At 44.6% G+C, this 144,179-nt stretch overlaps 2 protein-coding genes and 1 long non-coding RNA gene across 3 annotated transcripts; 1 reads left to right on the forward strand and 2 right to left on the reverse strand.

Annotated features, from left to right (window-relative positions):
- Window positions 1–3,598: 3,598 nt before the first annotated feature.
- Window positions 3,599–77,891, reverse strand: SMC3 (structural maintenance of chromosomes 3). Its single transcript, XM_075935490.2, has 29 exons — window positions 77,656–77,891; window positions 64,911–64,986; window positions 60,182–60,220; window positions 59,321–59,388; window positions 57,041–57,112; window positions 56,792–56,871; window positions 55,174–55,252; window positions 53,703–53,820; window positions 50,190–50,365; window positions 49,898–49,978; window positions 41,310–41,474; window positions 40,376–40,497; window positions 39,478–39,691; window positions 38,361–38,464; window positions 38,037–38,136; window positions 37,192–37,352; window positions 27,632–27,773; window positions 23,695–23,845; window positions 21,702–21,854; window positions 14,371–14,522; window positions 9,773–9,931; window positions 8,448–8,555; window positions 7,847–7,955; window positions 6,708–6,955; window positions 6,366–6,578; window positions 5,624–5,815; window positions 5,275–5,452; window positions 4,595–4,701; window positions 3,599–4,068 (listed from the first exon to the last, which is right to left on the reverse strand). Exons 1-29 carry the CDS (start codon window positions 77,668–77,670, stop codon window positions 3,997–3,999), a joined length of 3,654 nt encoding a protein of 1,217 aa, XP_075791605.1. The 5' UTR covers window positions 77,671–77,891; the 3' UTR covers window positions 3,599–3,996.
- Window positions 31,214–35,716, forward strand: LOC149524021 (uncharacterized). The gene is made up of 2 exons (XR_016350195.1): window positions 31,214–32,367; window positions 32,738–35,716. It is a non-coding gene; the product is annotated as an uncharacterized LOC149524021 (long non-coding RNA).
- A 42,050-nt stretch (window positions 77,892–119,941) lies between the features above and the next one.
- DUSP5 (dual specificity phosphatase 5) lies at window positions 119,942–134,124 on the reverse strand. Its single transcript, XM_006135031.4, has 4 exons — window positions 133,390–134,124; window positions 128,317–128,459; window positions 124,631–124,850; window positions 119,942–121,570 (listed from the first exon to the last, which is right to left on the reverse strand). Exons 1-4 carry the CDS (start codon window positions 133,778–133,780, stop codon window positions 121,170–121,172), a joined length of 1,155 nt encoding a protein of 384 aa, XP_006135093.3. The 5' UTR covers window positions 133,781–134,124; the 3' UTR covers window positions 119,942–121,169.
- Window positions 134,125–144,179: the final 10,055 nt, after the last annotated feature.

Raw genomic sequence — 144,179 nt, forward strand, 5'->3', positions numbered from 1 at the left:
ACAGCAGGAAATGGATTTTTAAAGTTCTTGGGGTTTACAGGTGGGAGGGATATCCATTTATATGGCTGAGGAGCAGCATAGTTCAAAGCACTGGCCAGAGTGGCTAATCAGATATTGTGGGAAACATGCTGGAGGTCAATAAACTCGACTAAAACACACACACACACACACACACACACACACCCATGACTGTAGTATACATTACATGATTGTCAACAATGAAGCCAGGGGTAAAGGCGAGTCTCATGCAGAGATGGAGGTTCTGTCGCCAACACAGAGCATTTGTGTGGCAATTTTTGTCATGTCGAAATGTGGATGCTCTCCAGGTTTTGTCACTAAAAAGGGTGTTTTGGCAACAAAACCTGCAAGTGTAGACAAGGCATAAGATGTTGCATGTATGCTCTTCATGCCAAGAGGCTTACTTCAGCTGTCTGTACTCAAGTTTCTTTTAGCAGAGTACTCTCTCCTTCCTGGCTCACCATTCCAGATACAGGAACGTGTGTTAAGGAGTACTAGTGTTAAGTCTGCATTATGTCTGGTAAGTCGTTTCAGATTCTCAGTAGGTACTACCTTCAGTTTCATGTGAAGCCTAATCTGTGATGCACTACCTATGTGAGACTAGCAATCCCAGAAGTTGAAGGTAGAAATGTATAGTTAATTGTCTTTATTTCTCGGGAACTAGAAATTTTAGAGTCTTTCCTGTGATGGGATCTCTGTTCACTCACATGTGGGAGAGTTTCTGAACTGACTGGAGTGAGCACTCCATCACACTGAATGGGAGGGTCTTGTAGTGCAAATGAGTTTCTGTGGACAAATATTAGACAATGACACAGCATGGATATGTAGAGGTTAGCAGCCAATAGATTGACTTAAAATTCTTAGATATCACATTCTGAACCTGACTTCCACCATCCATTTGTTCAGTTACTGCAGGGCTGGTATTGTTGCTCTTACTACTCTCCTGTTATTTTCTGGTCAGTGGATAATATGGACCAAAGTCCTAGGCAGTTTTCCGTGAAAAACTGATTCTATTGCTTGTGTGCAATTTCCTTCTTGATAATTTGGTTTGTCTAGGTCCCTTGCTGTTAAGAGAGGAAACAACAGGGAGGTTCTAGAGTATAACAGAAAATACTTCAGATACCAATACCAGACCTCAGACAGGGATGGTAAGGAAGGGTATGTCTACACTACAGCACTAATTCGAACTAACTTAATTCGAATTAGTTAATTCGAACTAAGCTAATTCAAACTAGTGCATCTAGACCTAAAAACTAGTTCGAATTAGCATTTTGCTAATTTGAACTAGCATGTCCATATTGAGTGGACCCTGAACCGAGGTTAAGGATGGCCGGAAGCAGTGCCAGCAGGGCATCAGATTAGGATTTAGAGCGTGGGCTGCTGTCTCAGGCTAGCCGAGGGCTGTGCTTAAAGGGACCCGACCCCCACCCCGGACAGACAGTTCTCAGGGGTTCCCCGCTCGCTTGTCCAACTCGATGAGGGGCAGCAAAGCAGTCCTAGCTTGCAGTGCCCTGAATGCCCACACTCGGCACATCACAGCACTCGGCCATCAGCCTGGCTGCTCTTGTCGCAGGCTGCCATCCGGGGGGGTGTCAATTGGGGGGCTGCAGGAGAGCTTCCACCCTGAGGAGCCTGCAGAGTCACCCCATTCCTCCCTCACCTCCTTCCACTTACCCCTCCCTGACCCCCCCCTCCTGATGTACAAAATAAAGGACACGTGTGTTCAAAAATAGAAACTCTTTATTGAACAAAACTCTGGGAGACTGGGAAAAGAAGGTGGGAGAGGGGAAGAGAGAGGGTGGGAGAGGGGAAGGCAATTAAAATGATCATGGGTTTGGAACAGGTCCCATATGAAGAGAGGCTAAAGAGACTGGGACTTTTCAGCTTGGAAAAGAGGAGACTGAGGGGGGATATGATAGAGGTCTGTAAAAGCATGAGTGGTGTGGAGAGGGTGCATAAAGAAAAGTTCTTCATTAGTTCCCATAATAGAAGGACTAGAGGACACCAAATGAAATGAATGGGTAGCAGGCTTCAAACTAGTAAAAGAAAGTTCTTCTTCACAAAGCAAATAGTCAACCTGTGGAACTCCTTGCTGCAGGAGGCTGTGAAGGCTAGAACTATAAACAGAGTTTAAAGAGAAGTTGGACCCAACCTCCATGAATTGATCTATGGAGTGGTATTAGCCAGGGGATAGAAATGGTGTCCCTGGCCTCTGGAGATGGATGGCACGAGACAAATGGCTTGGTCATTGTCTTCAATCCATCCCCTCCAGGGTACCTAGTGTGGGCCCTGTCGGCAGACAGGCTACTGGGCTAGATGGACCTTTGGTCTGACCCAGTACGGCCGGCCATTCTTATGTTTTTTATGTTCTAAGCTCAGGGCTCATAATCGGGGGGGTCTCACTGGACCACCTTGATTTTCATGCAAACCTGCTCCTGGGTGGCCATGCTGGCAGCTCTCCTGCCCTAGACGCCACTTTCCTGTGCCTAGTGTAGAGGTCATGGACGTTGGAGGCTTCCCCCGAAACCTGGATGAGGTCCCCGATCTCCGCACTAGACCAGGCGAGCGCCCACCTCCTGCAGCCCCAGGCAGGCTCCTGGGAGCTGCCAGCCTGGTCCCAGAAAGAGGCGGAGAGCTGGGGGGCAGCGTGTGTCTGGCTCATCCCGTGCCAGGTGCAGGGTCTGCTGGCTGAGTGCTGGCAGGCTTGCACCTGGCACGGGCACCGTAGCCAGCCCGTGCCCCTTTAAGGGCTCCGGGGCTGGGAGGGGGGCAGAAGAGTTTCCCTGGTGGTGCCCAGAGTGGCCAGCAGGGCAAGCTGGGGAGGGCTAGCCTCCCACTAGTTCGAATTAAGTGGCTACACAGCCCTTAATTTGAACTACTTAATTCGAATTAAGCGCTCCGCTAGTTCGAATTAAGTTCAAACTAGTGGTTTGTATGTGTAGCCCCTATCAAAGTTAATTCGAACGAACGTCTGTTAGTTCGAATTAACTTTGTAGTGTAGACATACCCTAAGAGACTTGCCCCCTAAATACCAATTTTGACTGCTTATACAACCTGCCAGCGCAACATAGACATTTAGAGCTGAAAAGATGCAGGAGAGATTATTATTTTGGCTTGTGTTTTTCCAAGGTTTCAATGCCATTCACTGGTGTATGAAGCATCCTTTTTTCAACATTTCTTCATTTAATCATGTCAAAAAAGGAAAGTCTCTGTCTTGACACGACTCAAAAAATTTTAGGCTTAGCAGTGTTTTCTTCTATTATTTCATCCATTTTTTTTGTTCAATGTTTGACAGTCTGTGAAAATGGATGCTCACAAATTTAGAGTGTTTTTGCTGAGTCATAGCTGGCATATGACTAAATAATGTGACATTTATGTCTAAGCTTCCGTTTGCAATGCATCCACTCATGTACAATATAAAAGAGAATAAATGGGAAGATAGATGTATACAGAAGAGAACGAGATATTATTTTGCCTCCTATTTCCTATTCATAGTCAGATCCTACACAATAAATACAGTTATCACCTGGACTGATGGAAAGGGAATCTTGTAAAGAGAGACAACTCTGAACACCATATCTGAATTACAGCCATAAAACCAACTGTTTAATTGAAGCTATTTAAAAAAAACCATGAGGCAGTATAAATGATAAAATTATAATTCAAAAGGAATAGCTAGCACTTTTCAAAAGCTTTAAAACAGCAACAGGACACTTTACAAAAAGATTTGTAGGGATAAAGTTTTCAAACTACAGGTATTGTATAAAGATAACACATATCTTATAAAAGAATACAGCAACAGAGACAAAATGGGTACTCAAGCTCCTCTGAAACTAATAATCTCGCAGTCTTGGTTAAAAGGTAGGTTCAAAAACTATTTTAACAAGGACTCAATATTTCAGTTTTTAAATTTACAGCTCCCTGGCGTAGACATAACACTATACACATCTTTCAAGCAAAGTGGCAATACATTTCCATTTAACCATGAGTGGTATCGTCTTCCACAAAGTCTTTGGCCATCTCTGCTGTGATCACATCAATATGACTAACCTAATGGGAAAAAAGAAAGATATTAAAAGTGATGTCTTCTAGATAGTGATGGCTTCACTTTGAAAAAGTGCCAAACAAGACCCAGTGATGGGACTATAATAGCGTCAACTGAGATTAATGGCTCTACAATACTGACATTATGTAAACTGCAGGTTACACCTCCTTTTCAAAGGAGAAACTGATGACTAAGCCCAGATACTGACAGCTCAAATGCATCTCCTTTCTGAATGTATTACCGACACACGACAAATGAATCCTTGCTATTTTAAATCATGATCCCGTCATGAGGAAACTGGAGAGTTCCAACCATGCTGCATGGTCCCAAATCAGTGAGTGGCTATGTGATGTGGACACATATCCACTAGACAGTAAGTTGGTTACTGTCACTATCACTTGTGACACTAAACAAAAACTGAAAATTTATTTTCAATCCCTTTGGGTTAACTTCCTTCTAGTCATCAAATTTTCCATATCAGCAACCTAAATTTGTTATATTTTCTTCGACCCATATTTAAAGAGTATTTACCTTATTTCTGAATTTTACACCATAGAATTTATCAGCAGACTCAAGCAGTTCAGGCCTAAAAGTTGTTGTAATAAATTGGGCATGTTCAGCTAGTTCCATAATCATATCTGAAAAATAAGAACATCCTTAAAACAGCTATCTTTTCAATAAGCAGGCCAGCATTCTTATTAAGCATGCAAAAACAGCTGCTCTTTTCTTGATAAACAACAAACAAACAAAAAAACCCACCAATCATGAGATGTTCATGCTGCAAAAGATAGATTTAGAAAAATGTGTTTTTACAAATAGCAATGGGGCTGTGCCTCCTGCTCACTACGCTCGCCAACCTCCCTCTGTCTGGAGGTAGGTGTCTGGTCGGGGGGGGGGGGAAGGTACAGGAGCAGGTTAGGGGGCAGAGTGTCTGGCCGGGGGAGGAAGGCAGGAACAGGCTGGGGATGCAGGGTTTTGGTGGAAGGGATGAGTGAGGGAACTGGATGTGTGGGTGTGTGACAGGCACGTTGCTTCCCCCCCCCCCCCGGGAGCACCGGGGAGGGAAGAGGCTGCGCAGTTCCTGCTCCCCCGAAAGGGGGGAGGCAGCACAGCTCACGACTTCCACCCCGCCAGATCATTTTATTTGAATATGAAACAATATTTTCAGGTAGACTGTTCTTTATTAAGTAAGAAACAATCAAACCCTTTACCTGAAACAGCCTTTCTGTGCTGAGCATCCAAAGCCTGGTCAATTTCATCAAACAGGTAAAAAGGAGCTGGATCACATTTCTGGATAGCAAAAATCAGGGCTAGGGCCACCAAGGACTTCTGCCCCCCTGAAAGCTGTTGCATCTCTCTCATTTCACCCTGTTTTCCTGTAAATGACACCTAAGAAAACGCCAAAAAAATCAGTTAACTCTGCTGTATAAGGACATTTGTTCAAATACTGCTATATGATGTTGGAATATAATTATTCATTATAACTTCAGTTCCCAGAGCTCATTTTTAGCAACACAGTTAAGAGTACTGCAAATATTGAAATGCAAAGATTTTCTTTACCCTAATCCCAACTCCAGTGAACTGGTCTACAGATGGCACGCTGCTCTGAGATCCAGATCCCCTCTCGCTCTCGGCACTGCCTTCACCTTCATCCTGGGACTGACTGCCTTCCACATCTCCTTTCTTCATCACTAGCGTGGCTTTGCCACCAGGTACTAACTTCTGAAACACCTCACTGAAGTTTTTTGACACCTTGGAAAACAAAAAGGCAAGGTCAATTCTGGTTCATCTATATGCAAGTAGATATTGTCTGTACTATAGCAGCTATTTTTACATATAATGTGAATAGATTATCTTTAAAGAACAGAGAGATGCTTGAATATTAGGGAAATTTTAAAAATTACATTATATACAAAAATAAATTATTAGCATTTACTGTAGAAATCCAGCAAATGAATTTTTTCTACATCTTTTTGGAAGGTCTGGGAATGCTGTAGAGAGAGAGAGAGTCTTGCACTGCCTACCACATGTTCCTCCCATCCTTGGCCAATATTAGGAGCAGGCTCCTAATTCTAAAGGGTGAATTCTGAAGGTATGATTTAAAACAGGGGATTCTCTATAGATGGGTCTTGTAGGCAATTCATAAGGATCATGAGACAAAGACACAAGTGTAAAAAAGTCTGCAGGTGTTTTGCTGGTTCTTAACACATTCAACCACTGATCTGTTCCATACTCCAGTTACCAAATAGCAAAACTAAATTTTCTTCTGATTTCAGTCTTACCTAATGATTTCCTGCATTACCTGTTTGAAAGTCAGCTGGATAGCTTCATATTTTCTGAGTTCAAGGACATTCATCAACTCCATAATAGATTTGTAGCCCCTGTCCAGTTCCTCTTGTCTTTTTATCAGCTTCTCCTTCTGCTCTGAGAAGTTAACAAACTGGTCCAAAGCTTTTTTATTGACATGACTATATTTTTTCAGCTCTGTGTTGCACTGTTCCAGTTTACGGAATAGCTGAGGAAAAACAACACATTAAGATGTCTTTTGGTTCTATTCCAGTTTGATGCTCAAGATATGTGGTCCTACAACTCTATGCAACGTCATCTGTTATGCTTTTGTGATAAAACCAGGCACACTTATTACCTGTTTTAAACTCAGTGTCTGATATTTTTCAAAGGCCTCTTGTGGCAGTGAGCCCAATTCCCTGATTTTCTTCATGCATTCCTCCTTCTTTTTGAGAAGCATGCCTTGCCGGTTTGTCATCTTTTCGAGTTCTTTTGTATCATGGTTAATGGCATCCATGTGTTCTTTCTCCATGTTCTTCCAGCGTTCCATACTTTTTTGGAGATCTTTAATCCCTGCTTCTGTTTTGTCAATTGAGTTATCCAGATCTGAGATGAGAAAAAGCAAAGTTGTAAATGTATACACCTGTGTAAAATCAGCAATTAATCAGCCAGAGATATTTTTTTTTTTTTTTTAAATAGAAAGCTTACAGAGTAAAGATTTTTTTTTTAATTTATCAATTTAATTTAAAAAGCTGAAAAAAGCTTCAGGAGATTTTTAATTATATAAAATACTCATTGAGAAAACAGAATTCTGGAGTAAAAATGAATACACTATGGGATTATTTCTAATATGGATTAAATTTTAGCGTAAACCTCCACTGAACTTGGCTATTTGGCTTCACAAGGATTTATGGAAAATAATTCCATAAATTAATACAAATCAAAATCTTGATGTGAAAGGCAGATTAAACCAATGAATTCTGCATGAAAACCAATGACACAACTGTCATATGAGTTCATGCAAAATCTTAATTCAGAACAGCTTTGCCTGAAACTTAAGTCACGATCATAAACCACAGAGAGGCAAACAGTCTAAATCAGAACCTAGATTAGACCCACAGATCAACAAAGTTCAGTCTAACATGGGCTAATATTGCATAGTTCAGAAAAAGGTGTCAAGACTCCATAAAGAACTATGTAAGAAGTATCCAGTAGGAAGGCATCATCTAAACCTCCAGGTATTAGTGGATTACTTATCTTTAAAGCTTGAGGGCCAATATCTGTTGCACATTTTTATACTACTCAGTATCTAGATGATATTTTAATCCTTTCTCGATTACTACAAAGTTAATTATATATTGTGTAAAACATTCTTTTATCAGTTTGATATTTGTTTTAATTATATTAGTTGCCTTAAATCTCATGTCAAGATGAATACCATATCTATGAGAATACTGAAGTTTAGGCATCTTTATTCCAAGAATCAGTACTACTAACCATCTGATCGTGCCAGGGTATCTTTCACTCGTTTGTTGATGGCCTCAAGTTCTGATGTTGTGGCAGTAAGAACAGTGCCACCTTCTGTCTCTCGTAGCTCATTCAACTCCTATGGGACAAAAAATTAACTGTAAGACTATCCATAGAAGGGAATCAAAGTATAAGCCCACACTGAAGATGACATGAGGTTTTTCTATCCAGATCCTATGTTTATAGCCATTAAAATAATTGTCATTGAGGTAGGTATTTTGTTTTAAATTATACCTAAACCTCAACAATAGTCCACAGGCACTGTTATAGTTCTATCATAATTTGATTTGTGTTTAATTATGAACATTGTACTTTTGCAAGCTTGGATACTCTGTCAGCCACACCTCAAATACATTCTTAAAAAGTTCTGCTTCAATCCTAAATACCCCATGAATCAAGTTACATATTGGATACACAGAAACAGAAAACCAATGCACAGGAGATACAAAAACTATTATAATAATTATCAGCAGTATATCTAGGCAATATTTAAGAAAAGAATAGTTTGCCAAATCCCTAAAGGCACAAGCCAAGAATATGTGGCAAAATGGATCTAGAAAAATAATCTTACTTGTTCTACTTGGTCTAAACGTTTTCTGAGATTCTCATTGAGGTATGTTTCAACTCTTGTGATGATGCCTTCCAGTTTAATCCGCTCATTCAAAAGCTGTCTGTTTTCCTGAAAGAAGGAAATAATATTATTTGCATCAAACAGAAGAGAAATTTGTAGAATACAATAAAAGAAACTATTACAAAATTCCTTACATGCATGGCCTTATTTTAAAATTAATGTAAGCATGTATTTAATATTTTGCATCCATCTAGACAAGAGCAAACACAATCCAACTTTTATACCACTAAAAAATTGAAGACTATTTGAAACTTTAGCCTTCTCCAATTCTTTTCCAAGACCAAACAAATAGATACAGTAAAACTCCATTGGTCCGGCATCCAATGCTCCGGCACTCCTGATGGTGCGGCACCATCGGGAACCTGGAAGTGCTCTGGGCAGCCAGACAATTGGAGCTGCTTTGCACCCAGCTTCCCCAATTCAGCCGCTATTGAAACTGACCAGCTGCTGAATCGGGAAAGCTGGGGGCAGAGCAGCTGGGGTGCTGCTGAGTTGGTCCTGTAGCGCCGAGGAGCAGCTCTACAGGACCAACCCGGCAGCACCCAGCTGCTCTTCCCCAGGCGTCCCTGATTCAGCCGCTGCTGAAACTGACCAGCGGCTGATTCCAGGAAGCCCGGGGCAGAGCAGCTGGGGTGCTGCCAGGTTGGTCCCGTAGAGCTGCTCCTTGGCGCTGCAGGACCAACTCAGCGGCACCCCAGCTGCTCTGTCCCAGGCGTCCCCAAGAGCAGCTGGGGTGCTGCCGGGTTGGTCCCGTAGAGCTGCTTCTTGGCGCTGCAGGACCAACCCAGCAGCACCCCAGCTGCTCTGCCGCAGGCGTCCCCAATTCAGCTGCTGCTGAAACTGACCAGCAGCGGCTGAATTGGGGACACCTGGGGCAGAGCTGGACTATCAGAAGGGGGGGCTATGAGGGGTCTGGGGTGGCATCCCCCCCCACTCCAGACCCCTCACAGCCCCCCCTTCCGATAGTCTGGCATATCTGATAATCCGGCACCCCCTGGGTCCTAAAGGTGCCAGATTATCGGAAGTTGACTGTAGTATAGATGGTCTAAATTAAAAAAAAAAAAAAAACACACACACACACACACAAAAACAGCATCTTCCTCATACTGTGCAAAGATCACAGAACTACACAGCTGTGTATTATCAATTATTACATCTCAGTTTTCCTATGCAAGAGGAAGGATTCCAATTAACCGAATGTATGTCCTCTCACTAAGACATTCTCCATGTTTAGTGTTGTGACATCTTTCCTTAGTTTTCCTTACTTGTTGCAACTGTCGAATCTCATCATTCAGTGCATCCACTCGTTTCTGATCATCTAGGCTCAGCTGAGACAGCAAATCCGTTCCCAGTTCTGCTTTTAAGGATTCTCTAGTTGATTCCATGGCATGTAAACTTGCCTCCAAGCTTTGCAAGCTGCGTTGCTACAGAACAGATTATTGTATTAAATTGCATCATCATTCAAATGAAATTACAGGCTTCGCTGAACTTGTCTTTTTCTACTTGTATGAAATAAATCCAGTTGGTAACACAAACAGTCCAAACAGACCAGTCCAACTTGCAACTTGTCAGAAATGCCAGACTACCAACTCTTTTCCTAGAACAGGTCTACCAGCATCCTTGCTACAGTCTCCAATGGGAAACAATTTTGATTTTTTATGACAGCTTATCGAAAGGAGAAAACTTCATTTTTAATTGAAAATCAGCTCCTTTGATTGAGCCCTACATACTTTCCAACATATGGTCGTTCAGTGCATCCTAGGTATCTCAATTCTCTATTCGTCAACTCAGGTGGTAATATTCTTTGGTACTGGAACTATGTCTGCTCAATGATACAGTACTAATCAACTAAGAAGTCACCAGGGGCGGACTGGCAATCAAAATAGGCCCAGGAAATTGGTTGAGAATGGCCAACTTCTTCATGCATACTGTCTTTGTTCGTTTACACTGTACTCGCATTGTTATTTATCGTCAGTTACGGAAAACTACACTCCCACAACGACAGACGATAACAGAACTCATCCAACCACTGTGTACTCTCTACTCGCCAGTCAAGACTCGAGTGATTCCATCACCGATTCTACCATTGCACAAAGTAGGCCTACGCATTGCTTCATTCACCATTGTGCATTGCACGTCCGTTCCGTTGATTTCAACTGTAAAGTGACGTCATTCACTTTGGCGCCAAAGAAACCAAAGCTGAGCCAGTGCAGCGGCCCACACCCAACCGCACACACATACACACACGGCCTTGGACACCTCGGATTTATTCGGAAACATTTTGAATTTTGGTATTATAGACTTTTTGGTGTTAGAACAGTGGTCTCCAACCTTTTTACACCCAAGATCACTTTTTAAGTGTCAGAACAAGCTAAGATCTACTGCCCCATCCTTCTGCCGAGACCCTACCCCTTCCTTGAAGCCCCACCCTCTCTATTCTCTTCTCCATCACTTGCTATCCCCAGCCCTTATACACTCTACACTGCCGCTTTCCCCTCCTCCCCCAATTCTTCTGTAGGAAGATGTTTTCCCAAAATTTGGCCTGTCTGGATGGGACCAAATGTCAGAAAACCCCCTTCTTTTCAAAGCCCCCCAATTCTTCGTAGAACAAGGAATATAGGGCTTACCAAAAGAGCATGTTTGCTCTTCCACTAAAATAAGTGGCACAACAAACGAATCCATGGACATGGAAGAATTTTTCCGGGATCTCTGGAATCCTGGAAAAACTCCTGCAGTCTAGCTGTACCCTCACTGGGTTGAGACAGAATATGTGGGCTCTGGGGTGGGAATGAGGGGTTTGGGAAGGGGTGAGAGGTGAAAGCTCTGGGAGGAAATTTGGATGCAGGAGGAGGTGGAGAAGGGGACATTGGCTCAGGGAGGAGGGCTTCAGGCTGGGGAGTGTTGGGGTCAGATGAAGGGTTGTGGTACTAAGTAAACCACAGGCTTGTGGATGTGAGGGTGCAGGAATTTGGGTTGGAGTATGTCAGGGGCTCATGACAGGGGGTTCCAGCATATGACAAGCTTAGATCTGGGGCTGTGCGGGTGCAGGAGTGTTATGATGCTGTGGCCAGATGGGGGCTTGGCCCCAACTGGGGGTTTGCTGGCCAGGCTTCATTTTTAAATAAAATACTATGTCAAACACAAAAAGTTTCTGCATTGTCTTTATTTCTGAGAAGGGCAGGGAACCTGTATTGAATCAGGGGGTCACTGACTCACAGAAAAGTCAGCTGGGGCCACACAAGTGAGATGCAAAAAACACCCACACTCGTCCAACCCCCCCCCCCCCCCCCAGCCTCACTCACATGACCCCAACTGTACTGGTGGGAGCAGGGGACAGTACTAGGGAAGGGTGCTAGTGGGTGCTGGGGCAGCGTGCTGGGGTGGGGGCAGGATGCCAGTGGTGGACAGGGGTACCGGGGGGCAGGGAGTCCCCTGCACCCATCTCCTCCCAGGACTCCTCTCCCCTCCCCCTACAGAGGAGGGAAGCCCTGGCACGTGCATCCTCCAGGAATGACTCCCCCTCTCCCCCAGAAGATGGAAAGCCCTGGTGCGTGCCTCCTCCAAGGACAACTCCCCCCTACCCCTGCAGAAGAGGGAAAGCCCCGGCACTTGCCTCCTCCACGGCAGACTCTCCCCTCCCCCGCAGAGGAGGGAAAGCCCCGCCAGTTCCCAGCACACTACAGACCGGGGGAGGGGGGAGCCACTGCAGTTGCTGGACTTCTGTCCACCCCGCAGGAAGCTGCCACTACCTCCATTGTTGCTGGAGGTAGGTAGTGGGGCTTCTTGGGGTGGGGGGAAATCGGAGGGGTCCCCCGAACGCCTCCTGATCGACTGGTTGAGCCCTCGCAATCGACGGGTTGGTGACCACAGTATTAGAAGCTTTATAGTCCATTTGGACGACGGCCCATCAGGAAATTCCCAGTATCCCACTGGTCCAGTCCGTCCCTGGAAGTCACTAATAGGTTCTTACATCTTGTGACGCTCTGCACCCCATATGCATCATAATGGTATGGTTATTCTATATTTATGACAGTTATAATGCACATTGTACAAAATTTGGCATTGGAAAAGTTATTTGTTGAATACAATTATCCTATTTGGGTGCATGTATTATTTTTGTACCTGGAGTTATGAATACGGATCACATATCTGTATTTCAAATGTGGTTGCACCTGGGTGAGACCCACAAGGCAAGATGTTTCCAGTCTAGATAGCGGATCGAGAAGGGTCCATTCAAGGTAATGGGCCATTAAGGAAAACAATAGGCCTTAGAAGAAACTCATACCCCACCTGCAAAAACAAGGAGTCCTGTGGTACCTTAGAGACTAACAGGACTCCTCATTATTTTTGCAGATACAGACTAACACTGCTTCCCCTTTGAGACCTATCCCCCACCTACCTGGGTACACATTAGGGATGTGAACATGTTCCCATATACATGATTAACCAAGGAGCCAGGGTTCATTGGTTAACGTGCACGGTTACACACTGTCCTCCCGCTCCATCCTGCTGCCTCTGTATCAGAAGCAGCAACGCAGGGGAAAGGGAAAGTGGGAACCAGTACACACGGGGAGGCAGCTTTCGAACTGGCTCCCCACATGTCCCAGCTCCTTCAGAGCTGCATACCCCTCCCCCCCCCACACGTAAATATGCAACTGCTGAAAATTCTAGCAGTTATACATTTGCATAAACGTATTTTAACATCTCTAGTACACATCAATCAGCCTTTGAATAATGGCTGCTATGACTTAGCTAAACATACAAAGGCATGTGACTAGACTGCATAACACTGAACTCCATTTTGGTACTTTCTACAAACTGGCTTGGGAACTTTGCTTGGGACAAAGAAGTTCCTCCCATATACAAAGAAGTGATGCTACCTAGTGGCCTGTCTTTTCCCACAACTCAGCACCTGGAAATACCCCTACCAGAGCAAAGACTTTAAACTGGGGAAGTGCTGGTTCCAGGCACGAAACTTGGGCTGTATACGAGAAACAAACTGTAGCACAAGATGAGATACTGCTTGATTCAAATCCTATCTAATATATAAGGCTTAGACTGCAATTTTGTTCATCTTAGGTATGCATCTGATCTGCTTGCGGTACTTACAATCACTTATATTACCTACAGAAAGATAGATTGTATCTATTGACTATTAAAAATCATTATTTTTCATAATACAGTGTGGTTTGCTTGAAGTGGGTTGAAAAGTCTCAGCTCAGTTAATAAAAACTTGTGCATGGTCCTTTTCACATAGAGAGAAGGGTAAACTAGGTAACTGTAATAAATTCATACTGCTCAGGATTTTGACCAGTCAGGATGAAGTTCTAGGCTGGTGAGCTGGGGTATTTTGGCTGGAGTTTCTCTATTGTTGGATCATACAGAGGGTGGTCAGAGCATTCATGAACACGGTTGTTGTCCCTCTTTGTGGGATGTTGGTGTGAGTGCAAGCCTGTAGGGCTTTGCAGTTTGACATGTCACAGTACATTAAGGAACCCAGATTGGTGAGACAGAGGGCTCAGGTGGCCCCCTGCAGGGGTCTATCATATACATGCTACAGGCTGGACCTCCCTGGTCTGACACCCTCCAGACCTGAATGATCCCAGACAAGGGAGTTTGCCAGGGGGAGATCAGGCCATGGGCTCTCCCAGGGCTCCTAGCCCCAACCACTGTGCCAGCTAGTGACCCCACCCCACCAGGGCTCCTGGCCCCCCACTCCCTACCCCCAGGCCCTGAGGGCTGCCGACCACCAGACATCTTGGCTCCCAGCTGCTGGAGCTCTCTGGTCCAGCAACATCTGACAGGACCACAGATGTTGCCAGACCAGAGAATCCCACACCAGAGAGGTTCAAACTGTACATACCTTTGGCATAAAGGTTTTTTCAGACTGCTGTCTCTTCTCTTTTAGCATTTTCATCTCTGACAAGATACTGTCTCGGGAAGCTTTGAATTTTCTCTGCTGGGTCTCAATCTGCTGCATTTGATTCATCAGTTGGTCAATTTCATTATTAATCCATACAGTGGGCTAAGGAAAATTCCAAGCTTTAAATAAAATATATTTCATTCTCCCACTGTTATTGCAGTTTCTCATTTTTGCTCAATATCCGTATCACAGCTCCCACAAATATAGTACCAGCCACATTCATTGCTCTCAGAGATCAACATAAATTGACCAGAAGAGATTAAGACAGGTTAGTTGACAGTCTGTTGTGGTGTTTCATCCCATTTGCTCTGTGATATGCTGACCCAGCAGCACCCCCAAGACAGACATGTATCAGTAGCAGTTTTATAGCATTGTTTATTCAACCTATTGATTACAAAGAAAAATTAGTGTGCCATATTTATGAAGTGCTACTAGGATTAGGATGAAACACTGATGGGGGACAGATCATTCCACATATGCCTACTGTTAGGTTTCTTGCAACTTCCTGAGAAGTATCTGGTGCTTGCCACTGGTCAGACAGAGGATACTAGACTATATGGATGACAGACTGAACCAGGATGGCAATTCTGATTTTCTCACGCCTTTGATCACAATGATGTAAACCTGATGCTATTCAAGTCCAACGGAGCTGTCAGTTTTAATGGGACCAAAATTTCACCCCACATGTCCACACTATAAATGCTACTATCTGTCAGAGAGAAACAGAGAGACCCAAGACAAAAAGAGGTTCACACAGTGGTCAGGAATTAGAAATATAGTACAAACAGGGGAATATCTAGAAAAATATAGCATTCCTGAACAGGGCCCGTATAAATTCCCTTCTAAAATAAATCCTCTTTATAAACGGTTAGATGCTATTCTGGGACTTGATGCCAAAGACAGGTGTAGGCAGAATGGGAGTCTACACATCATTAGAACTGGGAAACATTCAGCATTAGAAGGTTAATCTTGCCAAAGCTTTCGATTCTACTCCAAGTCTTTATTTATGACTTTTTCCATTAAAGAAAAAGTTAAAAAAAAAAAAAAAAAACACACGTCTATAATGTTGCCAGAGGTGTTATTGACATATAATTTTTTTTCGTGTGTAAATAACATTTAAGTCCCAATTATTCACTCGAGCCTTAAGTTTCATTAATTCCTCCTTCAGAAGCTACAACATACACCTTGTTAGTCATGTAATCTGCATCACAGTTTGATATATATTGAGACAGCTTGATACTTTATTCTACATATCAGTCAACAATTTGAGAAAGCTATAATTTATCTGCACAAAGAAATAGCTAATTTGTCGTGACTTAAAAAGGCTTACAAAAAACTAGTGAAATACAGAAAGTAATTTAGAAAACAAACTCTAATGTCTCCCTTTTTCCATATCACATTCTTCCATACTTTAAAATATGTAGCTGCTATATATTAATATATATTCTACTATTTTAGAGACACTACATATACCATGTTAACAACTGACCTAATTCTATATTTATCTTAGGGGTGAACAGAATATATCACTTAGCACTTTTCTGTAACTGTTTAGCCATCTCAAATGTTTCCAGAAGTTATTTAGAAGGATGCAATAGCCATCAAAGCAGAGAAATAAGGGTAGCACAAAAGGATAGAAATAGAAGAAACTGGATGAGATTAAGAAAAGACCAATTCAGATGGTCAGAAAAAGCTTTTGGGCCATGACATCTAGAAGACAATAACTGGGATGTGGTAGAATCTAGGGATATAACCCCACTCCCTCCACTGGATGATGCTTACTGGTAACCAATAAACCTGAGGCCCAGGGCGAGCAGGGCTGCTTCAGACTGGGCAGGACTACTGTGCCACCATGCGGGTGGGAGGCGCTCCAGCCTTGCCGAGTTCCCCACACATGGGACCCCTAGTAGAATCCCCATCATTTAGGGCATTTAGAATTAGACTTCATAAACACTAAAAGTAACACAGTATGGAACAACTTTGTAGTGACTGAGATACATCATAGGAGTTTAACATCCCACCTGTAATATCTATTAGTCTATTCTATGTTTTTAAAACATGTTTATTCCAGATAAGACTGCATTTGCTTAACAGTATTTTGCAATTACGGTATCTCTATGTTGCTCTAAGAAGCAGAGTTATGAAAACTACACTCCAAGTATTACAAATACTGAGAAGTCTCAAAACAAGACTAAAATATTTTATTAAGACTACAATATAAGGTAAGCAGATTATATATTCAAGAACTTTTCTGAACATCTCCATTAAATGAGAACAATTTAAAAAATTTTTTTACTAGTTCTCCCCCACTCGCGCTTTTAAATCTCAAAGATATTATTGCCATAGTATAATTTTCTGAAAGTCAGAGCCTGACTTGGATACAAAATTTGTATCCACATTAACATCTGCCAAACATGTTTGCAGATATCCGATTCCACATGCTCAAATAAAGACACCCACCGATATCCAAGATTTGTGGGGCTTTACTGAAAGGACATCATGTAGCTGACTTTAGGTTCTAGTCACTAGAGCTAAAGAAAAAAAAAACCCACATCATTGTTTACTTAATAAAATCATGCTCTAAAGACCTATTTATACTAAAATGCAGTTAGAATTTATAGAAATTTAACACACTGATTGATAATAGAGAAGAAAAGCATGTCAAATACATGAGTAGTATATGTTAAAGGTGGTTAACAACTATATTGGTAAAAATGTTAGAAGCAGCCTATTTACTTGTTTTAATAAATGACTATATGACACAGAAGCCTAATCACTAATGTTAAACACTATTTACAGATATACAATCAAGTATAATAGACGTGTGTGTTACACAAGAAATTAAATTCTCATCGAATATTAGAACTGGAAAGGACCTTTAGAGGTAATCAAGTCCAGTCCCCTGCCCTCATGGCAGGACCAAGCACCATCAAGATCGTCCCTGAGAGATGCCTATCTAACCTGCTCTTGAACATCTCCAGAGATGGAGATTCCACAACCTCCCTAGGCAATTTATTCCAGTGTTTAACCACCCTGACAATTAGGAAGTTCTTCCTAATGTCCAACCTGAACCTCTCACTGCTTCTTATATTAGCATCAAAGGTCAAGGAGAACAATTTCTCTCTCCTCCCTGTAACACCTTTTTAGGTACTTAAACTGCTATCATGTCATCCCCTCTCAGTCTTCTTTTTTCCAAACTAAACAAATCCAATTCATTCAGTCTTCCCTCATAGTATTTTAGACCTTTAATCATTTTTGTTGCTCTTCTCTGTCTGGACCCTCTCCAATTTCCCCATATCTTTTGAAATGTGATGCCCAGACCTGGACACAGTTCTCCAACTGAGGCCTAATCAGCGCAGAGTAGAGCAGGAAAATTACTTCTCATGTCTTATCACAACAGTTCTGTTAATGCATCCCAGAATCATATGTGGTTTTTTGCAACAGTGTCACACTGTTGACTCACATTTAGCTTGTGGTCCACTATAACCCCTAGGTACCTTTCTGCAATAGTCTTTCCTAGACAGTCACTTCCCATTCTCTGTGTGTGAAACTAATTGTTCCTTCGTAAGTGGAGCATTTTGCATTTGTCCTTATTGAACTTCATCCTAGTTACTCAGACCATTTCTCCAGTTTATCCAGAACATTTTGAATTATTACTGAAACAATAGTAATACAAATCTGGTACACAATTTCTTAACACATTTCTGGGCTCTCTTGCATTTTTAATATTGTAGTTTTCCTTTATAAAAAATGTTAACTCTTCCCATTGGAGTTTCTATCTATAAGAAAGACTGATTAGGCAGCAATTACAACTAATACCATAGTATTAGTCTGTCATATCTCGGAGACTCTCTTTTTGTCCCACCACCCACACAAACATGACACAGTTCTGCGGTGATCTGGAAGCCTACTTTTGTCTCCGACTCCAGGAATACTTTCAACACAACAGTGAACAGTGCACGGACACACAGATACCCTCCAACCAACAGCACAAGAAAAAGAACTCTACATGGACTCCTCCTGAGGGTCGAAATGACAGATTGGACCTATACATAGAATGCTTCTGCCAATGTGCACAGGCAGAAATTGTGGAAAAACAGCATTGCTTGCCCCATAACCTCAGCCGTGTGGAACGCAATGGCATCCACAGCCTCAGAAACAACTCTGACATTATAATCAAAGAGGCTGATAAAGGAGTGCTGTTGTCATCATGAATAGGTCTAACTACCAAAAGGAGGCTGCCAGACAACTCTCCAATACCACATTCTTCAGGCTACTTTCCTCAGATTCCACTGAGGAACACACTAAGAAACTGCACTATCTGCTCAGGACACTCCCTTCACAAGCACAGGAACAAATCTACACAAACACACCCTTAGAGCCCCGACCAGGGTTATTCTATCTACTACCCAAGATCCACAAACCTGGAAATCCCGGACACCCCATCATCTCGGGCATTGGCACTCTCACTGCAGGACAGTCTGGATTCGTGGACTCTCTACTCAGACCCTTCTCGATCCGGCTATCTCCGACACACTTCTCCCGGCTATCTCCGACACACTACTGATTTCCTGAGAAAACTACAACGTGTTGGTCATCTTCCAGAAAACACCATCCTAGCCACCATGGATGTGGAGGCTCTCTAAACCAAAATCCTACACAGACGGAATACGAGCCGTCAGGAACAGTATCCCTGATGATGCCACAGCACAACTAGTGGCTGAGCTCTGTGACTTTATCCTCACACACAACTATTTCATATTTGATGACAATATATACCTCCAAACCAGTGGCACCGCTATGGGCACCCGTATGGCCCCACAATATGCCTACATTTTTATGGCTGACCTGGAACACCACTTCCTTACCTCTCATCCACTAGCACCCCTTCTCTACTTACTCTACACTGATGACATCTTCATCATCTGGACCCATGGGAAGGACGCTCTGGAAGAATTCTACCACGATTTCAACAATTTCCACCCCACCATCAAGCTCAGCCTGGACCAGTCTACACAAGAGAACCACTTCCTGGACACTACGGTGCAAGTTAGTGATGGTCACAAACACCACCCTATACTGAAAACCTACTGACCACTATGCCTACCTTCATGCCTCCAGCTTCCATCCTGGACACACCACATGACCCATTGTCTACAGCCAAGCACTAAGGTACAACTGCATTTGCTCCAACCCCTCAGACAGAGACAAATACCTAAAAGATCTTCACCAAGCATTCTTGAAGTCACGATACCCACCTGAGGAAGTGGGGACACAGATCAACAGAGCTAGATGTGTAGCCAGAAGCCTCCTACTACAAGACAAGCCCAACAAAGAAACCAACAAAACAGCACTGGCCATCACCTATAGTCCTCAGCTAAAACCTCTCCAATGCATCATCAGTGATCTACAACCCATCCTGGACAATGATACCTCACTTTCACAGGCCTTGGGAGGCAGACCAGTCCTCGCCCACAGACAACCTGCCAACCTGAAGCAATTTCGCACCAGCAACTATACACCACACCACAGTAATTCTAACTCTGGAACCAATCAATACAACAAACCTCAGTGCCAACTCTGCCCACATATCTACACCAGCAACACCATCACAGGACCTAAACACATCAGCCACACCATCACAAGTTCATTCACCTGCACATCTACCAATGTAATATACGTCATCATGTGCCAGCAATGCCCTTCTGCTATATATATCGGCCAAACTGGACAGTCCCTACGTAAAAGAATAAATGGACACAAATCAGCTATCAGGAATGATAATATACAAAAACCTGTGGGAGAACACTTCAATCTCCCTGGACACACAGTAGCAGATTTAAAGGTAGCCATCCTGCAACAAAAAAACGTCAAGAACAGACTTCAAAGAGAAACTGCTGAGCTACAGTTCATCTGCAAATTTGACACCATCAGTTTAGGATTAAACAAAAACTGTGAATGGCTAGCCAAATACAAAAACAGTTTCTCCTCTCTTGGTGTTCACACCTCCACATCAGATGCTAGAAGCGGGCCTCATCCTCCCTGACTGAGTTGACCTCGTTATCTCTAGCCTTACTCTTAATTGGTACTCTTTTCTTATACATGTATATTTATACCTGCCCCTGGAATTTCCACTACATGCATCTGACGAAGTGGGTCTTTGCCCATGAAAGCTTATACTCCAATAAACCTGTTAGTCTATAAGGTGCCACAGGACTTGTCGCTTTGACTAATATCATTGTAAATAGTCAATATGTCAAATAAAGTATTAAAACAAGTGTTTATTCAGTAATGAAGATGGGAGAAAAGAGCAAGCTCGCTAGGCCTTATTCCATGGGGAGGCAAGATTCTTCCTGCAGGTTGAATCGGTCCTGCCAAGCCTTTTGATTTGGCCTGAGGCCCACCTCACTGAGAACCCAAGGCAGGCCCAGCCTGCTGAAGTCTCAGCGTGCTCAACATGTCTGGCGGCTCCCTCTAGATGCCGTGCCTCCCTGGTGTGTGTGGGGGGGGAGGGGGAAGGTGAGACTTTATGCATTGCTTCCATCGTGGGCGTGTGGTGCAGAGCAGCACATGGATAAAACCTCCAGCCGCTTTGAGCAGCCTGGAGTGACGGCAGACAGGGAGCCTGCCTCAGTTTTCCTGTTAGGCTTCTGGCCAAAGGCTGCCCAAGATAAGCACCTCTCATCCAGAGCCTGCTTTTGCCACCCAACTCCCTTCCTGTTCCCCATCTCCCTGCATCAGGCCATCACCCCCTCCTGCTCCAAGTCACTATGTTCTGCACCACCCCACTCCAGGTCACAACTACCTCTGAAACCATTCTGCCTTTGCTCAGTGCAGAATCCTCTCCTGCATCCATATCCCTTCCCTGCCCCCTAATCCCCTGCCTCAGGTCAATGCCCAAACCCTCTGCGCCCCTCCTCTACTAAGGTCACAAAGTCCCTCCCAGAAACTGCAGCCCTCCTGCACTCCATTCCCCAGGTCAGAATCCACTCTTGCACCCCTACAGCCTTCCTGTACCCCAATCCCTGCCTCACAATCCCCTCCTTCATCCAAATTCCTCCACATCCTCTCCTGAACGTTAATCCCCTAGCGCAAGCTGCATTCTACACCCAGCCTCTGTCCCAGACCCTTCATCTCCTCCATAGAAAAGCGCAGCCCTTGATCACTTACCAAAATCTTAGAGTGGCACCCATCAAAACTATTGCCCACTCCTGCCTTATTACCATACAACTTTTGCCACACAACACACACAAATACATCAAAAAGGATATTTTCAATGTTTCTGCGCAAGTTTTCATTGAGTTTTGCTTCAAGTTCACCAAGTTCTTCTTCCGCCTTTCTAACATCTTTTTGCAGCTCAAGCCGAGACTTTCTCGTGTCATAATAACCTCCAGTCAGAGCACCACGATGGCTGACTTGATCACCTGTGAATAGAATGTAAATGGTACTTTAGTACTGCATACCACAGAACACATGTTCTTTAGAGCAGTTCCTCAAAAGGTAATGATTATTCTGCTAAAATGTATTTTAAGTATGTCAGTTTCCTAAAGAGATTCTATACAATTCTGAGGAGTTATGCTTATATGAAATATTTGCAATAATCTTACAAAATGTAACTTCAAATGTTAACAAGATAAAAAAAATCAATTTTTGTGAAGCTTTTAAAAAGTGTATTTAATGCCTCTCAGCATTGTGCAGTTCAGTTTCTTTTATTAGTTTCTGAAATCATATAATCTATGTGGAAGTCAGTTTATATGAACAGCAGCACATCCAAACACCATACCAGTTTTTCAAAATGCATTATATTAGAGTAGTTGCTTCAGTACGGGCCAAAATGGACAGACATAATCAAGGCAAACTGGCTTAACCATAAACAACTGGGCTGCATCTAGACTAGCAAGATTTTGCGCAAATACTTTTAACGGAAAAGTTTTTCCGTTAAAAGTATTTGCGCAAGAGAGCATGTATACTGGCATGTGCCTTAGTGCAAAAGACTTGCCATTTTAGCCATCGGGCTTTCTTGTGCAAGAAATTAACTTGGCTGTCTACAGTGGCCCTCTTGCGCAAGAATACTTATCCCTGCGCAGGAGCGTCAGACTATTTGCGCAAGAACCACTGATTTTGTACAGTACAAAGTCAGCGTTCTTGCGCAAATACTCGCGGCCAGTGTAGACAAGCGGCAAGATTTTGCGCAAAATCTTGCCAGTCTAGACGCAGCCCTGGTGTGTGCTATCTTATAACACTCCACCAGAAAAGGAGCAAGATCCAATGTTGTCTTAACATTTGCGTTTGCACTGCATCCTTTTTAACAAGTCTTCCACCTTACCTCTTCATCTGTAATTGCTGTCTGGACCAAACAAAGCCTTAGTTTATTTTAAGCCTGACAGATATTACAGTTAATTGTTTTGCCCAACAAACATTACTTGTCACTTATCGGGATCCATAAAGAACTGCCTCTGCAGATACACACAGCATGCATACACCAATAATGCTGACAGACCCAGTACTGTTGGTGTACAATAACGGAATGCTCTATAATGCAACGATTGGTTGGGTCCTGTAACTAACATGTGGATCCTAACATTTGGACTTAAGGATATAAAATGGACTATGGCCTCAACTGCCCTTAGTTTCTTCTTACACATTTAAAAAGCTTCATTAAAAATATAGGAAAGTGGCAGACTGAATCTGAAAAAACACTCTTAAGAACCAGTTACTGTTAAATAATCATCCTCTCTCAGAACTGGGATCTGAGAAACTTCTCAAAAGAGAAACTAGCAGCATAGCCCAAGGGGAGCCATTAAACAGAAGACTTCAACAAACAGGGAGCTACCAAGTCAAAACAAACACGTGACTAGTACACCAAAGCAGCAAACCCACACTTCTTAGTAATTATGACAGCACATAAGCACAACATGGAAGTTGTTTTAAACCTGGTAGAATAAGCTTCTCAATTCCTCAGGGAAGTCAATACCAGATAAAATCAGTTACAAGTCTAATCTATTTTGTAAGCCTCTGGAATGAGGAGAGAGATGTCTGCTGATTTGTCACTTCAAGTTACAAAAAAAAAAAATCTAGAGCACTTAAATGTTTTGGATTATGACAACAGCACTTTTAACATTTAGTCTGTTTCATCTAGTTTATCCGGTAAATTACCGTACTATCAGGTTTTACAAAGAACTCTAAGAAAGTAATACACTAGTTTCAGTGAATCCTGGTCTCCCTGTTTATCCACTAAATTAACTATATAATTGTGATACATACCTTCCAATGTAATACAATCCATAGTGAAAGCTCTGGCCAACTGGGTGGATACCTCCATGCTACGACAAATAAGTGTCTTTCCAAAAACATGTTTGAAGGCTTTGTCAAATCTGGGGTTGTATCTCAGTTTGCTGATCATAGGAATAGCATCCTGAAAATGTAACATTCACATCAACCAAAGCAGCGCATAGCAACAATAAGCTGCACCAAAATGGCTCCATAGCCTGAAGCATCCACTGGGTGGAAGCATCCACTGAGAGTGGAAAAATAATATAAAGAGACTCCTCAGCAACTCAACAAAAAGAATATAAAATAAGCCTTCACATTTACAACAATTTCTGTAATCTTGAATTTAAAAAGCAAAATAATAGGAACAAGTGTCACGGAGTCTGGGGGAGAGTCACTGGGCCCTGCACTCCCCTCTGCAGCCAGATGTGACTCTCAGCCAGCAAGAACAGAAAGTTTATTCATTGACAGGGACACACCGTAGCACAAACTTGTTGTTACAGGACCAGGAACATTCAGTACAATTCATCTTTGGTATAGGAGGGCCCACAGCCTGTCTGCCTCCACCCGCCCCGCCTCCCTCCCACCCAAAGCCAGATAGTTTTTCCTCTGGTTAAGGAGAAGGGATTCTAACTCACACACCCAGCCACTGGTTCTAGCCATCAAAGTAGCCCTGTCCCCTCCTTTGTCCTGCTTCCTGTGCCCCATGTGTTATCTGACTATCACTAGTTGCATCTCTCCCTAGCTTCAGGTGATAGAACAGCCTGGGCCATTCCCTTCGTGCCTTCCCTCGGGAGTTCTCCCCCAAAGATCCTATCCCCTGCTGGGCACCACACATACGCACACAGAGTCACTACAGAGTAGCACAACAGTAGGAATCACATACAGCATAAAGCAAAATGAACACAATCCCCACTATGTCACAAGTCATTCAAATGTACTGAAGAAATGAATGTCATCATAATTAGCATAAATGCCTGTGATTGTCACCACAAATTACTGTTTCCGCATATGGCCATCAGAGTTCCCTCTAATATTTTATATCCTTGGGTAGGTTGAATTTTCTTATGTGCAACACCAATATTGAGGTAGTGTGAAGATGTGTACCACTAACTATATACATACATATAATATATTCTACACCCATGGACGTGTGCACACGTGTGCGTGTGTCCGTCCCCATTGGTGTAGAATATATTAAAACAAGGAGCAATGCTTATATTTAATATGAAATCAAATAAAAAAGAAAATTAACACTGCCCTTGGAGTACATGTATCATCATCCTAAAAACTCAAGATAGTAAATACACCAAAAAGCATATTATCCACACATACATAGTTCAGCTTTAAAATGCTAAACAAATCGATGCGTCAACTACAAATATTCATGCTCTCCTTACAAATACTAATACAATATTTACTGACACTGGAAAGGAGAGTAAAAGGCATTCATTAAGGCTTATACAGTTTTTCTGGGGAAAGTTTACGATCCATGCTATACAAGAACAAGTGAAACAGAGATCTGTAAAAACAGATAAAAGTTCTCCTGGTTTGAAACTTTCACCTTGTGTATATCACCAACTCAAAGAGTAAAAGCTCCGGAACAAATTAACACGTGGCTTTAGGGTTTGTAGAGAGATGAATGTTTCGAAGAGCTTGCAAATAAGGTTTCATACTACAAAACAACTAGCATCACACCTAGTACTTGCTACTTCTGACTCAGAGCCAGAACTCTACCACATAACAAAGATCTGATCTTATTGCAATACAATATACCATGTACTAATTAGTAACACAGAATTTTAAAAAATAATAATTAAAATCAGAGTTTTAGATATCTGCAACACTCCAATCTTTTTCCTTCTTATCATAAGTCATTAATACCTATGTAAATTTTGTTTGAAATGTAATCATGAAAATGTACACACACACACACACACACACACACACACACACACACCCCCTATGCAGCCAGCTTTCCACTCCACCCTTCCCTCCAACCCTCTCCCTGCAGCTAGAGATGACTAATCTGGACTGCAGCAAGTGACTCAGGATACCCCAAATAAACTCCCCCTTTCCTCCACCTCACTGCACAGGTGCCAGCACCCACCCACTCCCTTTTTTCCCCACCTACTCTGATACAAGGTGCTCCCCCCAACCCAGCTGGGGGCTAAGATAAAATCCTGCTTCTCAAACTTGCTGGCCCCAGCAGTCTAGCTGGGTCAGGACACAACACAAACTCACCCCTTCCCCCACCTCACCCCAGGACAAACAGGACAAACTCACTCTCTACTTCTACCTCACCCCAATGCCAGCATCCACTCACCACCTCTTTCCCCTACCTACCGCATGCAATCAGCCCCTCACCATTCCCCTCTCAGACCAAGTGGCTTGAGGACAGTGCTGGGTTTCTGCCTTTGCCACACTCTCATTTTGCAGACAGGATTTTCCAAACTCCCCTCCCCTGTGACACTCTCCTCCCGCACCCCCCCCCAGCCAATTACTCCCTCCCTTCTCTCCCCCAACTCCCCTACAACTCTCCCTCCAGCTACTTATTCTCTCATTCCCTCTTCCTTATCTCCCCTCTCTGAGCTCCTCCATATCAAGCAGGCATCTCCCTTTGAAGCTGTTGCTCAGCGAGATGGTCCTCCCCCTGCCGGTCAGCTGAGCTCACTGCCTGCACAGGGCTCATTAAAGGGCTACACAGTTGTGCAGCCTACAGGCAATTTAAATGGCCATGTGTTTATTAAACTGCTCCACAATCAATTAGGGTACATCTAAACAGCAGTGCTAACATAGTCCTCTTCTACATTACAAGTAGTTATTTCGACAATGTCAAAATAATGTTGAACCGGAGGACTTCTTACTCCGACTCTTGTAACCCTCATTTTACGAGGAGTAAGGGAAGTCAGAGGAAGAGTGCTTTTTCTTGGACTTCCTGCTGTGTAGACAAGAGTCAAAAGCCGAAATAAGCTATTTTGATTTAAACTATGCAACTGATGTAACTCAAGTTGCGCAGCTTATTTTGGCTTTAGCCCTGCTGCATAGACATGCCCCTAGAGAGCAGGCTTATTACAATTCCTCTCACACATTTAAAAAAAAAAAAAGTCACTCGCTAGTTACACACCAAATTCTGAAAATGCGAAGGGACGGATTTTAAGGTTTGATTTTACTCTCAACTGAAGTTAATGACAGGCCTGCCAGTAATTTCAACTGAGTGAGTTTAAATGATTGTTATTGTGTCTGTCAATTTAACTTTTTCTGTAGAAGGAATATTGTTGGTGCCAACAGAAACATACATACATACATAATGTACTTCCAGAGTGAATGTGTACGAAGAATCAGGTTGTTCCTATCTGTATTATTTGTTTGCTGTTTATGCAAAATTAATCAGAATATGTAAAAAGTCTAGCTGACCTACTGTACCATAGTAAAAAAGTATATTTTTAAGCTAACCTACAAATTTCAATTTTGAATTCAAATAGATATGTACTATAAGTATATTATCTATTTACTAGTGAAAATATAAGGGTGTTGTTAAAATTTCCGTTGTGGTAATGGAGCATAACTAGTTCAAATAATAAATGTGATTGTTGTATGCTATGTTATATTTATGCTCTTATCCAGACCTTGTAAAAAAAGATAGCCTTCGAACTTGAGGAAAGTACATTTGACAGCACTTATACATTTCTATTCAAATTACAGTGAATCTTTTTAAAATTATTAAGTATAACATTACGTTTTTGAATCTACCAAGTGTTAAAGAGATTCCTAAAGAATTGCTATATTGAAATAAATATGTCCAGCCTGAAGACAATAACGTTATGAAAGTAGCACCAGCACAAGTATGTAGCATTTGTGTGACAATCACATGACTTGTAAGTTATTATCTACTAGAAGAAAACAGAAGTCCTTGTCAACACTGACTCACATTGGTTTCTGGGTAAGCAGTATCTCTGACATCCAGCTTGTTGAGAGGCAGAAAAGTTACTTCTCCGGGAAGATTCATTTTATTAAACTCCATTAAGATCTTTGTACTGACTTCATCGGAATCCACAATATGATAAAATAACCTAATTTAACAGACCAAAGAAAAAAAAAACCACCAAGATTTAATTATGCCACAAGTTCAAGTTTCCGGGAGCCACTATCCAAAACAAAACCATGGTTTATTTTCTCTAGTTTTGGCATTACCACACCTTAGAAAACAGGTGGAAAAAATATCAGTCACTGAATTTTTTAGAAAAAGATAACTGACATAGTACTAAAATCTTATGAAACACCATAGAAGTAGTTAGGTTTGGGTTGTTTTTCTTTTTGACTGGAGCTTCCCCTATGACCAACAAGCATTTGAATTCAATTTTTTTTTCTCATCATTCCTGCCACAACCCATGCAATAGCAAGCTTATTTAGTCTATCATTCTCCTCTGTATGCCAGGGGTGGGCAAAATGGCCTCTGCATGCCGGATCCGGCCTGCCAAGCGGGGGATCCGGCCCCCAGAGGCCTTGCTACTCCCCCACCCCAGGCCAATTAGGGCCTGGGGACAGGGGAACGTGTAAAGCTTCCTCCACTCTGCTCCCGCCCTGCGAGCAGTGCTTCAAAGTGCTGAGTGCTCCTGGCAGGGCGGGAGGAGGCTTTGTGTGCTCTCTCTGCCCCAGGCCCTAACTGGCCTAAAGGGCAGGGGACCAAGGGAAGTCTCCTCCCACGCCAGGGGCATGGGCACCTTGGGGGAATGTGGGGTGTGGGCAAAGGCATTCTCTCATCCCCAGACCAATCATTGTCTGGAAATATCTTGGCCATGCCCCTTCTGCTCAATGTCCCTGCCCCTTCCTGTGCAGTCCAGGGTCACTTCAAAAATTTCCAAAGTGGCCCCTGGCAAAAAAAATTATTGCCCACCCCTGCTGTATGCATTCAAACAGAAACAACTTATCTAAGGACAGGGTCAGGGTGGGCAAAATTAAAATGCTCTGTTCCACGTAAATCAGCTTTCAGCCACATGTTGAAAGGGTGATAAAAAACAGGCGCCACTGGGTGCTATCATTACCAAAGGGAGTCAACAAGGATAATCTTGACTGCTTCTCAAACTAAGGCTTTATCTATACTACCAAGTTTTGTCACCAAAAACTGGCTTTTGGGTAGCAAGGCCTTTGGGTGGGTGGCAGGGGGAGGGGGGAAGAGAAAGAAAGAGAAGTATGCGTACACACTACATGCCACTTGTTGGAAAAAATACCTGGTTTTGGAAAAAATTCTTTCACCCCACAAGACTCCCCTCCCGTTCAGTATTAACAAAAGAGCCAGTGTAGACACCATGCCTGTTTGAATACTGCTGCCCTGCAGTCCAAGCAGCGTGCATGTTCTGATGTGCCTGGACTCTAAGCAGCCCCAGAGATAAGGAAGGGGAGGCCTGGCATGTGTGCCTGCATGATCACAGTTGAAGGGAGGGGGGAGGGGGAGAGGCTTAGCATACATACATGTCAAGAAGAGAGAGACTCCTTCCCATTGCTATCGCAGCTCATGTGGCTTTTTTAGGCATGAGGCAGGCTAGAAGCACAAATAAATCAGCTCCGCCCAAGTTAACTGATTCATTCTCTAAAACACTTGCAGCATCACTGTGTAGTTAGTAACACTGGCTACATCTACATAGGCACTGCAATGCAACTTTCTGGCCAGGATCCCAGCCAAGGTGACACAATGGAGTTGTAAATCCTTAGGTGTAATCTTTTACTTACCCATTTTTAAAAAGACTGAGGACAAATAAAACATTTATCAATAAGTCAAGACAATCAGAAACAAGAACTTCTGAAAGTACCCAAAAAGGCAAAGGGATAGATGTTCCTTTTACACAGTGCGAATAGCCTTCAAAAATGCATAAAAAAGCCAATGTCTAGATCTCTTTAAAGAGGCATTTCATGAAGATTGGATCATTGGATCACTCTACTTGAGGATATTAGCCATTCTGAAATTTCAGACTGCAGTTAAATGCTTACTTAGTGTTCTTTGTAAGGAGTAGATCACAAACTTCTACTCTTGAGACTACAGTAGCTTCCATCTGTAGAAGCTGTAGAAACCATTTTCATATTTAGCTAGAAGCCATCTTGTATATCAGAAACCATTTCAGCTTTTCTCTCAAGCACGTAGACCAGAGTGAACTTTCTGTCACCCCGTGAGAAGAGGCCTACAGGATGGGCTATTGGTATGTGTTAATTGGGCTGGTTGGGACAGGAGATGTACTCCCTCGCACCTGTCCGCCATCTTGTTGATAAGGCTTTGTTTTTCCAAATTTAATTGAGGATTTCTGTAATTGGATGCCCTGACGTCAGACTGTTTGGTTAAGGGTATAAAGATACTAGGATTGATTGTATTAGTAGCCTTACTGGGTCTAGCTCTGCTGTGACCACGTTTGGCTCATGCTGTGCTTTATTAATTAATAAAGCTGCTTGTTAGCTGCCTAAACACAGAGGAGCGTGTTTTTGCTTCGACAATTTGGAGGTTCCACCGAGATTCCTAACGCACCACTTGCCCGTATGGATGGACCGGCACTCCACTTCCAAACCTCTCAGAGCGCTCAAGAGAAGGTAAAGGGGATACCTGTTACGAAATCTCCTGGTTGAGGGCTTGGGATTTGGAGTGACGGCCGGCCATCGGGGTAAGGGGAGCTACGGAATTCAATTTTGTGGAGCGGCTAACATTTTTGTCTGTCTGTGTCTGTCTTTGTCTATTAGGCCTGTCTTATGTGTCACAGTTCCAAAAGGGCACACCGGTGTCTCTAGTGAGGCAGCCATGCGCTGGACCCTCTGTGTTCGGACGCTAAAAGCTGGTGTGGTGCCATTACTCTCTCTCGGCACACGGAACTGTGGGGAAGCTTTGTTGTCTCTCTCTGTTATTTGTGGGCGTAGTACTGACCTCTGAGGCTAACCCCAGGCCATAGTGCCCCATTCCGCCAGGCTGTCTCCAGGCGCCAGGACGTGGTGTTCTGCCGGGCTGAGGCAGGTGCCGGAAACCCCTGCGAGGCAGGTGGACCTTGAGTCCAGTGCTTCGCAACAAAAAGGGGGGGGACCAGTGCGAGCAGGTGAATTCTTGATTCGGTGACTCGCAGAGCGAGCAGGCGGATCCTGATTCAGTGACTCGCAGAGCAAGCAGGCGAATCCTGTTTCGGTGACTTGCAGAGCAAGCAGGCGAATTCTGATTCGGTGACTCGCAGAGCGAGCAGGCGGATCCTGATTCGGTGACTCGCAGAGCGAGCAGGCGGATTCTGATTCGGTGACTTGCAGAATATGGTGTAAGCAGGCGGACTTTAGTTCGGTGTCTTACAGAATTAAGCGCGCGCAGGAAATGGGGGTAGGTCAGTCTACAGGAATTCCAGTGCCTTTATGTTAAGTGTTTTCTGGTATAGGATCCTAATGAAGTCTGATATTAAGTGCCGGGTGTCTTAGGGCAGCGTCACTTAATAGAAACCCATGGGAACTAGACAATAAATAAAGATGCAGCGAAATGTGAAAAAGGAGGAAAAAATGTGTGTGGAAAATGAGTATGAATGTAATGAGTGAAGAATGAATGCCGTTGCATAGGTCTGAGACTTGAGCTGATCCCAGCTGCACCAGGGCTCTCCCACGAGGGAGCTCTGAACGCAAGGGGGGGGGTCAGCTGAACCTCGAGACTCAGCGGATATGTGAGGGAGTGACGACTCCCCTTATTTCATGAGCTGCTAAGGTCTGACACTCTAGACCCGGCAGACTCTTTCTTTGGAGTGTGTAAAGTTAGTTTAAGTGGGGGTTAGTCTAAACACCCCCCACTCTGCCGAAAGGCACCCCTGTGTACTACATGTACGTGCATAATGGTCCAAGGACCTGTAAGCATTTAACAAATTGGAAAAGAGGAAAAATTAAAGCTATGAGGGATGAAAGTAAAGCTCAGAAAAGCAAAAATCCACCCTGCAGTAAGATAGGTAACTTAAAAGTTGCTGCAGCACCTCTGTGCCAAAATAATACATAAGAAGTGGAAAAAAAAAAAAAAGAAAATAAAATTCTCAGTTGGCACACCCATATCAACCAAGCTTAGGGGGAAAATCTGGCACAACATCACCCCTCTATCCCTCTTTATAACGCATACACAGATAGAGAGGAAACATGAAAAATAACTGAAAGGAATTAGCTCTTCCCTTTGAAAACACGGGCTCCTGTAACAAACTTGCCCGATCCAAAGCAAAACACAAAGTTTAAAATAAGTTTAATAGTTTAAAGAAAGTGTTCCTCCAAATCCTAAAGGGGAGGAAAAAAACAAACAAACCTGCTTTAAGAAATGACTCGTTTCTTGCAGCCTCTTCTAATCATCTTAGCAATGAAACAGTCAAGTTAAACATTTGGCTACAGATACTTTGTTAAAATCTATTAAAGAGAAAATAAGGAATTCTACTGAAACTTAATTGGTTAACCGCATAAAAGAATAGAATCTATACATTGTAAATTTGTAAAACCTGCACCCTAAGGGTTAAATGTGTCTTCCAAGGAACCTAATTATTGTTTAAAAAAATCCAAGCCCAGAAACTTCACAGTGTTTCTGGTCAAGGCTGAGCTGATAGCACTTTTGGCTTGCTTTCAGATCCAAGGTTGTGTGTGTCTGCAAACTGCCTGTCTGTTCTGGAAGGGGGGGAGCACTGTCCCCCATAAGTAAGTCTGTAACATTGCATGTGATTCTTTTCAGGAAAGGAAAACCTTTTTGCTTGCTGGAATAGTAACTAGCAAGCACCTTGTTCTAAGAGTTTCTGTAGCAGTAAATAAAATAAGCCTGGTCTGCAGTACAAGAGAAAAACTGAGGCATGCCACTGATAAGGAAAGCTAGCAGCTCAGAGGTAATTCAAGAGAGTGGAAGGTCACGAGTACCGATGAAGCTCTCTTGTTCTCAGAAAGTTATAGCTCACTCACCCATAGAAGTGGTAAGGAACTTGATGTAACTAGTTCCCCTAGCAGATCTTAGGCAGTATTTTAAGTTATAATGGGCCACCCCGACGGGGGTAGAAATGTTTTCTTTGTCTTTCAGATCATCAAGAAGCGCTAATATCATCTGAAAATTAACTGAAAAAAAAAAAAACATGGTTCTGTGTCATGACATAATAAGTTTGTGTTCTGTGTTCTGTCCAGATTTGTCTTGTGTGTGTCTTAATTGTGATATATGTATTTCAAATGTTGTGTGTACAATATTGTTGTTTTAATGAATGAATAATTTAAGTCCCTTAAATAATCTTAACATTGTGCTTTATATAAATGGTTCTTGCCTTTATAATTTTAGTAGAGTTTTAGTAGCAGGCTATGCAGTTTGTACTGTCTAGAATGTAGTGAAATCTGCTCCTCTACCTGCTGTTTTTCCCTTCTCTCCTACCATCGCCAGCTCCTATGCCGTCTCTTTCAGAACTGGCCCTCCTGCAAGACCAAGCCCCAGAATCGGAAAAGCAGGAGTGGAGACTGGCAGGGTGCACCTTGCACCCAGACCACTTGTGGTGCAGCTCTGATGGCCACATTGTTGCCCCAGTGGTCTTGCTACCTCACCTTGCCCCCGTGCTCCCTAGATTGTCGCACGTTGGCAAAAGGGGGGGATGGTAGCAATCCTAAAACAAAATTGGTTTGCTCCCAAATTCTCCCAAGCAGCCAAAGATTACTGTCTGGCTTGCCCTGTCTGCCAAGCCCACAACGTGGGTAAACCTGTAAAGACAGTTCCGGCAACCAGACCTCCACCTTTGGAACCATTTCTGAATTTACAAATGGACTTTATTCAATTGCTTAAATGTCAATCTTTTAAATAATGTGCTGGTTATTGTTTGCTTGTTTTTGGGATGGGTAGAAGCTTATCCCTGAAGGAAACATGATGACATCACAGTAGCTAAGAAACTTCTAAATTATTACATCCCATCATGGGAAATACACCTTGTGATCTCCAGTGATAAAGGTACCCACTTTACTGGGCAAATTGTTCAAAAAAAACTAGAGAAGTACTACTCTCCCAGACAAGCACTGCACTGTGCACGACACCTAGAGAGCGCACAAACAGTAGAAAGATGAAACAGGATTTTAAAGAACAAACTTGCTAAAATATGTGAGAACTCTGGCTTAACATAGATAGTAGCACTCCAGATTGTCCTAATGAGCATGAGAGCCACTCCTAATCAGAAAACTGGACTCAGTCCACATGAAATTGCATGTGGCCAACCTATGAGACTGTTAAGCAGCCCAGAAATTAACCTGGCTGATGCCACACTTGTTAAAGGAAGCATAGTCAAGTATTGACAGGAACTTATGAGGTGTGTACAGTCTTATCATTTACAGGTTAAGGACGCCTTCCAGGAGGCCCCAACTGAGCTGTGCCTTAAACTACAACCAAGAAACTGGGTTTGCGTGAAAGTTCACCAGCGGAAGACTGCCCTGGAACCCAGGTGAAAGGATCCCTACCAAGTCCTTCTGACCACCCATACTGCTGTAAAGTGCGAAGGATTGCCCACCTGGATTCACGCATCCCACTGCAAACCCGTTCCAGTCCCTACAGAGGTTGTCCCCAATAAGGAGCACCGCAGACCTGGTACCGGAGACCCAGGTCCAGAAGCAGATGGGAATCACCACAGACCTGGTACCAGAAACCCAGGTCCAGAAGTAGACGAGGATCAGCACAGGCTTGGTACCGGCAATCCAGGCCCAGAAGCAGACGAGCCTGAGAGACCAAGGCTAAGGTACCAGCTGCGGCCCAGAAGAACCTGCCAGCGATAGGTGAAGCAAACTACGAAGTCCTGAAGAACAGCCAGCATGAGGCTGGACAAACAATTCATGTTAAGCTTATGCTTAATCTTGTTTTTAATATTTAGTAGTTATAACCTATATGGTTCAAATGTGTTTATGCTTTTAATGAACCAAGTTTCCCAAGAATTTAATTCTACAGGTTGCTGGATATGTGCTTACAGTCCTGTACATTCAGAAGGAGGCATCCCAATAATTCCAGTCCCACTAAACAACACTCAAATGAATGGCACACTGTTTAGTAAACTAAGCCAAATGATACTTGGCAGGATAAAGGGTTTACTAACCCAGGGTATATCCGCCTAGCCTTGACCCCAATTGGAAAGTACTGCTGGACATGTAACGGTTCAGGAGCCAGGGTGAGAAAAAGCCAAACCAAATGGCCCTAGACTATGTCCTAGCTAGTAAGAGCGGGGTTTGTGCCTTAGTAAGAAGAAAATGCTGTGGGTATATTTCTGACACCAGCAAAGAAGTAAAGGAAGATGCCTCAGAAATTAAAAGAACTGTGAAACGCCTAAGGCAGGGGGAAGACTGGACCCTCTGGGATTGGTTGGGAGGCTGGTTTGGACATGTGGGAACTTGGATTTTGCAAAGAGTAGTTTTAGTATTGGCTATATTCTTTTGTGCTTATTGCTGTTTCTTGTTAATCAAATGCTGTATTTCTTGTATTCTAGAAAACACAAGATAGACCCTTACCAAAGGGAATGTGGAACTCATGATGTTAAAATAGGATGAGCAGAGAAAGGAACAAGAAATGTACATAAATACTTTAATGGAAAATGGAGGTATAAAATGGTTTCAAGGTTAGCCTTTAAAAGGCTAAAAGGGGGGAGTTGTAGAAGCTGTAGAAACCATTTTCATATTTAGCTAGAAGCCATCTTGTATATCAGAAACCATTTCAGCTTTTCTCTCAAGCACGTAGACCAGAGTGAACTTTCTGTCACCCCGTGAGAAGAGGCCTACAGGATGGGCTATTGGTATGTGTTAATTGGGCTGGTTGGGACAGGAGATGTACTCCCTCGCACCTGTCCGCCATCTTGTTGATAAGGCTTTGTTTTTCCAAATTTAATTGAGGATTTCTGTAATTGGATGCCCTGACGTCAGACTGTTTGGTTAAGGGTATAAAGATACTAGGATTGATTGTATTAGTAGCCTTACTGGGTCTAGCTCTGCTGTGACCACGTTTGGCTCATGCTGTGCTTTATTAATTAATAAAGCTGCTTGTTAGCTGCCTAAACACAGAGGAGCGTGTTTTTGCTTCGACACATCCAATTCATTTTCAGGTACTATTCCAATGATAGCCTGATGGTTTGGAGCGCTGCATCCTAAAGACTGTCATTTCTATAGTACCCTGACAGATTATATTTACCAAAATGTTTGGGCAAATAACCTCTAGATATTTAGATAGTGGACTATAGGACAGTCTCAGTAAAGATCTTTTGTCTGGAATTTGCTCTTCTCCTTCACAGTTTTACTCAGCAGAGCCCAAGTCTACTAATCTTTTGGGCACACAGCAGGGATTTTCCTAAAGGGACAGGCTGAGAGAAGAAGGGGTGTAATTTGGGTAATGAGCTTTAGTCAGCAGAACTCTTTTCAGTGTCTTTTTATTATACTGTGTGAATTTGATTAATTCTACATATATGTAACTAGTTTGCAACAGGCCCAAGGTATAAATCAAAAGTATAAACCCTCCCATGACAAGCTTGTGCCAACACCTGGTCTTCAATACGCATAAAGTCAAAGAAGTGTTGTGAGCAAGACACAAGAAGTCATTCTGCTGCTCTACTCTGCACCAATTAGGTCTCAATTGGAGTATTTTGTCCAGTTCTGGCCACCACACTTCAAGAAAGATGGAGAAATTGGAGAAGGTCCAGAAAAGAGTAACAAAAATTAAAGGTCTAGAAAACATGAGCTATGAGGGAAAGCTGAAGGAACTGGGCTTCTTTAGTTTGGAAAAGAGAAGACAGAGGGGACATGATAGCAGTTTTCAGGTATCTAAAAGGGTGTCACGGGGGCGGGGGAGGCTATTGTTCTCCTTGGCCTCTGATGATAGGACAAGAAGCAATGAGCTTAAATTGAAGCAATGGAAGTTTAGGTTGGACATTAAGAAAGACTTCCTAATGGTCAGGGTGGTTAAACATTGGAATCAACTGCCTAGGAAGGTTGTGGAATCTCCATCATTGGAGATATTTAAGAGCAGGTTGGATAGACATCTACCAGGGATGATCTAGACCAGGGGTAGAGAACCTCTCAGCTTGCCTGGATCCAGCCCGAGGCTAAGGGCTCCCTCCCAGCATTGAGGAGCCTTTACTAATGCTCCAGCACCCCTGCTACCCCACTGTGGCACTACAGCGCACATAATCTGCTAGCTTGGTCCCGGCCCTCCTCCCCCCCTGCCCCACCCTCCCCAGCCTCTGGTGTGCAAGGAGAATGTGGGGACTGCTTTTCTCCTTCTCAGTCAGGGGCCACGTCAGTGAGGGATTGTTTGGTATCTTTTGCTTCTCACTTCTGAAATGACTTATTTTTCTGTGGGTCAGCGGCCCCCAACCTAAAAAAAGTCGTCCACCCCAATCTTGACAGTGCTTGGTCCTGCTGGGAGGGCAGGGGACTGAACTCGATGACCTCTCAAGGTCCCTTCCAGTTCTAGTAGCCTATGATTCTCTCCCTCTTGCCCTTACAAACTCAAGGAGAATTCAGTACAATATAATTTACCTGTTCCCTGCAGTAACTTCAACACAAGTGTAGAAAGCAGGCTCACATTCAAAATTATTCATCACAATTCCATGGTAACCATTTAGAACATGCTGGTTTATGCCTTTTCTGCGAAAGTGCTCCAAGACTTTGTTTATGCTGTCTATACCATTTAGAATGGCCTGTCATAAAAAATATAATAAACAACATATTACTAGACTTCAAGGATCAGGTGACCTAGAAATAATGCTAATCTAGAGTTATTGGTCCTTTGTCTTGCCAATTTATATATTAAACTGACAAAATGTTTGTAAGCTTCTTGTTTGGATTAAAAGCTTGTCAACAAATTCTAATGGAGATTATGAATGACGCATGATCTCACTATCAGCTGCTCAGTGGCATCCAGGGGGCCTTATGAAGGCCACAGTCATAGATCAATTCTTGTTAGGACTGTAGACAACACGTGGCTAATCATCTGGGTAGTATTCATGGGCTTTCACTAACTACGCTAAGGCTACCACAAGTTCCCTCCCAACCCCTGGCAGCAAGCTGCTGTTTTGGATTCAGGAACCAATAGGCATGGTAACTTGAGAGTCTAAGAGCTACCAGTTTTCAATGCTTTGAAAAATTGAATTTCAGCAACAACTGTCTTACTTTGAGCTCTCAAATTCTCTTCAGCTGAAATATCTCCTACTTTTTCTCTGCCTAAAGCTAATTTTTAGAGTATTTGAAAAATAAGGCTTATGAAAAAGTTCTTTGCTACTATGATCTGTACCCAGACCATTTTTTTCTCTTAAAGATTATCTTTAAAAGATATGAAACCTTTCCTCACATCAGATAACTTCCACAAATGCACAATCTCTCACCTTTCCTGTAGCTGCTCTCAGAAGTTGCTGTTTCTTCTCCAAGTCTTCTCGTTTTGCAGCAAGAGCTTGCTGTTCTGCATTCTCCTCTCTCCACAGATAACTACACAATGAGACAAATCAGGTTTAAGCACTGGAATTACCAGAACATTTGCAAAGAGTAAAATGAGGTTAATTAACTTCCTTCTAGAGTAGTAGATTTTTAAAAACAGAAATGCAGAGGTTTAAACTTCCAAACACATGACTGTATTTTAAAATAGTTATGCCAAGTTAATGACTACACATGATTTATATTGTATACATACAATTTTAAATAAATGTACTAACTTTCTTTCACTCTGTAGTTCATCTTTTTTGTTTTTCACTTCATAATATTTTCTGTCCAGTTCTTCAACACGAGCTTTCACCTCATTAAGATCTTGGTCCAATTTCTAATGCACATAAAAAATAAATCTTTAAACAGTAAGACTCTAGCTTCACAATGAATTCATATAGCTTATTCCATGATTTGCAAGTGCTAAAGTAATAAGAAAAAAAAAGATATTTAGAAGTCAGCAGCAGCGGCGGCATGGACACTATGAAGAGAATGGATGCTAATAGCCAGACAAGAAGGATGAAGAAGAAGAAGAAACAATGAACAATTTATTTTGCTGATGTTGATGTTCCAACCACCATCAGAACTAAAAGGATTAAAGAACTGGCAGAAATAGTAAAAGCCATCATAAGTTACACTATAAAGTGAAATCATAGGAAGACCTTATTGCCATCTGCTTGGTCCTTTGCAACACAAAAATAATAAGCCTGTATAAGACTAAATAGTTGTACAAGAATAGTGACACGATTCACAGTTCCATATATTTACTGGTATCTCCTGGCCTGAGAGGGCACCACAGGCCAGGAGCCACAGGAATTCACCCCAGCTCCCTGCCTCTGTGATGAATTCCATGCAGCTTCTAGCCCTCCTGGTAACTTTGGGAGCCGTGGGGAGTTCACCACAAGGGCCAGGACCTGCAGCTCCCAGTATTTGTGAATTTTGCCATTTGTGATGGTGCATGGCTCTCTTCCAAAATATGGTTTACACTTGCATATCATTTTCTCTCTGTGTGTGACTGTTAGGAATGTAAAATCCAGTGTTAATTGTTAACTGGTTAAAATATAACGTTAACCTCCTGCTGTGCCACAGGCATGGGAGTAGCCCCCCACCCGTGGCACGGCTGGGCTGGAGCAGCCCCCAGTGTGCCGCCGACAGGAGGTTGCTCCAGCCAGGTTGGGTGCTGCTTAACCAGTTACCCCGGTAAGCATGGTGGTAAGTAAAAGCAATTATCCCATGCTCTGGATTTTAAACAGAAATAAAACTTGTTCATTGAAACAAATCCAATTATGGACACAGACTTTAGCCCTCGCTCTCAAAACACCTCTGCAGTACTAAATCAGAACTCCTTACACTGTATTGCTCCAGATTCTTCTCTTTATTAGCCTCTGTATCTTCTAAATCCTTGTGTATTGCTGCAATCTGTCGTTTTTTGTCATTGATTGCCTGATCTAGAGACTTGAGTTCCTTTTTAATCCATTTATCCCTTTCTTCTTTGGAGGTAAACTGGCTTCCTCGGCCTTGTTTTGCATAAAGATCTGTTCTTTCCTGGGTAGCTTGTGCTAGTCTAGACAGAGAAAAAAAAAAGTTTCTTAAGAATGTGTCCAACATCTCATTTTAAAATGTTATTCGGAAGATCCAAGAACAAAGTGTTATCAAATTAATTTTAAACTTAACAGCAATAGAAAAACAACTTGCATTATTTTTGCAAGCTCTACAAACATTTCAGAGAAAGCTTTAAAATGAGTAAAGCAAGTAAGAGGCACTAAATTTACTTTTATTTTGAATTTTCCTTTACTCTCCAGGGGGTTGCTTTTTTTTTAAAGCTTGAAAAAAGTGCCCCTCTCACTTATCAGCAAAAGATCCTCAACTCCTTTGTTTCTTCAAGAACAGGGCAACATGGCCCTGATGCCTCCTTGTTCAATAGTATATCACTGATTCTTTCAATTAAATTTTTTTAATAAGGTTCTTGAGAAACAACAATCCTCTTCAAACTAAGTGCCTGCAAGCAATGAGCAAAACCAACACAGACCATATAAGCACCAAATGTCTGTGCTTTTCATTTAATTTTAGTTTTTTAATTTGTTGGCAAAAGGGGCATTTCTTTGTAAATAAATAAAATTAAGACTCAAATGAATTTTCTCACTTTTATAATAGCTATCAAGTAATTTGTTTTTTATTATATACAGCTTTGGCATTATTTCTTGTTCCTTCTAAATTGGTGTAATTCCTCATATGGAGAGTCACAGACCTAGCAATTCCTCGCTCTTCTTTTTCTTTTACACTGTTGAATTTGGGCTCCGTTTCTGCTAGCTCTTTCTGCTTCTCCTCAATTTTCTCAAGAAGCTTCTGTCTTTCCTTTAACAGTCTTTTCTAAAAGTAAACAAAGTAATATTTAATACCAATAACTTATAGATTAACTTTGTACATTTAAATTAGTGAACACAGTAGCCTAGTAGGGCATTTATGGAACATATTTTAAGTGTTCTAACTATGCCAAATAGACTCTACTGCTTGAGTGACACTACACTACTTTGATGGATGGAAAGGCAGGCTTCGATTAGCAAAGAAGCGGGATTTCATATATGCTATTTTTTGAGAAGGTGCATCTATATTAGGGGCACATCTACACTACATGGAGATTGACATTGCCGTGGCTGATCTTCTGGGGTTCGATTTAGTGGGTGGAGTATAGACCTGCTAGATCAAACTCAAAGGGGGCCCTCCTTGGCGCTGGTACTCTTACTCCTCACGAGGAGTAAAGGAAGCCGACAGGAGGAAACCTCCTGCAGTATAGATGGGGATTTAAGATACGTAGCTGGAGTTGTGTATCTTACTTGGACCTTCCCTTGTAATGTAGGCCAGGCAAAGGAAAGTAATAAAGATCAGTACAGGCCAAACAGTTGAGTGCAACTCAGCACTGCTACACTGAATGTTCTTCTTTAGATGATTCACAGAATGACAAACAAGGTAAGGATGATGTTTACAAAATAGAGGAATAAAGACACAATTTTACAGCACTCGTAAGTGTACAGAGAACTCTTACTTTGTTGTGAAGTTCTTACATCTAATAGTAAGAGTCATAATACCTTAGTACTCAGAACATGTGCTTAACTTATAGCCTAAAATGTGATCCATACAAAAACACTGAATTTGTACATTTCATTCTTGCTGCTTTTTCTCACCCTTTGTTCACTGTTGCCAGCTAGTTCATCTTGCAAGTCCTTAGCTTTAAGTTCTAATTTGGTCCTCTGTTTAATTTGCTCCTGTCTCTCAGCACTGAGTTGCTCCTTCTCCTCTTTCATTGCTGAAATCTTTGTTTTTAGTTCTCGAACTTGTCGTTCTATATCCTACACAAACAGAAATTTGTTATGTTACTAAACAGAAGGTTTGTGCATATCATAGCTTTTTCTAATCCACATTTCTGTTAAGGGAATTAGTACACAACAGCTTCATTATTTAACCATTAAGATTAAAGAGAATGTGAAGATACAACATGAGAAGAAAAATAATCAACACAATATGAAGTCCAAACATCTTTAAAGTTAACCTGAAAAAAAATGCTTGTTTAATTATCTTTAAAACTGAACAACATGCATGAGATAACACATTCCTTTTAACTAGCTAGACTTGATTTATACATTGTTAGTGACAGCGTATCCACTAGGACCCGTGGTAAATTGTTCCAGGGGCTAATAACTATGTCTTAAAAACATAAACCTTATTTCCAGTCTGTTGTTCTTCAAGATGTGTTGCTCATGTCCATTCGAAGTAGGTATGCGCGCCGCGTGCACCACGTCTTCCGAAGCATTTTCCCTAGTGGTACCCGTAGCGCCGGCGGGACATCCCCTGGAGCGGCACCGCCATGGCGGGGCATAAGTACCCCTGCCGGCGCTGCCCCACCTCAGTTCCTTCTTGCCGGATACGCCGACGAAGGGGAGGTAGGGTGGGAGTCGAATGGACATGAGCAACACATCTCGAAGAACAACAGTTACAGGTAAGTAACCGTTCTTTTCTTCTTCGAGTGGTTGCTCATGTCCATTCGAAGTAGGTGACTACCAAGTTAACCCCACTGAGGAGGGGTCGGAACAGTCATAGCACCAAAGTCATAAAGGAAGGTGAACAATAAACAGATTTATGTGAACAATTCAACACTGACAAGGCACCAACCAAGAACAAAAAGACAACCATATATATATTTACATCACAGATTCGAGGACTGCAGAGCCCACCCTTGCATCCTCCCTGGCCTGTTGAGGTGGCGCATAGTGTGTTGCAAACGTGTGAAGGGAAGACCAGGTGGCTGGCCTGCAAATTTCAGTGATTGGTACCTGGGCACCAAAGGCTACCGAGGACGCCTGTGCCCTGGTAGAGTGTGCCTTCACCCTGGGTGGGGTTTTACCAGCCAGTTGATAACACTCTGCTATACATTGCACCACCCATCTTGATAACCTTTGCGTAGAAATAGGTAAACCTTTCCCCTTATCCCCAAACGCAACGAACAATTGTTGGGATTTACAGAAGGGCTTGGTTTGGTCAATATAGAATGCCAGCGCTTGCTTGGCATCCAGGGAGTGTAGCACGCGTCCAGGGAGGCGTGAGGTTTAGGGAAGAACACCGGTAGATAAATCTCCTGGGACAGGTGAAAAGGTAAAACCACCTTCGGGAGGAAGGCCAGATGAGGCCGTAGCCTTACGTTATCATGCGAAAAAACAAGGTAGGGCAGTTCTATAGTTAGCGCCCTTAGCTCTGATACCCTTCTAGCAGACGTAATGGCTACTATGAAAGCAACCTTCAATGAAAGGTGCTTCAATGAACAAGTAGCCAATGGCTCAAAAGGAGGGGACATAAGCCTGCGTAGGACCAGGTTGAGGTTCCAGGCAGGGTGCAGAGCCCTCACCGAGGGGTACAATTCCACCTGGTTAGAAAAAAGAGAGGCTCCTGCCATACCAACATGGAAGGCGGAGAGAGATGCCACATGGACTTTGATAGAAGAAAAAGACAGGCCACTAGATCAGAGTTGAAAGAGATAGTCGAGAATAGTTGGAATAGGGGCCGAGGACGGGTGTACTCCTCTCCGGGACGCCCAAGACGAGAAGCGCCGCCACTGGCAGCGTACGACCGTCTAGTAGAGGGCTTCCTGCTACTAAGGAGCACCATCTGTACTTGTTGGGAACATTCCCTTTCTGGTTGGTTCAACCACGGATAAACCAGGCCGTTAGGTGAAGAGACCGGAGATCCGGGTGAACCATTATCCCCCCCGTCCCAAGGCTGAGTTAGCAGGTCCCGAACTGGAGGAAGTGCTATAGGGTCTTGGGTCAGCATGTCCACCAGGATGGGGAACCAGAACTGTCTGGGCCACCTGGGGGCTATGAGGATGATCGAGGACCGAAAAGTTCTCGCTCTGGTCAGTACCCTGGAAATTAGAGGAAACGGGGGAAAAGCATAGAGAACACCCTTTGGCCACGTGGTCTTTAGGGCGTCTCCCCCGGAGAATTTCCCCAGCCCCAGCAGGGAACAGTAGTTCCTGCACTTGGCATTGCGTGCCGAGGCGAACAGGTCTAGGAGGGGATAGCCCCACCTGTGGAAAACCTGCCTGAGGACAGAGTCCTTGAGCGACCACTCGTGGGCTCCAAAGGACCTGCTCAGTGTGTCTGCTAACAGGTTTTTGCACCCGGGGAGGTACTCCACCTGAGGCGTGATATTGTGCGTGACACACAGGTGCCAGAGACGCAGGGCCTCCTTGCAGAGGGGTGGCAAACGTGCCCCACCCTGCTTGTTGAGGTAGAAAACCGCTGCAGTGTTGTCCATACGCACCAGGATTGAGTGGTGGGAGAGCCTCAGAAGGAATGCTTCGCAGGCCCTCCTCACCGCCCGCAATTCCTGGACGTTGATGTGTAGGGTCCGTTCAGAAAGGAACCAGAGGCCCTGAGTTCTGTGGCACCCAAGGTGCGCTCCCCATCCCAGGTAGGATGCATCGGTGATCAGCGTCAGTGATGGGGGAGGGGCATTGAAGGGAACTCCGCTGCGCACCACGGATTCCTGGGTCCACCAGAGTAGGGAGTCCAGAATGTCCAGGGGCACTGTAACTATGGAGTCCCATAGACCCTTGGATTGGCAGAAGACCTTCGCCAACCACGCTTGCAGAGGTCTCATTCTCATTCTGGCATGGCGCACCGAGTATGTGCAGGCTGCCATATGGCCCAGGAGCCTGGAGCAGACCCGAGGTGTCGTGATGGGGGACTGATTTAGCCCTGAGATCAACTCCACTATGCAGAGGAAACTGCTGTGGGGCAGGAACGCTCTTGCCACCTTTGCATCGAGGAGGGCTCCCACAAATTCTATCCTCTGGGAGGGGGTCAGGGATGACTTCTCGACATTTATCATTAGCCCTAACCTTAAGAAGAGAGCTCTTATGAGTGTGACATGAGCTTCTACCTGCTCGTACGAGCGACCTCGGATTAGCCAATCGTCGAGGTACGGGAACACAAGTATCCCTCGATTGCGCAGAAAAGCGGCAATCACAGCCATACATTTTGTAAATACCCTTGGTGCCGTACATAACCCAAAGGGGAGTACCGTAAACTGAAAATGGCAACAGCCCACCATAAACCGGAGGAACCTCCTGTGACTGGGCCTGATTGCCACATAGTAGTAGGTATCCTTTAGGTCGAGAGTCACGTACCAGTCACAGCACTGGGATGACCGAGGCCAAAGTCACCATTCTGAACTTGTGTTTTACAACCGCCTTGTTTAAGTATCGCAGGTCCAGGATAGGACGAACTCCCTCTTTTGGTTTCGGAACAACAAAGTAACGAGAGTAAAACCCCCTGCCCCGCAAATGCGGAGGGACCCCCTCTATTGCTCCTTTTTCGAGGAGCACCGCCACTTCCTGAGACAGGATATGTTCGTGAGGGGTGTCCTTTACTAGGGACAGAGTAGGGGGTTTTGAAGGCGGTGGGCCCAGGAATGGGATAGAATAGCCTGTATTTACAATGTTCAGGACCCAGGCATCTGATGTTATCAGGGCCCATGCCTGGGCAAAACGGGATAGCCGGGCCCCAAACGGGGGGCCAGGTTGGCAGACTGGTACGGGACTCTCGAATACTGTGTCAAAACTGGGGCTTGCCCTGATTGGGAGGGCCGTGGGGACCTGCCCACTGGGGATCTGACCCAGGGCGACGACATTGATCCCTAGGCCCCTGAGGGTGCGCAGCCACCCCGGAACCTCCACCGGAGGCCCGGGAGCGGCGTCTCCAGAAATCCCCTGGGGGACCTGGGGCTGCACTCTACCCTGCTGCCTATAAGGCAGTTGTCGCCGCTGTGCGGCCGGCGTATGTATGCCCAAGGACTTCAGAATTGACCTTGTGTCCTTTAGGGTATGGAGCCTAGAATCGGTGTGCTCCGAGAACAGAGTCTTCCCTTCAAAGGGCAAGTCCTGGATAATGTGCTGCACATCCGAGGGAATCCCCGAGACGTGGAGCCACGCCCCGCGACGCATAACGACACCAGTCGCCATGGTGCGGGCTGCCGAGTCCACAGTGTCCAATGCCACTTGGAGGGCAGTTCGTGTAATGACTTTACCCTCGAAAGCCATAGCCGCAAACTCTTGGTGGTCCTCCATCGGGAGTCGGTCTCTAAATTTTTCGACCGCCTGCCAGGTCTTAAAAGCATACCTGCTCAGCATCGCCTGCTGGTTAGCGATGCGGAGCTGTAGAGCACCTGTAGCGTAGACCTTACGGCCCAGCAAGTCCAGCTTCTTAGGCTCCCTTGCCTTTGGAGAAGGCCCGGGCTGGGGAAGCCTTTCTTTTTGGGCCGCGGCCTGTATGACCAAGGATCCCGGGATGGGCTGGGAGTAAAGGAATTCATGCCCCGACTGCGGGATGAAATAACGCCTCTCTACCCCTTTTAGGGTAGGGGTTAAGGTCGCTGGCGTTTGCCACAGGGCATTAGTAATTTTGGAAACAGTTTTATTGAGCGGTAAGGTGAACCGTGTAGGGGCGTCCTCCGTGAGGATGTCCACTATCGGATCGGCGTCCTCAATTATGGGCTCCACCGAAACAGCCATGTTGGAAGCCATGCGCCACAGGAGATCCTGGTGTGCTCTGGTCCGCTAGTGCCTCGTCGGGGGAGGACGACGACTCCTCCTGCAGCAACACAGGAGCGGTCGTGGCCAACTGTGGGGCCAGTTGGACGGTCTGAGCCTCCGGGGGGCCTGTCTCCGGTGCCAGTGGTTGCGGTGCCGCAGGATCATGTTGCGGCACCTGAAGGGGGGAGGAAGGCGCCCCGGACAGGGACGCCAATGGGTGGGAACGGTGCCCTGAAGCCTCCGACCCCATAGGTGGTGGCGGCTGACCCTGCCACTGATGGTAGGCCCAGGGGGTCCAAAGAGGCCACTGCGGATGCGGGGGCCACATCTGCTGGTTGTGGTCCCTCCGGTGTCTGAATCTGGACCTGTGAGTCGAGGATGCTCCCGATGACCCCAACTGTACCGACACCGCGTCCGAGTCCGAAGAGTAATCGGACTCTGGCCAAGGCGGAGCCGACGAGGAGTGTGGAGCAAACTTGGCCATCGACTCAGGTTTGCCCGCATGCGCGCAGCGAGGACGTGCCGTCTGCGGCACTGGGGGACCCATGCCCGGTGCCATAAGGGTCGTTGGTAATTGTGGTACCAGGGGACCCAGACCCGGTGTGGCGAGTTCTTCCGGGTGCAGAGCAGCCAGCTGTAGCACCTGGGTGCCAAGGCCCGGTGTCAGTTGTGTCGTCAATGACTGCGGCACCGGGGTACCCAGGCCCGGTGCCGTTTGCGACGCCACTAGCTGCGGCACCGAGGTGCTCAGGCTCGGTGCCGGTTGCAATGCCAGTATTTGTGGCACCGGGGTGCCTAAGCCCGGTGCCGAGTGTGTCGTGTGGAGATGCAGCACCGGGGTGCCCAGGCCCGGTGCCGGCTGCGTCGCCAGTAGCTGTGGCACCGAGGCGCTCAGGCTCGGTGTCGGTTGCGATGCCAGGAGTTGCAGCACCAACATCCGCGGCACCGGGCTGTCCAGGCCCAGTGCCGTTTGAGACACCGGCAGATGCGGTGCCAGGATGCCCAGGCCCAGTGCCGATTGTGTCATCTGGAGTTGCAGCACCGGGGTGCTCAGGCCCGGTGCCGGTTGAGTGGCCAGCAGCTGAGTCGTGCCCGACTGCAACGGCACCGGGGTGCCCAGGCCCTGTGCTGGGGTAGACCACAGGGTCGATGCTGGTGCCAATGACGGCACGGAGACGGACGCCGACTCCTGGGAGTGTCTGGATGCCACCTGGCCATGGGGGTATGACACCAGTACCGCCAAACGGGGCCCTGGCACAGCGGTAAGCAGTGATCTGCCATGACTTGAAGCTCCCTGAGACTGACTACTCGGCGCCGTGAAGGGTGCCGCAGTAGCAGTGGGAACCGACCCCACCGGGGGTGGTCCCGACGCATAAGCCACCTTAGCATGCTGAGCTGGGCCATGCAGGGGCGACGACGGTGCCCTCCGAGTCTCCAACGAAGGCGACCTCGACCCGTCCGAGTCGACCGATGATGGCGGGGAGGTCATGAGACTAATTAGGTCCTGCGCCGCTTCAAATGTGTCCAGCGTGGACGGACGATTAGAGGGCAGGCGACTGGGACTAACCAGGCCCCCTCGGTGCCGACGGTGGACCGGAGGGGAAACACGCACCGGTGAACTGCCGCTGCGGTGTCTGGCAGAAACTGGTTTCTTTGACAGAGACCTGCCCCGGGACTTCTTCTCCCTCTTAGATGGCAGTGAGTGAGACCGGTGCCGGGACCTTGACGTCGATGTCCGGTGCCGACGTGCAGCCTCGCGCGTGGAGGCCGGTGCGCTGCGCACCGCGGGCTGGTCCAGCGGCACCGGTTGAAGCGCCGTCTCCATAAGGAGAAGTTTCAAGCGGGAAACCCTTTCTTTTCTCGTACGGGGCTTGAAACAGACTTGCAGATTTTGCAGGCAATCGCTAGATGAGCCTCACCCAGACACTTAAGGCAGCTGTCATGTGGGTCGCCCCTGGGCATAAACTTCCCGCAGTCAGCGCACGCCTTGAAGCCTTGCGGCCCTGGCATTCCTTACCCCCAAGGGGGAAGGAGCAAAACAAAGAACCTAACTATACAAACTATTTACAATGTGAGAAACGGGAACCATTAACTATCTAAGCCTAAGCAGAGAGAGAGAGAGAGAGAGAGAGACACGCTCCAACGACCGTCACGGTGGTAAGAAGGAACTGAGGTGGGGCAGCGCCGGCAGGGGTACTTATGCCCCGCCATGGCGGCGCCACTCCAGGGGGCACCCCGCCGGCGCTATGGGCACTGCTAGGGAAAACGCTCCGGAAGACGTGGTGCACGCGGCACGCACACCTACTTCGAATGGACATGAGCAACCACTCGAAGAAGAAACAATTATTAAAATATCTGTTCCCAACATCAATACCTATAAGGCTAAGTAAGTTACCCCTTAACCTTCTCAATGTTAAGTAGACTGAACTTTTTGAGACTATCACTATAAGACATGCTTTCAAATCCTTTAATTATTTTAATGGCACTTCTCTGAACCTGCTATCATTTATCAATATCCTTCTTGAATTGCAGACACTGGAACCAGACATAATATTCCTGCAGTGGTTACACCAGTGTCAAATAGAGACTTAAAATAAGCCATAGGCTCCAACTCAAGAGATCCCCTTTATGGATCACATTAGTTCTTGACTCCAGCATTGAATCAGTGGCTCACATTCTGCTGCTACGCAACCATGAACTGCACATCTTTTTCAGGATCCTGATTACCAAGATACAGGATGAGGAATTGTAAGTATGACCTCCGTTCTTTGCTCCCAGATATATATATTTGCATTTAAACATATTATAAAGCATACTGGTTTGCCGGTGTCCTACTTGCCTAGCACTGCAGATCAGTCCACACCACAGAACTCTCTTTCACTAGCTACCACTTCCCAATCTTTGTGCTGTCTGTAAAGACTAAGATTTTGTCAGATATTTTCAGTGAAAGTCACAGACAGATCATGGGCAATAAGAAAAATTCACAGACACCCATGATCCACCTGTGACTTTTACTAAAAAAGTAAGAAAGAAAATGGGGAGCTACACCACTACTGCCCACGGGACCCCAGAACTCCCAGAGGCTCCAGCTGCATGGGAACTGCCAGGTGCTCCTGTCACAGAAGAACCTGGTACCTCCCAGGCAGCAGGGGCATAAGTCATGGAATCCAGGACTTTCACAATCTCCATAGCTACAAGTTATGATTCTGTTTTCTTCAAAGACATTGATAAAAATGTTATATAAGGCAAATAACCTCTCTTTGATTATTCCCCACTAAAAACGCATTTGCTCAATGATTCCCCATTTACAATTACATTTTGAGACCTCTGAACCAGTTTTCAAGTGCGTTTACTGTGAGCCATGTTAATTTTCTGTCATTCTAGGTTTTTCTTTAATTACGTTATTTTGTACCAAGTCAAATGCCTCTAAGATGTTTAAAAATACTACATCATACATACTACCTTTGATCTCATATATCAAATTAGTTTGACAGGAACCACTTTTCATTGATTGCAACTATTTAATTATTTAATGCCAACGTCTGTGTTTAAATTCACTCAGATGAGAGACATCAGACTTAAAATGTTCCCACACAAAAAACTGATCCACAAGACTTTAAGGCAATTAGACTCCATTTGGTCAAAGCAAAAAACTTGAGTTAGTACACTGTTTCTAGATTTTACCTCCATTTTATCTCTAGCATCTTGTTGTGCATCTCTCAGCTGCCTTGATTTCTCTCCACTTGTCTCTCGTTTGGCAGAAAGCTGTACAGAAAAAATTCTGATTAAAACAGTCCTTTTTAAAATCACACATTGATTCAAAAGAAAATGTTAATGGGGTGCATCAAGCATTGTAATTTCACAATTTAACTATTCTATTTAGGTTAAGCAAGTGTCAACACAAAATTAAATTTAAATTTTAAGAGTCCATCACAGAGGAAATATATATATAATGCATGGTAACGAGATGCTTTACCTCATCAAGCTTAGCCCGTGTTTCATTGAGTTCCTGGTTATAGATGGTGTATTCTAATGCTCTCCTCATTTTATCCCACTTCTGATACTGAGCTAGCTCTTCTTTCTCCTCTTCCAGGGTATGCAATCGCTCTTCAATGTATTTCAACAATTCATTGATTTTTTCTCGTTTACCCTCTTTAGAAAAAAAGAAGCAAGACAAAGATAGCAAATTATTATATTCAGAAAGGTATTTGTTTTCTTTTTACATCAATCTCTTAGGTTACGTCTAGACTACATGCCTGTCGCCAGAGGCATGTAGATTAGGCTACCAGACATAGTAAAATGAAGCGGCGATTTAAATAATCGCCGCTTCATTTAAATTTACGTGGCTGCCATGCTGAGCCGACAAACAGCTAATCAGCTGTTTGTCGGCTCGGCATGGCAGCCACGTAAATTTAAATGAAGCGGCGATTATTTAAATCGCCGCTTCATTTTACTATGTCTGGTAGCCTAATCTACATGCCTCTGGCGACAGAGGCATGTAGTCTAGACGTACCCTTATTGTTGACTTATAAGAAAAGCTTTTGATTTAAAACAAAAAACAAACCCTCTGTCTGTTTAAGGTACAGCCCCCTTTCCAAAAGCTCACGCTAGTCCAACTCTACATCTGTTTCTCAACAGAGGTCAGTTAATAGACAACTATTCTGAGCATCTATGTAATAGAATGAAATCATCTCTGGACTTTGCAAAAATATCATATTTAGGTATCTTCTGGAATCAAAATATCAAAAATTGAAAAAACTTACTTTTATAAAAGTATTTCACTCTAAATCTCAGTACTAACAGAATCTAATATAAATTCCATGTCTCTCAAGAACAGGATAATTTAAGTCAATTCAAACTGTGTTGTACAAGCTCACAATCCAGAAATCTAATGAGGATAATTGAATTGTCAATGAAAATTTATTCAGAAGACTACACAAACCACAGCAACAGCCTTTTATGGATACCATGTTCCATAAAGTAAAAGGGATAGAGTGGTGTGTAAGCAATGTAGAAACTGCAGAATATAGTCAAAGGAACCACCTCACAAATTCTGGCAGAACCACCATACTGGTGTAGAGAAGTGTGTCAATGCAAGACAAAGGGGGAGGAGGGTTACACATTAAGCTTCTTAAACTTTCCATTGTGAAGAGCAAACAAATACAACCATTCATTTAAATAGATGTCTAAAGGAAGAACAAAAATGGATGCCAAAATATTAATGCATGACATGCTGATGATCAGATACAATGTCTAAGATACAAGATTCATTCCAATGAAGTTAGAGAAGTTCAAAGAATGCACAACATCTGTGTCTAGAAAAAAGGGCATCTGATATGCAAATCAGGTCTCAATCTATTAAACACCCAAACCAAAGGGGGGGGGGGGGGGGGGAAATCTATCCACTTCTTCAGAAACTAGAATATGCATAAAATTTACAACAAACAGAAATACAGAAGGCAGATAGACAATACGGAAGATAAAAAAGGTTTCTGCGAACTATTCGACGCTACCAGAAAGAGAGGCAAAAGAGAGGCAGGAGACAATGCTAACTATGCAAACACCATTTTCATGGGAAATTGATTAGGACTCCCTCTACATAACTATAATTTCCCAAGCGCTTCTCTTGAGCATCTGATGAGGATTTTAATAGTAACATACTGACATGATTATTCAAACAATGTTTTACAGGCTTTCTTGAATAAACATTGAGCTGAAGAGTCTGTTATTTTTAATACATAGTTTTAAGCATGGTAAAAACATAACTAAATTACATAAATAAGCCAACAAACTTTTAAAAGCTTTTAAAAACTGAGGAACTTTCTGTGAATTAAATCAGTGTTTTTGCCTGTAACTATAAGATTGCACAGACTGCTGCTTTCTAAAGGCATTCTTATCTTCTATAAAACAGCAATGTACATTAAAAATCAAGTATTTTTTGGGTGACATAAGCATTAAAGTATTTAAATTGATTTCGGAGTTAAATTATTCTACAAATTGACACGATAGGTTCAATGCACTACAATTTTGGATATGTTTGAAAAATAGTCTCAGAGGGATAGCCATTTTAGTCTGTAACTTTAAAATGAACAACTAGTCCAGTGGCACTTTAAAGACTAACAAATATATATGGTATTATGAGCTTTTGTGGGCAAAGCCACTTCAGAAGAATGGCTTTTGTCTTTCACAATCATTATATGTTGACCAAATGTTTTTGTTTTGTTTTCTACAAAAGCCTTTGCTATGAACAGAATTAGCTATTTTTCAAAAGCAAGTAGTATGCCACAGGACCATTCATTTTTGAAAAATAGATAATTCTACTCATAGCAAAGGCTTCGGTTAAGAAAAAAAAACCACACACATTTGGTTCATGACAAATTCCATGACAATCACAGCTAAATCCTGATGCAACACTGATCTTTTGTCAGGCAGCCTACCTCTATTTCCCAGGCCTTGAATACTTGATATGGTCCAGGCAGCCAAACTCAGAACCTCCTTCTTCCCCCATGTATGCCAGACAAGGGGGTCAGCCAGGAGCCATTTTCAAAGATTTGGTGCCTGGTCTTCAGCTGTTGTGTTTTTCAGGGAGTCCAGCATGCCAGCCTGCACTTCTAGCTCCCCCTCAAATGGAAGCAAATTAGGCTCCAACTCTAGCTCCAAGGAACAGTGCAGGGAGAACGCACTGTAATCCAATTAACTTCCATTCATGGGGAAAGTTGGAGAACAAGAGACAGCTGCATCCAGCATCAGCTAGGGCAAGAACATAAAACCAAACACTGGAAGCCTGTCTATAGCAAGAGTGAATTTCATTGTATTAAAAAAAAAAAAAAAAAAATCTGTGGCATCTTGGAAAAGTGTCAAAAGTTTCAAATTCTCTATGTGTGGAGTTCACTGCTCCCTGACTGAAATGAATGGGAAGTTCACAGATATCAGGTTAGATAAAGCTTTTGTTTCAGGGTACTTCAGACTCAGGAAGACATTAATGCCAGCATACATGTATGTCTACAAATAAGGACTAGAAATGTAATTTTTAAAAAGAAAAAAGCAACTCTGGAGCATAAAGTAGCAAGTCACAGTAGCATACATGATGCTATGGTCCTAATTTTGAATCTGCTGGCTTTAAGTTTCTAAGTATAACCACCAACCTTTATTGAAAAATGTTACATATTTTAACAGTTCTAGTGGATTAAAATTTCCCTTCTCACCACTTTAATGCACCATGCTATGTACTGGTTAACTGCCACCTGCAATCTAGCAGTAGGATACATGTGTAGGTGTTTCATAGAGACTTTGTGAAGTCCTTTGGGATCTTCAGAGTGTAAGAAAAAAAAATAATTTAACTCAAGTTTATTGAACATTTACAAATAAAAAAATCAAATAATTTTAACAAGCAAATTGTAAACCCTTGAAATTGATGGAACTATTGCAGCACGAACCAAGACACTTGTTATATAAAAGAAACATGGGGGATAAAGAGAACTATTTTTACCTGTTTCTTTCATTAAAGAAATACTTTCTTCTTTACGCTCATCATACACTCTGGTACCAGCTACTTCTCTTAACAGCTTCAGTCTCTGAGAGTCAGGAGCTGTGGCCATCTGGTTGATCTAAGAAGTCAAGAAAATAAAAACAACAAGATTACATTCTGAACATCATGTTCTTTATATAGCAATGATTACAGCAGAACTTCATTAATTCTCACCTATTTTACCAACAGACCTGATAACTCTTTCCAGTAAGATATCATGCTTAAAATCAAGCTAGTATGATGCACTGAGCTAAAAATCCACCACGCCAATTTCTGATATAGACTTGCTTAAGGATACAATTCTCCAGGACTTTTTCCCCCTTCAGAAAATTAGAAATTCTAATTTATCCTATTTTCCTCCTTTTGAGAGATTGTCTTTAAAAATAATTAGACAGGAGGCTGTATATTTTTATGATTCTGCTTATAATTCATTTTTATTGAATTTCAAATGCAAGCAGACTTCAGTGAAACACATTAGGACAGTATTTCTTAGACTTCAAAGGGAGAAAATGTATTACTTTAAACAGATTTTCAAAGATTCTCAACGCTGAACATTAATATTGTGTTGCTGCAAAGCCACTTTTTATTTTACCTATTTCCATAAAACCACATACACTTCAACATGTTTATGCCAAACAAAACAAAAAAAATCCCTCAGCACCTGGTGCTCTAAAATTCCTAAAACTGCATATGGACTCTAAATTCTGATGAAGAATGGTGAAAGATTCTATTGAATAATAGTGAATCTGACAGTATAAATTTGTTAAATTGCTGCATCCTTACAGTATGTGTGTAAATAAATGTTTTCAATTTTTACAAAGCATGAAGAATAGCATACCTACTTCAGCTTTTAACCTACAATAGGATTCATGCAGGCTGACGCCTGCAATAGCACAGAATTATTTTAACTCAAGTTTTGTATTTGCTGTACAACAGAATGTGGCAGATTGGGGAACGAAAACATATATTATGTTCCTAAACTGGAATTATTGATAATGCTCTAATTTTTTCAGTTTTGCTTACTAGTCAAATGCTTTCCGATAAAATGAGTAATGAGCTTTCCAATAATTGGTCAAAAGAACTATTTTTAGGATTATGAAGTCAAAATAATGAATACAGATAACTGGAAGTCATGTCTTATCCAACAATGAAAGTCAAACAAGTTAAATACTAACAATTCTGTAAAACAAGTTTCCAAAATTTTTTGAACTGCAAAATACAATATTTAGAAATACAAAACAAAAATTGATAAAGTGGAGTAGAATCATTTGCAAAGTAAGAGTGCACAGGAAGAACTAGCCATTTCTATTTAATAAGGTGTTCTTTTTACTTTTAAACTATTCATTTGCAATAATTAAGTTAAACTGTAGTCCTCCAAAAAAATCTGAACTTTGTGAGTAATTTGATTTTTATCTGTGATAATCAATCTTACCTTTCCTTGTTTGACAATATAGTACGGATTACTGCGAGAAAACCCAGCACTCTCAAGAAGGTTCATCACATCATTTTTCCTGTAAATCATATTTCTCAAATAGTAAGTATATATTTGTTAAAAAAAAAAAAAAAAAAAAAACACTACATATGACAAACAAGACAACTCAGATTCAGCAAAACAATGCTAACCCTACAAAGAAGATAATACAAATACTGCCTGTGATACATGCTCTTCATTACAGACGCTCTTCAAAGAAGTTTCTATACATAATATCTAATAATGTATTACAACCCAAATTGATGAACAATAAATGAAAGAATAAATCAGAAAGAAATTAAGCAAGATAAACGGGGCTGGAAGCACTTACAACTAAGAAAGGCACATCTCACACCACAGCAGGCTAGGATAGGTAACAAAAACTGATATTGTAAAGAATTGTTTGGAATTTAGCATAAAATTTTTCTTCTTTTCCTATTTTCAATTATTGAAAGCAAGTTGCTGACGATTATACAATTAATGCAACAGCATTAATGCTATCCAATAATTAACTAGGTCAGCCTGTGACTACTATTTCTGTTTGTATGTAAGTTGGAGTCTGTTTTGAAACAGTCTTATGATATATAAAGGCCTGGTTTTTTCAAAAATAATTTTCTTCATGCACATTTGAGAGCACTATGTGAAACCCTAGAGAAGGTGCTCCACATCTCTACTAAGCATTACTGGCGGTCATACATTCAGGGTGACAAAAGACAAGTAAGAGAAAGCTTTAAGTTCATAAGTGGCTAGGACCAGAGGACTTCGGATGAAATTCTGTGCCATTTACAACCTGTACAATTTCACTAACTACAACACAGTTGTGTGGAGCAGAAGTCAATGCCAAATTTGATGCTAAAGCAGAGAACCTTGCTTTTGAGAAGATGGGAGTAGAAAGAAGAATACTTTGTGAAAGTTTAGGGTATGTTAGTTCTGGGTGGCCTTAAAACTACTGAATGCCATTTGACTAGGAAGAAAAAAACTGAAGAAAAACCAAATATGCATATTTAAAAAGTTATTTCAAAACAGGTTCCAGTGTAAAAACTGAAATGTATTGTTCTTCCATTGATTCTAATGGAGTTATTCTCTTCCTGTACTAACATCTCAACATACAAGCACTACCAGGAGTAGTGAACTTCCTACCAGTCCTGATCACATTGAGTAGGCCTAATGTGAGAATCTGACACAAAGCGTCTATAGAAACAGACCCCTAACTGGTCATACAGCAAATGGCTTCTTCATGTTCAAACTGTATAAATGGTAAATATTTAATTTAAAAATGTGTCAATTTAGTCTGAAAAAATAGTGACTTTTGGAAATACACAGGAGTTTTCTTCTATTAAATTAACTGGGTAGATCAATAGATATCAAATTCAATGCAGTCACAGCTCAGATATTATCCAAGGACTAAAAATAAAGATTTATTAGCAGACTCTACTGATACTAAGTTCTTTTGCCAGCAATACTCTTATTATAAATTCATTTAATCAAAAAGAATATATAAATACATTCTAAATAAATCCACCACACTTTACAATATTGTGTATTCAGTTCAATTTGGGAGAAGAAAAGAAGTACCTACGTCACCATTTTCTTGTCTAAGAAATATTGGTCCTTTTTGGCTCCAATGACTCTGCGAAGCGAAACTTCCTCTTTATCGATCTTAAGAAAACAAGAAGTACAAAATTTAACCACCTGGAACAGTCATCTATGATTAATCATATTTATGGTAAAACTGGTCCAAAAGAGAATCACTTTTATGGAGAATCAAATAACTAAGAAGGTAGTCTAATAAAATTATGTATTTTTCTATAATTGTTTTTAAACTTACTGGCAATCTGTTGTCTGAGTTATCAAAAATAATTTCCACAAATGCTGAAATAACACGAGGACCAGTGCCTTCCTAAAGGGAAAAAAAAGAAGATCTTTATATTGGTTAGAGAGATTTAAAATGCAAATGTTTGTCTTAATTTATCAAAGATTTAAAAGTTCATAAATACACATTACTAATTAAATAATTTTTAAACTTACATTTCTGAAAATAGACGAGAAGTGTGTGGCTCAAAAGGTCATATATGTACACTGTGTCCTCTGTCTACACTGCAGGAATTATAGACTATACCATAATTGTGCATCAAGTGTATTGTATACTGTTGTTTGCTGCACAGTTGTAGACATTTGATGAAATTGAAGATACAGAACTCAAAATACTTTTAAAATAAATTATTTCATTAATATTTTGTAGTATGATAGAACCTCAGTTACAAATATCCCAGGAATGGATGTTGTTTATAACTCTGAAAGGTTTGTAGCTCTGAACAAAACATGTTTGTTCTTTCAAAACTTTTACAAGTTGAACAATGACTTAGTTTTGAAACTTTACTATCCAGAAGAAAAATGTAAAGTAAAAATGGAAAGCAGCAGTTAACAGTACTGGACTGGTCTGTGTCTCTGACTATGTCGTATGATTGGTCAATTCGTGACTCTAGTGCAGGGGTGGGCAATAATTTCTGGGGAGAGCACTTCACCAATTTTGGTAGTGGTGGCAGGCCAGCCCCAGAAGGGGCAGGGCCTCAAGCAGAAGGGGCGGTGCCTCGGGCGGAAGGAGGCAGTTCCCTCTATGCGCCACGTCACTGGTGGGGGGGAGGGGAGGTGGAGAAAGAGACTTGGCACACTCCCCTATGGAGCAGAGGAGCACGTGAGGTTTCTTGCACCTGATCCGCTCTGCGAGGGCCATGTGGCACCTGCAGGGAACAGCCAACCGTTTTCAACAATTGGAGGTTCCCTCTGGAGTCACGTGCCCCTGGTGGGGGGAGGAGACTTTGCGCACTTCCCTGCCCCCAAGACCCAACCGACTTGAGGGTGCGCGAGCGCACAAAATCTCCCGCCTCCACCCTGATGGGGTGTATGAAGCCTAAAGGGAACTGCCAGCTGTTTTGAACAGATGGTGGTTCCCCCTGGTGTTGCGTGTCCCTGCGAGGTGTGGGGGATATTGTGCACTCCCCTGCTCTGGGTCTCAATTGGCCTGGAAGCAAGGTGGGGTGCGGGCCGGATCAAATGGCTTTGTGCGCCACATCCAGACCACAGGCTAGATCTTGCCCACCCCTGCTTTAGTGTTTGTAACTCTGAGGTTCTATTGAACTGCAACTTTCCTGACTGACCATATTATCGTATAGTTAGGTTTATACGCTGAAGAGAATATTCCCTATTAAACTCAGATTCTAATTTAGAAAAATCACTGGTTATAAAACTGCAGCAAAATTATATTTTGCTCAACAAGCTAAATATGAGTCAACAGTGTGACACTGTTAAAAAAAAAGCCAACATGATTCTAGGATGCATTAACAGGTGTGTTGTGAGCAAGACATGAAAAGTCAGTCTTCTGCTCTACTCTGCGCTGATTAGGCCTCAGTTGGAGTATTGTGTACAGTTCTGGGTGCCACATTTCAAGAAGGATGGGGGGAAATTGGAGAAGGTCCAGAGAAGAGCAACAAGAATGACTAAAGGTCTAGAGAACATGACCTATGAAGAAAGACTGAAAGAATTGGGCTTGTTTAGTTTGGAAAAGAGAAGATTGAGAGGGGACATGATAGTGGTTTTCAGGTATCTAAAAGGGTGTCACAAAAGGAGGAGGGAGAAAACTTGTTCTTCCTGGCCTCTGAAAATAGAACAAAAAGCAATGGGCTTAAACGGCAGCAAGGGAGGTTTAGGTTGGACGTTAGGAAAAAGTTCCTAACTGTCAGGGTGGTTAAACACTGGAATAAATTGCCTAGGGTAGTTGTGGAATCTCCATCTCTGGAGATATTCAAGAGTAGGTTAGATAAATGTCTATCAGGGATGGCCTAGACAGTAGTGGGTCCTGCCATGAGGGCAGGGGACTCGACTTGATGACTTCTCAAGGTCTCTTCCAATCCTAGTATTCTATGATTAATTTATACCAAAGTAACTTTTGCCAGCAGGCACAGAGAAAAAGCAGCTATACACACTTTCAACAAGAACTGTTTTTAAGTATATTCATTCATTTATTTCAGACAGCTGCTTACCTTAAAACAACAAAATACTTTAACACATATTACATTCTTTTGGGGTTTTTTGTTTTAAATTCACTTACATGCAACAAAGCCAGTCTCTGCTCTGGGCGAAGATGACTAAACTCATCACTGAGGACAAACTGAATTGCTGTAATTAAAAAAAAAAAATGCAACAATACAAAAGGTCTGTTCTTTCTTTTAAGAGCATTACTCAGTGTGCTTTTTAAATAACCGAACTGCTGAGTGCAGGTTTAGAACATACGATGTTTAAAACTCCAGCCAGCACTTGGAGCTTTGTGTATACTAACGCTATTACTATACTCACTATTAATTGACACTGGTGTTAGAAAAAGTGATAAATATTTCCAAAAAATCATAGTGCAGATGTGGTCTCAAGGCAGCATAAGTGATAATAAGCATATTGCTAGTCCCACAAGTTGTAGTCAAAAATGACAAAAGCACAATGAGGAAGCAGGCAGTGGCCACAGAGAGAAAGCAGGAACAACAGGACGGCAAACCCCAGCAATGGGGTGAGCAGGTTAAGTCGGAATCCCAAGAATCAGGGCCCCATTATGTTCCCTGATGGGGAGTCTTGCATCAATGCAATCTCTCAAAGCAAACCTGTACCCTACACTCCGTCTTCTAGGGAAGAATAGATATCCAAAAAGCTGCCTTATTCAATCTAACACACTCTGGGGTGGTCTGTTTTTTTTTTTAAATGACACCAACAATTTAGAATTTACTCAGTTAAAAGCGTTAACTGATACTACACACACTTGATTTTCCCCATCTTATTTTTAAAGACTTCCCCTCCCCTGCCCCTATTTTGCAATGTAAAAGATACGCATGAGAAGCTAAATAAGTGCATAAAGTAAAAGTGAAAAGAAGTTTATTGATTTTTCAGTCATTTAATTGTTACACGTGGCATCCACAATACGTACCATAGAAAAAGTTACTTTTCCCAGATCCATTTCTTCCCACTAAATATGAAAAATAAAATTATAAATTCAGAAATGTTCATGAATTTAAATAAAGTAATATGACAATACATGACTCTTTGGAAAGGAATTTAAGAAATCAGCTTTAGTAGATCTGGACTAAATACCATCTTCCAGGAATCAAGTAACCTTACAGCATGGATCAGAGAGTCATTATCTGAACAAGATTGACAGGGAATTGGGAGCAGGGGCTGTTCTTTCTCCCAATAGACAAATAACGGTGATCTACAAAGCCTATAAGAACATTTTATACCCAAAACAGTTATATTAAACCAAACCGATTTATAATAGTCATTCTTTGTATTTCTGCTACTAACATATGTCCAGGTTACATCAGTTTTAACCGTGGATCTATTTCTTAGATGCTTCATTTTCAATCCTGTATATTTTACAAGAATAGATTTATGTCTATATGCCCATGGTCACCAACCCGTCCATCATGAGGGCCCGAACAGTCGATTGTGAGGTGTTCGGGAGTTCCCTCATTTCCTCCCACCCCCAAGAAGCCCCACTGTCTACCACACCAGCTTCCCATGGGGTGGATGGAAGTGGGGAGTTGCGTGCCACTTCCGGGGTTTCAGGCTGTTTCCCCTCCCCCAAATAGTCAGTGCGGTACCAGAACCAAGTCTGTGGCATGCCAGGTACTTCCTTGGAGGAGGTGCGCCCAAACTTCCCTCCTCTGCGGGGGGAATAGGAGTCCCCAGAGCAGGCAAGTGCTGGGACATGCTTTCCTGGGAGAAGGAGAGGAGGGGGGGAGAGAAAGAGGGAGAGGGGGAAGGAGGAGGATGCCTCCGAGCAGGCAAGTTCTGGAATGTGCTTTCCCTGCGAGGGGGAGAAGGTAGGAGTCCCCGGAGCTGGAGTGCGCCAGGAACTCCCTGTTCCCTGCCCCCACCAACAACCTGTCCCCTGCTGCAGCACCTTGTCCCATGTCCCCTGCTCCCATCAGCACAGTTGGGGCCACATTAGAGAGGCTGGGGGGGGGGGGGGGGGCAGTTGGAGAAGGTGGGTTTTTTGGCATCTCACTTGCGTAGCCCCAAATAACGTTTCTGTGGGTCAGTGACCCCTGACTCAAAACAGGTTCCCCACCCTTCTCATAAATAAAGACAATGCTGAAACTTTTTGTGTTTGACAATATTTTATTTAAAAATGAAGCCTGGCCAACAAACCCCTAACTGAGACCAAGCCCTCATCTGGCCGCAGCATCATAACACTTCTGCAGCACCCCCGGAACCTCAAATCTGAGCCCATCATACACTGGAACCACCTGTCCTGAGCCTCTCACATCCCCAAACTCCTGCACCCCCACATCCCCAGTCTTCTGCTACAGCACTTCTGCACCATCCACACACTGCAGATGTGTCCTGAGCCCATCATACTCCCTACCTCCCTGCCCTGATCGGCTCACATAGCCCAACCCAACTCCTGCACCCCCACATCCCCAAGCATGTGGCTTGCTCAGTACCCCAACCTTTCACCTGACCCCAACACTCCTCAGCCTGGAGCCTCCTCCCTGAGCCAGAATCCCCTTCTCCACCTCCTCCTGCATCCAAATTCCCTCCCAGAGCTTGCACCTCTCACCCCTTTCCACACCCAAATTCCTCGTTCCCACCCGTACCTCTTGTCTCAACCCAGTGAGGGTACGGCTGGACTGCAGGAGTTTTTTCTGGGATACCAGAAAAACACTTCTGCATCCAAGGACGCATTTGTTCTTCCGCTTTTTTTTTAGTGGAAGAGCAAACGTGCTCTTTTGGCAACCTCTGTATTCCCCGTACCACAAGGAATAAGGAGGCTTCTGAAAGAAGGGTTTTTTCCTGATATCTGGCCCAGTCTAGAAAGGCCAAATGATGGAAAAACCTCTTTCTACAGAAGAATCAGAAAAAAAAGCGGCAGTGTGGCCATACCCTGAGAGTGTATAAGGGCTGGGGATAGCAAGCGATGGAGAGGAGGATAGCAAGCGATGGAGAGAGGGCTGGGCTTCAAGGAAGGGGTGGAGTCTTGGGGGAAGGATGGGGTAGATCTTGGCTTGTTCTGACATTTAAAAAGTGATTTTGGGCATAAAAAGGTTGGAGACCACTGCTATATGCTGAGATTGATCCCTTGCATACAACAAATATCTAAGTCCTCAGCTTGCTGACGCATTAATTTCTTTGCAACTGAAAAATACCGTGGAACTAGAATTAAAGCAGCATCAAAACTATTTGCATAAGCAACTTGGTCTACACCAACATACAGTTTCAGATAATCAAATCAAGAAATGTAAATATTCTTATCACATTAATCTGACATTTTAAGAGATAATAATTTGACTTTTTCTTTTAAAAACAAAACTAGATTTTTTTTAAACTCTTCTTGAATGAGACTCAAGATGCACAAGACAGGAGCAAGCACTGTTACATTGCACATGCAATTATGCTAATATACTTCCATTCTCACCCATAGTTAGTTTGGCTACAAGACCTCTGTTGACCACACTTATAGAATCATAGAATCATAGGACTGGAAGGGACCTCGAGAGGTCATCGAGTCCAGCCCCCTGCCCTCAAGGCAGGATCAAGCTCCGTCTACACCATCCCTGACAGATGTCTATCTAACCTGTTCTTAAATATCTCCAGAGAGGGAGATTCCAACACCTCCCTTGGCAATTTATTCCAATATTTGACCACCCTGACAGTTAGGAATTTTTTCCTAATGTCCAATCTAAACCTCCCCTGCTGCACTTTAAGCCCATTACTCCTTGTCCTGTCCTCAGAAACCAAGAGGAACAAATTTTCTCCTTCCTCCTTGTGACACCCTTTTAGATATTTGAAAGCCGCTATCATGTCCCCCCTTAATCTTCTTTTTTCCAAACTAAACAAGCCCAGTTCATGAAGCCTGGCTTCATAGGTCATGTTCTCTAAACCTTTAATCATTCTTCAATTATTAACCTTCAATTAACATGTTGGTTTTACTACATAATGAAAATTCAATAACAACTAGAACACAAAAAAACAAATTCAGAGTATTTAAGAAAAAAAATCTTTTCCATTAAACAACTAGACACTGAATAATTAAATAAAATGGGTTAGTGAAATCTAGACCAAACTGATGGGGAAAACACCACACAACTCTTAGAGAACCACATATTCCTATTTAAAATGTAACAAAGGGAAATGCAAACCAACTCAGATTTACAACTTAGCCAAGTTAAGACATTCCGAACACAAAAGGACAAACATGCTATGGAAGGTTTATTTTGAAACACCTGAGGAGTTTGATAATGTGTATTAGTTTATCATTCAGTACAAGTGACTGGTTGTATAGAAAAAACACTGCTAAAGTAGAACACTTGATTATCAGGTCACAATTTATACAGCTAAATGAAAACAATTAACAGTTATGAATGCAGTTTAATTATTTGCAACAGAACACTGAGAAATGATCTATTGCAAATAATTACATTTTAGTTACAAGTTGGAAACAATCAGAACAAGTTTTTATTTTCCTAATTTTTGACAACAGATGGTATCCTTCAATGTTTTCTAAGAACAAATTGTGTAAATAATGATCCCTCTTTTATAACTGGGTACAGTATATGCAGTTCTTAAGGATCATTTGTATTTTTCAACATGTGTACATATTAGAGAAGTTTGAGTGTAAACAACTAATCATTTAACAGGTGCTTATCGGTTAATGGTGCCAGTTACACTAAGTTAAGCCTCCTCCCTGGGAGCTGGGCAGGCAAGGGCTTCCCACTCCACTCCTAGGGAGAAGGCGTCTCTGCTCGCTTCCCTCCCAAGAGTCAGGCTGGCAAGGGCTGGTGGTCCCACTCCTGTGAAGGCTTCACTGAGGGCTCTGCTTTATACATCTAAGCTTTCTACTGCAGAGCCTGCAACACGGGTAACCATATAACCACTGTGAAGGCCAAAACTCAGAAATTAGATTTTAAAAGCATGAGAAAAATAACCGGAGGAAAGAGAAACGAGGCCCAGCAGCTGCTTTCCTTAGCGGTGTGGGGAGGGGACAAGCAGGAAGCCTTCCTGGGGCTTCCTGCAGCATACACGGGCCAGATCGGGTGGCTAGTGGGCCGCATTTTGCCCAGTCCTGAGTTAAAGGGTTACCCTAACACACGATATTTAATATCCCTAGTATATATGAATTCACTCAGCTCTTTACACATACAATTAAATTACCAAATGCTCATTTCTGCTAGATTTTTCATGTTGGTATATATTCACACTTAAACCATTAAACATTATTTGACAACAATATTACTACCCATTTTTCTTTCAAATTTGTCAGTTTTAAAGGATAGCCATGATTCTTTGACAAACTCCATGCACATAAACCCCTGTGTCCGTGTGGAGCTTCACTGATTAAAATGGAGCACTTTATAGGTAATGGGTCCACCTACACCTCATTGCAAGATTGGAGGAAATGAAAAAGTGGTCATTATGGCAAAATTAAAACTGAATTAACTATACATCATGATTCTATTTTCTTCAAGTAAAAAGGGTCCTATAATCCATCAGTGACATTACTGGAGAGAACAGATCCAAAATTTAATCAATATATACACAACTGCCTCTGAAATCTGAATGGCTATCAAAAATCATGAAGACCACTAACAACTTTTGATCAAAAATAATGAGGTAACGCTAGTTGATATAGTAAAATGTATACAAGAAGAACTTACCAATGACATTGTGTTTTGAACTGAAGGGATCTACAATAGTCTGATCTCTGTAGCTTCGAAAGCCCTGGATGATAACCTGATGGGTAAACAGATTAAATAAACTTTAAAAATCAAGGAAATTAAGTTAGTTATTTTTTTAAAGATGTACAAGATTTTAAATTTTTAACTCAAATTAATAGGTTTCTGGGCAGGAAGCAGGAGCTGGCTGAGGGTGGGGAGCTTGGTGAAAAGCGAGGTGCAAGGAACAGGCTGGGGGTGGGTGGTCTGGGGAGCAGAGGTCTGGGGCACCAGTGCCAGTGCCAACTCGACCCGCTGTGAGGAATGAGAACCCAAACTTCACAGGACGGATCCTGCTCATGGGCTGTTGGCTCCCCAACCCTGATTTACATTAACCTTTTTGTGAAAAATCCATACACTACCGCTTACTATTTACATAGAATAGTGACAGAGATGTAGCCGTGTTAGTCTGGTCTAGCTGAAACAAAAGACAGGACTATGCAGCACTTTAAAGACTAACAAGATGGTTTATTAGTTGATGAGCTTTCTTGGGCCAGACCCACTTCCTCAGATCTTCTACTATTTACATAGTTCAACTATATTCCAGACAGGAAGGGAAAAATCCATGAGGTGTAATAGTTAACTCAAACTAAGGACTTAGTTCGAGTTAACGTTTGACTGCCGCGTGTAGCATCCCGGGCTTCATTTGCAACTTCGAATACCTACATTAGCCTCCCTAGTTAGAGCTAGGGGGCTAGTGTAGACATGCCCAAGGGGAATCCAGGGACTACTTTACCCCCCAACAGGGCCGGCAGCCTCAGCCTCAGCCTGGCCACTGGCCTTAAACACACTACACCTGCCAGTCTGGCTGCCTCCCCACAAAGCCTCCCCACAAAGCATCCCACCTGCCAGTCTGGCTGCCTCCCCACAAAGACCTCCCCAGCAGACCACAGGCACCGCAACTGAAGCGGCAGCAGCGGACGGGTTCCCCCGCTTCTGAGGCTTTGCCAAAGCAAAGTCTCAGAAGCGCGGGGAACCGCCGCTGCTGCCGCTTCAGTCCCCTGCCTGTGGTCTGCTGGGGACCGTCCCCAGCAGACCACAGGCACCAAGACTGAAGCCGCAGCCGCGGGGGGGTCCCGCGCCTCTGAGGCTTTGCCAGAGCAAAGCCTCAGAGGCGCGGCACCCCGCTGCCGCTGCGGCTCTGCTCCCGTATCCCTGGTCTGCTGGGGGGGGGGGGGCGCGGCTAGTGTGCCCCTCCCCCCCCCCCCCCCCAGCAGACCAGGCTTTTGTTTTGGACCCTGGAGCAGAGCAGCTGGGGCTACCAATTGGTCCTGCAGCGCCTTCTGGGCACTACTGGACCAACCCGGCAGCACCCTAGCTGCTCTGCCCCAGGTCCTGATTCAGCCGCTGCTGGTCAGTTTCAGCAGTGGCTGAATCAGGACGCCTGGGGCAGAGCAGCTGGGGTGCTGCTAGGTTGGTCCAGTAGCGCCGAGGAGCGGTGCTACTGGAGCAACCCAGCAGCACCCCAGCTGCTCTGCTCCAGGCGTCCCCAAGTCAGCCGCTGCTGAAACTGACCAGCGCTGACTACAGGAAGCCCGAGGCAGAGTTGCTCTGCCCCAGGCTTCCTGGAATCAGCTGCTGATCAGTTTCAGCAGCAGTTGACTTGGGGAAGCTTGGGGTTCTTAAATTGAATCTGTATGTAAGTCAGAACTGGCGGTCAGTTTCAGCAGCGGCTGAATCTGGACGCCAGTTCCGACTTACATACAGATTCAACTTAAGAACAAACCTACAGTCCCTATCTTGTACGTAACCCGGGGACTGCCTGTACTAGGTGTTTCTTGGCCTACCATGTGGTATCTTTCCATAGAGATCATCACCCATGGGTCTGTGTAAGTATCATCCCTCAGGGCAATATGACTGGACAGTAGAGATGTCATCAAAAGTGTTTTTTTGGTAAATGTGTAACCACTGAATTTTTCAGCAGATACACATTTTCATGTGGAGGGGGGCGACTTAAAAACCAGCTCTCAATGAGCACCAGCTTATACCTGCCCCTGCCACCTCTATATCAGAGGCGGGCAGAGGGAAGCAGGGAACTTCACAGGAGCCAGCATATGTGGGGAGCCAGTTTAAAAGTCAGTCCCCGACAGGCACCAGCTCACACCTCCCCCGCTTGCTGCACGGGGGAGTTGTAGTCATTAGGATTAACCGATAGCCCAGGCTTATTGGTTAATCATGTACATGACTACATGCTAACATCCCTACTGGACAGACAATCCTCCTTGCTGCTAGTGCAAAAACCCCTCTAGGCAAGAGTGTTAATAATGACTTTACCCATTTAAGATGGAGCTGGCTCCCAGTGACCTCTCACGAGAATTGCCCCTTTCTGGTTACCATAGTCATCTCTTGCCAGCCCAAGCGGCATCTCTGCTGCAGGAGAATCTGTTCAAGACTCACACGCAGGCCCAGAGTAGGGCTTCTAACAGCTGACTGTCACCCAGAAGGAGGTAGGTGAATGAGGGAGGGTTAACAGTAAGTTTAATACTTAGAGGTTAGCCATTTAACCATTTAATATTTTACACCCCTAGTAGAAGCAGTATTCTGTTTTACTGGTCTAACTCCTGTGGATGAAAGAAACAAGTTTTTGAGCTGCATAGAACAGTACTTCATATCTGGAAAAGGTACTCAGATTATTTAGTATAAGTAGTTAACATATACTGCAAAGGACCATTCAAGGTGAAGTGGAGTATTAACACCCTGGCAATCATAGGACAAAAAAGGAGGTTAATAGACTACTGATTATTGTAATAAGCCATAAATCCAGTGTCTTTATTAAGGCCATCAGTGTCTACTAGAGAGTTATGAATTGAAGCTCCCAGGCTCATCTTTTCAAGATTCTGTGCAGATTTCCTTTGAGAATGAGAACTGAGAGGTTAGGTATGGAGCAATCATTTTGTCAAAAACATTTGCCGATAGGAGACAAGGTGCTTTTTGTCTTATTTTTATGAGAGAGTTCATTCAAGAGCGTACAGACACTCTGCTTTCTCCCACATAGTTGTTATGGGGGCATTTAGTGCCCTGGATGAATATTGCCACGCAGCAATAAGCATGTGTAGGACTCATGGATCTTGAAAGGTGTATAATGTGGGATAGTGATCATTGCAGCAGTGTAGATATGGCTGCAGGTTTTATATCTGTTGTTCTGAAGGGTCTAATGCTGCTCTGATTTGGTGGATCCTAGTTTGTGGGCCACTTGCTTCTGAAGATGAGCTTGGCAAGATGGGGGGGGGTTCTCTGAAGGCACTAATCCGTATGGATTCAAGTGTAGAGTGACAACTAGGAGTGCGCAGTCAGAGGAATTTTTCCCCTGTATTGAAGCAGGTTCTTGTTGGGTATCTGAGTAGCCCATTACATGATATGATCTACTTTTCTGGTGGAATATCCTTGTTTCGTGACAAGTTTTAATGTGTATTATATAATTTCTTCTTGGAGCTTATTCTGTGGCATCTCAGAGCCAAGGTGTAAATGACAAATATGCATCATAAATAATCCCATAGAATCTGTGTTAACTGCTTATCCTAAATATGTTGCATCTTGTGTTAAGCCGTGACACTCTGGGCTTGTCTGTGCTGGCCCACTACTTTAGCAAAGGCTGCACCTGAGGCAGTTGCATTGATTTAGCGTGTCTGGTGAAAACATGGTAAGTTGATGGGAGAGCACTCTCTCACTGACGTCAGTATTCCATCTCCCCAAGAAGCAGAAGCTAAGCTGGCAGGAGACCATCTCCCATCAACACAATGTACAGTAAACTTCCGATAATCCGGCACCTTTAGGACCCAGGGTGTGCCGGATTATCAGATATGCCGGACTATCAGAAGGGGGGGCTATGAGGGGTCTGGAGAGGGATGGGAGGGGATGCCACCCCAGACCCCTCATAGCCCCCTCTTACGATAGTCCGGCTCTGCCCCAGGCGTCCCTGATTCAGCCGCTGCTGGTCAGTTTCAGCAGCAGCTGAATCGGGGATGCCTGCAATAGAGCAGCTGGGGTGCTCCCAGGTTGGTCCCGCAGTGCCGAGGGGCAGCGCTACGGCACCAACCCAGCAGCACTCCAGCTGCTCTTGGGGACGCCTGGGGCAGAGCAGCTGGAGTGCTGCCGGGTTGGTCCCGCAGCGCCAAAGGACGGCGCTGCGGGACCAACCCGGCAGGACTCCAGCTGCTCTGCCCCGGACTTCCTGGAATCAGCCGCTGATCTGTTTCAGCAGCCGCTGACTTGGGGACCCCTGGGGCAGAGCAGCTGGGATCCTGCCGGGTTGGTCCCGCAGCACCGAGGGGTGGCGCTACGAGACCAACCCCGCAGCACCCCAGCTGCTCTGCCCCAGGCATCCAGAGCTGCCCCAGGAGTGGGGATTCAAAGCAGCTGGGGTCCTGCCGGGTTGGTCCCGCAGCGCCGTCCTTTGGCGCTGCGGGACCAACCCGGCAGCACTCCAGCTGCTCTGCCCCAGGCGTCCCCAAGAGCAGCTGGGGTGCTGCTGGGTTGGTCCCGCAGCCCCGAGGGGCAGCACTACGAGACCAACCCGGCAGCACCCCAGCTGCTCTGCTCCCGGCTTCCCCGATTCAGCTGCTGGTCAGTTTCAGCAGCAGCTGAATGGGGGAAGCCTGTCCAGCTGCCCCAGCACTTCCGGGTTCCTGATGGTGCCGGACCATCAGGAGTCCCGGAGCACTGGATGCCGGACTAATGGAGTTTTACTGTAGTGTGGACCAGAGATGTGAAAGAGTAACTGTGTGCACAGTTAACTGATGAACACACCGGCTCCCAGGGAATTGACTGCCACCCCGCATATAACCAGTGCCCACTCCCACCTCTGAAGCAGCTCCTGGCTGATACAGAGGCAGCAGCATGGGAGAGAGGGAAGCAGGTGGGAGCCAGTACGCACGGGAAGCTGGCTTTTAAGATGGCTCTCCACGCACACCAGCTCCCACTGAGCCATCTAACCCCCCTCCCTGCTGTCTCTAAATCAGAAGTTCTATGCGAGGGAGGGGGGCAGGTGGCTCCCTTCTGCTGCCCCTCAATACAGAGGCAGTGTGGGCCGGGGGGGAAGAAGGTGGCTACCGCATGTAAACATGTAACCAAAACAAATGCATTTGAACATCCCTAATTCTTACTGCTGAAGGAAGAAAAACAGATTATACAGCAGACTTCCAATAATCCGGAACCTATGGGACCGAAGTGGTGCCGGATTATCAGATATGCCTCACTATCAGGAGGTACTAGAAGATGGTTATTTATATACTGTATACATTATATACTGTATATAAAGTGTTCCTAACCTTTATTATACATACTGTATACAGTATACTGTAGTTTTTTCGTTTTTTTAAGCCTTTTTTTTACCCTTTTTGTTCAGTTCAACTGCTGCTACCTTGTGACTCATTTTTTGCAAAAGCTCACTCACTAGGCTCTTGCCATTTTGATGCTGGACTATCAGGAGCACCGGGCTATTGGATGCCGGACTACTGGAGTTTTACTGTACAAGCAAAACTGCTTGTAAAAAAATAGTTTTGTTAGAATCCTCCTTTCCAGTATTCTGACCCCAGTAGCCACCTGTATTTATTCAAAATTGACAAAAAACACCTATTCTGGGACAGACACCATACATACAATCACTAAAACCATACATAAACTCACTAGGTTAAAAAGATTAGGAAAATCCTCTCAAACTACCAACACAATCTTTTCCTCTACTACAAAAGCTCCATTCAGATTCTACCCCTAAAAAATCCTGACAAAACAGGAATAATAAATGCTAGGAAACAGTAGGCAATGACTACGTCACATTCTCAACTGACGCAACCAACTAAGTTTAAATATCAAGCTAAGATTCACCCAGCTACTAAGACATCATAGCCAGTATTTCCTTATTAGCGGCACCATACAAAATGAGAATAAGAAAGTTAACAGACTGGAACCGTCACACAAGAGATGCCCCAGGGAAGATAGGAAATAGCTTAGTACAGTGGTCTCCAACCTTTTTACACCCAAGATCAGTTCTTAAATGTCAGGGCAAGCCAAAAGCTACCCCATCCCTTCCCCAAGACCTCACACCTTCCTTGAGGCCTTGCCCTCTCTGTTCCCCTTGTCTCCATCATTTGCTGTCCCCCAGCCCTTACTCACTCTCACTGGGTTGAGATAGGAGGTATGGACTTTGGGTTGGGAATGAGAGATTTCGATGTGGGAAGTGGTGAGAGGCGCAAGCTCTGGGAGGGAATTTGGGTGCAGGAGGTGGAGGAGAAGGGGATCCTGGCTCAGGAAGGGGGCTCCAGGCTGAAGAGCATTGGGGTCAGGTGGAGGGTTGGGATGCTGAGCAAGCCACAGGCTTGTGGATATGAGGGTGCAGGCGTTTGGATTGGGGTGTGTGCTGGGCTCAGGGTAGGGTGATTGGGAGTATGCTGGGCTCAGGACACTGAATTGCAGTCTGGGAGTGTTGTGACAGGAGTGTTGTGACAGAACACTGGGAATGTGGGGGTGCAGGAGTTTGGGGGTGTGAGAGGCTCAGGACAGGGGGTTCTGGTGCATGATAGGCTCAGGGTTGGGGTCAGGGAGAGGGGTGCAGGAGTGTTATGCTGCAGCCAAATTGGGGCTTGGCCCAAATTGGGGGCTTGTTGGCCAGGATTCATTTTTAAATAAAATTTCTCAAATACTCAATGTTTAAGCATTGTCTTTATTTATGAGAAGGATGGGGAATCTGTTTTGAGTCAGAGGTCACTGACCCACAGAAAAATCAGTTGGAGACCACACAAGTGAGTTCCAAATAAAACCCCAACCCTTCCAAAGCCCCCCAAGCCTCTCTGATGTGGCCCCAACTGAGACACCTCAGTCCCCTGGCACTCCAGCATCATGGGGGGAGAAGAATAGGTAGGACTGAGGCTCAAGACCTCAGGAAAGATTAACTATTCTGGGGTTCAAAGGTGAACTATTCTGGAATTTATGGGCCCCTCTACAAACTGAGGTGGGACCAAAAATGAGGGATCCTGTGTGCAGGACAGGGCTGCTACTGAGTGGGATGGAAGTGCAGAATCTTAGTGGAAAATAGAGTACAGGAGCAAGCTGGGGGTAGGCGTCTGGCCAGGAAGGAAGGGGCAGGAGCAGGTTGCTGGTGGGTGTCTGACCAGGGCAGGATGCTAGCAGGGGCAGGGGAGAGGTGGGAGTCTGGCCAGGGGCAGGCGCAAGGTACTGGTGGGGATTTGAGGCAGGGTGCTGGTAGGACCCTGCGCAGGGTGCTGGGTACTCAAGGAGGACTAGGCAGGGAGAGGGTGCTGTTGGGGTATCTGGGCAGGGGGCAGGAACAGCTCGGCTGGTACCCAAGGATCCGGCAGCGCGTGCTGCTCCTCCCCTCCCCAAAACAGCCAGTGCACTTCCTAACAAGTCAGATCTGGTGCGCAGCCAGGGACTTCCTTCCCCAAGCTGCTTGCCTTCCTGCTGCGCAAGAGGAGAGGAGAGTTTCCTGCAGCTGCATGCCAGCTCTGACTTCTCAGGAAGCACGCCTGCTGTTTTTGGGGGGGGGGGGGGGGGGAACAGCGTGCACGCTTCCTGAGAAGTCAGAGCTAGCACACAGCCCGGGACTTCTCCTCCACCTCCCATCCTCGGCACAGGAAAGAATGCAGGCAGGCAGCACAGGGAAGAAAGTCCCCAGCTGTATGCCAGACCCGGCTTTTCAGGAAGCACGCTGGCTGTTTGGAGGAGGGGAGAAGCCATCCGCATGCTTCCTGAAATGCTGGATCTGGCGCACAGCTGTGGGACTTCCCTCCCCATGCTGCAGGAAGCCGGCGCTACCTCCATTTTCTTAGGAGGTAGTGCCAGCGTGGGCTCCTTCTTGGGGGTGAGAGAATGGGGAGCAGGGGAAGAACACCTTGTGATCGACTGGTCATGCCCCCAAAATCGACCAGTCAATCGCGATCGACGGGTTGGTGACCAAGGGCTTAGTACTAACCACTTTGGGCCCTCTCAAAAAGAAAAGAATGTAGCCACTAAACATCTCACTGTTATCAAGTGAATCAACAGTACCTCATGATCAACAGTTGCAAAGGTGATAGATAGGATTTTTTACAGGATTACTGGTCCAGTGGATAGAAGAAAAGGAGCAGATGTGATATAACTTGATTTCAGTTAGGCTTCTGACCAAACTCCACATGATATTCTCATAAATGAGCTGAGGAAATGTGGCCTAGATTAAATTACTATAAGAGGTGTACAACTGGTTGAAAGTAAGGATGTAAACAAGTAGTTGAGTACACGATTAACCAATAAACCTAGGCTTATCCGTTAATCTTCTCAACTACTGGCATTCACCTGCCTTGCTGCCTCTGTATCAGAGGCAAGGTGGGGAGGGGGGAGCCAGAGCTGGTGGGGAGCTGGCTTAAAAGTCAGTTCCCCCCCGCACTAGCTCCGTGGTGCTGTCTGCCTCTCACCTGCCCCGCTGCAGCAGCAGCATAGAGGAGAGAGAGAAGAGTGGGGACAGAGGAAGCTGCCACGAAGCAGCCTCTGCCCACTGTGGGCCCAGACTTGCTGTGGGCAGAGGCTGCTTCGTGTTCATGGGAGGGGGGCGGTCTGAGCTCCCCGCGGACAGAGGCTGCTTCACATCCCGCAGAACAGCTCGCTGCAAACAAAGGCTGGTCTCTGGCAGCAGCCTCTGTTTGTAAGGAATCCCAGCTCCCCGCAGACGGGCTGCTGCCAACGGACCAGCCTCTGTCTGCGGCCAGCCTGGGTCACACAAAACAGAGGCGGCTTCACAGCAGCCCACACACCCTGCAGCAGCAGCCTCTGTCCATGGGGAGCTGGGACTCCCACATACAGGAGCTGCTGCCACCTTCCACTACTGCCACTGACACAGGAAGGACTAAAGAACAGTTGACTAACCGATAAGAATTAATGCAGTTACTCAACTATTCTGTTGCGCACTAACTAACATCTCTAGTTGAAAGATGATACTCAGAGAAGTTATCAATAAGAACGGCCACACTGAGGTCAGACCAAAGGTCCATCTAGCCCAGTATCCTGTCTCCCGACAGTGGCCAATACCAGAAGACCCAGAAGGAGGGATAACAGGTAATCCTCATGTGATCCCTCCCGTCACCTACCTCCAGAAAAACAGAGACCAGGGATACCCTTCCTACCCATCCTGGCTAAGAGTCACTGATGGACCTAACCTCCATGAATCAATCTAGCTCTTTTTTGAACCTCGTTAAAGTTCTAGCCTTCACCGCATCCTCTGGCAAGGAGTTCCACAGGGTTGACTGTGTGATGAGTGAAGAAAAATTTCCTTTTGTTTGTTTTAAACCTGATGCCCATTAGTTTCATATGGTGGCCCCTAGTTCTTATATTATGGGAACAAGTAAATAACTTTTCCTTATTCACTTTTTCCATACCAGTCATGATTTTATAGACCTCTATCATATCCCCCCTTAGTCTCCTCTTTTCTAAGCTGAAGAATCCAACTCTTTTTAATCTCTCTTCATATGGGACCCATTCCAAACTCCTAATCATTTTTGTTGCCCTTTTCTGAAGTTTTTCCAGTGCCAATATATCTTTTTTGAGATGAAGTGACTATATCTGTACACAGTATTCAAGATGTGGGTGTAGCATGGTTTTATAAAGAGACAATAAGATATTTTCTGTCTTATTCTCTATCCCTTTTTTAATGACTCCTAACATTCTATTTGCTTTTTTGACTGCCGCTGCACACTGAGTGGATGTTTTCATAGAACTATCCACAATGACTCCAAGATCTTTCTCTTGAGTAGTTGTAGCCAAATTAGTTCCCATTATATTGTATATATAGTTGGGATTATTTTTTCCAACATGCATTACTTTACAGTTATCAACATTAAATTTCGTTTGCCATTGTGTTGCCCAATCACTTAGTTTGATGAGATCTTTTGATGCTCTTCGCAGTCTGCTTTGGTCTTAACTATCTTGAGCAGTTTGGTATCATCTGCAAATTTTGCCACCTCACTGTTCACCCCACTCCTTTCTCTAGATCATTTATAAATAAGTTGAATAGGATGGGTCTCAGGACAGACCCTTCAGGGACCCCACTAATTACTTCTCACCACTCAGAAAATTTACCATTTATTCCTACCCTTTGTTTCCTGTCTTTTAACCAATTATCAATTCACAAAAGGACATTCCCTCTTATACCATGACAACTTACTTAACTTAAGAGCCTTTGGTGAGGGACCTTGTCAAAGGTTTTCTGGAAATCTAAGTATACTGTATCCACTGGATCCCACTTGCCCACGTTTGTTGACCCCCTCAAAACTCTAGGAGATTAGCAAGGCATGATTTCCCTTTACAGAAACAATGTTGACTTTCCCCCAACAAATTATATTCATACATGTGTCTGAGAATTTTATTCTTTACTATACTTTCAACTAATTTGCCCAGTACTGATGATTGCCAGGATCACCTCTAGAGCCCTTTTTAAATATTGGCGTCACATTAGCTATCTTCCAATCATTTGGTATGGAAGCTGATTTAAAGGATAGTTACAAACCACAGCTAATAGTTCTGCAATTTCCCATTTAAGTTTTTTCAGAACTCTTGGGTGTATACCATCTGGTCCCGGTGACTTGTTACTGTTAATGGTTTTGTTTCAACCGGGAAGGGTATATATAGTAGGGTCCCAGAAGGGTCCTGCATCCAGTATAATAAATATTATAATTATAATTATTATTCCAGTAATAAACTTGAATAATGGAGTGGAGGGTATGCTTATAAAATGACGACAAGATGGGAGGGGTTGAAAACACTGTGCAAAATAGGATTAGCATTCAAAACAACCTTGAATACGTATTAAATTGATCTGAAATCAACAATATAAAATTCCATAAAGACAAGAGCAAAACATTATACGTGTGCATTTGATTTTTACTACTTAATTACAAACTATGAAGTAACTGACGGGGTAGCAGTACTACTGAAAAGGATCTGGGATTACAGGAAAGTACAAACTGATCATCAGTCAATGTGATTCAGTTGCAAAAAAAAAAAAAAGGTTAATATTCTGTTTTGTATTAACAACAGAGCTGTATTCAAAACCCAGAAGGCAATTGTCCTGCTCTACTTGGCACTACAAGGCCTCAGCTGGAGTACTGTGTCCAATTCTGGGTACTTTAGGGAAAATGTAGATAAATTGGAGATAAAATCCAAAGGAGAGCAAAATACTGACAAAAGGTTTAGAAAGCATGACCTACGAGGAAAAGTTTTAAAAACTTCAGTCTTGAGAACAGAAAACTACCAGAAAGTCTTGATAACAGTTTTCAAGTATGTTACACAGCACTGTTATAAAGAAGGAGGATCAATAGATCTCCTACTTTCAGAGGTCATGGAGAAGTAGTAATGAGCTTAATTTGCAGCCAGGAAGATTTGAGGTTAAAACTAAGAAAAAGTAACCATATAAATAGTTAAGATCTGAAATAGGCTTCCAAGAGAGGCTGTGAAATCTACAAGAGATTTTTAAGAGCAGCTGGACAAACCTGTCAAGGATGGTCTATGTTACTTGGTCTTGTCTCAGCCCAAGGAGCTGATGACATCTCAAGGTTCCTCAAGTCTTCATTCATTGCCAGAAAAAGAGTCCAACAGAAATCATGGCAGTCTGTGTCACACTCAATTTTATTTAGTTTGGTTTCAGAACTAAGGACTCCAGATTTTGTTGGATATAACTAGTAAACAAATCTCCTCCCTCTCCCCCCAAAAATAATATTGCCCGGTCTCAAATAACTGAAGAATTTCTCAGAACAGATGGTTTTAATGCAAAACGGCCTCTAAACAGTTCTTCTGAAACAATCAGATTTAGCCTGCCCTCCAGAATGGTGGATTTGACAAATATCAACAATGCTCTAGCACCTCTTAAGGGCTTTCAGACATGAGCAATTTTGGCCCACAAATCACCAGACCCTCACAGAGTGACACTCAAATACATAACACTTTGTTCCCATGTGTAGTACAGATTTGTTAAGACAGCTAAAACGAGCAGCGAGTATATATCGCTTTAAAAAAAAAACCTTTCCCCTTAGTCTAGCATAGTTTGGAAGAATTATGCCAAGCCAGACATCCAGCGATTTTTGAGTCATCTGAAAACTTCAAGAGAAAGACAGAGACTGGCGAACGAAAAGCGATTTGCCATCCAGACGGGTGCCCTGGGCACTCGACGGGGGCGTTACAAACACGCGGTCGCTCTTGCGCCCTGGGAGGAGAGTCCCGCCACCGCCACGCTCCGACCCTGAGACCCGCTGCCTCGCTCGGCGGTCCAGCCCGGGTTCTGTTCCCGCTGACCCCGGGCGCCAACACGCGCCGCCTCTCCGCTCCCTCGCGGGCACGGGGCTGCAGGCCTGCCCGGCTCCCCCACACCTGGGCCAGCGAGCACCCTCCGAGCGCCGGGGGGGGGGGTTATTTACACAGTCGGGGTGGCTGAGCTCTGCCCCCCCCTTCCCTGCCCCCAGGGGTTGAGGACGCTGCCCGCTGCAGCCCCCCCCCCCCCACGAGCAGGGATGCAGCAGGCTCTGCAGGAAGCCAAGCGGCGGCAGAAGGGAGCCTCCCTCAGGGCAGGGCCTGGAGCCGCTCTGCGCTGCCAACGAGCCCCCGAAGTGGGGGCCCCAGAGCCGAGCCGAGCCGCTTCCCCCCCCCCCTCCGTGGGGCCTGCGCCCCACAGCGCCCGGCTGCCCTCTCCCCGCGCGGCGCGGCCTCGCCCTACCTGCTTGATGTACATGTCTCCGGAGGATGGGGCCGCCCGCCTGGCTCCCCGCGGCCTCCCCCTCCTCGCGCCGCGGCAGCCGGAGCCCGCTCGTCGGCCCGCACACAAACAAAATGGCGGCGGAACCGCCCCCCTCCCCTCGGAGCGGCCCACTCGGGATCTGAGGCGGGGGTAGGCCCTCGGGGAGCAGCGCAGGGAAAAGCTTGAGGGGGAAGACACCGCCCGCTAAAGGCCGCCAAGGCTGCGCGCCGTCCCCGCCCGCCGCGAGGGAGCCAACGAGCGCGCACGTTCAGTCCCGCGCCTAGCCGCCGCCCCCCCCCCCCCATCACGGCTGCGACAGGTGGTTCCGCCCGCTAGGGGGCGGATAGGGCGCCAAAGGCAAGTGCGCCCGGACCAGGGGAGGGAAGGCGGGAGCCAAGAGACAGGGGAGTGTGTGGGCGTGTCCCCAGGGGGCGCTATAGGATGTGGATGGTAGGGGGTTGGCTGCAGGAGGATCCCCAGGGGGCGCTATGGGAAGGGGTGGTAGGGGTTGGCTGCAGGAGGATCCCCCAGGGGGCGCTATGGGAAGGGGTGGTAGGGGTTGGCTGCAGGAGGATCCCCCAGGGGGCGCTATGGGAAGGGGTGGTAGGGGGTTGGCTGCAGGAGGATCCCTAGGGGGCGCTATGGGAAGGGGGGGTAGGGGTTGGCTGCAGGAGGATCCCTAGGGGGCGCTATGGGAAGGGGTGGTAGGGGTTGGCTGCAGGAGGATCCCTAGGGGGCGCTATGGGAAGGGGTGGTAGGGGTTGGCTGCAGGAGGATCCCTAGGGGGCGCTATGGGAAGGGGTGGTAGGGGTTGGCTGCAGGAGGATCCCTAGGGGGCCCTATGGGAAGGGGTGGTAGGGGTTGGCTGCAGGAGGATCCCTAGGGGGCGCTATGGGAACGGGTGGTAGGGGGTTGGCTGCAGGATGATCCCCAGGGGGCGCTATGGGAAGGAGTGGTAGAGGTTGGCTACAGGAGGATCCCTAGGGGGCGCTATGGGAAGGGGTGGTAGGGGTTGGCTGCAGGAGGATCCCAAGGGGGCGCTATGGGAAGGGGTAATAGGGATTGGCTGCAGGAGGATCCCTAGGGGGCGCTATGGGAAGGGATGGTAGGAGGTTGGCTGCAGGAGGATCCCTAGGGGGCGCTATGGGAAGAGGTGGTAGGGGGTTGGCTGCAGGAGGATCCCTAGGGGGCGCTATGGGAAGAGGTGGTAGTGGGTTGGCTGCAGGATGATCCCCAGGGGGCGCTATGGGAAGGGGTGGTAGGGGATTGGCTGCAGGAGGATCCCTAGGGGGCGCTATGGGAAGGGTTGGTAGTGGGTTGGCTGCAGGATGACCCTCAGGGGGCGCTATGGGAAGGGTTGGTAGTGGGTTGGCTGCAGGATGATCCTCAGGGGGCGCTATGGGAAGGGGTGGTAGAGGTTGGCTGCAGGAAGATCCCTACGGGGTGCTATGGGAAGGTGTGGTAGGGGTTGGCTGCAGGAGGATCCCTAGGGGGCGCTATGGGAAGGTGTGGTAGGGGTTGGCTGCAGGAGGATCCGTAGGGGGCCCTATGGGAAGGGATGGTAGGGGGTTGCCTGCAAGAGGATCCCTAGGGGGCGCTATGGGAAGGGTTGGTAGTGGGTTGGCTGCAGGAGGATCCCTAGGGGGCGCTATGGGAAGGGGTGGTAGGGGTTGGCTGCAGGAGGATCCCTAGGGGGTGCTATAGGATGTGGATGGAAGGAGTTGGCTGCAGGAGGATCCCTAGCGGGCGCTATGGGAAGGGGTGGTAGGGGTTGGCTGCAGGAGGATCCCTAGGGGGCGCTATGGGCAGGAGTGGTAGGGGTTGGCTGCAGGAGGATCCCTAGGGGGCGCTATGGAAAGGGGTTGTAGGGGTTGGCTGCAGGAGGATCCCTAGGGGGCGCTATGGGAAAGGGTGGTAGGGGTTGGCTGCAGGAGGATCCCTAGGGGGCACTATAGGATGTGGCTGGAAGGAGTTGGCTGCAGGAGGATCCCTAGCGGGCTCTATGGGAATGGGTGGTAGGGGTTGGCTGCAGGAGAATCCCTAGGGGGCGCTATGGGTAGGGGTTTTAGGGGTTGGCTGCAGGAGGATCCCCTAGGGGGTGCTATGGGAAGGGGTTGTAGGGGTTGGTTGCAGGAGGATCCCTAGGGGGCGCTATGGGAAAGGGTGGTAGGGGTTGGCTGCAGGAGGATCCCCCAGGGGGCGCTATGGGAAGCGGTGGTAGGGGGTTGGCTGCAGGACGATCCCCCAGGGGGCGCTATGGGAAGGGGTGGTAGGGGGTTGGCTGCAGGAGGATCCCCCAGGGGGTGCTATGGGAAGGGGTGGCAGCAGGCTGGCTGGAGGGCTCCCAGAGGAGGGGCTATGGGATGGGATTGCAGGGGGGGTGGCTGTATGGAGGTTCCTACAGGAGGCACTCTGGGATGTGGTGGGAGGGCGATGGCTGTACAGGAGAGTCCCCTATGGGTGCTATAAGATGGGGTGAGAGGGAGTGGCTGTATGAGGGTTCCTACAGGAGGTGCTACCAGATGGCTGTATGGGAGGGTCCCCCATGAGCACTATGGGATGGGTAACACACCCTAACTGCCTCAGTTATTACAAGAACCCAGGAGCAGAGAACTGAAGAATGTGGCTGTGAACAAATGAGATAGGTTGTTAACCGCTTGTTATGTCAACGGAGCTTCAGTGAATGGCAAAAACAAAAACAAAAAATGAGATTCAGCTAACTAAGGCTTGTATAGTGCTGGCCATGTCTCTGGAATTTGAGCACCATCAATGTAGATTCAGTAGCAATAGCCAAGTCCATAGTGAATTTCAGAGTCTCTGCCATTTCTTTGTTATGAAGTTTTGCATGCAACTTCAGAAAATGTATTTAAAAAATGATGGGATACCACAGTTGAAAACTACACTTGTTTCATAAGTGGGAACTAAGTGAGCCCAAGTGGTAAATACACATGCGCATGTGGCTGCAGGAGGACAAATGCAACTTGCATTTGATACAGTGGAAGTACAATCACCAGATATGCTTGGGTTGAACTGTAGGCTGCAAGTATGCATGTGTAACTCAAGGTCCCGTGTGCTTCAGCAGCAGCCCTGGAAACTAGAAACTGCAGCTTGTTGGGAAAATGTCCTGGTTCCTGCCAGCAGGTACCCTTTGCCCCCAACAGAGTCTCAGCAGTAACTGAGCTGAAAGCACAGAGGCTGCAGGCAGAGGAGGGGCTGCTGAACTCTGATCTTGTTTTGTGTTTTTATAGAATAAAGCCTGTTCTGATGGTTTGAGTCTGTGTGGTCTGAGATGCACACACACCTATACACAGAGCACATAAAGGAGCCTCAGGCCTAGTCTCACAGAGTTGTGTGAAAAGTCTCAAGGCTTCCCTTATGTTGAACAACCTCATAATAGGCTAGTGAACAGGAGGAGTTACACATGGTAAAGTGTCTATAATTTGTCTATAAAACAGGATTCAAGATATATCAGAGAATGTGCAGAGGTGTCTGTTCAGTGGAATGTCTACAAACCACTATACCTCTACCTTGTATGTAAGACCATTTAGGACCTTCTATTTTTTATAACATTCATTTTGAGGGGTTTAGGCTCCAACTTATCCTCTCTGAAAAATGATGACACCTCACAAACCAACATTTGTTTCCTGCAAGTTTAAATACTGACTCTCTACAAGACCTTAAAATCCTTTGTACTCCTACAGCATGTTCCTTCTGTGAATTATGGAAACAAATGAAGAAATTTAAGTATATGAAGATATCTTCATTTCTCTGAACTTTGTAAAATCATTTACTAACCTCTGAAACATCTCTGTTGAATTCATGAATCTGAAAAACATGCATCAGAATTGAAACAATCCACAGGGATTGTTGATTGAACAATTGAAACAATCCGACAAGGTCTGTTGATCTTCAGTTGCTATTTTCATATGATGTTATCCAGATGCCAAAATACTAAAATATTTTGCTTCCCCTGACATTTTATCCACAATGTTTACTATGTGGGTAAGTGGGTACCTATTCATTTCCAGGCAGCTCAATGCCTATCTGTCACCACGGGCCTGTTACAGTTACAGTTGAGGATACTTAAGGTGATTCAGATTGGTCACACATGCAATCCTGCAGTATGCATTTTAACTTCTCTTTTAATGCTACCTGATATGGCAGGTGAATCCAACAGAGGGATGGCCTCAGCGGAATATCCTCTGGCTCAAGCACAGTCCAATATTGCTGGTCATATTTCCCCAAGTCCTTCACTGTTCCTGGAAAACACATAAGCATACCAGAAGAACTGCTATTGTAATTACTTCCTTTTGTCATCGTCTACAGATGCTTCTGTCAAATTACCATCTCGCTCTTTTAATAACTGGTGTGCTTCACAGTTCTTGACCTCTGCTCTGTGAGAGGCTTCGAAACAATCAATTACATTGAATTCTCTCCCCATGGTCTGATTTTTTACTAGCTACATTTACTGATCAGCAAGGGTGCTGGAATAACTTTTATAGTGTGGGTGCGAAACATTGAATCAAACTAAGTCCTGTATACAATGGAACACCCTTCTTCAGGGACTACTGCAGCATCCCCTACACCCTAGTTTCCATCACCTATGCTGGTCAGTCACATTAATTCTGCTTTCCCAGAACTCGCCCTCTGGTCCAGTTCAAAACAGAGTTCTGTGAAACAGCAGTCCTGATTGGAAAGCGGTAGCTTCAAACACACCTACTGATTCCCTGCAGCAGACTTTTATCCTAAGGGGCATTATTGTACAATGATCGGTCTTCACCACAACTTTATTCTGAGGCACCACTAGGAGCAATTCATTTCTAACACGCTGTAGTCATGATAGAGGCATCTCTAGGACCCCAAAAGTTGCCTCCCATGGTCCATATTTCCTTCTACCCACATCCAGCAGAGGTAACTGAATATTAGGAACAAGTTTGTTCTATTAACCTGTCACCTACCAGAAGTTCTTATGATGACCTCAGATGAAATCCAGGCCTAATATAACAGCAGTAGAAATACTGGTCACTACAGAAATCCATTTAGTATACAGAAACTGTAAGTTCAGTAAGGGCTGTATTTCTCCTGCTGTCTGCAGTGGTTGGTGATTAATAATTTTTCACTCAGTATTATGCTGTCCCAAGGTATCCCAGAATGTTATTGTTAACTTCCTTCAATAGAAGGTTATGAAGCTCCCTGACATTTGTAAACTGACTTTTCACACAGAATTCTCTTATGGTTTACCACTGGTGTTAGCCCCTTCTTCCTCCCATTTGTATTGCCAGTTCCAGATTCAGTTCAGTCATTTCTCTCAAACCATCTCCCCGACATGGCGGTGGAAGAAAAGTCCTATTGAATAGATTCATAAATGCATATAAATAACTAGGCGGGGGTTCCTCTACCTATGGCCTCCTAGATTGTCATTTTTTCTAGTATTTCAATAGAATCAGTTCCCTACTCATAGCAGGTGGGGTATGTAGATTGTAGTAGCTGTCACAGAAATGTGTAACTGTCTGTAAGATCCACCAGCCACACTGGGAAGCTGCTGGTAAAAGGCTTTACCATCACTGTTCAAAAACATTGCTCCGTATTCTGGTGCCTTCTCCATCATTCCACTCATTCACAGAGAGCAACAATAGTTCAAAGTCTGTCAAGTACTCACAGATTCCAGTCTCATCTGTATGGGCAATCACTGTCTTCTCAGACAAAAGGACGTTTGCTGCCTTGAAAATGTTGCCACACCAAAAGTTCATAGATACTAGGCCATTCAATGACTATTAGCTAAGTTAGTCAGCGACAACTCCATGCTCTGTGTGTCTCTAAACCTCTGATTGCCTGAAGCAGGAGCTGGATGACTGCAGATGGATCACTTGATAATTGCCCTTTCCAGTTCATTCCTTCTGAAATATTTGGCACCAACCACTGTTGGCAGAGAAGATATTAATCTAGGTGGACCATTGGTCTGACCCAGTATGGCCCTTCTTATGGTCAAGGCAACTGCACCTGTATTTTTCCCCCTTGGTGCAACAGGAAACCCAGCTTAGAAGAGATTCCCTCCCAACCTTTGTTTTTCCAAGCTTATTAGGGGTTACCCCAGTTCCAGCTTTGGGCTCTGGGAGCTGTTCTTCAAAACCCACAGCCAGTGTTCCCTCTAACTTTCTGTGCATTATGCGTCACCTCCATGTTGGTGCACACAAGAAAAGTGGGCAGTGCACATGGGCAGTGTGAGTGAGGGGTTGGGCTGTGGGAGGGTGCTCAGGACTGGGCCAGAGGGTTGGGGTGCTGAAGAGTGAGGGCTCTGGGTTAGGGCAGGGCAGAATGAGGGGTTTGAGGTGGAAGAGGGGGTTCAAGGCTGGGGTACAGGGTGAGAGCTCTGGATGGGGTTGGGAGCTCTGGGGTTAGGGTGAAGATGAAGAGTTTGGGGTGCAGCACTGCAGCAACAGGTGTCTCTCCAAGGTCACTCCGAGGGTGTGTCTAGACTATAGGGTTTTGTCGACAAAAGTGAACTTTTGCCAACAAAACTATACCTGCGTCTACACTGCACTGAGTTCTGTCGACATAACGTCAACAGAACTCAGCAGTTTTTTCGATAGCTGTAAACCTCATTCTATGAGGAATAACGCCTTTTGTCAACAGAAGGCATTATTGCATCTACACTGTCCTTTGTGTCTACACTGTCACATCGACAAAGCGGCTTGCTTTGTTGACAGAACTGGATGTAGTCTAGACGCTCTTTGTCGACAGAAGCTTTGTCGACAGAATCTGTCGACAGAACTTCTGTCGACAAAAGCCTGTCGTCTAGACGTACCCCAGCAGACATGGTCAGGGGAGGGGGCCCCTGTCCTCCAGCTGGAGTAGGTCTGAGCTAGGCTGGGTGAGGGCCAAAGTAAGGGGGGGGGCTGTCCCCCAGCCGCAGCAGCTGTGGGACAGCTCCGTGCAGAGACAAGCAGGAAGCGGTGCCTTTCCCATGGCTGTGGCAGGTTTGGGGAGAGGCATCTCTCCTCGCTGTAGCCCTGAGCTCCTACACAGGGCTTAATAGGCAGCTTAGAGGAAACAGTCCACAGCTGAGTTTTCCTTGTGGTGCCAAGTTAATTGCTAGCTCAGATTCAGAACCTGAACATGCAGCTGGGCAGTTCATCCATTTCTTTATATATCTCAAGCCTCTGATCGCCAGGGACAGGAACGTGGAAATACCCTCTCCTCAGGGTGTCACTTCAACAGACAGGATTTTTACATAACCAGAGGTGGGGATTTCCTGGGGAATCCATTTACTATTTGTTATTCCAGAATTTTATTATTGACTGCCACGTTTTCAATATTTTAACCATATTTTCAGACCTGAAGGAGAGCTGTGTGGCTCGAAAGCATCTCTCACTGCAGAAATTGGTTCCATAAAAGATGATACCTCACTTACCTTCTCAATATAGACCTTTTAACTTCTAGGCCTGATCACATCCACCTCCCCGCCCCTGTCCTGAGTATAGATGTAATAATGTAGTCAATTAATGGATTAACCAATAAGCAAAAGCGTATAGGTTAATGCTATAGAGTAGACAACACGCATTCCCCCTGCCCCTTGCCAGTACATTTTTTAGCAGGCTGGCCAGCAGCCTGGCTCAGTCCTGGCTCACGCTGGGGTCCGGGACTTTAAATGCAGAGTCGCAGTGTAAGTGTATTAGGAGCCAGGCAAGCAGGAAGCTCAGCTCAGTTCTGGCTTGCACCAGGTCCAGGAGCTCAGCCACCCTCTTTCGCCCGGACAGCAGCGCAGAGTGACAGGCAGCTGGTCTGCATGAGGAGCTGGTTTTTAAACTGCCTCCCCTTGTGGACTAACTCCCACCTGACATCCCACGCTGCTGCCTCTGTATCAGAGGCAACAGCGTGGTGTGACAGGGGGCTCCTTGGGAGTGGGGCTGGAGCACACTGGCTGCTGGCCCCACCCCCGGGGACTATAGAATAGTTGAGTAACCAATAAGAATTCATGAGGTTAGTCAACTATTCAATTAACTGATATTTAAAATCCCTACTAAAGAGTTTACATACTATCCTGGTTCACAATAATACATAACTTTGCATTTACTCCCAAAGATATTTAAATTTAATTCAATAAAGTTCTTCAAGGATATTGCAGGAAATTGCCATCTCTGACACAATCATGATATCTACACAACCGTACGTGAAAGAAACAGCACCACCTACTGGTGGAAAGGCTGTCTGCACTGATCATTATAACATCACATTGACAGAGTGGTTATTGTTCCACTGTCGCTGTATGCCTCAGAGATCCAAGCATAATCTTGCATACTTGAGTTGTGCACCCAGATAGTTCTAACTGAATGGAAACTTTGTGATCCTGATAGAAACTTTTTTACCTTTACTGGATTTGAGCTCAGCCACAGGCCTATACATTACTAAACACAAACGATTTTGTACTAGTATAACAATATTGATAAGAGGCATGTTTTTTAAGAAGATAATTATATGAATAAAATCTTTAGCATGTATAGGTGCCTTATAGTAGTATAGCATATTGCCATATAGAAATAAGCAATTCCAGCATAACTGAATCCACATTAAGACAACTGTACCACATCAAATGTGCAAGTAGTCATGTGTAGTATTTGCAGCACCTTAGTATCATAAGAAATGATGTAGCCTGTACAGTGTATTCAAATTTTATACAAGGTAAGAATGAGGAAAATAGAACTCCCTTCCCATCTCCTACAGAGCATTCAGAACTGTGAGCACAGAAGAAAGTGTCATATTTGTCAGTAACCTGTTCCTACGCTGTCTTTATGCAGCTATTTGGAAAATACCATACAATTGTATGCCAATAGCATGAAATACTTTGAATTTATATAGAAGCTTTCATGCAAGGATCTCAAAGCATTTATTAAACACTCACACTCTCGTCAGGCCTATAGCACCCCTGAAAGATAATTATCATCCTCATTTTACTACTGGGGAAACAGAGGCACAGGTTTTAAGTGATTTGCATTCATATGGCAAATCATTAACAGATGCAGGACATGAATGCAGGAGAACTGCACATCAGTTGGGCTGACCATCAGAAAATTATGCTTTTTATCTGAATTTCAGACTCTAATACAGTTGACAATGGATGTTACATTGAGAATTTCTAATAGTGGTGCTTCTGAAGACTCTTAGATCTAAAATCCATTAGAATATTTTGAGAGCATCAATAAATATAGACAAGGGTGTCCAATGGACATAGTGTACCTGTATTTTCAGAAAGTCTTTAACAAGATTCCTCACCAAAAGCTCGTTAGCAAAGTAAGCTATCATTTGATAAGAAGGAAGGTCCTCTCATGGATTGGTAAAAGGTCAAGGGAAAGGAACAAATGATCAGTTTTCACAGTGGAGAAAGGTAAATAAAGGGGAGCTTCAAGGATCAGTATTGGGTCAAAAACCTATTCCTAAATGATCTGGAAAAAGGAGTTAACAGTGAGATGGCAAGATTTACAGACTGTACAAATTTACTAAAAATAGTTAAGTCCAAATCAGACTGTGAAGAGTTACAAAATGGGGGTGTAAGCAACAAAATGGCAGATTAAATCCAATGTTGATAAGTGCAAAGTAATGCACATTGGAAAATATAATGCCAAACATACATACACAATGATAGTGTCTAAATGAGTTTTTACCATGCAAGAAAGAAAAGTTAGAGTCATTGTGGTTAGTTCTCTGAAAACGTGCTCAATGTGCATCAGCAATCAAAAAAGTTCACCAACATGAACCATTAAGAAAGGAATCGATAAGACAGAAACCATCAGTACCACTTTATAAATGAAAGGTATGCCCACACCTGGACTACCGTGCATTTCCAGTAGCCATCTAAATAATAAAAAAAAAAGAGCAGTAGAAAAGGTAGAGAGAAGCGGAGCAAAACTGGCTAGGGGTATGGAGCAGCTTCCATGTGTAAGGAGATTGAAAAGACTGGGATTGTTCATCTTAGAAAAGAGATGACTGAGGGGAAATTTGATAAAAGTTACTTCCCATAACACAAGAGCCATGACTCACTCAATGAAATTAATAAGAATCAGATTTAAAATAAATACTAGGAAGTAGTTCACACAACACACAGTCGACCTATGGAATTTCTTACCAGGCAATGTTGTGAAGGCCAGAAGTATAACTGGGTTCAACAAAGAATTAGATAAATTCATAGAGGATAGGACCATCAACAGCTATTCGTCAAGACAGTAAGGGTTGCAATCCGATGCTCTGCGTGTCCCTAAACCTCTGAGGACTAGAAGCTGGGACTTGACAACAAGGGATTGATCACTCAAATTGCCTATTATGTTCTTCCCCTGGGAAGCATCTGGCAGTGGTCACTGCCATAACATACAATACTAGGTTAGATGGACCATTGGTCTGATCCAATACGACCATTCTTGTGTTCCTACATGCTTGCAGCTGTTCACAGTTTTGCTTCTAAAATAGGAATAATGTAATAGTATATTTTCAGAGACTAGTGCATTAAATTTAGAAGTTTTGCAACTGATTTAAGAATACTAGTATTAGCGCCAGCAAATGAGACTTTCTGGACTAATGTTATCTTTGTTGTAACAACACTAAGTATTCTGGAATTGAAGCTTCAGGGAGTAGCCGAGTTTTGTTAGTCTATAAAGTGCTACCAGACTATTTGTTGTTTTAATTTAGAATTAAAAGTCTCAGAGGGGTAACAGTGTTAGTAACTTTAAAAATGAGTAGTTCTATGGCATCTAAGGGTATGTCTACACTACAAAGTTAGTTCGAACTAACGAACGTTAGTTCGAACTAACTTTAATAGGCGCTACACTAGCGCTCCGCTAGTTCGAATTTGAATCGAACTAGCGGAGCACTTAGTTCGAACTAGGTAAACCTCATTTTACGAGGATTAAGCCTAGTTCGAACTAGCTAGTTCGAATTAAGGGGTGTAGCCCCTTAATTCGAACTAGTGGGAGGCTAGCCCTCCCCAGGTTTCCCTGGTGGCCACTCTGGCCAACACCAGGGAAACTCTATGCCCCCTTCCCAGCCCCGGACCCCTTAAAGGGGCACGGGCTGGTACGGTGCCCGTGCCAGGTGCAAGCCTGCCAGCACCCAGCCAGCAGACCCTGCACCTGGCACGGCTCGAGCCACCCACCCGATGTCCCCCAGCCCACCCCCTCTTCCCGGGACCAGGCTGGCGGCTCCCGGGAGCTTGCCCTGGACTGCAAGAGGCGGGCACCTTCCTGGGCTAGTGCGGACATCGTGGACCTCGTCCACGATCTCCGCACTAGGCACAGTAAAGTGGCCGTCTAGGGCAGGAGAGCTGCCAGCCTGGCCACCCAGGAGCAGGTGTGCATGAAAATCAAGGGGGTCCCCTGAGACCCCCGACCCTGAGCCCTGAGCTTACAATGGCCGTCCTGGGTCAGACCAGAGGTCCATCTAGCCCAGTAGCCTGTCTGCCGACAGCGGCCAACCCTAGGGACCCTGGAGGGGATGGACCGAAGACAGTGACCAAGCCATTTGTCTCATGCCATCCCTCTCCAGCCTTCCACAAACTTTGGGCAGGGACACCACTCCTACCCCCTGGCTAAGACTACTCCATGGACCCAACCTCCATGACTTGATCTCACTTCCCTTTAAACTCTGTTCTAGTTGTAGCCTTCACAGCCTCCTGCAGCAAGGAGTTCCACGGGTTAACTATTTGCTTTGTCAAGAAGAACAACTTTCTCTTACTACTTTGAAGCCTGCTACCCATTCCTTTCCTTTGGTGTCCTCTAGTCCTTCTTTATGGGAACTCAGGAAGAACTTTTCTGAATGCACCCTCTCCACCCAACCCCTGCTTTTAGAGACCTCTATCCTGTCCCCCCTCCGTCTCCTCTTTTCTAAGCTGAACAGTCCCAGTCTCTGTAGCCTCTCTTCATCTGGGACCTGTTCCCAACCCCTGATCATGTTAGTTGCCCTCCCCTCTCCCAGCCTTTCTCTTCCCCTCTCCCACCTCCTTTTCCCAGTCTCTCCCAGTTTTGTTCAATAAAGACAGAGTCAATGTTGGAAGAAACGTTATCTTTATTTTGTACATCAATAAGAAGGGGGGCTAGGGAAGGGTAAGTGGAAGGAGGTGAGGGAGGAATGAGGTACGAGCCCCCGATGGGGAGGACTGGGCTGGCTCTGCGGGCTTCTGGGGGTGGAAGCTCTCCTGCAGCCCCCCGATTGCCCCCTCTCCCCAGATGGCAGCCTGCGGCAAGTGCAGCCGGGCTGATGGCCGAGTGGTGTGATGTGCCCAGTGTGGGTACTCCGGGCACTCCAAGCCAGGGCTGCTTTGCAAGCGGGGCACCCCTGAGAACTGTCTGTCCGGGGTGGGGGTCGGGACCCTTTAAGCGCAGCCCTCGGCTAGCCTGAGACAGCATCTCTATGCTCTAAGTCCTCCTCTTATGCCCTGCCGGCACTGCTTCCGGCCATCCTTAAGCCCTGTTCAGAGTCCACTCAATGTGGACTTGCTAGTTCGAATTAGCAAAACGCTAATTCGAACTAGTTTTTAGTTCTAGACGCGTTAGTTCGAATTAGCTTAGTTCGAATTAACTAATTCGAACTAAGTTAGTTCGAACTAGCGCTGTAGTGTAGACATACCCTAAGAGACTAACCAAAATAGAGAGAATCATGAGTTTTCCTGGATAAAACCCACTTCACCAGATGAGTGGATTTTACCAACAAAAGCTCATGATTCTCTCTATGTTTTGGTTAGTCTCTAAGGTGCCACGGGACTACTTGTTTTTATTCTGGGATTGCATGTCATGGTGTTATCTGATTATAATATGATCATAAAAACCATTGTTGCTACCACTGTCATATAACTACAATCAATCTTATGCCAAGTATGATTCATGGCCAGAAAGGGTTAAATACCTACAGGCTGACTGACCCAGAGTCAATCTATAGAGATATGTTAGAAAAGTACATACATGGTTATTAAGGCCGCTCAGTTCTGGTTAGGCTAGACCTTTGAAGTGCTAACCTGTACTGTTAGAAATTAGAGGTAAGATATGTGCTTACTTATATCTTTAAGATGTTAATCACATAAATAGACAGTTCTCCCTCCCGGTCTATCGCTATAACTGTTGATTTAGAGATCAAAAGGGAATATTAACATTTAGATGAATCTTGGGTGAGATAATGTCATTGTCAAGATGTCTCTTTAAAGTCTGTGATAAACTGCTTAATGCATAAATTACATTGAGCACTGGGAGAGCTCTCTCCTAGTGCTCCTGCCGTGGCCACACACTAAAGTGCTGCAGCAGCTGTGCTTTAATTTTAGAAATGTAGACAAAGCCAAAGTCTGATTGTAACCATGTTCACTTCATGCATCTGAATAAGCTGTATATTCGCAATAAACAGTATATAACTAGATCACACATACCGGCCAGCTGGTAGATCTTCACAGCTCAGGCCAACAAATTCCCTGTTCCACCATCAAATACAATCTAGCTCCACCCTCTCCTCCCATTGCCTTAAAGGATTGAGTCCAAGTTGTCACCGCTGCATCTGATTCAGCTCAAGGAAGTACTTCCTGCTGAGGCACTGAACATCTTGAAAAACTCCATGTGTAGACAGTCTGACTCCAGAATAAGTGTGTCCTGTTCCTGCTTTGCTCAAGCTACATGTATTAAGTGGAATAGGAATATGGGGCCTCTGTTCTGGAGTAAGGCATCCACATGGAATTATTCAGGAAGAGCTACTTCTGAACAGCTCCAAGTATAGACAATTCTTAACACAGCTCTCTCCCACTCCCCAAATTAAAATATGCTGCTGTCTGGATGAGTTGGATTTCCTACTAGGAGCACTACACGGGGACTAACAGAACTAGTACCTGCTTCCCCAGACCACTAACAATCCAGATAGCCTGTCATTGTCCCATGATATTGTAAAACTAGACTTGCATTTCCTTGGTCCTGGGCAGCTACATGTTGGGTCAGCTCCATGGTTAGAAGAGTGTAATAAGTTAGAACAGTGTAGTCTACACATGCTGCCACTCAGCCTAAGAAACAAAACAGTTACTAAGCATTGCTGGGGATACGCAAAGCCCTGGCCATGCCCCCTTTCCTCGCACACATTATGGCACTTACACATCTGAGAGAAGAATTAGCTTCTGAGCTGCTGCTGCACCAGCCGTATCCATCAGAGGATACCTTACGCAGGTGTGATCTTCCATTAACAGATTATTCTAGCTCTGCATTCATGGTCCTCCAGTTGAGCACTGAGACGGAGTGGAGAATATGATCCGGAAATGCCTAGCTGTTTTGAATGACAGTCCAAGTGCACATTCTTAGAAAAGTTTTCAGCGGGGTAGCCATGTTAGTCTGTTTCTGCAAAAACAAGTATCATCAAAGGCTCACTGTGCACATCTACTAATGTGATCTATGTCATCATGTGCCAACAATGCCCCGCTGCCATGTACATTGGACAAACCGGACTGGCTCTATGCAATAGAATAAATGGACACAAATCAATGTCCACACACAAAAAAACAGTGGGGGGAGCATTTGAACCTCCCTGGACACACAGTTTCTGACTTGCAAGTTGCCATTCTCAGGCAAAAATAAAATAAAATAAAACAAAACTTCAAAAAACACACTGCAGAGACAAACTGCTGAGCTAGAATTTATATGCAAATTTGACACTCTGGAAAAAAAAAGGGGGGGTTGAAAAGAAACATGAGTGGTTCTCATATCACAATAGGTAATTTCCATGTTGATTTAATTAGAACTGATATCACACTCCCATCTCTGTACCTGTCTTCAGCATCTGAAGAAGTGGTTTGTATCTCACGAAAGGTTATGCTCTAATATATTTATTAGTCTTTAAAGTGTCAGCGGACTCATTATTCTTAGAAAAGGATTTTTAATGTGGTTGGGGTTAAGGCACACAGAGCTGGAAGCTGTGGCCTTCAGTAGTGTGAATAACCAGATTGGTTGACTGAAGAAGTTCAAACATACTTGCTTTTACTGGTGTTCTGAAATTGAAGCTCTGTATGTGAATAGCATTCTTGCCTTTGCTGCAGCATTTGTGATTAATCCATCTTTGTTCATGGCAATAACAGGAATAATGTGCATAATCTAGGGGAAAATAGCCTGTAGCTATAGCCATTCATTTATCTCCCAAAGAGCAACTGTTCCACTCAAAAAAGTGTTGTCAAGTACACAAAATAAATAAACTGAAGAAAGAGAAAAAATAGTTTTCTTCTAGCCTTTCAATTACAGTAATTTTAGATGTTACTTGTAACAATAGTAGGTGGGAAATGTTCTAAAGGAAATGTCATTTTCAACTTGGCAGTGTCCCTTCAAAAATTGTAACATCAAAATTAAAGTATATTTATAGCATAATTCTTATAGCTATCCTCTCTTGCATTAATAAAAATTAGTTCAGAATATAATTGGCTGGTTCCTGTTTCTCCTATAATAATAGTTTGGTAAATTACTACTTCTGATCAATGTATGTTGACCCCAGTGCTCCTAGCCATATTAACTTCCCCTTAATGAAATGTTAGTTAGTGAATAGCCAAAGAAAGAACATTTTTCCTATTCCTTTAAAGGAAATTGTCCATTGCCATTTCTGCAGAAAATAGAACACATTGTAAGGAAAGGAAAGGAAAGGAAAGGAAAGGAAAGGAAAGGAAAGGAAACACTCTCTGCACTGCATTATATGCTGTTACCACTCTCAGATAACTACTAAAATACATAAGAATAAGAAGCAAAAGCTAACTTTCCACAAGCAGCATTTGTGGAAGCACCTTTCATTTTAGGATTTCAAAGGGCATTACATCCATTAATAAATTCAAAGAGTCTCACAGCACCTGTTTACCATACCTGATACAATAGTTTTTATCCCTGTTTTACAGAAGGGTGAACTGAATTAAAGAGAGGTTAAGGGATTTTGCCAAAAATCAGTGCCAGGGTCTTGGATCCAAACCCCCTGATCAACACAATAGATCATACTTCACTAGAGCTGGTGGAGAAAGAAAATAAGGGAAGGAGATGGTGAAGGTTGCAGGGGATACGAAATTACTCACACTAGTTAAGTCCAAAGCTGAATGCCAAGAGTTAAAGGGTTCTTACTAGGCAACAAAATGGCAGATGAAACAATGTTAATAAGTACAAAGTAACCCACACTGCAAACCATAATCCCAACTATACATACTCAGTGATGGGATCTAGATGAGATTTTACCATTCAAGAAATAGAACTTGGAGTCATGATGGATAGTTCTCTGTAAACCTCTGTTCAATGTGCTTTGGTATTCAAACAAGATAACAAAATGTTATGAACCATTAAGAAAGAGATAGATAAGAAGCCAGAAAATATGATAATGCTCGTTATACAGCACACTTAGAATACCGGGTCCAGTTCTGGTCACTCCACCTCAAAAAAGATATATTAGAATTGGAAAAAGGTAGAGAGAAGGGCAGCAAAACCCAGAGCAGCTTCCATATATGGAAAAATTAAAAAGGCTGGGACTGTTTATCTTGGAAAAGAGAAAATTGAGGGGGGGAATGTGATAGAGGTCCTTAAAATCATGAAAGATATGGAGACCATGACAAGGGGTGTATTAGTTACCCCTTCACATAACACAAGAAATAGGGGTCACTCACTGAAATGAAGAGGCAGCAGATTTAAACCAAACTTAAGGAAATACTTTGTCACACAATGCACTGTCAATCTGTGGAACATGTTCCCAGGAGCTGTTGTGAAGGCCAAAATCTGGGTTCAAAAATAATTAAATAAGTTAATGGAGGATAAGTCCACAAATGGCTCTTAGCAAGGGCACCATTTCAGATTTTGATGGGGAGGGCTGTGAATGCTGCAATAAGGGGGGGCAAACTGGGGACAATGGTTTCAGCAGTGTTGCTGAGAGCATATTCAGTACAAGCCATGCAGCAAATGGGGGGAGGGCCCTCAACCCCATCTGTCCTCCTCCTCCCACACACACACACACCTCACCCCTTTCCAGGGGCTACTGAGGCTCTTGAAAACTCTAGTTTTTTGGGCAGATAATTTAACAATTAGCTGACAGGAGCACTGTATCTAATTCCTATATATAAGAAAGAAAATTAAATAAATATTGGACCCACTCAGCTCTAATATTAACGTGTTCTGACATGTTGTGGCAAGTCACTGGTTAGCCTTAACATTTTAATGTATATTCTTACTTCGTTACTAACTCGCCAGAGGGTGGGGGGAGAGAGAGAGAGAGAGACTGTCAGATCTCCTGAGCTCTATCTTAGCTCTGGGAAGAGTGTGGGGTCCACTGGGTTACAGCAGGGAGCAGATACATTTAGACTCTATATAAGAACATAAAATGGCTATACTGTGTTACACCAATGGTCCATCTAGCCCAGTATCCTGTCTTCCAACAGTGGCCAATGCCAGGTGCTTCAGAAGGTATGGACAGAAGAAGCAATCATCAAATGATCCATCCCCTGTTGCCCATTCCTAGTTTCTGGCAAACAGAAATTAGGGACTCATCCCTACTCATTCTGGCTATTAGCCATTGATGAACCTATCCTCCTTGAACTTATTTCATTCTTAATGGTTCCCTGTAATAGTCTGGGCCTTTCCTCCATCCCCTGGCAAAGAGTTCCACAGGTTGACTGCAAAGAAATAATTTATTTTGTTTGTTTTAAATCTGCGGCTTATAAATTTAGTTGGGTGAGCTTTTTGTATTATGTTAGTGATGGAATGAATAACGTTTCCTTAATCTATTTTTCCACTCCGTTCATGATATTCTAGGCCTCTAACATATCCCCTCGCCCTTTAGTCATCTCTTTTCCAGGCTGAAAAGCCCCAGTCTTTTAAATCTCTGCTCATATGGAAGCTGTTCCTTACCCCTAATCATTTCTGTTGCTTTTCCCATCTCCAATATATCTTTTTTTAGATTGGGTGACCAGATCTGCATGTAGTATTTAAGATGTGGGCATACTATGGCTCTCTACATAAACAATATGATATTTTCCGCCTTATTATCTATTCCTTTCCTAATGATTCCCATTATTCAGTTAGCTTTTCGGATTGTCACTGTATATCGAGCAGATGTTTCAGGGAACTATCCACAATGATTCCAAGATCTCTTTCTTGATTGGTAAGAGCTAATTTAGACCCTATCATTTTAAATCTATAGTTGGGATCATGCTTTTCTATTATCATTACCAAGGCTTGACAACTCCACTTAAATACTTGCCCATGGCAAGTAGATTTCAGCTGGTCGCGCAGTTCACCGGCGGTGCGCACAAGCGCAGTGCAGGTCTGGTGCATGCGCAGTGCAGGGCTGGCGAGCGGGTTTTCGCCATGGTCGATGATCCCTGATCATTACCTTTCATTTATCAACACTGAATTCCATCTGCCACCATGTTGCACAATCACATAGTTTTGTGAGAGCCCTTTGTAACTCTTTGCAGTCGGCTTTGGACTTACCTATTTTGAGTAATTGTGTAGCATCTGCAAATTTCGCCACTTCACTGTTCACTCCTTTTTTCAAGGTAATTTATGAATACATTTCAGAGAGGTATCTGTCGTGAGAATCACAGGTCCGATAATACCCAAGGGGGGAAGGACAGAACCAGGTGGACAGTTTTATCAAATAAAAAATATTTATTTATGACAGTGGTGATTTTATAGTATTTATTCTAAGATTTTAATAGACCATGTTAATGAATTTACAGTATTTATTATATTTATTCTATGGTTTCTAGTCAAACGTGTCAGAGATATAGGGATGGGAATGGCAAGGGGAATAGTCTCTAATCTTAAAAATATCCAGCTACAGTAATAAAATAACAGTGATAACTACAAACTCTTATGTACTACACACAAATAACTACAACACTAAGCTTATACAACAAGAAAAAATCAAATCATACATGCCAACTTACACAGCACACGGAACATTTCACAGATATCGGTTCGGTTGCGAAGGCCTTGGTTACGCCCGAGAGTCGGGGGAGGTGGCTGGTCGGTTGATCAGGCCGGCAGCGCTTTGAAGTATACGAGAAGGCACACTCACGGTGGCACGTGTGTTGCAAAGACCTCCTAGAGCGAACTGTGCCATGGGTATTTATCCCCAAATCTGCACATCGCTTTCCCGCGCTTGCATATTACCATATATGGCCCAATGGTCACCAAGTGGGGGGGTCTGTGTCCCAGGGGTTGGGCCAAAACTGTGCAGGTTTCATGCGACCAGGTAAGCCCCGCAGTTCTCACGCCAAGGTGACAGGTGGGAGAGTCTGAGGCTATTTTCCCCTTTTCACACCTTTCCTTTTTCTAAAGGCGATGGTATGCAGGAAGGGTGCGGCCGGTTTCTTGCAAGGAGTACTGCAGAACAAGAGCGGCCTGGCCAAACTTTTTTACTGGGGGGGGGGGGGAGGCAGTTTCTTTTCTCTGACAGTATCCACGTTAGTCTGTATCAGCAAACACAATAAGGAATCTGGTGGCACTTTAATACCCTAATCAAAGTGTTAGTCTTTAAGAGCATAAGCTTTCATGAGCGACAACTTACTTCCTCAGGTGCTAAAGAGAAAAAAAGAAGATACTGAATATGTTGAATAGCACTGGTCCCTTGGAGCACACTATTTCTTCCTGCTTCCTCCCCCCCCCCCCATCTTTTAAATTAGGGGTGAGGAACCTTTTTGGGGGGTTGGAAGCCACTGACCCATGGAAAAATCAGTGACCGTACACAAATGAGAAGCAACGACAACAACAAAACCCAACCAACCAACAAAAACAAAACCTCACTAACATGGCCCCACACTGAACAGGAGAGACACTCCCCACATTCCCCTCACACCACAGCCTAGGGCAGTGGTCACCAACCAGTCGATCGGGAACAACTGGTAGAGCTTGGAGCCTCTGACAGGTGATCTTGACTGGTTTGGCCAAGAGGCTCTCAAGTGCCAGCACTTCAACTGCCCCACCCCCCGCTGCTGTGCGCCTTCTGCCCTTTGCTTTGGAGCTGTCCCCTCAGGAGCCTCTTGCTTTCTGTACAGGGGAGGGGAGGGAAAGGAGGGTTCTGATGTCAAGGTCCCCCTCTCCCACTCTGTATCCTGTCTCCACAGAGCAGAGAGGGGACACAACAGGACTTGGGAGGGAGTGTGTTGGCTGCTTTTGGGTGAAGTGCAGGGCCAAGGCAGGGCTGAGCCTGCCTTAACCCCACTGCTCCACCACCCAGGAGCCACCTGAGGTAAATAGTGCCCTGGTGGAGCCCACATCCTGAAACCCGACCCCAGTCATGACCCCTCTCTGTCACCCCAAATCCCTTCCCTAGCCCGGAGTACCCCTGCATCCAAACACCCTCCCAAAGCCTGCACCTAGAACCCCACTCCAGAACCCCAATTGCCTGCCCCACGCTAAGTTCAGAGCCCCTCTCACACTTCAAATCCCTTAATCCAAGACCAGAGCCTGCACCCCAACCCTCTGCCCCAGCCTGGTGAAAGTGAAGGAGGATGGGGGAGGGAGGGAGGATGGAGTAAGCAGGGGTGGGGCCTCAGAGAAGGGGCATAAAGGAGGTGGGAGAAGGGTATTTGGGTTTGAGGTAGATCTTGGATTGCACTTAAATTCAAGAAGTGATCTCGTGCTTAAAATGGTTGGAGACCCCTGGCCTAGGGGGACCCAGTCTAGTGGTTTTTTTGTGCTCCAGCCCTGTGGCGAGGCAGCATGGTGGGGGGAGCACCAAAGCAGGCTCCCCAATGCTAGGGGAGGGTGTCCCTGAACCTCAGGGGCCAGATCCAGACAAGCTAGGAAGCCACATCTGACCCCCCCCCAGGCCTGAGCTTCCCTACCCCTGTATTAAGTGGAGTACCTGGCAATGTTTTCATGATCATCTAGTTATCCTTCAATTACCTGAATGACAAGCCTTTTGTTATCTTAATCATCCTGCCTCCCTCTGTTTATAAACAAACTCCCTGCCCCAAAGGCAAAGCTGGGAGGAGCACAAACTCTATTGCACTTAAGAGCTGCCTCTGGAGCTAGGGCATGCACTCGAAGCAGACTTCAAGTGTGAAATAAAGGAGGGGATACAGCCCCTTTAGCTCCCACTAAATGGTGCCCCTGGCTCTAAGCCAAGATGGCCTGGGAGAGCAACCCCCAATAAATTATCATTTTTGTCAAAGAGTGTGATGAGTGAGAAGGGAACGGTGGGTATGTCTGACACCTGGGGAATATAACATCTCTGCTCACTGGATGAAGCTAAGGTTGCCAGATGTCTGTTATTGACCCGGACAGTCCGGTATTTTCACCTCCTGTCCGGTAAAAAAATTCAGAAAATACCAGACACCTAAAATGTCCAGTATTTTCTGATTTTTTTCCCCTGCCAGGAGGCGAAAATACTAAACACCTGGCAACCCTACGACACACTCAGCAACCGGACCCAGCCCCCACCCTCCACACTGGAACAGAAAAACAAAAAAAGCCTCTTTTTAAAGGGACCATGCTGATTTTTTATTTTTTAATAATTTAAATTTTTTAAAACATTTTATTTATATAAGAACATAAGAACGGCCGTACTGGATCAGACCAAAGGTCCTTCTAGCCCAGTATCCTGTCTGCCCACAGTGGCCAGCACCAGGTGCCCCAGAGAGGGTGGACCGAAGACAATGATCAAGCGATTTGTCTCCTGTCATCTCTCTCCAGCCAGACAGAGGCCAAGGACACCATTTTATCCCCTGGCTAATAGCCTTTTATGGACCTAACCTCCATGAAATTATCTAGCTTCTCTTTTAATCTCTGTTATAGTCCTAGCCTTCACAGCCTCCTCTGGCAAGGAGTTCCACAGGTTGACTACACACTGTGTGAAGAAGAACTTTCTTTTATTCGTTTTAAACCTGCTACCCATTAATTTCATTTGGTGTCCTCTAGTTCTTCTATTTAGGGAACTAATAAATAACTTTTCTTTATCGGCCCTCTCCACACCACTCATGATTTTATAGACCTCTATCTCTGTCTCCTCTTTTCTAAACTGAAAAGTCCAAGTCGCTTTAATCTCTCCTCATATGGGACCCGTTCCAAACCCCTAATCATTTTAATTGCCCTTTTCTGAACCCTTTCCAAGGCCAAAATATCTTTTTTGAGGTGAGGAGACCACATCTGTACACAGTATTCAAGATGTGGGCATACCATAGTTTTATACAGGGGAAGTAAGATATTCTGTGTCCTATTTTCTATCTCTTTCCTAATAATTCCTAGCATCCTATTTGCCTTTCTGACCGCCGCTGCACACTGCGTGGAAGTTTTCAGAGAACTGTCCACGATATCTCCAAGATCTCTTTCCTGATTTGTCGTAGCCAAATTAGCCCCCATCATACATATTTATTTATGTACTTATTGCTTAATAACTGCTGTTGGGGTCCGCCTTTTTTTTGTCCCCTCCCTCCTTTTTTTCCCCCCTCCACAGAATTTTTTTTAGTGGTGGTTTTTTTGGGGGGGGTGTTTGATATTTTTGGTTAAACCATCTGGCAACCCTAGATGAAGCTCTAGCCAAACACCTCCTGTTAAGATTACCTGAAAGTTTGTGACTACCTTTTGTTTTTAAAGCATGCTGGAAATGTACGTACACAACCCCCATTGAAGAGTGATGTGTCACTAGTTTATTCTGTCATGCTGCTGTTGCTGTAGGAGTACAGCAAAATGGCAGCTCATAGTACAGCACACTTTAATAAGTACCTGCTAATATATAATCAGTGCTTACTCCGTATGGAGTTCACATCAATGCAGCTCTTTCAACACAGGCTGCAGTGCATGCATCTTTTTCATGGCTCTATTAGTCTATTTTGTAAGTGGTGGTTTGCTATAAATATACTGGAACTAAACATTAGCATTAGAAAGGGAATGGCAATTCAATTCATTTGGATTCCACAAGTGAAAAAGTAGTTATCCTTTTGACCAATCAAGTTCAGTGCAAAGGAATATAAATAGGATTTCTCTTTCCCTGTGTCATTTTCTTCCCAGTCCTGGTTTTTATTGTCAATTTTTTGAAACACAGTAAATATCTTATTAAAAATGGGGGGGGGAAGAGAATTTAGGGAAAAATCCATCAAAATTCATTATTAATACATTTTAAATTACCTAAGATATTAAAATGTTATTTTAGTACATTGATTTTAAAAGTCAAAACTTAATAGTGTCCCTAAACAATATAAAGGGTTATGCTAGATTATTCAAATTTATTAAAGCTGATCATATTTTAAGGGACTCTTTATAGTCAATTTTATTTTCTCTTTCTTCATTAATAACAGAGTCATTTTAGAAATTTATCACCACAGGCAGGCTTTTGATACAGAAAGAGTTAAAATTCTCACTGTGCAATCCACCAACTCTGGCCAGCAAAGATCTACAGTTCATTAGTATTCAGAGAAAACTTAACAAAATACATGAAAAATGTTAAGAGCACAATGTTAGTCTCATTAAAATGATCAAATAAAAATATTCAATTTCCATAATTATACAAGAATTCTCCCTTCTGAAGAGGGTTAGGTATCGGAATATATTACCACAGAGAAGGTTGATTGACAGCACAGGGCACGGGCAGTGATACTGTAAAGTCATGAGCCTCATTGCAGACCATTTATTGTCAGGAAGCTGCATGTGGGGACTTTCTTCCCAGACCAGAAGATCTCTGTGTGGGAATTGGAAATGCCCACTGGGATCCTTGGAGACCCTGCCTACCACTTAATGCCATGGCTTTTTTCGGACAGCATCAAGGTGTGATTCAGTAACTGAGCAGGTGCAGAATGACGGTGGAGTGTGCTTTTGGCCGTTTGAAGGCTGTCTGGCACTGTTTGTATGAGAAACTAGACCTGGCTGATAACATTCCTATGGTTATCGCCGCATGCTGTATCCTCCATAACACTTGTGAAGGGAGGGATGAAAGCTTCATTCAGGGCTGGACCGCAAGGCAAAGTGTCTGAAAGCCGAATTTGAACAACCCAAGATGAGGGCTTTTAGAGGAGCACTGCACAGGCCTATAAGGATCAGTATCGAGGGATGTCTTGCCGGTCCGCTGGTGAGGGCAGTGACAGGCCCTGAGTAGCTCCTTGAACTCTTTCTTGGAGTAGGGTGGCCTAACAACCAAAGAGGCAATCGACTTCCCCTTGGGGTCAGAGTAGTACAGCCTAGTGGCCGAAGGGTCTATACAATTTCCTTGTGTTCAGGGTGGCACGGCATAGCAGCCACAGAGTCAATACACAACTCACCTGCAGTCAGGGTAGCATGGCCTAGTGGCCACGGAGTCAATACACAACTCACCTGCAATCAGGGTAGCATGGCCTAGTGGCCACGGAGTCAATACACAACTCACCTGCAATCAGGGTAGCATGGCCTAGTGGCCACGGAGTCAATACACAACTCACCTGCAATCAGGGTAGCATGCCACAATGTCAATATACAGTAGGCAAAGCTCCCGCATGGGGTAGATGAGGAAGGAGTAGGGGGACTCAGGCCTTCCCTCTCCACCAGGTCCCAACCCAAGGCCCTGTCCATAGTGGAACCGTCACTGCTAGTTCCGTGGGGAATCCTACCACAAGATGCTAAGCTCTTGGGGAACAATTCCCCACCTTGGGCTACTTCCTACCAGTATCCTGTAGGTAGCCCTCTTCATCCCTTCACTCCAGTCTGGGGGCTTCCCCCGCAGTCCCTCTCGGCCTCGCTGTTACTGCTTGGTCCTTGCTGTGCTTCCTCCCCTGGAGGTTCTGTGTCTCCTCCTTCCCCTGGGACAGTCAGCCCTGACTGAGCTACTCCAGAGGCCTTTATAGCCAGCCTCCAGCTGGAGCATGCTCAGAAAGGTTGTGGGGGAGGGGCCTCCTCAGCCAGGTTAACCTCTTCAGGCCCAGTGCAAGGTCGATACATCCCATGACAATCAGGGATGCCTTGAGTCAGCATTTTAATGCTGAAAGTCAGTCAAACTGAGGAGTGCAATGGCTGCATTGCTAGAAGGTTACTCTGATTGGTCCGTGCGCTGCACTTAGCAATACAGTAACCATAGCTTTGCTGGGATACGCTTGCTTGCTTTCATGTAACGGATTGCTTTGAAATACATTAATGTCATGTATAAAACACAGTAAACGCAGGACACACGTGAAGCATGAAACAGCTGCGCTGGGTGGGAGGCAGGGAGGGAGGGGATGACAGAGGCAGGAGATGAGGCAGGTCCTGAGAGTTTCACAGGTTTGTATCTGTCCAAGTTTCATATTCAGTCCTGCCATCTGATGTGCTGTGCAAGGAGGGATGCAGTTCATCAGGGCTAAACTGCATGCTGATGGGCGTTGCGTGTGCCTGTGGGAGTCTGCCTGGGTTGAGGTTGGGTGGGCAGGTGTGGAATGCGGTGGGTGGAGCCCAGAGACAACATGGGGCTCAAATTGCATTGGCAGTGACACAAAGGTGTATGGAAAACAGTTTTGAGACCCTAGCTGCAAGGGAGGTTGGTCACGCAGCTGCTCCATCTACTGTGATAGCAGCACCTCCAGCATGTCCACTTCCATAATGCTTCGGAGCCGCTCCACGCTCTCCTCACGCTCCCTCTTGCCACAGTTCCCCTACTCCTGAAATCCTTTGTGTTCAGCAGCAGTGTGACTCAGGACATCACACAAAAACTCCTCTAACAACAACGAGCAGTGCTGTGGCACCTTAGGGTAAGTCTAGATCGCAGCGCAATTTAGCGATACTTCCGGTATCCCAAAATAATGTTTTCCGTGTCTTGACAGTGCACCCGTTATTTCAAAATAGCACGCCTGTTGTTTCAAAAGCTATTCTGACATCCCTGTAAACCTCAGTCCCTAAGAATTGAGGGACGTTTTGGAATAGTGCTCTATTTCGAAATAAACTTGAAATAAGCTGAGCAATTTGTGTAGCTCAAATTGTGTAGCTTATTTTGAGCTAAGGGTGCAAGGTAGACGCTTCCTTAGAGACTAACAAAAATATACTTATAGAATCATGAGCTTTCATGGGTACGACCCACTTCCTCTAGTCTTTCTCGGGCATTTCCGGGCCCTTTTCAGATGCCCTGCAGGCATTGAACCTCAGACTGGCATTTCATGGCCAGCTCTATCAACGCATAATTACACCATGTCATGGGAGGTCCATTGTTAACACTAGACATAGCACTGCCCCAACCCCTCTGAAACACTCACACTGTTCACAGACCTGGCACTGCCTGACTGTCCCAGAGCAAGTGTACTTAACATACAGGATCCCCAGAAGGGTGAGTTCACCACCAGGGCAGGAGAATCCATTGGTGCAGCTGGACAGTAGGGATGTAGTGACTAATTGACCAGCGAAAGCTTATCAGATAGTCGATACACAAGGGGTGCATCTAGACTGGCAAGATTTTGCACAAAAGCGTCTCTTTTGCGCAAAAACTTGCCAGCTGTCTACACTGGCCGCTTGAATTTGCGCAAGAACACTGACATTCTAATGTAAGAATTCAGTGCTTCTTGCGCAAATACTTTGATGCTCCCGCTCAGGGATAAGCCCTCTCACGCAAGAATACTTGTGCAAGAGGGCCAGTGGAGACAGGCACCTTAATTTTTTGCGCAAGAAAGCCCGATGGCTACAATGGCCATTGGAGCTTTCTTGCACAAAAGCGCGTCTATACTGGGCACGGATGCTTTTGTGCAAAAGCATCCGTGCCAATCTAGACGCTCTTTTGTGGAAATACTTTTAACGGAAAAACATTTCCGTTAAAAGTATTTCCGCAAAATCATGCCAGTCTAGATGCAGCCTAGTTGACTAGTCTCTTCCTTCCTGCTCCTTGCAGGATAGGGTGCTGCGGGGAGCCAGCTTAAAAGCCAGTTCAACCCAGCTCCAGCTCTGTGGGAGGGGGCAGGGGTGGCATTCTACCCTGTGAAATGTACAAGAGTCCCCACTGGGGCTCTTGTAAATTTCAAAGCGGAAGTACCGTATGGAGTCTGGGCCAGCGGTACGGAGCCTGGCCCTGAGCTCCATGCAGCATTTCAGTCTTTGAAATGTACAAGAGCCCCAGCAAGGACTCTTGTACATTTCAAAGGTGGAACGCCGCAGGGCACTTCCGCCTTTGAAATGTAGCAACAGCCAGGTGGGCTCTTCCTACATTTCGAAGCGGAAGCACCCTTATCGACTAATCAAATAGTCGATGGAAATTCCATCAACTATTCTTTTAGATGATTAATCTAATTTTAACATCCCTCCTGGCCAGGGATTCTCATTCATACTGGGAAGCAGTTTTCATTCTCACATGGCCATACTGAACTCTGGGCAGGTGTGATTTGGGAAGAGCACTGTGTGTTGCGGGGTGGGAGTGGGGTGAAAGTTAGCAATGGCCACTCATTGCCACAGGCTGTGTTCATCGCAGCTTAGGATGAGCAGAGAAGCAAAGGGGCATCTTTTACTCGACTATGGGTTCCATCTGGGACCATATGCTGCTTGTCTTTGTGCAGAGATGGTCCCGTTTCTCCTCCTTCACCCTCCCACAGCCCAGGCGCTGACAGCACAGTGGCAAGGGAACATCAGCCTTCAGAAGTCAAAAGCCACATTGGCTTTGCCAGCTAATTGAGGAGATGAGTGACACAGCAGCTCTATGACACTTTTGATGAGGTCTGTGAGGCAGATCACCAAAATATGTGAGATTGCATCAGCGGCCTGTTCGCCATCCGACTGACCCTCTGCAGGTGGCAGCCTTACACCAAACCCAGCCTTCTTTCTGTAACCCTCCCGCCTCCTGTAAGTCGCTTGAGCATTTCCTGAGACCCAGCCCACTTACCAGGCACATCATCTGCTGCCTGTGAGGGCTGCAAGTGGCTCACCTCATCGGGGGTATAAAACAGCTCCTGACTGCAAGCCTCTGGCTACCAAGTCCTCCACTGGCTCTGGGTCTCCCTTCCCCTCAGCACACTTGGACACAACTTCCTATCTCAGTCCACTGTGGGATGCCCCTGGAGTCCCCAAATATCCATGGCGGGCTTCGCAGTGGATGTGGGGTCACCCCCAAGTATATCATCCATCTCTATGTAGTACCCGCAGGTCGTGGGCGCAGCAGCAGAGCGGTGGTTTGCTTCCTGCATTTTGTGGTAGGCATTTCGCAGCTTCTTCACTTTGATCCTGTATTGCAGTGCATCTTGGCCATGGCCCCTTTCGGTCATCCTCCTGAGAGGTGCCCGTCAGTATCATAATTCCTGGACTAATTTTTCTCCCCAAACGCTGATGAGGTCCAGCACCTCAGCCTGGCTCTAAGTAGGAGATTTCCTGGTGCGTGGAGCAGGCATGGCCCGCTGGAGAGAAACCCTGAGAACACACCACCAAGCAAACAGGAAGGGGACTTCCAAATTTCAAAGAGAACACAAAGGGTGAGTCTGAGGGTTGGGCACCTGAGATCAAGGCAGTAGAGTTTAGATGACCAGAGGGGCAAGACCGGGCATTGTGGGAAGGGCGTCGGAGGTCAGTCAAGATGCAGTACTACATCACGGTGTGCACACTGACACACTTCTCACCAAGATGGTTTTCCTAGAGCTTTGGCACACTACACTACAGCGGAAGGTGGAAGTAAGATACATCATCTCCATCTATGTAATTAACATAGCGGGAGAGGTGTATCTTAAATTGAATTTCTGCACCATCCACGCAGAGGCTGATGGGAACAAACACTACCATTAGCTTCCCTTACTCCTCGTGAGGAGCAGGAGTACCGGTGCCAATGGGGGCGCCCTCTCAGTTTGATTTAGCGGGTCTTCACTAGACACACTAAATTGAACTCCAGAAGATCGATTCCAGCAACATTACTCTTTCACATAATGTAGTGCCTTGCCAGTGCAGACTCCTGGGAAGTAACTGCACCGGAGGCTGATTTACTATGCAGTAACTTGCCAGTGTAGACTTGGCCTCAGACATATTGCTCTTAAGCAATAGTCTGGGATTCTCCCCAACCACTATGTTAAAAATCCGGTGGACAAAAGGTGTCTTCTCATTCTCATTGTTTTTTTAATATCCATCGTGGGAGTCATACTTTCTGCTATTTTTTCCATAAAACGCAGTATACAGGTTTTCCTCTTTTGTCCAGAGCATTTTGCCAAAATTTGGGGTGCTGTGGCTTGTTTTGGTTTGGAGGAGAAACTAATGATGGAGACAGATGTCTTTGATGCAATTCTGTTTATTTCCCCCCCAAAATGGTTCAAGGTCCTGTTCGCATTAATACAAGAGGAAGAGGAGACAGTTTCTTTGCTTACAGTTCCAAACCTCTTTTAGCCAGAACATAGCCCCAAAAGTTCTCTCTCCACTTTTCCCAGAGCCACGTGCTCAGTGCTTGTTCAAGCTGTGTCCTTAGTTTTCTGCTTCTTTCTCTCTCTGGTGTTTCTCAGGGTTTTTACACACCTCTGTTAAAACACCACCCAGTAAAATCTCCTCTGCCCACATTTGCCTTAAACGGAGTTTTGTTTTGGATACAGACCCCTATCTGTTTCAGCTAACTAGTTCCATAAAGGAGCTTAACAGTTTCTTACTAAAATGAAAGGAAAGATGGTTGTTACACCGACCAATTTCACCGAGGTCTGGTCCAGCTCCTCACAGCATTTTTCCCCCCAGCTGGCTGTATAATGTCAGGAGAAGTCTTCACATTTCTTTACTACGCTTCCCTTAGTAAAAATCTTCAGAAAACGGTCTCCACAGCACATCATGTTGAGTGGTTTCAGCACAGAAACTCATGTGCCTATGAAAACTAGTGATATAGCTACAGTTTGGCTCTCTTCTCTGCTGGGTGCTAACGTAGACGCTCGTGTGTGTAATTAAGGTGCCCTACAACACAACAGGAAGTCAACAGGACTCACCACCCTGGTGCCTCCATCTGGCAGTCCTGGGAATTAGCTCGCTGGACGCCTCCCTCTAGCTGCTCCCTCTTCAGTCCAGACACATGTCACTCATGGACCTCGGCATCCTCTTCAGGACACAGCCCTCCGGCAGTGCCCACTCCACTGTCTGAGCCCCCGTTCCAGGGGTTGGTGTTTATCCTGGTTGCACTCCAGGGTCATCCCCTCCCCAGGGCACCCTGTTCTCCACCCAGGGAACATCCAGTTCCCCTGGACCCACCTTGCCTCAATGACCCACTGCCAGTCTCCATCTAGCCCCTGCCTCAGGGGCAAACTGCAGTCTGTAATGGCCACTCATCACTGGCAAAGGGGTGTGGACCTGCTGCTTTTGCCTAAATTGGCAACTTCAGGTCCCACAGCCTGGGGGCTTGCTTGGCCAGAGCTTCTTCAGCCCTGCCTGCCTTCCCCAGCGCTGCTGTACTTCCAGGCAGCCTCCTGCTTCCTTGGTAGTCAGGTCCCTACTGCTCTCTTTCCAGAGAAACAGTCAGCTCTCTGGTTCCCTCCAGGAGTCTTTTATATAGCTCCCAGCTGGACCCTCATTAGCAAGAACTGCCTCAGCTGCGGCTTCGCTCTCAGCTCTCACTCAGGGCCTGGGTTTTGCCCTTAAAGAACCAGTTTGGGGCAAATGTCCTATCACAGTCACACAACAGGCAGAGTTGGTATTAATTTGAATTTCCTCACATGTGGGTTTTCTGAGTTGCAGCAAATGCAGGCACTGTCTTCTCAGGAATTCCCTCTGGTTTGGGATTGCCTGAATCCAATATAGGGTTGCCAGAGCATTTCAACAAAAAATACCGGACACACTTGACATTACATCACAATCTACATTACATCTTATTTAGAAAATACCGGACATTTCTATTTTCTCAATTTGTTTCCCAAGCAGAAAGCTCAAATACTGGATTGTCCGGTTCAAAACCGAACACCTGGCAACCCTCGTTCCAAATTCCACTCGCAACACTCTTTCCATCTAATGATTCTTAAACAACACTCTAATAGCATTTAGTATATTTTGGGAGGGGCTGAAATATAATGATAATCATTACACATTGGGAAAATAGTTATTTTAAAAATGGTACAGTCTCCTCCAATGTCCAAATGTTTTGAACATTTACTATGGGGAAAGCAATTTTTCTGCTCATTGCCTTTCAACACAACCTCTTTATAACTAAAATGTGGCTTGTGGATGAATTAATGTATTGCATGTTTCTGTAGTTTTATAAGGCAAACCATACACCAGCAAGAAATCAAACAGGGAGCTCAAGAGATAATTCTAAACACATGTAATGGATTTCTACCAGCAGGTGGCGTAGATGATATCTCCCAGCATATTTCATACACAGAGCTGATGTTTAAATGACATTTGAAAGCCTGAAGTTAGCTGGCAGACACCTGAGGGGTTTCTATAATTTTTCTAGACTTGTAAATTAAATGTGGACAAAACAGTTGCAGCTTTTGTAAAGGAGAAGCTATTGCTCCTGAGAATTTTTGTCTACCTAGAACTCTATAAAAAGGAAAATAAAGAAGTAAAGGGCTTGATCCTGCTACATGCTGGATAATCACTCATATGTACACACACATACACTCTCTCTTTCTTCCTCCCCCCAAGCCCCATCTCCCGCCGCCATCATAGTGTGTTGAGTAGGACCCTACCATGGTGGTTCTCATCCTTTTCAGTCTTCTTTGGCAAAAGATCAGACTGAGACTGCAAAGTCAACTTGCATTATAGCTCAGATGCTGTCCCCAACTCAAGGCCGATCAGTACCAGAGCCTCTTAGCTCAATAGCAACAGTGTTATTTACTTAAATTGACTAGCCCAAGAAGGATAGTGACTAAAACCTGAGTGGGAACCACTCATTAGCAGCTACAACCACTCAGTATAGACACATGACTCTAATCCCATAGGCTGTGTCTAGACTGCATCCCTTTTCCGTAAAAGGGATGCAAATTAGACACATTGCAATTGCAGATGAAGCGGGGATTTAAATCCTCCCCGCTTCATTTGCATAAACATGGCTGCTGCTTTTTTCCAGGTTGGAGCTTTGCCGGAAAAAAGCGCCAGGCTAGACGCGGATCTTTCGGAAAATAAAGCCTTTTCCGAAAGATTCCTTATTTTAAGAGGAAAAAGGGGCCACACAGTAGTGGGCAACCTGTGGATGGGCCATCTGCAGCACATGTGCCCCCGAGACATTTGGTTTACCGTTGGCCTCATGCGGAGTTGACAGATTCCGCTGGTTTCCACCTGCAAATTTTTTTTCCATGCTGCTATTACTAATGTGACTCGCACATAAAGCAAAGGCACGTGAAGTGAGGTGCATGCTGATTGCACACAGCACTGACTATAAGAGCCGTGCGCTCCCTTTGCCGCTAAAGTGCTGCTATGGTGCAGTTGGCACGCCCTGCAAATTCTAGGGTATGCAAGCGCACTCAGCAGAACTACCCCGTCCTGGGAGACCCTCTTGGTTATGACAATCTTGCTGCCCACTGAGAAGAAGGAGGGTCATTTGTGCAACCCATTCACCAGTCTCGGTGGTCTATCACTGCCCTACTGCAATGCCCCTTGTGCGCTAGCCAGGAGAGACAGGCTCTTTCACTGTTCCTGGGGAAGAATTCACAAAGAGGCTCAGCGTAGTACAGAGCGAATAACCGTGGGTTGTGCCCATGTGGTTCAGTGTCACAATGTGGTCCCGGCAGCTTTAGTGTTATTTCACAGCAGGGAAGTTAAAAAGTGGTTAATTAGGTAACCGTGTAACTGCCTAAAATCTAACAAGTCTGGGCTGAAGGAGAGAACTAGTGACCACGAATGAAAACTGAAGGAGAAAACTAGTGACCATGAATGGAGCTGAGCTGAAGCCACATCTGGGGAAAGAGTCACTTTCAGACACCCGTGGAATGGTGGGCGAAGGCCTGTGGGAGCCACATGGGGGCAGGACAGGCCCATTTCCAGGTACTGTAGGTGTCTCCTCTGGGCTGAGGTCACTGCAAAGTCACCAGCCAGTGGTCAGCTTTAACTGAGATAGTCTATAGCCCACGTCCCCTGTTCTGACTCCACAGGGATATGCTCTAGCAAGGGACTGTGGTGACACTCGGCCTGTAAGAAAGCCAGCAGGGTGCCACAAAGAAGTGTCTGAAAATCCTGAGGAGTCATGTGTGGTAAGTCGTGCTGTAGGAAGAGGAGGTGGAGGAGGAGGAGGAAAGTTTATGGGCATGACCTCAGAACCAGCGCATATAATTTACGGGCAGATTTTTGTATTGTTTGTTTGTCTTCAGATGCCAGCTCATTTCTTACTGATTCAGCAAACGGGGCGTTTGACTTCCACAGGAAGCTAAGGACGGTCCCTCTTCCTACCCACTTATTGGCCCCTTGAGAGGAAGATTTTTATATTAAAGATGAAGCTGAGGTCCCTCACCAGAGGCTCTTAAGCAAAGTAGCAGTCTTGGGTAAGAGGAAAGACCCTCTCGTGGGCTGGGAACTGGTGAAAAGACAGGAAACAAGGGGTAGGAATAAGTGGTCAGTTCTCACACTAGAGAGAAGGAAATAGTGGAGCAGGGATTTTCAGATGCTTTTTAGGCACCGTGCTGGCTTCCTACACTACGGGACAAAGTTGAGTTAAGATGCACAACTTCAGCTACGTCAATTGCGTAGCTGAAGTCGAAGTAGCTTAACTTGGCTTTAGGAGCTGTCTACACAGCAGGAAGTCGAAGGAAGAACATTCTTCCTTCGACTTCTCTTACTCTTCATAAAATGAGGGTTACAGAAGTCAGAGTAAGAAGCCAGTTATTCTGAAATTATTTCAAAATCACAGCCTTGCTGTGTCAACGCGCACTCTGCTACTTCGAAATAACACTGCTGTGTAGACATGCACCCGCACCACACACACACACACACCCTGCACTGGCACAGCAACGTACCTTGTGTCTCTTCCCTTGTCCAGTGAGAGGAGAGTACCCCGGAGTGGGGACACCCTAGCCCCTGCCCTAGGTGAGCACAAGAAGTTTGGAGGCTGAGCCCCCAGGAACCCTGGGCCCCCAGGAACCCTGGGCCCAGCCTCGCTGGGATTACAAGGACTCTGCCCCACAGGAGAGTAGAAGAAGATCCCTCAAGAAAGGGCAGGGAGGCCTCTGGGTAAAGGAAGTGGGAGCAAAGACTCAGATCCTTTCATCAGCCCATTTCACCAGGGTAGTGTAGTAGTCAGGAAAGTTCCCCACAAAGGTGGGACAATTCTTCCGCTTATCCGTGGAAGACTTGGCCCCTTTCTCCTAATGTCTCCAGACTTCTTCCACTTGTCCTGGTGACCCTTGCCCCCAACCCAGCAAGTCAGATATTCAGGCGAGGCAAGGTTACTCAAAAGCATTCAGTTTCCTCCCTCCTTGCACGTTACCCACACACAATCCCTTTCTCTCACACACACATTTTTTTGTAGCACATACCCACCAGCCCTCATGCTAAACACCAAAAAAGCAACCACTCTTCACAGCTGGGTTTAGTCATCAGACCTGTGAGAAGCCACTTTAAAGCTCAGTAGCACACAGCCTAATACACTCTCCCATTTTAATTCCCCCCTTCAAGTGGCCCCCGATCAATTCTCTGAAGCATATCCGCCTGTGTATGTCCCGCAGAGAGCCAGAAAACCAGCTGCTGTTCACAGCTGGATTTAGGAAGCTGAACCATGTCCATGCGTTAGCACTCTGTAGCCCACAGACTTTTCACCACCCACCTACGGTTTTGCATTGTCTGCTTACTGGTAGAGTGGCTGGTATGCCTTGTAGTGTATCAAAAATTAAACAAAGTGCTGCCTGATGTTTTTCATTTGAAGGAAAACATACTGGAAACAAAATCAGTTGCATATTAACAACCTTATCTCTTGGAGAGCATATGGGTTCAGGGAGGACAGAACTTGATAAATAATAACACTTTCCTATGTCACCTTCTGTCTCAAAGTGCTTTGCAAACATTGATGTTTTCCTAAAAGACATGCCTTTGTTCAAACAAGAATTAATTCATGGAAGTCCTATGGCCTGCGATACACAGAAGGTCAGACTCGTTATCACAGGGTTTCCTTCAGGCTTTATAATGGATAACGAGCTTCCAAGCTTGTCCAGAGAATCCGTGGCAGAACCCAGCACTGATCCCAGCTCAACTTACGCCAAGCCCTGTACATGAACCACATCCTCATCCTTCCTCTTCTGAAATTTTGAGGCCACCGGGAATGTTGTGATGAGGACTCAAAGGGGGGCCCTAAAAGTAATGAGCACAAGTTTGCTCCATCCTGACTAAGAAACTACCATGCTTAAGCAGTGTTCTCTCTAATTTTTCCATCCATGTGCAGAATAAATTTTGTTATGAGCACCGAGGCATGTGTGTATGTGCACCACCTGTAGATACACATGCTGCCAGCTGTGGTTGCTATGGGCATGCTGCTAATCATCTGAGCAGCATTTGAACTTCTCCTGCCCAAGTGCTCAGCTTACAGGGAACACGGCACATAAGGAACCTTTTTCTAAAATCCCTCCTTTGGATGCTTCCCTCCAGGCTTGCCTGGGCTAGAACTTTTGGTTATATGGTAACTCCAGTGAATGGATTGCCAACTAGCTTGACTTAACTAACATGCCTGCACATGCTAATGTCGCCCCGCAAAAAAACATTGGTTCTTAGGCACGGGTCCCTCTGGGCTGTGCACTCTCAAACACAGCACCAAGCGTAATTCCAATGACCCTCTTTTAAAGTAAAGTTATTTGTGGGCGAGCCAGAGAGAAGGTTCTTTTGTCATATGCCCTTCTCCAGAGCCCAGTGGAATCCATAGAAAGACTCCAGCTGCCTACAGTGGGTTTTGGGTTAGGCCTTCTTAGGGAAACCAGGGTAGTAGCACTATTGCTGACTCATTATCTGACCTTGTCAGCCTTGCACAGGAAGATCAGAAACTGAATGTGGTTTGATGACGGACATAAACCACAAGTCCCCGTGTAACGAAAAGAAGAGGCGCTTGGAGAAAAACCCGGCAATTCCGCTTTGGGCACAAAGTGTCCAGAGCAAGTAAACACTCATCCACGTGAGTAACTTTACTAATGTCAAAGGGAAAGCCCGGGGATTTCAAGGCTGGGAGTGCTGACCCAGTAACTCACTTTGCTGAAATGTTAAATGAGGCCCCTGGAAAGAGATGTATATTTTAAGGGAGGGATTTTCACCTGATCAGCATTGGCCATACTCCACTCCCATTGAAGCTATGCTGGAATTGATGATGTGCTATTCAACTGGTATACTGAGACCACTGCCTATTAGTCAAAATTGTCTCCTTGTGCTCCTCTCTTTGCCACTCTGTATCCACCTATTGTTTCCTGCCTTTTATGTAAACTGAAAGCTGTTTGGGGCAAGGGCCATCTCTTCTCTGTTTGCAGAACTTAGCGCAGTGGGAGCCCGGCCTATGATTAGGGCTGTTAGGTGGTACCACAATACAAATCTACCACATATTTGAGAGCGTTTGTGCATTTGTGTGTTGGTCCGTCCATCTCTGAGTCTGTTTGTTCAAGAACTTCTTCTAAACGGTAAGTGCTAGGACCACCAAATTTGATAGGCAGCTTCCTCTTATCGTCACTTAAAGCAAGATCAGGGTTTGGTTGTGCATGGACTGGGATTGTTTCTCATTAAATGGAAAGGGGGGGATGTGATAGCAGGTACAGTTACATTCATGAATGACCACAAGGGGGCAGTAAGCATGGGGACAGTTATATCCCAGAATGACCGGGGGGGAGGGGGAAGAGCAGCACAACCCCAGCCTCAGGGAGCAGCCACTGGCCAGGTTGTGTGGTCCTTGCCACCTTGGTCTGGCCACTGGCTGCCCCCTGCCCTGAGCACCCCATTTCCCCTCCCTAAACCCCCTCACGCCTCCCAATCCCTTGTCCTGATTCCTGCATCCCTCCCCTGCTCATTCTTGAACCATCACTCCCTGCCCTGAACCCCTTCTCACCCCCAATCCTAACCCCTGCACTTTCCACATTTCCAGACAAAGGATGTTATATTTAGATTAATTAACTAATTGAATAGTCTATGGATTTCCATCGACTATTCGATTAGTTTATAAGGGTATCTCTACCTTTGAACTGTAGCAAGAGCACTGCTGGGAGTGTGGGACCAGCAATTCCCCCGCTAGGGCTCTTGTACATTTCAAAAGCAGAATCACAGCAGAAGCGGCGGGAACAGAGAATGCTTCAGTCCCACTTGCGCTGTTTCCCACTGTGCCTCTACCTCCCCTACCCCCCGTGGAGATGGTGCTAGGGAAAACTGGCTTTTAAGTCGGCTCCCCCAGCATCAGCTCCTGCCCTCCTCCCCCCCCCATTGCTGCCTCTTTCTGATAGAGGCAACGGGGGGGCGGGGAAGAGACTAGTTGCATCAGTAGTCAATTACCCAATAAACTTCTGCTTATCGGATAGTCAACTAGTCTCTTACATTCCTATACCAGCCTCCTGTCGTGAGCCCCCACATCTGCAAGCCCCTGCTCTGCAGGACCCAAGCAATGCTGGGTAAGTCTTCTAGTAACTTATAATTTAAAAAAAACCCTCCCACTGACTTCAATATGAGCTGCTAGACCAATCCTGAGCACTTCTAAAAACCGCACCTCAAAGGAATATTCCGCTGACACAAACACTCAGGAGAACAAAGTTGGAACAACAGCTGAACATTTAGGACATGAGCATAGAGACCATTTTGTGCCGTAGTCTTTATATTCATTACAGGTATCTATACAACTCTGCACATGTCCCTATGCAGCCAGGACAGAGAAATGCATCATAACGGGTAATGGAAAACTGAATTTACCTCATAATCCTTAATGCCCCATGAATGACTGAGTACTTACAATTTTAGTTGAGATGGACTCAGAGTGAAATGGCCCCATAATTTATAATATGAATATGAAACAAAGTGGGACTTTATAACTGAGACTCCAGTACCAGGGCTTCATTTGATTTACTTTGATGACTCAACCAATCTCATGAGCTATTTTTCATATTCCTTATTTAGAGGACTTACTCACATCTCAGAGAAAGCCTGCAATGTGATAAAGCAAATGTCAGGGAAGTATAATGGGCGGTGGTGGTGGTAACACCTCCCCCACCAAAAATCTTACTTCCACATTTATGTGGCCTGTCTCTATAAATTCATTTCACCCCCCTTCGCCCCTCCCCAAAATAGAATGTGAAGGCCCTGTCTTTTCGAAAAAGGGAGGGGGGTGTCACATTCTTCCTGGCTGGTGACGTTCTACTGCCTTTCACTGAGTTATGTCTAGAGTGAATTTGGTTCTTTAAGTGTAATTTATAACACAAATTACAATATTGGCGGAGCACCCTATTCATTCAGGTTTTGTCTCTTGAAAATTGCCTCCAAGGAGAGGTGCATGAACTTTCACCAACCTCTCTCCAGTCAGACTTCTAAAGCCAGGGGAGTCTTTATAGCATGACTGGTAACTGGAACAAAAAAACCTTTGCTGAAAAGTCCAAACCAGCTCTCAAATGGTTTTCAATATAGCTATTGCTGGCAAGGTGCAAAGACCAAACTCATTGGGTGTGGGGCCAGCATGGTGTTGCACCTGCTTACGTCAGAACTTGTAGGTGAGAACCAGGGGTGTTCTGTTGTTTTCCTTATTGGGTCTGTCCTGTAGTAGGGGACTCAAGGGGACTCGTCTGGTACATCACAGGATCCATTGTCTACTGCCAAGCCCTAAGATACAACCATAGCTGCTCCAATCTCTCAGACAAACACCTACAAGATGTTTATCAAGCATTTTTAAAACTAAAATATCCATCTCAGGAAGTGAAGAAACAGATAGAAAAAGCCAGATGAATACCCAGGGGTCACCTGTGGGACAGGCCCTACAAGGAAAATAACAACACCACTGGTTATCACCTACAGCTCCACAGACCTTGGGAGACAGAACAGTGCTTGCTTACAGACAGCCACCCAACCTGAAACACATATTCACCAGCAGCCGTACATGACAGAAACACTTACCCTGGAAACTATCCCTGCAACAAACCCTGTTGACAACGCTATCTATACAAGGTCCTGTTCATCACAGGACCTAACCACATAAGCCACAGCATCAGGGGCTCATCCGCCCTCATGTCCATTAACGTGATCTATGCCATCAAGTGCCACCAGTGCTCCTCTGCCATTATATTGGCCAAACAGGACAGTCTCTGCACCAAAGACTACTAAATGGACACAAATCAGAGACCAAGAAAGATAACACATAATGTAAGGGAACACTTTAACCTCCCTGGAAATTCAGTAATGGATTTGAAAGTAGCCATCCTTCTACAAAAAAAAACATTCAAAAGCGCATTACAAAGGGAAAGAGAAGAACTGCAATTCATTTGCAAATTCAGTACAATCAAATTAGGACTGAATAAGAATTACAAAGGCAATATCTCCTCTCTTGGTATTCACACCTCATCAACTGCTGTGAATCATCCACATCCACCCTTAATTGGGCCTTCCAGTAACTTCCTTTTTACACACATACACACAAACACCAAGACTGCGTCTATACTGGCATGAGTTTGCGCAACTACTTTTAACGGAAACGTTTTTCCGTTAAAAGTATTTGCACAAGAGAGCGTCTACACTGGCATGTGCTTGCGCAAAAGCATCCGTGCCAGTGTTGACGCTCTCTTGTGCAAGAAAGCTCCGATGGCCATTTTAGCCATCGGGCTTTCTTGCACAAGAAATTAACATTGCCTGTCTACACTGGCCTCTTGCGCAAGAATACTTGTGCAAGAGGGCTTATCCCTGAGCGGGAGCATCAGAATATTTGCGCAAGAAGCACTGATTTTGTATATTAGAACGTCAGTGTTCTTGCACAAATACTCGTGGCCAGTGTAGACAGGTGGCAAGATTTTTTGCGCAAAACCTTGCCAATGTAGACACAACCTATAATTTCCACTCCACTGCATAACTCTTATACCCTAATAAATCTATTAGGCAATGTCTACACTGCAGCACTATTTCAGGATATCAGAGGTATCCCAAAATAGCTATTCTGTCTTTTGAGCGCGCCCGGTATCTCAAAATATAATGGGATCACTATTCCAACGTCCCTGTAAACCTCATTCCACAAAGAGTAAGGGACGTTTTGGAATAGAGATTTATTTTGAAATAAGTGCTGCGTAGACAGTGCCAAATTTCGAAATTGACTCGAACTAAGCTACGCAATTTGCATAACTCAAATTGTGTCACTTATTTCAAGCTACAGGTGCAGTGCAGATGTACCCTTAATATCTCAGGTGCCACAGGACTCTTTTAATGTGAGTCACACCAGGGAGGGGAGCAGCCTGTGGAGTGGAAAGTGGCCGTTAGCCAAGTGTCTGGCGCACAAAGACCACGCCTTGGAGATGTACAGAGATGTAAGAGAGGAGAAAGACATAAGAACATAAGAATGGTCGTACTGGATCAGACCAAAGGTCCATCTAGCCTAGTATCCTGTCTGCTGACAGTGGCCAGCACCAGGTGCCCCAGAGAGGGTGGACCAGAGACAATGATCAAGCGATTTGTCTCCTGCCATCCCTCTCCAGCCTCTGACAAACAAAGGCCAAGGACACCATTTTATTCCCTGGCTAGTAACCTTTTATGGACCTAACCTCCATGAAATTATCTAGCTTCTCTTTTAACTCTATTATAGTCCTAACCTTCACAGCCTCCTCTGGCAAGGAGTTCCACAGGTTGACTACACGCTGTGTGAAGAAGAACTTTCTTTTATTAGTTTTAAACCTGCTACCTATTAATTTCATTTGGTGTCTTCTAGTTCTTCTATTTAGGGAACTAATAAATAACTTTTCTTTATCAGCCCTCTCCACACCACTCATGATTTTATAGACCTCAATCATACCCCCCGCCCCTCAGTCTCCTCTTTTTCTAAACTGAAAAGTCCCAGTCTCTTTAACCTCTCCTCATATGGGACCCGTTCCAAACCCCTCATCATTTTAGTTGCCCTTTTCTGAACCCTTTCCGTATTCTCTGACATGACTGAGAATACTGCAGTGCTTCCGAGAGTGGCACCATGGCAGCCAGGGACATGTGTCAGCAGACACAGGTTCTATGCCCAGCTTTGTCACTGGCACACACTCCCACCTCCAACACAAGATCTAACACTTTGGGCCTCTTTCCTCAGCTCTGAGGAACAGTTCTGGCCCTCTCTCCTCAAGGATTCTGACAGGAATTCTAAAAGTGTGTGTGAACACGGTTGGCAAAAATACTTCCACCCCCAACGAGGAGAGTCCCACTTTGTCAGCAAGAGAGTCAAGCACTCATGAACGACAAAAGTTCTCAAGTGTAGACATAACCTAAGGCCAGAGCCAGAGCCTTCAACCAGTTGGGATAGAAGCAGCCAAAGGAAGGGAGCGGGAGTATAGCTGAGATCACCTTTCCCCAGCATCTCATTGGTCCCAGAACTGTGCAGAGATCTCCCTCTCGGAGCGCAAGGATGCAGGTGGCAGATCCCTGCTACTGCGCAGAGCCAGTCAGAGACTCTAGCTGGAAGGAGGCACAACCACGGCAGGGATCACCAGACAATCAGAGCTTTGACAAGACTTTCTCTGCCTTGAGCTGACAGGAGACTCTCCCATCTCTTCACCTTAGCTTCACTCCACACACTCTTCCTTTTACGCAACGTCCCTAACCCGCATTCCATTTAGCTTAGCCTCACAGGAGATGGGTGGACTACACAGCGTTTGGAGGTCCCATAAGGGAATCAAAACTTTTCAGAGGATTTGGGAACAGGGTGTAGTGCTCTGAGCCAGAAACATCACAAAGGTGGCTTCATGGCAATTGATTGCCACTTGCAGCTGGTTTCAATGGCTCAGGGACTGACCATTCAACGTACGTTTCTGGGTACCAAACAAACCCATATCAGCAATTCACAGACACTTACCTTCCTTCCTCCCCCTTCCCACCCCCCCGCATCCCCCTTCTGTTCTGCAATGTGATTTGTCCTTTTCATATTTGTTCATTTTTTTAAATTCTATCCTTTGGTATATATGGTTGTGACTACTTTCTTCCACTATTTGATCTGAGGAAGTGGGTCTGGCCCACGAAAGCTCATCATCTAATAAACCATCTTGTTAGTCTTTAAAGTGCTATATTGTCCTGCATTTTGCTTCAAACAAACCCAGAGTTTGCTGTGTTACATGTCCCTTTCCCCACCCCTTTTGGCTCAGTTCCCAGAACGTTTACTGTTCAAGTACAGGACCCTCCTAAGCCATTCAGTTACAGATGTAAAAAGCTGATTATTTTGCTCTGGGATTGCCCAGTTCAGTCTCAGCTCACAAACAAAATGGGCAGTGGTCACATAGGAGCATTTCTGCAAACCACCTGGAAATGAGCCACCAGGTTTAATCTTAAAAAAAAAAAAAAACTTTCCAACTGTTTATTTTATTTTATTTTATTTTATTTTACACTCCATAAAAACATGTCAGTTTTTTCTTTCACATTCACAAGATCTTCAGGAAATTATTGCTATTTCCCATATAAAAACAAACAATTAAAAAAAGGTCAACAGACAAAGCAGCAGTATGTACGGCACTCCCTGCAGACACAGACACAGACACTCAACACAAAAGACAGACAGTCCCCTTGTGAGACAATTTTACCAGAAGAAACATTAGGTTGAAGTGACCGTACATATGACAGCAAGTCATGTAACACTGAACAAGACCACTTTTCTGCACATGGTAAGAACCAGAAACACTTTAAGGGGGATAGAAGATGGCACTGAGACTTTTAGTCTCACTTCCATCAATTACAGTTTCAGTGGGTGAAAGAGTAACTTTGAGAAGGATTAGAGAGATGTTCAAGTATAATAGGGTGGTTCTTAAATAGAGGAGTTTGTAGCTCAAGCAAGATAAGCTGACCACTTCAGTCCCTGGTTCTCTGTGTTAGGTAAAAGCACATTTAGTACAAAGGCAAATGCAGAAACACAGGAAATGTCACGCCTAAATAGATCAGTGGTCCATCTAATCAAATTATCTTGTCACAAAGAGCAGCCAGTGCCTGATGTTTCTGAGAAAGGTGTAAACCCCCTCTAATGCCCCGATTTTGCAATTAAAAAAAAAAACACAAAGGGAAGTTTCTTCCCATCCCCACCTTCAGGTCAGCTTAATCCCTGACACCTGAAACAAACAAGGGAAAAAGCAAAATGAATATTCGAGTGCTTGCCTTCCCTGTCATTTCAAGGATTGTGCTTTGTTTGATGTACTCTTTCCTGCTACAGTTGTTTATTGCTTACACTTTAAACAAGGCTGTTACAGTTTTTAAAAGCCACAGGAATTGAGCAACAATAGTATAGGTCCGACCCTTTTACACTGAAAGGGTTCCATTGTTCCTTAGGGATCTGGAAGTACAGTAGTGGTTGCACTCTAGCAACTTAGAAAAGCATGAGGGGGATTGTTTTTAAGAGGACATTAAATCTCTAGACAGCCTGCCCTCTGCATCTCACTTTTGTCTGAAGTCAGTGTCCATATACAAAAGTTATCACCCACTAGGACTATTCCATTGGGGAATAAATCCATGATGCCTTCTGTATTGCACGGTCATGAAATGTTCTTATCGGAATCACAGTTGGTACCAGAGGAACATATTAGCTCTAATTTCCAATAGGGTTCAGCATGATGAAGATGCAGTAATAGGACTAAGTTTTAACTGATGGACCGGAGAACGAATGGGCACCGAACTCAAAACTGAGGTAGGAAACTTGTAACACGAGCCTTCAAAGTTTTTGCTTAAAGTCAGTTCTTCTGCAAAAAAAGACACCGCTTCTCTTTTGCATGAGGCAACGGGGGGGCTAGGAGTGGAAGACAGGATCTCTGACTCATACTGTAGTAATTGGCCCATGAAACCAAAGTTTGGTGAGATCAGACTCCTACGTTGCTTGATGTAATCAAATGCCTCCTCCAGGCGGAACTTTTTCGTTTTCATGAGATAAGCCATGCAGATGGTGGGGGAGCGTGAAATTCCGGCTTCACAGTGCACCAGGATTTTGCCTCCAGCTCGCTTCACGCAATCTGGAAAGAAATAATTTATTACAGACATCAGTTCTCATTACAGACAGGAAGGGTGCTGAAGTACAAATGATACTGAAAACAAAATACATCATCTAGAAGAAGTCACATGGTCCAGTCCTCTAGGAGGAGGGCGAGTCCCCCTGTTATTTGATACACAAACAATTCATGATCATGCAGTGGTTCAACAAAAAGCAGAGATGGGTCTGAGTCAAAAGGTAGACACCCTTCCACCTAGCATAACATCTTCATATAGTTTGTGCTCAAGGTCATCCCTGCACAGGCGGAGTTCTATAGCCTTAACCCAAATAAAGCTGTAATCATGCCCAACAGGAGTTTCACTGGGGATAGGACTGCAGAATTGAGTTTGATGGGTAAGTGCACTTGGGCAGCTAGTATTTTGGAGATGAACCTGAACCTCACTTTGGCTTTGAGACACACTATACTTATTTGCCTATTTAAAAAAAAACAAACTGTCAAAACACCATTCTACCAAAACACACTTAAATGATTCCCAACTGGAAGACAGAACATTATGGGTTTGCACTAGGCAAGTATCTCAACCTAGGTCGGAAAGTCTCACTAAAAAGCATGGTGGGTGAAGATGCATAATCGCGGGTTCATCCACGTCAACATTGACTGTTAGAATACCCAACGAGAGGAGAACCACGGTGCCATAGCAGACTTGTAACAAAGAGCGCACCTGTTGGCTAGCCGGGTAGAACGGCTGTTCAACCTGGCAGGCTCACTGCTGTGTATTAGCAAGATCGTCTCACCACTGCTAAGACAGGCTCTTAGCCAATGAGAAATACCATCTCTATGCCTGCCCTGGGTCTTTTTGAGACGCCTCCTCACACACACACTTACAGTTGTGTGTGTGGGGGGAGAGGTTAGTTCGATTCCTGTGGCTTATACCACAAAAAACACAATAAATAGTATAACGTCTCTAATTATAGCCCAGTTAAAGGATACTTGGACTTAAGTCAGGCTATAAATGGCTTGTGCAAATTACCATTTTCCACATCAGGAGGCACTGAGGTTACTCACCCAACACAATTATTGTTATTAGATTAAAGAAGAAAATGTTTAAAATAAGCTCCTTCCATACAAATCTAGTTTGAAAAATAGAAATTCTCTGGTCAGGTTGGCTTGAGAATTATGTTCCTGAGTTCCACTTCACTGAGAAATGGAACATGAGTGTGTGTTTAGTACATGGCCCTAAAACAACATAAAACACTGAACACGTTGTCATTTTCCTTTTGTTGTCTGGTAAAGGACCAAATTTGCAGCAGTCAGTTAAATTTAGGTAAAAATAATACATGTGCTGGGACTGCTGTTGAAATCTACAGAGCCTGTGATATTAGAAATAAAAAGGAAAACTAAAAGTTAAACCATCCTCAAAATGTTGAAAGTTCAAAGTGACTCAACCTCAACCAGAAGAAGGGCAAAAATTCAAAAACTCCCTACTGATTGTGGGGTACTGGAGTTTCCCCTTAAATGCAAAAAGCCCCATATGTCATCATCATCAGAAAGCAATTATAGGCTAGAAATTTATTTTACAACCTGCCCTTGGGTTTTTTTAAGATTCAGCTGAATTTGAATGACTGAACTAAACTGCCAGCAACAAGCAGGCAGAAAGAAGAGACTCCATAATTAACTTTGTGATACCTCTGTTTTCCTTTCAGATGTTATTGATAGCTACCCTTTAATGATGATCAATAGCACAAGTGTCCTATCAGTATAGGATAAACTTAAAAAACAATAATCTGGTAGCACGTGTACATGGTATCATGAGCTTTCGTGAGCGCTCAGCCTACTTCTTCAAATGACTGGAGTTTTATACCTATCAGTATAGGTAATCCACCTCCCTGAAAGTCAGTAGATAGAATTCTTCCATTGACTTACTCCCAATCCAGACAGTGCTGGATTGACGAGTTTTAATGCCACCTCTCAGGGGTGTGAATTTCTCACACACCCCTAATGAGGTAGTTCAACTGACCTAATTTTCTCATATATATCAGGATTTAGTGAACTATTCAAATTTTGCTCTCCACAAATCTGGAAGAGATCCAGGAAGAAACTATGCTCTCAGCCCACATGCTCCTTATTTGCATTGCTTTTATGGTGAGAAAAAATTGTGTCTGTTTAATTCTATACACAATTACAATTAAGCTTGGACATTTGCAATGACATCTGGGATTGCATGAAAATAATTTGTACTTTTCCGGGAATGTGTGTAAAATAGTTGCCACATTTAGCTAAGAGGTATTTTAAAAACAAATCTCATTTTAAAGAATGACTAAATGCAGTTTTCCCTTTCAGAAGTTAATTTGTATGCCAATCCAAATAGATTTTCAACAGATCTAGATTTAGTATTTCAACAGTGATTTTCATATTCAGGCATAGATCTAAGTGTAAATCTAGTTTTCCAGTGTGTGTGCTCTAGTGGTTCAGAAAAGAGAAGGCAATCTGATTGCTGGGTTTATACCTAACATTACCACCAGTTTATCAGGAAAACCTAAAAAACTCGAACCGCTGCATATTTCAATTGGCCCATATGTGAAATCAGTACAATACTTAACCACAGCTTTGGGCTTATGATTCGAAAAGCACTTTGAGTTCCTTGGCTGAAAGATGCTATAGGTCAGAGTTTCTCAACTTTCTTATTTTAAATAAAGTACCCCTACAATTTTTTTTATAAGTACCCCAGTACCTACAGTTTTCAGACACAAATTTTTTTTTCCTGTCATTGCAACACATTTGTTTAAACAACTTAATTGTAGCCAGGCAGGCGATTAAATTTTTTGGTGTAAAAAGTACAAAATAAAATGCTGTAAAACTTAAAACAAAAATTAAATTTTCCTCCAGATTTCAGTTGTGTGATGTACTCCCTCTCCCCCCGCCAGACTTCTCTCAAGTACCCCTAAGGGAATTCATATCACTGGTTGAGAAACACTGCTGTAGCAACACTGCTATAGATAGAAGTACAGAGTATTCCAGGGTTTTGTTAAAATTCAATGACTCATTTTTATTAAGAAGATGCAGTAGAACTGCTCTACCCACCAATGAAATCTATGGCTTCCTGGAAGTGAGAGCTGATATCTGCCATGTGACTGTCTTCCACTGGGATCCATTTATAACAATATTGCTCTTTAAAGGGTTCCGAACTTTTCCTGGAGACGTTGAGCAAGGCTGTGATGTGCAGGTTGGCTAGGAACTCACACTTGGAAGCATGATAGGCACTGCCAAGGTAAAGGAAAGGCAGGATTTCAACTGGACCACCCTGGAAGTTAAAAATAAAAATGTTATTTTACTTTGTCCTTTTCCTCAAAGTGAGTCGTCTTAAGTTATGACCAAGTCATTGAGCAGAGAACATCAGCTGAGCCGGCGTGTCCCTGTCGGATGGTTTTAGATCCTGGCCAGTGAATCATTATACTAGAGCCCACACAGAAGAAAAGTTTTCATTTTCTTGTCCACATCTAAGGTCCAAAATCAGTTCCAGCCCACTCACGGGCAGGATGTTTCCTGTTTTCTTTAAAGGGCTTCCCCTCAGAACCCACCCAAAATGCTTTCATATGTGAAGCTAATTTCCCTGAGGATTGCACCCTTCTTGTCTCCACACAATGTCAAAGCAATGCACAAAAGGTGCACAGAGACAGCCAGTTACGGCTTTCAGTGCAGGGCTTGGAACCCACGCACACAGCGTGTTAACAAGAAACTTCACTGTGCCCAATTTGTAACAAAAACCAAAACCTCTCCCACCCCCATCCAGCGTCCTGATGCCTAGAGATTTGTCTGCGTTTACTGGAGGGCTGCTTTGAAAGCAAACCTGAAAACAAATGGATTTAAGCATGAAGCACCTCTCTCACCCACACCTAAGAAAAAAAATGTTCACAGTGACAGCTGGTGTCTGTTTGCAGAGCCTCCCCCGACCTCAGTGACAAAGCTTAGCTTAGCTACCATTTCCTGCATGCCTATAACAGCAGTAACATGGAGGCACAAACTCAGCCACGTCATATGTGCCACTTACTCCCTCCTGCTGCTCTGGGCCACCCACAGCTCCCTGCCACCGGAGATGTAATCTCTGTTCCTTCTTCCACTAAAGGAAGTAAAAACTAGATGGAGGGGGGATGGAAGGAGGGAGGGAGGGGGAAACAAACCCAAAAGAGTCTGACAGAGAAGCATTTCGAAGTGGGTGGATTCGGCAGGTAGTTTATGCTCACTGCACAGAAACCAGGCTGGACGGCACAGCCTTCATTTGCACTAGGCTGAATACCTGCCTTAGTCTGGCTGTTAATTCTGGGAAAGCGACTGGAATCTGTGCTTTCCCTTTGCAAGTCCCCTCCAGACACCATCCAACAGGGAACCTTTTAGTAAATGTTTTGTTCAGCAGCAAAAAGGAATGAACGTTTTCAGCCCGCTCAGGACCAAACCAGGCTTCAGGTTCAAGAAACAGAAACCTACTGAACAAAATCATCTTGACGCCGGACAGAGCTCTAAGCAGAAGTACTCCCCTGGGTGCATTTGTAAATGTGAGGATTTTCCCATTGGAAATCCCACCAGGAGGAAGTGCCTACGCTGCATGTCCTCATCTTGGAGAAATTGATCTTAATCTAAACAATACACTAACCACAGAACCCAAGTCCTCCCGCTCTCACTCATAGGAGTAGTTCCAGTAATTTCAACTTGGCTACTCATTGGACCTGATCCCACAAGGTGAATGGCCCTCAAAGATCCCACTGGTGGTTTGTTCCTGTTAAAATGAATATGCATCTGTTGCAAATTGCAAGAGTGGTTCCTCGCCTGTCATGCAGGGCAGTAGCTTTCAGCCTTTCCAGGAGTCTGATTGTGGTGAAACTTAGACTATGCAAGACCACTTAAAACTTCTTGCTTACAAAATCAGTCAAAAAAAAATGCAAAACATGTCACAGCACACTGTTACATTGCTGACTTTCCTATTTTTACCATAGAATTATAAATCAATTGGAATATAAATATTATACTTGCATTTCAGTGTATAGTATTGAGAGCCATATAAACAAGTCAAAAATCTCTATGGGTATGTCCGAACTAGCGGGGTAGTGTAGGCATACCGCACTTGCAAATGAAGCCCGGGATTTGAATTTCCCGGGCTTCATTTGCATAAGCGGGGAGCCGCCATTTTTAAAACCCCGCTGGTTCGAACCCCGTGCAGCGCGGCTACACGGGGCACGAACTAGGTAGTTCGAACTAGGCTTCCTAGTTCGAACTACCGTTACTCCTCGTGAAATGAGGAGTAACGGTAGTTCGAACTAGGAAGCCTAGTTCGTGCCCCGTGTAGCCACGCTGCACGGGGTTCGAACCAGCGGGGTTTTAAAAATGGCGGCTCCCCGCTTATGCAAATGAAGCCCGGGAAATTCAAATCCCGGGCTTCATTTGCAAGTGCGGTATGCCTACATTACCCTCCTAGTTCGAACTAGGAGGGTAGTGTAGACATACCCTATGAAATTTTAGTTTGCACTGACTTTGCTACTGCTTTTATGTAGCCTTTGTAAAACTAGGCAAATATCTAGATGAGTTGATGTACCCCAAAGAAGACCTCTGTGTACCCGCAGGGGTACATGTTGAGAACCACTGATACAGGGGACTGAAAAGTATTGGAGATCAAAAGTATCTAGATGACTAATGGCTGGTAAAATGTGGTCATTCTTTTCCTGTCCCCAAGGATTCGGAAAAGAAAAGTCTCCTTTTGTTAACTGTGATATACCTGCTAGTATAATGAGAAAGACAACAAATAGAATATTTGTGCTAGCTAAGTTGGTTTGTGGTTTTCCTTATTTTGAAAACAGTAGTAGGAGGTACTACTGAGCAGTATTTGGAAGGGCTCTTTAATAGACATGTGGGTTGCCAATTAACAGCTTTTTTACAACCTACCCTAGGATCCAGGCCTATTTGCATAGTAGTGGTATGCAGCTATTTCACAAGGTAACAGATGCAACTAGCATTTTTGTATTCACTTAGGAGCTTTCATTCAAGAGGGATCAGGACTCCTTGGTCTGGCCACAGTTTCTCAGATCAAGGGAAAAAACCAAACAGATACAAATGTTCTTGCCCAAGATATCACAAAGACATCTTGCACACCCGTAATTACGGATTTTTCTAAAATATAGGACAAAGGGTATTTTGCTCTCCCTCCCTCCATTTTTTGGATAAATAAAAGCTCTCTCTGTGGATCAATCTTGTACCACTAAAGTCAATGGGAGCAGAAGGTGGCTGCTGTGAAAATATTGTGTATAAAATCCTATTTAATACATAAACTATATATAAAGTAACTAGATTGTAAATTATGGTGTGGGTTTTTTTTTTTTTTTTGGCACGAGATGGAGGCAAGACGCTGCAAAGAGCACACAAGATTCCCTAGTGCCTTTCCCTTTAAGTCCCTAAGAAATAGCCAACTAATCTGAACCTTAGAAGTGCAGCAAATTCTAAATTCTCCTTATCCTTGTTTCCCATCCCCTAGAGCATTTGTCAGATCATTTTGAATGTGTTTGCTCTGTTAAGTAGTATTTGCTGTCTCCAATCCTAGGAGTCTTCAGCACTTAAGACCCTATGAAAACAGGAAAAATCACAGACCTGTTTCTTTGACAGCTTAATTGAAGCACCAGATGAAAATAACAGAGTGAACAGTCAATTATAACAGGAAGCCCTGGAAAATGTCTGTGTAGGGGAGGGGACAGGGAGAATTATTCACAACTTCCCCATAAACATACCTGATCGTAAGCTGGTTTGTGGTTGGTGCTTTGCTTCTCACAGTGGCTGTTGATGTTTCTCTCCGTTTCATTTCTCTCTGAGGAAATGGGTTTTACATCTACACAGCACTCAGGGTATTGCGAGTAAAAGGTTTCATATCCACCTAGGGAAAAAAAACAAAAAAAAACAGAAATATTAACTTTCAGGTTTCTGAAAATTCAGTTACATTAAGGTGGATCAGAAGTTAAGCTTTAGGGGCTTCCAAATAAATCAGAACACAGCAAAGTGACCAGTCCTCAAGAGGTGTTCAATAACAAAAAGTTCCATTCTGTCAAAGTGTTTGTTTAAAAAGGCTTTGTGCTCTCAAAGAAAAACTGCATCATAGCTAACAATTATTAACTTGCTAAAAAGCCGATTGGTACAGATTAAAATGGTTTGAGAATGTAGATCTGGCAAACATTAACTTCAGAGGACTAAACATTATTGTATTTTATAAATGATCATAATTTCTAGCACTTGAGACCGAAAAGAATGCTAAATGCAGTTTTCATCCTCTTGATATCAATTGCTATCCTACGCATTGTGTCAAAATAATCCATTTCATATATTTGCATTTTTATGCAAGTAAAAGCACATAGGCGGTGTTTGCATTGTGATGATTAATTACACATTCACAAGGGATTGCAAGTTAATGAAGATGTTTTGAATGAAATCGATCCATTAAACAACAGCCATAAAACCTAATGAAATCCTGTGATAACATTTTACAACTGGATAGCCCCACATGAGCTATTCTGCACCTTTAAGTACAGTGTTATATTTGCTGCATTGCTAATGAAAAGGAATTAATCCTATTATTACATTGTAAGTCAGAGTTTGTCATTGGCTAACCTGACATCTATTTCACCACCATGAATATTCTGTGCATCACTTTCAAGGGTGAATTTGAACAGAGAAACCATTTAAAGCCATTTTGTAGTTTATTAATTGCGCCTTTTAGTGAGTTTCCAGTAAGAGAAAAAGAATGAATATGTATTAACAGTAAATGTAATACCCCTTAGGAACGTGGCCCTTAAATAAATAAGGCCCCCAGACCAAATAAATGCAAGATGAGCTTAGAACCGCAATACTACTCTGCTATACTTATAGTACGTTACCACATTTAATACTACTCTACTAGTCAGTGCAGAGTATTATATTAATGGAATGCCTCAGGAATAATGCAAGTGCTAGAGTTTTAAATGGCTCCATAAGAAAGCTGGATGGATTTGTTACCCAAATAAATATATACTTATGCTGACATTTTAATCTGTCTCAGATGTCTAAATAAACATATGCAGTGTTTGAGAGGATGTAAGCTGAAATTCATATTGTTCTGAATTATGCGAGGTGCTGCAGTTTCAATATTTTTTCTATTTACTTCAATGGGCTTTAGGTCAGGCCCTAGAAGATAGAAATTCCATCCATTCATAATTCAGAACCTATACCTTTCCACCCTGTGCAAGACAGCACAACCCTTTGCCATGTGAGTATGCAGTTCAAGTAACTAGGTCAGTAGGCAAATAAATAAATAAAATACAAGGCTTTAAAAGGGATAACAAACATCCATGGCAAATAGTTTTGGCTCTTTACAAGCCCTCAAATTCCTCCATTCCTATGCTTGAAATTAACTCTGATATAAACACCCCCAAACTCCCTCTGCATGTTGCTCAGTCTCTCCTGTGCGCCTCCTGGCCTTGCATAATTGTCATATATTTTTAGCTATTCTCTCTCTGATCCATATTGTTGTTTCCACTCTTGAATAAGCAGACGTCCATCCAAGCGAAATCTAGATTTGTTTTCAACCCAGACACAGAGGTCTCCTGGGTGGAATGTGTGTGCAGCAAGCAAATGGTTAATTGCGAGCCTGGGGATCAAGATATTTGCAGGCCATTCTTAACATGAGTCATCTTCTCATCTGGTCCTCCAGCTCCTGCTCTCCCCCCTCCCTAACTTCCTTGAGGTCATTTCTACAAATCAGAGATTGCTCATCAATTGAAGCACAGCACAGCTCTCCATTTTCATCATAACTACCGTGATGTCCTGTCATAGTAAGCTTGTCCCACTACCCACTGGTTAAGTAAGCGATTTATTATTTTACTCTTCCACAACTCCCCTTTCCACACACACACACACACACACACACACACACACACACACACACACACACACACACACACTCCCTCCCTCCCTCCCTTGTAAAAAGAAACTGTCCCTCCACACATGGAAGATCTGACGCATTCAACTCCTGGAGCTAACAAGTAAAAGAGCTTATAAAAAAAAAAAAAACCCAAAACATAACCCCACCACTCAAACTGGCATGACGTTACTCAGCAGTAAAAGCAATTCCTTATAGAATTGCACAGGGACTGTGATTAGCTGACAAGAGTTCTGACTCATCCCTCTCATCAGGCTCCAATTAGCCACACTTTCCCCCTGTAGCTAGTGCCCCTCTTTTCACACCACGGCCATGATGGTAAACAGCAATGATGAGGGAAAAAGCCTTAAAAGCCCCTCCCTCATGGCCCTTGTGTCCTCACTCTAGTCTACAGTAAGGTTATTTTTAACATTTTGAAACACAGACTGAGGCATTAGGACAGTCTGCCTACCAAAGCCAGCAACAGCTTTCGGGAAAGTACCCCTCTAATGGTAAGGTGACTATTTCACACTCCAGATATGAGGGACTAGGCAGCAATGTCAACAATACAGAAAACAAAATTCACCTTTTTTCTGATCAGTAGACAGAGAGTTTCTGCAATGATTCTTATTTCCCCCTGGCATTTCTGAAGACAGCATCTCCCAGAACCACAGTGATTTCCAAGGGCCTGTCCCACACTGAGTCACAGCCTGGCTAGTTCCAAATCACACCATTTCCTAAATGCTGCTACATATTTTAGGTTTCTGCATGGTCTTGAGCTTACAGTGTTTACCATAAGTGACAATGAAAAGGGTGATGGTCAAAAGGGAAGAGAATTTGTAGTTTTATTAGTTAAGGTAAATTATTTCTACCCCAAGTTGGAGATATTTTGCAATAAAACCCCAGCAAAAACAATTGAGAGAGTCAAGGGGAAAAGATGGCCTTATGGTTAAAAAACAAACAAAACACAGGACAGGTTGCCACAAACTTCCCGAGTCACTTAACGTTTACTTTACAGAGGTGTTGAAAAGCCCAAATTGGCATTTGGAAAACGTGTGGAGCTCAGAGGAAAGCGGGTATAATATTATGAAGCAAGATACAGGACTATGTAGCACTTTAAAGACTAACAAGATGGTTTATTAGGTGATGAGCTTTCGTGGGCCAGACCCACTTCCTCAGATCAAATTGTGGAAGAAAATAGTCACAACCATATATACCAAAGGATACAATTAAAAAAAATGAACACATATGAAAAGGACAAATCACATTTCAGAACAGGAGGAGGATGGGGGGGGGGGGGGAGAGGAAGGAAGGTAAGTGTCTGTGAATTAATTATATTAGAGGTGGGGAGAGTTAGATATTATATTTAGTGGGAATATAATATTATATATTCCCACTACAGGTGCTGAAAGCACAAGAGCCTTCAGCATTGTATCATGAATATTTACCTGCATCTCATGCAACTACACTCCTCTGTCGTATTGTTCCTTATACAGGAGGCATTAATTGCAGCATGTGAGAAGACCTGATCAAAGTCACTAAAAGATTACGCTTCATGCTTATCCAGGGACATATTCTCTAGTCCCACAGGATTTGCAACTTCTCTTGCAAATGCCCTCCTTTCCCAGCATTGCTGCAGTCATTTTATTCATTGGGAAGGGATGGAAGACGCAAGTTTCCACTTCACATTTTGAAAATCTCTTCAGGAATAAAGTCTTTGGTGGGGTTTTTTTCCTGTCATGGAGAACTGCCGCTCAAAGAGCTGCAAAGCCCACCAAGGCAAAGTGTTACTGAAAAGGCATGGGACAGGGCTTGTTTCTTTACATTTATTTTTCTTCAACCCTCTCCTGGCTTTACCAAGAACCTTGAGAAGAGCATAGACAGACAGGAAAAAAGGGAAGGAAAAAGAGAGGGCACAAGGACAAGAGTTACAAGGAGAAATGAAGGAGAAGGGTGAACTGGGCGGACAAAAGAAAGGGCCGATTGCTCATTTTTATGGTTTTATGACCCATGCATTTCACAAAAGGAAAGTAAAAACAGCAAGGACAATGCTATAAATAGTGCTCGGGAGTACTTTATTGGTGACATCAGCCATTGGATATTGACGCTGGGGGATTACTGTGGGCCCCAGACTGAGAACCCAGAGATGTCTTTAGAGCAGCGATCTTTGCCAATTACTTAGGTGTTCTCTGCTCTGCTGAACACCAGAACAGATCGCTTGGCTTGTCAGTTACATGCAGGAGTTAGGAAACGTTTGACCGAGACCGATGAAGGGGAGAGGGAGAGAATTTCCACCATTTTAGAGGTTCAGACACTCGGCGGCCCTACCCAGCGAAATAATCCACGATTCCCTTTTGGGAACTGCACACACACTGTACAGGTAACAGTACCATTTGGACTGGAAAACGCGTTTACCTGTCTCACTCCTTAACCCCGGGGAGGGCTCAAATTCATATCCATGATGAATATCACCTGTGGACCCCCCCCCCCAACCACACACACACACACACACACACAGTGTTCAGCTTCTGCTCTTCTTCCCTAAAGGTGGATTCAGCCACCCGTAACATCAGCCCCTTGGCTCATGAACAAACTTCAGCGTCATCTCCCGACGGCTCATACACCTGTGTAAAACGTAGGTCCTTTCCCTGGCCTAACCGAGGCGGGAGAGGGGGGGGGTTGCTCTTTCCCATTTGTGTCTGGGGGTCGCCGTTGTTACCTGGCTTCTCCGGATGGAGCCTTTTGTCTGGTTTTGTCGATGGAGAAGTAACTGAGCTGGGTCGCTCCCTCCCCACATCGGTCCCCAAATTACACTCCTCTTGACACTGCCCTTCTAAGTCTCTCTCTCTCTCACACACACACACACACACACACCAGTTTCCCGGCGCCCCCTCCCATCGCCTCCGAGCGCCCTGACCTTTCAGGAAGCAGACCCTGGCCCCGGTCTCCGGCAGGCTGGACAGCAGCGCGTTGAGGACGATCTGCGCCGTGCTCTCCTTCTTCAGCTTCTGCCAGTGCCCGGTGCCTTGATCCAGGACGATCACCGCCGCCAGCCGCGTCGCTACAGGGCCTTCCCCCGGCAGCAGCAGCCGAGTTCGGGCCGCCTCGTCCGGCACCACGAAGTGCAGGGGCACCGGGCCGCCGCGGGCCCGGCGGATCACTACCGAGTTGAGGTTGACATTGAGCGCTCCCCGCAGGCGGGAGGCCGAGTACGACAGGTAGGGTCTGCAGTCCAGCACCAGGCAGCGGGAAGGCTCCTTCCGCAGGAGCTTCCGCAGCTGCCGGCAGTCGAGAGCCGTCACCTTCATCGCGGGCTTCGGCCGCAGCCCCTCCGGGCCGAGCAGAGCTCTTCTCAAACGCCGCCCAGGAAGCGCAGGCAGCGGGTCAGGCTGCAAGCGGGGCTCGGCTTAAATTGAAGGTGCGGGGGGGGAAGAAGGAGGGGGTTCCCTCTGCTACAGGGGCCGGGAGCTTGCACGGGCGGGCTTGAGGGGCTCCAGCTGATCCCCCTTAATCCCCTTGCCTGGCGCTGCGGCGCGCTCCGCTCTGCACTTGCATTTCTACCGAAGCAGCAGGGGATTCCGATCGCCGCGGAGGAAATTTATCTGAATGGAACGCCGGCTCCTGACGGCACTGCCCATATAAGGAGAGTGACGCCACCAACGTTCTAAATATGGGCAACCCCCGCCCCCTCCACGCTGGGGCCACAGACGCTGGGGCGGGGTGGGGGAGGGAAGAGAGCTCCTCCCCCTCCCCCCCTCCCGTGAGCAGCGCCTGGGGGAAGGAAGAGGGGAAGGCAGAGGCGCTGCTCGGTAGAGTTAGTCAGCCCTGAGCAGAGGAAGTTGAAAAACGCCTCAAAAATTCTCCAGTCATCAGCCTTCGACTCACTCACTCATCACTGCGGGCCCCGTCGACTTAGTAATGAAAGCAAAGGAAACGTGATGGGGGAGGAGGAAGAGAGGGGGAAGGAAGGGCAGAGGTTACTCGCCTCTCTTAGAATCTGGCTGAGAGAGAAGGTGGAGGCTTGGAAGAGCTGCCGCAGACACCTCGTGGGGTTGATTTAAAACCCTTAGCCAGGCTTCTGATTAAAGATACATGCAGGGACGTAAATGGACAGGAAGAAGCCCTTCAGAAAGCGCAGACAAGGCCATGTCTACAATTGATGGCCCCCTGGGCACAGTCATCAGTGCAGAGTGCCCTCGAGCAGAGGCAAAACTGCTAGAAGCTGCACAATTTCTAGTAGGGGGAACTTACCCCATAAGAAGAGCAGCTTTGTCTGCCTGTGCAACCCACGCACCTAGGCTACGTCTAGACTGGCATGATTTTCCGCAAATGCTTTTAACGGAAAAGTTTTTCCGTTAAGAGCATTTGCGGAAAAGAACATCTAGATTGGCACGGATGCTTTTCCGCAAAAGCACTTTTTGCGGAAAAGTGTCCGTGGCCAATCTAGACGTGGATTTGCGCAAGAAAGCCCGGATCGCCATTTTCGCCATCGGGGCTTTTTTGCGCAAAACAGTTTTTAGCTGTCTACGCTGGCCCTCTTGCGCAAAAACATTTCCGAAAAAGGGCTTTTGCCCGAACGGGAACGTCAAAGCATTTGCGCAAGAAGCACTGATTTTGGACAGTAGAACGTCAGTGCTATTGTGCAAAATCAAGCGGCCAGTGTAGACAGCTGGCAAGTTTTTGCTTTTGTGGAAAAACTTGCCAGTCTAGATGCAGCCTAGGGTGGTTCATTGTCCCAGGTAGTGGCACTTAGACCACTTACAATGAGAGATAAGACTCAGTGATCGCTACAGCCTAAACTGAGAGCCAGCTGGCTTTATAGCTTCCAAGGTGCCAGGTTCAAATCTGCCCAGTGGCCGTTACACCTGCACTAGTGGTTGCAGCCACACTGGTGGCTGAAAGCCAGGCAGATCTTCAGTATAGACCCCTGGTGTCCAACATACTAGTCACATATGGCTATGTGGCTGGTTGAGTGAGTGTGGCTAGTTAGCTATAGCAGTACCGTGGCTACTGCTTCAGAATTGGCTGGATACAAGGGGCATAAACAATGTCCCAGCACAGTTTGACACAAGTGGCAAAACACAAGTAACACACTCAAGCAGAACTAATGGTCGAGTAGTTGTGCAATGGTGATGACAGGTTTTAAGGAGGGAGAAGGCAGCATGGGTATGACATGTGGAAATACATCAGCCTCACCCCTTTTTTGCTTATTACTCTCGCTAGTGTCATGTCCACATTCTAGATTATAAACTTTTTGAAGGACGGAAGCCTATTTTATGCTCTCCAAGTTAGGCTAGTACACTTGTAGGCACTATAAGAATCTTTATGTAATGAGATCTATTTGTATCTTTATGTACCAAAAACAAAATTCACCTTTTTTCTGATCAGTAGTCAGAGAGTTTCTGCAGTGATTCTTATTTCCCCCTGGAATTTCTGAAGAGGGCATCTCCCAGAACCACAGTGGTTTCCATGGTCCTGTCCCACACTGAGTCACAGCCTGGCTTGTTCCAAATCATACCATTTCCTAAATGCTGCTACATATTTTATGTTTCTGTGTGGTCTTGAGCTTAGAGTGTTTACCATAAGTGAAAATGAGAAGGGTGATGGTCGAAAGGGAAGAGAATCTGTAGTTTTACTAGTTAAAGGAAATAGTTTCTCCACCAGGTTGGAGAGGAACCATCTTTTCAGTATGGGCATGGAGAGTATCTGCGCCCCTACTACTTGATTGGGGTCTGTAGACGCTACATCAGTACACTAGGGCATGTGGTGCGCATGTGACATTTCATGTCATTGTACCTATGTTCTGTAAGATGACCAAATGGACACTGGTAATATCTGAAAGGTAGGCACAACTGATACATGAGAGCGTAAACTCAGAACCAAATGACAGCAGCCACTAACGATCATACTGGCACTAATTCAAAATGTTATGTATGAATGTCATTACTTAGCTGATGCCTCAAAAGTGTGCAGGCAGCTCACAGAACAGACTGAAGATGTTGTCCTGACCCCAAATTGATTACAGTGTAAATAGATAACAAATGATAATCAACCTTGCGTTTTTCAATTACAACAAATATACCAAAGAACAAGATTCATCCTAACACACGGAGTGGGTTATGATAAAAGGACAGGAAGGGAAGTGTATATTTATCTCCAAGTTCTGCATTAGAGAGCCACTTCTGAAAAGACAGCCCAAATTGCTTTGAAATTTCCAGCCATTCACCTTCTGCAGAATGCCATTTGGTTGTTAGTTATGAGATCAGCCACATCACTGAGCCTGGTATCAGTGGTTGATGAGGATCAGTTTTTCCACTGCATAGGATTAATTTTTTAGCAACAAAACACTTCGGAACAATGCTGCTTTGTTACCGGGTAATCTGCAGGTATCAGGAATATATTCAGAATGAACCGTATGAGAAAAAGCTCCAATATCAAATTGGTCATCGTCTGACCTACCTTAGACCAGAAGTTCTTGATAGGTAAGAAAGATTTTATGAAGCAAACTAACAGCATTCAAGAAAAACAATTGAGGTGCTGTCAGGTATGTGCTATTATTATTTTTTACAGTATCTCCTTCCCCTGTCTCTTGTAATTTCTCCACATGCTCCAGACTGCTCCTCCCTCCCTGACATCCCCCCAAATAGCCAGTCTCATTATGAGACAAAAACAGCCAATCAGGTCATGCTGGTGGTGATGAAAGTACCTAGTGGGTCTGTGTGGAGGCCCTACATGCCCCTCCTACATCTGGCAGCTTTGGTGTAGGCCTATACTTTGCACTCCCTTATCACCTTCTACCCCACGGTCTCAAAACAGTCTTGCCCCCAACTTTGGGGGCAAGTAACTATTATCACATTTTTTGCAGGTGGGGAAATCTAATAGAAAGGTAAAGTCTCAGGCACAGGAAGTCTGAGGCTCAGTGTGATCAGAACTCACATGTCCTGCCTCCCAGCCCTGAGCGTTAGCCATGAACCACTCTTCCTCCCCTTCTGGGAACCACAGCTGTGGAGAGCTGACCATGGAAATTCTTACCCTTTTAACATTTACTCCCCCTGACAAACTGTCAGTGGGTGTGAAGCTGGGAAGTTTAGAGAACAGACAAGTGAAGGTACTGTCTCCCACGAGTCTTTCCTTAGTCACGTCCACAGAACACAATGGAAGAGGAAGAAAAGGATGCAGGAAAGAAGGTGCCAAAGCTAGATCCCCTGCCCAAGAGGGGGGAACATAAGAATGGTCGTACTGGGTCAGACCAAAGGTCCATCTAGCCCAGTAGCCTGTCTGCCGACAGTGGCCAGCACCAGGTGTCCAGGAGAGGGTGGACGGAAGACAATGATCAAGTGATTTGTCTCCTGCCATCCCTCTCCAGCCTCTGACAAACAGAGGCCAAGGGCACCATTTTATTCCCTGGCTAATAGCCTTTTATGGACATAACCTCCATGAAATTATCTAGCTTCTCTTTAAACTCTATTATAGTCCTAGCCTTCACAGCCTCCTCTGGCAAGGAGTTCCACAGGTTGACTACATGCTGTGTGAAGAAGAACTTTCTTTTATTAGTTTTAAACCTGCTACCCATTAATTTCATTTGGTGTCTTCTAGTTCTTCTATTATGGGAACTAATAAATAACTTTTCTTTATCGGCCCTCTCCACACCACTCATGATTTTATATACCTCTATCATATCCCCCCTCAGTCTCCTCTTTTCTAAACTGAAAAGTCCAAGTCGCTTTAACCTCTCCTCATATGGGACCCGTTCCAAACCCCTAATCATTTTAGTTGCCCTTTTCTGAACCCTTTCCAAGGCCAACATATCTTTTTTGAGGTGAGGAGACCACATGTGTACACAGTATTCAGGATGTGGGCGTACCATAGTTTTATACAGGGGTAGTAAGATATTCTGGGTCTTATTTTCTATCCCTTTCCAAACCGGTCACAGAACATCTCTTGCTCTCAGGATGGAAGCACAAATGAAAAGCGAGGGGGTAGAAGAGAGAGCCACTCCCCAGGTGTCTGACAGGCCGATGGTTACAGTGTTAAATGATTGGGACTCTTGCCTATTACATCCTGCTCACACAGGAATACATCAGCAATATATAGGGCTCAACATCATAACTTACTGGCTGCAAAGGGGTTAATCATGTAAGATCTGCAGCACTGGACCCAGACTGTTCCCAGTCTGAGAAGAGAAAGGAGTTGGATTCTTGTAAAGGGAAGTGGTTGAGCAAGCCAAAAACCACCGTAGTTTAGGTAGGAAACTCCCCTCCCCTGTTCTGCCTCCCTCCTGCGCCTTCTATCATAACCTCCTACTGCTGTGTCATCTCTGTCCTCCTATCGCTTGTTAATCTCTATGGCTATTTCTTCCATTGTTCTAGGCTTTTTTATCAGCCTTCTCAGAGCAACTGGTCTCTTTCCTTCTGTTTCAGACTATTTCCTTTCAATTATTTCATTCTTTTCCCCACGATCTGAGACTCATTGTTTCTCCTTGTTCTTGGGAAACAATGAGAAACGTTACCTTTGTATATCAGGAGCACTAGCATTTGGCTCCTGCTAGAGAAAAAGAGTTCCAGAACAAAGCAAAGCTTAACTATTAATACAGGTAAAAGCTCCCACATGTGCAGGATCCAGAATAAACTATTCAAGAATAAAATGTTGCCTCCGAAAAGACGTTGTGTGCTTGTATTAAGAAATATAATTAAAACCAGATTTAAACAGGCTTAGTCAAATAAACACACACTGCTTGGAGCTCCACGTATCTTAAAAGGAAGAGACACATGATCAGCCAGGAGTCCTGTGGCATTTTAAAGACAAATACATGTATTAGGGCGTAAACTCTCACGGGACACTGCTCTCTTCGTCAGATGCTGCAACACACGAAAGCTTATGCCCTGATACCTTTGATAGCCACTGGACTGCTTGTTGTTTTGCTGAGACAGACTAACACGGCTGCTCTTTTGAAACTTGTGATCAGCCAGCTTTCCATAACCACCTATTGTGTTTATTAGTATAACCATAGCTGGAACCTCTATGTGCGGAGATTAAGCTACTATTGTGCTAAGTGCTGTACATGCCCCTTGTAAGAGAATCTTTGCCTCAAAGAGATTACAGTCTAAATAGATAAGACTGACATAGGACAAAGGAAAGGAAGTGCTGTTAGCCCTATTTGAGAGATGGGGAACTAAGGCACAGAGCGTTTAAGTGACTAGTCTGTGGGTTGCAAATGAAATCTGTGAGAGCTGGGAGCTGGACTTACATCTCGAAGCCCAGTCAAGTGCATTAACCACAATGACATCCTTCCTAAAGCAGAATCCTTAAGCTGCTTTGACTCCAGTTCATAAAGCTATGTTTCAAATGTGAGAGACACGCAAAATGAGGAACGACACCTCAGAGCAGACAGTCTGACGTTTCTTTCCATTCATATGAAGTTTTCCATAATACCCCTTTTAAAATTCAAAATCTACTGAGGTCAGACATAGAGCAGCAAGCAGTGAGATAGCTGTCAGTGATGCAGGTAAACTGCGATCTAGAAATGAAGGGTAAATACATATCTGGGTTTGAGCAATGGCTGGAAGATCCCAAAATCACAAATTGAGAGTTAAGAACTCAGAGATCTGACAACTCTGTTTCTTACCCTTCGTAATCCAAATAAAACAGAGCAAATAATGAATTAATAACCCCCCACATTATAATTTATCTCAGTCTGAATATAGTAACTCTTTGTCAAAGTCTAATTTTTTTATTGCCATATGCAATCAAAGACAAGTACTGTGCATTCCATCGCAATTTCTCACCTTGCTTAACAGCAAACCGCCTGTGTGATTCATTGTTGAATATTGACCCTCTTTTCAAAAAGGTGTTACTAATTTGATGACTAGCAATTGCACATGCATTTGTGATAAACTGAAATAGCTGATCTTTGAGTGCAACATATATAGATTTCAGCAAATGTAAGAACATAAGAACGGCCATACTGGCTCAGACCAAAGGTCCATCTAGCCCAGTATCCTGTTTTTCCAGCAGAGGCTAATGCCTCAGGGTATGTCTAAACTACAAGCCTCTTTTGAAAGAGATCGTTTAGACAGCCACATGAGTTTTGAAAAAGAGATCCGCTTTTTCGAAAGACAGCACCCAGGCAATCTGGATACTCTCTTTCGAAAAAGCCCTGTTTGTGTTCAAGAACGCCTTTTTTCGAAAGAGCTCTTTTGAAAAAAGGCGTTCTTCCTGGTAAAAGTAGGTTTACCGATTTTGAAAAAAAAAGCGTTCTTTCGATTTAATTTTGAAAGACTGCAATGGCAGTCTAGATGCAGGTAAAGTTTTTTCGAAAAAAGTCGCCTTTTTTCGAAAAAAATTCATAGTCTAGACACACCCTCAGAGACTTTGTCTACACTATGGCTTTTGCCAGAAGAGGCAATGCAAATGAAGCACTGATTAGCATATTGTTGCACTTCATTTGCATAATATATTCCGAGCCGTTTTTGCGCAAGGGTTTTTTTTTTTCACAAAAAAAGGAAGTGTGGACGTGTCCGTTTTGCACAAAACCCCCTTATCCCTCTCCCTTGCGCAAAAACCCCTTGCGCAAAACCAGCTCGGAATAGATTATGCAAATGAAGTGTGACAATATGCTAATTAGTGCTTTTTGCATTGCCTCTTCTGGCAAAAACTGGTGGTGGAGACATAGCCAGAGAGAACGAACAGAAGTGGTAATCATCACGTTTTCCATTTCCTGTCACCCACTCCCAGCTCTGACAAACAGAGGCTAGGGACACCACAAATCTATATAGTAAATAGCTATCACTAAGGAATTATGCAAAACTGGATGCTACAAACTGTAAAATTAGGCACAATCAGCTGATGGAATTAGCATTTCAATGTGGAATGAGTGTACCTATCAGATATGGATTCTACTCCCAGCCTTGCCTTTAATCTGTTTGAGCAAGTTTATTTCCCCACGCATTTATTGGGAAAATAACATCCATTTTTCACAGTGCTTTCAGAGCTGAGGACTGAAAATGTTTCTGATGCCACACTAGGGGTCACCCAATTAAATTAATAGGTAGCAGGTTTAAAACCAACAAAAGGAAGTTTTTCTTCATGCAGCGCACAGTCAACCTGTGGAACTCCTTGCCAGAGGATGTGATGAAGACCAGGACTTTAATAGGGTTCAAAAAAGAACTAGATAAATTCATGGAGGTTAGGTCCATCAATGGCTATTAGCCAGGATGGGTAGGAATGCTGTCCCTAGCCTCTGTTTGTCAGAGGCTGGAAATGGATGATAGTACAGGGATCGCATGCAGGGCTTGATTTCAGAGACAGTGAGCCCCTGCAGCTTCCATTGATTCCCGTGGGAGTTATGAGTAGTCAGAACGTCTGAAAAATCAGGCTATAAGTGATCTTATGTACCCTAGGCCTGATTCTCATCTCACTTACATTCACATATCTCCACTGATAGCTGTGGAGTGACTCCTGATTTACAGCAGTGGAAATGAAAAGTCAGGCCACCTGTCTTAATTTAGAAGCTACTCTTTTTGCTATTAATCTTGCTGGTAATTACTTCCACCTGTGGCTTTCAGTGGAGAACAAATTTTATAATCAGTCATTCCAAATATATTTAACAGTCACACTAACTCCTGGACCAGGGGCTTTTATACTTCACTGAGTTAATGGAGTAACTTCTGAACAGCTCTTCTGCCAATCATGAGGATATATCCCACTTGCCTTCCTATTTCCGATCCCATAATAAGCGTGGTGAAACTACGGCAGTAGTGTACGTGGAGAAACATTTCTTTATTTTAGCAGTCGTCAATGTAGTATGAAGCCCTTTGTTTTTTTCTGTTAACTCTTCAAATATTGTTTCTTCTTTTTCTCTCTACCCATTGACCACAGTGCACCCACTTCTTCCTTTTCCCCTGGATGTATTTCCTAGTAACTTAGTCCTCCTTTCCCCCGGTACATGCTCCCCTTCTCCCTTACTCACCCACCTGGTCTGCTTTAGTCATACTTCCCTGGACAAACAGCCTGTCTGTCTCTTTTTGTCTTTCCTAAACATTTGCCTGCTACAAGTGGCTGTAGTCCCTGTGAGTAATCTCTGCTTCCTCTGAATCGTATGGTTTAGGGAATTGGCAAATGACATTATTATAGCTTTACATGTTCTGTTTAACTGACTGAATAGGCAATTAGATCTGGGAGACGGGATAGCATGGTGGAAGTTATAGGGGAATTTTTTTAAAGAAGAAATTCAGGCGGGTAGAGAAATTTCCTCGTTGGGGGGTGTGAACCATGGGAGGAGCTGGTGGCTACCCCACCTCCGTGACTCAGCCCCACTTCTAGCCTTGCTTCTGGGGAAGAGGGAAGGGAATCAGCCCCAGCCTTTCCCCAGCCAGCCAACACACAGAGGAGGGAGGCTGGAGCAACACAGTCTCAGCTTCACACTTACTTGGAGAATCCATTTGCACACACACACACCCCACACAGGCCTGAAATTATCCCCACTGAAGCTAGTTCTCTCTGCTTTGGCCCTTCTGACTCAATGGCTTGATTAGTGCCAAGCACTTATCTATAGGATATAATCACTGTACTGAATGTTCAGCTGCACCCCTCTTCATGCCTGATGATCCACGGAGAAGACTGTTAAATTCCTGCCTAAAGGAGCTAGCTCTTCAGCTCAAGACGGAGAGGCTAATGATTTAGCTCAGTATGTCCCCGGTTCAATTCTCAGATATTGCCAGGCTGGTGGTGGCCAAAGCAAACAAAATCAATACAAGAGTCAAAATATTGCATCCTCCTCTTGTATTAGCAGCAGCTGTTAGCAGAGGCAGCTAGGCTGGCTCTGCCCCCTTGTTTGGAGCAGTTTTACAGATCCTTTGTATAGTCAGAACACTATGACCAGTTGAAGTGCTCCATAGACCACAATTTGACACCTGCTGTTTCTAGACCGTCATGAGTTGAACTTCTTACCATACAGACCATCCCTCCCTCCCCCGATCTGCAAAAAGTTCTAGGCCTTCTTCTATATTCTGTAACCTTGATTTCACCACGTATTTATGATCTTCTGCAGAACATTTTACCCTTTCTTGGTAGATAATACTTGTAATGCAAAAAATTATAGAAAGACTTAACTAATAGAACCATCAATTTCCAGGATGTAATTTACACTGACTACACCCCTATTGCTCCAATAACTCTTTGTGGCTAAAATTCCCCCCCCCCCCCCCTGACATTTTGAGTCATCTAAAAGGGGGAATCAAACCATTTTACTTTAAAAAATCATTTAGTTCCAAATAATCCCAAACACACATTTCTCATGAAAGGAAAGAAACTTATAAAAGCCTAGAAAATAATTTAAATTCCTTAGCTTTCCACATTTCTCCAAGGCTCCCACCTACTTAACCCCAGGTAAACTTTGTATCAGCTTATGGCTTCCGGTGAAAGTACACTACAGCTTATTAAAATTTAAAGCCGTTGCTCCAAGGGAAAACACTGAAAGCTCTTTTATGGATTAGCCAGTGGGCAGGACGAGGCTTGTACTTTGTATCTTTTTGATAATATAGCCTATTAGGACATCCTTACAAAATAAAAGTCTACCCTCCTGCAGTTTCAGCTAGTTATATTTTTCATTTCATGCTCTAACTGCTGTGTGGCAATAAGAAGTTATGCATTCCACTCCAGAAATAGCTACATTTCACTGATGGGTGAAATAATCATAGTTTATGTAAA

The sequence above is a fragment of the Pelodiscus sinensis genome, chromosome 8 (assembly GCF_052426305.1).
Source record: "Pelodiscus sinensis isolate ZL-2025 chromosome 8, ASM5242630v1, whole genome shotgun sequence".
NCBI classification, from domain to species: Eukaryota; Metazoa; Chordata; order Testudines; family Trionychidae; genus Pelodiscus; species Pelodiscus sinensis.

What these genes read in the sequence shown, in the direction of transcription:
- SMC3 (XM_075935490.2), bottom strand. An exon ending in AGAATCTGGAGCAATACAGT is followed by an intron (nt 38,465 to 39,477) that starts GTAAGGAGTTCT and finishes TATGTGCATTAG; the next exon opens with AAATTGGACCAAGATCTTAA. An exon ending in AAAAAACCTTTATGCCAAAG is followed by an intron (nt 9,932 to 14,370) that starts GTATGTACAGTT and finishes TCTGTTCTGTAG; the next exon opens with CAACGCAGCTTGCAAAGCTT.
- DUSP5 (XM_006135031.4), bottom strand. Translation starts at nt 133,780, where the DNA reads ATGAAGGTGACGGCTCTCGACTGCCGGCAGCTGCGGAAGCTCCTGCGG. An exon ending in ACAAACCAGCTTACGATCAG is followed by an intron (nt 124,851 to 128,316) that starts GTATGTTTATGG and finishes TTTAACTTCCAG; the next exon opens with GGTGGTCCAGTTGAAATCCT. An exon ending in GGAAGCCATAGATTTCATTG is followed by an intron (nt 121,571 to 124,630) that starts GTGGGTAGAGCA and finishes ATTTCTTTCCAG; the next exon opens with ATTGCGTGAAGCGAGCTGGA.